At 52.0% G+C, this 115,055-nt stretch overlaps 8 protein-coding genes across 29 annotated transcripts; 4 read left to right on the top strand and 4 right to left on the bottom strand.

The window, feature by feature from the left end:
- Positions 1 to 5,004: 5,004 nt before the first annotated feature.
- FLYWCH2 (FLYWCH family member 2) lies at positions 5,005 to 29,257 on the bottom strand. 7 transcript variants are annotated; one of them, XR_003032664.2, is made up of 8 exons: positions 28,713 to 29,109; positions 28,221 to 28,446; positions 27,514 to 27,686; positions 20,973 to 21,227; positions 20,759 to 20,822; positions 20,547 to 20,607; positions 19,717 to 19,862; positions 19,345 to 19,522 (listed from the first exon to the last, which is right to left on the bottom strand). XR_003032664.2 is itself a non-coding variant. In XM_059881521.1 (7 exons), exons 6-7 carry the CDS (start codon positions 6,851 to 6,853, stop codon positions 5,218 to 5,220), a joined length of 435 nt encoding a protein of 144 aa, XP_059737504.1. In that variant the 5' UTR covers positions 6,854 to 6,951; positions 11,309 to 18,735; positions 19,717 to 19,862; positions 20,547 to 20,607; positions 20,759 to 20,822; positions 20,973 to 21,020; the 3' UTR covers positions 5,005 to 5,217. The 7 variants fall into 7 exon arrangements, 1 of the variants encoding a protein (XP_059737504.1); XR_009492815.1 differs by having other exon boundaries at positions 28,221 to 28,308; positions 28,713 to 29,104; XM_059881521.1 differs by lacking the exons at positions 19,345 to 19,522; positions 27,514 to 27,686; positions 28,221 to 28,446; positions 28,713 to 29,109 and adding exons at positions 5,005 to 5,321; positions 6,523 to 6,951; positions 11,309 to 18,735 and having other exon boundaries at positions 20,973 to 21,020.
- Positions 29,258 to 29,449: 192 nt separating this feature from the next.
- On the top strand, positions 29,450 to 47,737 carry SRRM2 (serine/arginine repetitive matrix 2). 14 transcript variants are annotated; one of them, XM_005224625.5, is made up of 15 exons: positions 29,450 to 29,656; positions 32,780 to 33,051; positions 33,959 to 34,066; positions 34,254 to 34,418; positions 34,584 to 34,661; positions 35,072 to 35,131; positions 35,223 to 35,255; positions 35,477 to 35,527; positions 35,674 to 35,766; positions 36,432 to 36,624; positions 37,945 to 44,624; positions 45,373 to 45,657; positions 46,721 to 46,834; positions 46,970 to 47,080; positions 47,172 to 47,737. In XM_005224625.5, the coding sequence occupies exons 2-15, from the start codon at positions 32,810 to 32,812 to the stop codon at positions 47,179 to 47,181; spliced, it is 8,223 nt and encodes a 2,740-aa protein (XP_005224682.1). In that variant the 5' UTR covers positions 29,450 to 29,656; positions 32,780 to 32,809; the 3' UTR covers positions 47,182 to 47,737. The 14 variants fall into 14 exon arrangements, 11 of the variants coding, with proteins under 11 accessions (XP_005224682.1, XP_005224681.1, XP_002697976.2 ...); XM_005224624.5 differs by having other exon boundaries at positions 35,069 to 35,131; positions 46,973 to 47,080; XM_002697930.7 differs by having other exon boundaries at positions 35,069 to 35,131.
- A 224-nt stretch (positions 47,738 to 47,961) lies between these two features.
- Positions 47,962 to 51,949, bottom strand: ELOB (elongin B). The gene is made up of 4 exons (NM_001034800.1): positions 51,927 to 51,949; positions 51,666 to 51,800; positions 50,343 to 50,448; positions 47,962 to 48,119 (listed from the first exon to the last, which is right to left on the bottom strand). Exons 1-4 carry the CDS (start codon positions 51,927 to 51,929, stop codon positions 48,007 to 48,009), a joined length of 357 nt encoding a protein of 118 aa, NP_001029972.1. The 5' UTR covers positions 51,930 to 51,949; the 3' UTR covers positions 47,962 to 48,006.
- A 5,856-nt stretch (positions 51,950 to 57,805) lies between these two features.
- PRSS33 (serine protease 33) lies at positions 57,806 to 65,194 on the bottom strand. Its single transcript, XM_059881463.1, has 8 exons — positions 65,121 to 65,194; positions 63,580 to 63,649; positions 61,235 to 61,340; positions 60,432 to 60,458; positions 59,990 to 60,212; positions 59,397 to 59,668; positions 58,837 to 59,006; positions 57,806 to 58,639 (listed from the first exon to the last, which is right to left on the bottom strand). Exons 1-8 carry the CDS (start codon positions 65,192 to 65,194, stop codon positions 58,469 to 58,471), a joined length of 1,113 nt encoding a protein of 370 aa, XP_059737446.1. The 3' UTR covers positions 57,806 to 58,468.
- Positions 65,195 to 65,372: 178 nt separating this feature from the next.
- LOC617302 (testisin) lies at positions 65,373 to 77,511 on the bottom strand. The gene is made up of 7 exons (XM_003587809.6): positions 77,261 to 77,511; positions 77,131 to 77,160; positions 77,018 to 77,044; positions 76,639 to 76,804; positions 75,683 to 75,966; positions 66,019 to 66,173; positions 65,373 to 65,760 (listed from the first exon to the last, which is right to left on the bottom strand). The coding sequence occupies exons 1-7, from the start codon at positions 77,325 to 77,327 to the stop codon at positions 65,515 to 65,517; spliced, it is 975 nt and encodes a 324-aa protein (XP_003587857.2). The 5' UTR covers positions 77,328 to 77,511; the 3' UTR covers positions 65,373 to 65,514.
- A 6,397-nt stretch (positions 77,512 to 83,908) lies between these two features.
- On the top strand, positions 83,909 to 92,864 carry PRSS21 (serine protease 21). Of its 3 annotated transcripts, XR_003032639.2 has the most exons (8): positions 83,912 to 86,807; positions 86,908 to 86,937; positions 87,024 to 87,050; positions 87,295 to 87,460; positions 88,132 to 88,415; positions 90,685 to 90,839; positions 91,995 to 92,116; positions 92,292 to 92,864. XR_003032639.2 is itself a non-coding variant. In XM_059881516.1 (7 exons), exons 1-7 carry the CDS (start codon positions 86,741 to 86,743, stop codon positions 91,376 to 91,378), a joined length of 996 nt encoding a protein of 331 aa, XP_059737499.1. In that variant the 5' UTR covers positions 83,909 to 86,740; the 3' UTR covers positions 91,379 to 91,476. The 3 variants fall into 3 exon arrangements, 2 of the variants coding, with proteins under 2 accessions (XP_059737499.1, XP_024841060.1); XM_059881516.1 differs by lacking the exons at positions 91,995 to 92,116; positions 92,292 to 92,864 and adding an exon at positions 91,112 to 91,476 and having other exon boundaries at positions 83,909 to 86,807; XM_024985292.2 differs by lacking the exons at positions 91,995 to 92,116; positions 92,292 to 92,864 and adding an exon at positions 91,139 to 91,476 and having other exon boundaries at positions 83,916 to 86,807.
- Positions 92,865 to 94,911: 2,047 nt separating this feature from the next.
- Positions 94,912 to 95,733, top strand: LOC112444355 (transmembrane protein 225B). The gene has a single exon (XM_024985451.2). The coding sequence runs from the start codon at positions 94,927 to 94,929 to the stop codon at positions 95,515 to 95,517; it is 591 nt and encodes a 196-aa protein (XP_024841219.1). The 5' UTR covers positions 94,912 to 94,926; the 3' UTR covers positions 95,518 to 95,733.
- A 5,376-nt stretch (positions 95,734 to 101,109) lies between these two features.
- Positions 101,110 to 103,161, top strand: ZG16B (zymogen granule protein 16B). The gene is made up of 3 exons (XM_059881515.1): positions 101,110 to 101,308; positions 101,532 to 101,637; positions 102,691 to 103,161. Exons 1-3 carry the CDS (start codon positions 101,254 to 101,256, stop codon positions 103,001 to 103,003), a joined length of 474 nt encoding a protein of 157 aa, XP_059737498.1. The 5' UTR covers positions 101,110 to 101,253; the 3' UTR covers positions 103,004 to 103,161.
- Positions 103,162 to 115,055: the final 11,894 nt, after the last annotated feature.

The following is a 115,055-nucleotide window of genomic DNA, read 5'->3' as shown; positions in this document are numbered from 1 at the left end:
TAAACTTTACATCATTGCAAACACACTCCATGGCAATTGTTTTCAAGTAATTCTTGCTTTTCCCACCTACCTGTATATTATAACGCTCCCCAACATTGTAAGCTTATTTACATATGATTGGCTACCCAATTTAGCTATTTTCCTATTGGACACTCATTTCTAAATTTTACTATTGCTGCTGTGACTGTTTCATTCCTAAGTTTCGGGGTACTTGGGTGAAAGTATATGGGAATGCTTTGTACATTTCTTGCAATTTTTCTGCATGAAATTATGTCCAAATAAAACGTCAGACAAAAAAAAAACCTATCCCTTTGGCATTTAGTGAGGGGAAAGCATCTTTTTCCGAAGTGCTCCAGCCCCCTGCCCAGCTATCCGATGCTCGTCCCTGAGTCCGGCCATCGTCCATCGGTCCAGCCCCCACTCACAGCGCACAGTCACTGCCCACTTATTCTCTGACCACTCTGTGCGGTGGGGACCGGGGTTGCTCCGGTGCGGGAAGCTGAGGGGCCTGGGAGTGCTCTCCTGGACACTTGGCAGGTGGCGATCCGAGTGGCCCAGCATCCTTCGAGCTGAAGCCGGCCCTGCCTCTCACCAGCCCCGGGTGCAGCAACGCCCCGGCTCCCCTCCCGCACCGCGCCTGCGCCCTCTGCTCGCCGCGACACTTCGCAGCCCTCCGCCCGCCCAACCCGGCTCCGCCTTCGTCCGGCCGGAGCCCCCAGACTTCTGGCCGCGCGTCCTCACGTGGACAGAAAGAAGGCACTGCTCCTCTAGAAAATGCCGCTCGCCTGACAACCCTCCCTCCGCCTCCCTCCTTCGCGCCTAGCAGCGTCCCCGCGCTCCGGGCAGGTGCAGGTCCAGGTCGCGCGAGGCCAGCCTGCCCACATTTTCCGCAACCTCGGTCGAATCCCCTCCTTCCTGCGTTCTCTTGCCCCCTTTCCCATCCGCGTTCTCCGTCCTGCGCCTCCTTCTCGGGCCTAAAGCTCCGCCGATCCTCCGGCTCGGCGCTCGGGGTCCCTGCATCTCCGCCCCTTACTGGGGCTTCGCGTCCGGCACCCCTGCCTGTCGGCCCCGAGCGCCTCCCGTGCGGAAATCGACAAAAACCGCCGCCCCCGCGTACTTGAGCCTAAGTTACTGAGCAGGAGGGTGGGGGGAGAAGCCATAGATCTTAATAAACAGTGGGTCACGTGGTGTCTTGGAAGCGGTACCTGCTGGGGGAAATCAGATACGGAGGAGGAGGGTCTGCGACTTGGGTAGGAGGGTCTGTCGGAGAAGGACTGGGAGCACGAATCTCGGATAGCCGGCGATCTGCCGGATCGCCACTGATCGCCTTCCTGCCCCCAGCAGAAGTCACTTTGGAGCCGGTGCCCCGACCGCAAAGGGCGTGGGTGGGCGTCCTGGGTCCGCTGGGCCAGACGGCCTCCGGGCGCGCCGCCTTCCGGCCGCCCGGAGCATCAGCCACGCGGGGCGGGGGAGGGGGCATCTCTGGACCGGCCCTCCAGTCTAGTGGTGGCAGCCCCCAGGAGAAAACACGCAGGGGGTGTGCCGGCGGATAAAGCGGGGTGGGGGGGAGGGGGCCCGTTGTCAATATTTTCTTTTCAATGGTGTTGCCGGGTGTTGGCGAGGATGCCTGAGCGCCGGGTGGAAATGTTGGAAGCGGTGTCCTCCCCCGGAGCCGCTATCTCACCCGAGACTTTTGAGAGGATCGTTACCGACCTGGACACGAACAGGATACGTCCAGCGGGACTGGCTGGATGAATGATCACCACCCCTGTGGCGGTACGTTGTGCTACACTGTAAAATGGACGCTGGAAAGACCTTTGTAATATATTAAGAATTCCCTGGCTGTCCAGTTGTTAGGACTCGGTGTGTCACTGCCGCTGCCCAGGTTTGACTCTCCGGAGGGAATTAAGATCCCGCAAGTCAGAGGGAATATCCAAGAAAAAAAAAAAAAGAACTGAATGACCCCAATTTTCTGAATATAAAAATATTTATTACAAACCTATCTCTAGGTGATGGAATTATTGGAGATATTTGTAATATTTTTTCTTAATCAATATTTTCTTATTTATTTCATAACCATAAATTACATTATTTTTAGCTTGAAAGACCAATGCAAGTTATTTTTTAAAAGAAAGTGTACCGTCATCCTATGTATTTTTAAAAATCTTATTATTTATTTATTTATTTATGGCTGTGCTGGGTCTTTGGACTGTGAGCGTTTTTCTCTAATTGCAGCCATCGGGGGCTACTTTTCATTGCTTTGCTGGGGCTTCTCCTTTTGGTGGCCTCTCTTGCTCTGGAGCACCGGCTCTAGGGCCCTCCACCTTCAGTAATTGCAGATCATGGGCCCAACAGTTGTGGTTCCTGAGCTCTAGAGCATAGGCTCAGTAGTTGTGGCCCACAGGCTTAGTTGCTCTGAGGCATGTGGGATCTTCCTGGATCAAGGCTCAAACCCGTGTCTCCTGCATTAGCAGGCAGATTCTTTACCACTGAGCTACCGGCTGGGCAGGCCAGTCCTCTCTCCCTCAAACCCAGTTCCCTGAAAGAGACCTCCATCGCTGAGCCCTTTTCAGCCCCCTTCCAGCATCTCCACTCCCCTTCCCTTTCCTCTACCCTGGGGCAGGGTGTAGGGAGTTGTGTGTGGGGTGGCTTCCTGACTCTTCTCTCAGCTCCCACTTTGGATGCCCCCACCCCACCTCACATCCGTTCTCCTCCGGGTGTCTGGTGAGTTTTGTAAAACCACACTGACTAGGTTCCCCCTCTGGGAGAATCCTTCCCCACCTTCCATGAACCTGGACCTACCTGTGGCCTCTAGGCCCCTGGGCTCTGGGCCACTAGCCTCTGCCCATCCTGCCTGCCCCGTGGCCTTCCTGTCCTTTTCTCTCTGGGCCCAAGTCTCGCCTCTCCCAAGCATGCCGTCCTTACCCTTCAGCTCCCTTCACGGGGCTTCCCCAGGGCCCCGTCATACGCTAAGGAGCTCTTGGCCTTTTCCCCGGCAGCTCTTAGCCCCAGTTTTCATGGACTTGTCGCAGGAAGTTGCGTGCTTCCTGTCTAGCTCTGGGAACCTGGGCTGTGATCTGTTGACCACTGGGTCCTGTGTATCCTGCTCTGGAAAGACATTAAGGTTCTCCAAAGGTGGGACTTCCTGGTGGTCCAGCGGTTAAGAGTCTGCACATCCAATGCAGCCGGCCTGGGTTCGATTCTTGGTCAGGGAACTAGATCCCACGTGCCACAGCTAATGATCCCACATGGGGCACAGAAGATCCTATGTGCCCCAACCAAGACCTGCTGCAGCCAAATAAATATGAATTAAAATGAATATAAGACAGAATAAAATATACGATATTGGTCTGGGTGTGTTAAAGAAAGCAGCAGGAGGGAAAGGGCAGGTGAATCTAGGTGGTGCTCTCTGGATGCTTGTACAACTACTACGGGAGTTTGCAATGTTTCAAAATTTAAAAAATAAGAAAACCTCCAGATCCAGCGTGTGGGCTCCCATCCTGGCTCGGCAGTGGCTTCCTGCCCCACAGTCCTAACCACCTTTCAGGCAGGGTGACTTGAGCCCCCAGAGGGAGGTACCCCCTTGCTGATCCCCCACGCAGCCTCCAGGGACCAGCGAGTCAACCAGGCCCCCTCACTGGGGCCCCGAGTGCCACTCCCAGCCTTGCCTGGCAGTTGCAGAAGGGGTCGATGGTGCCACAGCACAGTTCAAGGGAGTGGATGCCTGCTGAGACCCTGTTCAGGCCAGGACTGCCTGGAGACCAGGCTGAGGGGCAGGGGTTGGCTTCTCTCCCCACTGCCTCTTCTCCAGGCCCGCTCCACCATCGAACGGTCCCCCCCAGCCCCTCAGCACCCTCAGAACCAGCCCACCACGGGGATGACTCAGACCTCAGGAAAGGAGAACCAGGGTGGGGGATGGGAATCTATTTAAATAGAGAATCCAGACAAAAGAACTTTCCAAGTTATGGGTACAGAATGTAAATGTTACAGACAACCTCGCTGTAAAAATAACAGCAGAATGGAGAGTTGGGCAAGGAAGATGCCACGTAACTCACTTGTCCCAAGAGCGACTCAACAGATAACAGATTAAATTTGGAAAATGTTGCTTGAAAACAGAAGTCCTCTAAACTCTGCCTTAAAAAAAAAATAATCCATTTCGTTTTGCTCAAAGGCAGTTTCCAAATGACAGGAGCACGTGGGCTGAAGCGTCTTGAAGGTGTCAGTCGCTCAGTTGTGACTCTTTGTGACCCCATGGACTGTCGCCCGCCAGGCTCCTCTGTCCATGGAATTCTCCAGGCAAGAACACTGGAGTGGGTTGGTATTTCCTTCTCCAGGCTGACACCTTTTCTCAGGGAACCCTGACTTCTGGTTGAAGGAAGGCAACAGCAGGGCAGCACCCCAGGGACCTGGAGGCAGGGTGCTCAGGCTCCCAAGAATCTACCTCAGCCCCCACACCACCCAGAGGGAACACAACAGGGCACCATACACTTCTGTTGGGGTGCCCCCTCAGACTGCAGGCCCACCTCCTCCTCAGCAGAACCTGGGGCTGCCATGAACGTTAGGGTCCCTGTGCAGGGGGGCTGTCAGTCCTGTGTGGCTCCCTGGAGGAGGCGGCCTTTCTGAGGGTCCAGGAGGAAGGAGCGGGCTGAGGCCTCCTGCGGACTAGCTCTGGAGGGACAGCCAGGGACAGGCAGGATCCACTTCCCAGGGGTTCTGGGCTGGAGACCAAAGGCGGCAGAAAGAGGAGGCCTCCGAGTCTCCACCTCATCTCTGGGTCAGAGGCTGGGTGTCCACGCTGAGGAGGCCCAGGGGTGTGAGGCCCTGGGGGATGGAGGCCCCTGCAGAGCCCTCCGGGGTCTGAGAGATGGTCCAGGCCAGGAAGGGTGAGGTAAGTGCTAGAGGGGACGCCCCGGGGTGGGGGTGGAGGGGAGGGGGATGGGGGGCAGTGGCGGTTGGAGCTGGGGTCTCAAAGGATCCAGAGTCATGGAATTTTAAAAGCCTATCTATGATGGGACCTAGTGTACAGCTTCTTTTATTCTCTTAAAAAAATTTTTTTTCTGCTACAAAAGTAAATTATGCTTGACTGGGAGGGAAAAAATTACAGTGCTGAAAGTGAAAACCAGTCAGGGGCTGGGCCCCAGGAGAAGCCCAGTGGAACGTGTAGAAAGCGCAGCCAAGTTCACTGACCGGGGCAGGACGCACCCACGGTTGTCAGGGCTACGGAGCCGCCCTGGGCTTGACGAGGGCCGAGGTGGACTCCTCCCCGTCCACCAAGGGGCTGGGGGCAGAAGGCCCTGCTAAGCTCCCATCTTCTTCTCCATCTGGAAGAGAAGGGGGTGGGTCAGGCTGTTGTCAAAGGAACAGGGGTTGGAGGGGTAGGGGGGCAAACCTGGGGGTCCCGGCTGCCAGGGGAGGGGTGCGGAGCTGTTGGCTGACTTAGAGAAGTAACTGCTGACTCCAGACATGCTTGCAAAGGCCACTGGCCCGGGGACACAGAGGTTGTTTCCAGAAAACTTGAGGCCAATTCTGGGCTGAGCACCAGGAAGCCGCTGCTACCCCTACTGCCTGGCCAGGGGACAGAGCAGGAGGCGGGAAGCGCTGTGGACAGGTCTGCAGGTAAAGGTGGAGGGGCAGGCCGAGGGTGCCCATGAGCGCCTGCCCAGGGGCGCCTGGGGACCTGCGTGTAGCCCCTGTTCCACGCCCCATCTCTGCGTCCGAGGAAGGTGGGTTTATCCTAATTCTCACAAAGGCGCCCTATGGGTTGAGGCCTACATGGCTCCAGAACCCAGGCTGATCTGAGAAGTGAGCAGAGGTCTCAGCTGGCGTGGAGGGAGCCCCGGGGATGGCCTGTCCCACCCAGCCCAGCTGGAGAAACGGGCTCTGAGCCAGATGCACCCCCATCCTTTGCAGGGACCAACTGATGGCCTCAGGGCGGTGACTTTGCTCCTCTGAGCCCTGCTTCCCCACAGGTCACCAGGAAGGACCCTCTCCTCCCAGAGAGGCAGGTGGACACGAGGAGGCACTTGGAATGGAACAGGCCAGCGGAAGGGCTCAAGGGTGAGCCAGGCCCCCTGCAGAGGGGCTTCCGGGCTCCGGGTTCCCTGACTCCCTGAGGATGGCTCCGTCTAGCAGGCGATGGAGCCTGAGGGGTCCCTTAGGTTCCCTGAGAACTCTAGGCTGGTGGCTGGGGATGCCCCCATCTCACGAAAAAGACACATGAATATGTAAATGCAGAAATAGGGGAGAAATAGGCCCAGGAACACAGACACACAAGGACCCACACAAAGTTACCCTTCTAGGCAAATACACATGTAAACAGACAGAACCTTAGACACACACATACATGCACGTGTGCATGGAGGTCTACAGACATGCGGAGATCCACACCAAGACGTATTTAGACAGACACACAAATGTCCACGGCACACGCACCCTCTCCAGGCCAGCCAAGCCTGGCGGTCCCCCTGATATCAGCCCTCAGAAGGCCCTGCTCCTGTCCTGCGTGCTGGGCCCAGGCCTCACCTGTGTCCAGCTTGCTGCGTTTCTGTTCAGGCTCCTGGGGGGCGGCCTCGATGGCCCGCTGAGCCTCAGGATGGATCTTCAGGAGGGCTTTGGCGAGGGTGGCAGGGCCAGGCACCCCCAGGGACATGATGCAGTGCACGCCTTTGCGTTTGGCCCCTTCCACTTTGGCACTGTCCTTGGAGGCCGTCAGCAGGACCAGTTTGGAGAACTTCCTGGGTTTCTTGGGGGCTGCGGGGACAACATCTGTGCCCGGCTGAGGGGGCTCAGGGGAGGGCTCCTGGCCGGCCTTCACACTCTCGCCCTCCTGCTCGCTGGGCTCGGGCAGGGGCATTCTGGGACAGGCAGCCGGGCCTCCAGGCCACGCTCAGGTCTCAGTAGGATTTGTCCTCCACCTCCCTGCAAGGAACCTGGCAGTCCAGGGGCTCTGTCCTAAGGGAGGAGGCAAAATCCCATCAGCGGGGACATCCCTGGCAGTCCAGTGGTTAAGACCCTGTGCTTCTAATGCAGGGGGCGTAGGTTCGATTCCTGGTTGGGAAACTAAGGGATCCCATGGGGATAAAAAAATCCCATCAGTGGAGGGGCCCTTGGGCCAGGGTTCAGGAGGAATCTGGGCTGGAGGTCAGGGCAGGGGGGGCTTCCCCGTGCCCCCCACACCCGCCCCCACCTTGGGGAAGGACCTGAATGGAGCTGGAGAACCCGGGCCAGCATGTCTGCTGTCTTGGCAGCCTTGGGACCATCACCTCTCCCAGCCAAACCTCACTCCCCATCTGTAAAATGTGCCAGAAACAGGGCTCTGCAGGGGCTGCTGGCGTGACCAAGGTACTGACAGCTGAGTTACTAGGAACCCAGGCCCACAGGTGCTGAGCTCGGGGTGGAGTGCTTCCACGGGTTTGTCCCATTTCACCTTCACTCCACGTTGTGGAAATTGATCATTCTCATCGACCCAGGTTACAGATGAGAACACGGAGGCACACGGCCAGGGAGTAGAGCTGGGCGTCCAGTCGAGCGGGTCCAGGGCCCGCCCCGCACTGCACCCGGGCTACCTGCTCCAGGATAACGGGAGCCGGGCTTCCTGAGCAACGGGCCTCGGGGAAAAGCACTTGGGGGATGGGAGCTCAGGTCACTGACCCTCCCAGAAGGCCCGCTGCCCTTCACCCCAACACTCTGTCTGTGTCACCAGGAGCGGGGGCTGGGCCCGCAGGGCACTCTGCAGGCCCCAGAGGGGAGCCTGGCCCTGGGAGGCCGGACTCTGGACTCACAAATAGATCCAGTCCCCATCCCAGGCCAGAGGCCCAGGCCAAAGGCCCAGGCCCCCCAGGGCTAGGGGATGCCAGGGCACCACGAGGGCAGCGACTTCTGTCTGAGCTGGTGCTGGCGCTGCCCCTGCTGAGTGGGGACAGGGCTGTGGAGGTGTCCAGAGGAGCCGTGGTCACTGAGGGCTCCCTGGCTGCTGGACTGGAGAGCAGAAAGGATGGCTGACAGGGGCAGGGCTGGCCTGGAGACCCGGGCCCTGGGGCATCGGTGTGGGGGTGTCTGTTGGGGGTGAATGGGTAGTGAGCAGATGGTGAGGGTCTTTCTCAGTTTAGCCCAGAAACAAGGCTGTCACCTTGGCAGATGTCTCATGTACCCTGTCCAGGGCCCAGGGGGCAGTGAAGCCCATACTCTTGCCTGCCCCCCTGGACCTGCTTCTCTGACCTGGCTTTGAACTTTTTTTTTGAGTTTGCAGTCCATAGGGTTGCAAAGAGTCAGACACGATTGAGCAACTGAACGACAAACTCACATGGCTTGAAGGGTCCATGCCCCGCACTTCATAGTCTTTCAAGACCCCATCATTCATGACAAGAGCCTGAAGTGCAAGATCAATGTGTGGTTGGGGTGTCTTGCCCCCCACAAGTTCCCCTGACAACTAGACATGAGAGCAGAAACCTCCCAAAGTGACAGGGAGGACACCTCCGGGGCGGGGGCGGGGGGGGGTGGTGATGTCCTCAGGTCTATGCCGCCTGGTAGGAAGTCCCCTGACCACTGGCACCCCTAGGATTGATGTCTCATTATCTCTCCTGTCCCTGGTCCAGCTTCTGGATGAGCCAACTCCTGCTCCTCCCATGTGGTCCTTCCCGGCTCTGCCCACCCTGCCCCACAGGGTGGGCAACATGGTGGTATCGGGGCCCTGGGGGGACACAGGGTCCAGGGAAAAGATGCTGCCAGTGCCTCCCCTGGCAGAGCCACTCTGGGCAGGAAAGGGTTGTGGTGGGAAGCTCCGCCCACAGGCCCCTGATTGGCCCTGGGGCACTTCCGGGCCTAGCCTAAACCGTTGTGGTCCAGGGATGAAACTCCAGGCGGTTGGACCCCTTCCTCATACCATATCCAAAAAACTAACTCTAAATGACCACAGGCTTAAACATGAGAGCTAGTGATAAAACTCTTTAAAAAAGAGTTGGATTAGGCAAAGAACTAAAAGTACAGACAACCAGAGAAGAAATATGTAAATTGGACATCATCAAGATTTAAAACTTTTGTGAGTCATAGAGACTCACAATCAAGAAAGTTAAAAGGCAATCCATAGAATAGGAGAACATTTTTGCAGATCACGTATCTGATAAAGGGCTTCCCGGGTAGTTTGGTGGTGAGGAACACACCTGCCAATGCAGAAGACCCGGGTTTGATCCCTGGGTCGGGAAGATCCCCTGGAGAAGGCAACAGCAACCCACTCCAGTATTCTTGCCTGGGATTTCCCGTAGACAGAGGAGTCTGGCATATAGTCCATGGGGCCGCAAAAGGGTCGGACACAACTTAGTGACTAAAACAACAACATCTCTGATAAAGGACCTGCATCTGGAATTTATAAAGAACCTTTACAACTCAGTAATAAAAAGACAAATAACTCAATTTAAAAATGGGCAAATAATCTGAAAAGGCCTTTCTCCAAAGAAAATATACAAGTGGCCAGTAAGCACATGAGATGTTCAACATCATTAGTCGTGAGGGAAACATGGATCATGAGATACTATTTCACACTATTAGGATGGATGTAATAAAACAAAGCAAAAAACAGACCATAAGAAGTGATGGTGAGGTTGAGAAGAAAATAGAGCCTTGATACACTACTGCTGGAGCTGTATATAGGCGCAGCCAGTTTGGAAAACAATCTGGCGATTTCTCAAAAGGTTAAACAAAATTACCACATATCCCAGCAATTCCACTCCTAGTTGTTTCTCCAAGAGAAATGGAAACTGATGTCCACATAAAAACTTGTACATAGAATGCTTGCAGCAGCATTATTCAGACACCAAAAAGTGAAACAGCCCAAATATCCATCAACAGGTAAATGAATAAACAGAATGTGATGTGTCCACACAAGGGAATATTATTTGATAATTTGACAAATTCATGCCACACATGAATAAGCCTTGGAAAGATCAGCTGAGTGGAAAAAAGGGCCTGTCATCAAAGATTGCAAATTATACATTCCATTTCTATAAAATGATCTGAAGTCTCTAGAAAATTGATACAGTAGAAAAATCCATAAGGACAGAAGGTAAATTTGTGGTTTTCTAGGGTTAGGGGTGGGAGGGATGGGGGCCAGAAGAGTGAATACTAATATGGGGGTTTCTGGGATGATTAAAAATTTCCAAAACTGATGGTGATGAAGGCTGCAGAACTTGGTGAATTTACTAAAAGCCATTAAATTGCACATTGTGAGTGAATTCATGGTATGTAAACTATCTCAATAAAACTCATGTATTAAGAAAAGGGAAATTAAGTCTATGACCAGTGGTTTCCCAACTTCACGATACCTAAGAATCTTCTAGAATTCTTATTTAAAATGCCCAATCCTGGACTCCTCCAACCCCAGACTTCTTTCTTAGTGCGTCTGGAGAGGGCCCTGAGAATCTACTTTTATTTATTTATTTTTAACCTGTACTCTATTTGATTCTGATACTTTGTGAAACATGGCTGATGCCATGGGTCCTCAGCTTAGGAAGTTTCTAATCTCTTCCCTGGTCCATAGTGGAACTGTTCTTCGGCCACTCCATAATCATTGTCCCATGTGCTTCTTGGAGGGCTGTGATGGGGCTGCTGGTGAGGTGATGGGTTCACTTAGGCATCAGGTACACATCCTCACAGGGAGATTTTCAAAGCAGCAGTAAGATCCAAAATGGGTCAAGAATTGCTACTTGATAGTGTACGGGAAGGTTTCCCCAAAGTGGGGATTTCATGTAATGACATCTCTTTTCCCCTAATCACCACGGCTTAGAATCACCAAAGGTAGTCTTAGAGTTAGCTTTACTCCTTACCCGCTGTAATCTGCCCCTAGACCTGTCTATGCTGCGGAGCTGCGCCCCGCTCCCCAGCTCTCTCCTCTCGCGTCATGATCGCCCCTCCTGACCAAGCTCCCTGAGTGCCTCCCCTGTCCCAACATCTCAGACCGCCAACCGCCAGCCCTGTGAGCATCGCTAGAGCCACAAGGATGGGACGGGACAGGGGCTGGGTGCAGGGCGGGGGCGGTACTGGGTGGGGCGGACGCGGTCAAGGATAGACAACCCAGAGTGGGGTTCCCTGATTTGGGGTGTGAGGGCTCATTCCTGGGGTCGGGGTGGTTGGGGGCAAGGAGGAACGAGGAGAAAGGAGCTTGAATAGCGGATGAAGGACAAGGGGGTGGCCTGAGCGCCGGGAGGCAGAGGTGGGGAGCACCCCGCCCACCCCAGCATCAGTAGCCCTTGGGGACCCCCAGGAGAGCCCGGCGGGGACCTGAGACCCTCCCCGATCCGCTGGGGCCCGTCCTCACCGGGCACCGGCCGGGCGGCGACGGCAGAGGGGCCCTCTCTCTCCGGAGGCCGAGCAGCGGCAGGTCCCTCGGCCTAGGTGTCTGGGGGCCCCCGCCTAGGTTCGGGCAGTCACCTCAGGCTGGGGTCAAGGAACGAGCATGCGCAGCAGGGCTTCTGAGGTGCCGGTTCCTTGAGCCTAAGTGGTTTCTCCGGGTCTTCCCCGCGCAGGGCCGAGCTGGCGGTCTGACCAATCGGCGCGCGGGGGCGGGGCCATGCGGGTACTGGGCGGGACTGAGAGTTCAGGGGCCTGCCAGGCTACAAACCTCGGGCGGGGCTCTCCCAGGACTGGAGGGTGGGTTTAACTGAGACCATGCGACCTCCCCCAGTGTTTGACACCGGCTCGACGCGGAGGAAGTCTGAGCATTTGTTTAAGGGCCTCGATCGTCCTCTTCGTTCTTCTGAGCGAACAGAGAGAACTTCCTTTATGTTCATCAAAGCTACTGATTCCTCTCTGTCCCCAGCATCCCTGAGGGCACAGCATCTTTGGCATTGATTGGATTCTCGGTTCAACCCTCGCCATTGGTCTCTTCCTCGCCACTGGTACCTTCAAACGCCCACAGGTCCAGTACTCATCTTTCGGTCTGTCTATCGCCCATAGGTCCAGCCCCCACTCACAGCGCACAGTCACTGCCCACTTATTCTCTGACCACCCTGTGTGGTGGGGACCGGGATTGCTCTGGTGCGGGGAGCTGCGAGGCCTGGGAGTGCTCTCCTGGACACTTGGCGGGTGGAGATCCGAGTGGTCCAGCATCCTCCGAGCTGAGGCCGGCCTTGCCTCTCACCCGCCCTAGGTGCAACGACGCTCCTGCTCCCCTCCCGCACAGCGCCTGCGCCCTCTGCTCGCCTCAACCCTTTCCAGTCCTCCACTCGCCGCCCCAACCCCGGCCCTTCGCCCGGCTGGAGCCCCCAGTCTTCTGGTTGGGTGTCCTCACGTGGACAGAATGAAGACACTGTTCCTCTAGAAAATGCCACTCCCCTGACACCCCTCCCCTCCGCCTCCGCCTCCCTCCTCTTCCTCTAAGGCTGCTCCTAGGCTCCCTGGGCAGGCCAGGTCCAGGTCCCTTGGGGCCTGCCTACCCGGGATGCCAGGCATTTCCCACGTCCTCTGCATCTTCTCCATCCTGTGTCCTTCAGCTCACCCACATTCTCCTGTATCTTCAAGTCCAAACATCAGCAGAACCTGTGTCTGCCTCCCAAAGACTCCCAGCTTCCTCCTTGTCCCTACCTCCCCATCTGCAGATTCCTCATCCCCACTGTTGGTTCAGGTTCAGCAGCCAGACTTCCAACACCCTCCAATCCTTTCTCCAGGGGTCACCTCATTTCCTGGGTATTTTCTAGGTTCATTCAAAGGCCTTGGTAAGTTTATTTTCCATTATCTATTAATAGTCCACTGACTTATTTAACTTATATGCAGAGTACATCATGAGAAATACTGGGCTGGAAGAAGCACAAGCTGGAATCAAGACTGCTGGGAGAAATATCAATAATATCTGCATATCTCAGATATGCAGATGATACCACCCTTATGGCAGAAAGTAAAGAAGAACTAAAGAGCCTCTTGATGAAAGTGAAAGTGGAGAGTGAAAAAGTTGGCTTAAAGCTCAACATTCAGAAAACTAAGATCGTGGCATCCGGTCCCATCACTTCATGGCAGATAGACAGGGAAACAGTGGAAACAGTGGCTGACTTTATTTTTCTGGGCTCCAAAATCACTGCAGATGGCGATTGCAGCAATGAAATTAAAAGACGCTTACTCCTTAGAAGGAAAGTTATGATCAACCTAGATAGCATATTAAAAAACAGAGACATTACTTTGCCAACAAAGGTCCATCTAGTCAAGGCTACAGTTTTTCCAGTGGTCATGTATGAATGTGCGAGTTGGACTGTGAAGAAAGCTGAGGGCCAAAGAATTGATGCTTTTGAACTGTGGTATTGGAGAAGACTCTTGAGAGCCCCTGGGACTGCAAGGAGATCCGACCAATCCATCCTAAAGGAGATCAGTCCTGGGTATTCATTGGAAGGACTGATGCTGAAGCTGAAACTCCAATACTTTGGCCACCTGATGCAAAGAGCTGACTCATTGGAAAAGACCCTGATTCTGGGAAAGATTGAGGGCAGGAGAAGGGGACGACAGAGGATGAGATGGTTGGATGGCATCATCGACTCGATGGACATGGGTTTGGGTGGACTCCGGGAGTTGGTGATGGACAGGGAGGCCTGGCGTGCTGCGGTTCATGGGGTGGCAAAGAGTCGGACATGACTGAGCAACTGAACTGAATCCACTGACTACTGGTTGTTTCTAATTTTATTATGTTATAAATATCTTTGTATACAAATTTGATTATCTCTGATTATGTCCTTTCATAAAATTTCAAAATGAAAGAGTTAAAGAAGGCAAATATCTTTAAGGGCTTTTAGAACTTATTGCCAGATTGTCCCTAAGGAAATGCACAAGCTTGGAGTCAGATGCCTGGATTCAAATCCCAGCTCTGGCGGTAGCTAGCTGTGTGACAAGCAATTGCTTCCCCTTTCTGTGTCTCAGTTTTCTCATCTAGTAAATGGGTATAATAATACCACCCACTTGGGAGATATTGTGAGAATTCACAGAGTAGCATTCTGTGGGCCATGGGTTCCAACATTTATATTTCTTAGTCCTGTGGTTCTCAGAAATTTTGGTCTCAGAATCCTTTTAAAGAGTGATTCAGTTCAGTTCAGTTCAGTTCAGTCGCTCAGTCGTGTCTGACTCTTTTCGACCCCATGAATCGCAGCACGCCAGGCCTCCCTGTCCATCACCAACTCCCGGAGTTCACCCAGACTCACGTCCATCGAGTCGGTGATGCCATCCAGCCATCTCATCCTCTGTCATTCCCTTCTCCTCCTGCCCCCAATCCCTCCCAGCATCAGAGTCTTTTCCAATGAGGCAACTCTTCTCATAAGGCAGCCAAAGTACTGGAGTTTCAGCTTTAGCATCATTCCTTCCAAAGAAATCCCAGGGCTGATCTCCTTCAGAATGGACTGGTTGGATCTCCTTGCAGTCCAAGGGACTCTCAAGAGTCTTCTCCAACACCACAGTTCAAAAGCATCAATTCTTCGGCACTCAGCCTTCTTCACAGTCCAACTCTCACATCCATATGTGACCACAGCTCTTTAAATTATTGAGCAGCTCAAAGAGCTTTTGTTTTTATAGGTTTCATCTAGCAATACTTCCAATATCAAAGTTAATCTGAAAATATAAAATAGCAATGATAAATTCACTGACTATTTCTTCAAACCAAAAATGAATGAGAAGAATGGCGGTGTGCCACATTAAAAAAAAAAATCTATTTGGGGACTTCCATAGCAGTCAAGTGGTTAAGATTCAGGACTCCCACTGCAGGGGGCATCGGTTCTACCCTTGGTTGGGGAAATAAGACCCCACATGATTTGTGGCATGGCCCAAAAAACAATCTGTTTAATATCACATTTGAGAAAAGACAGCTGGCTTCTCATATCTGTGTCTGCCTTCACTCTATAAAAATACATTGATTTGATTGAAGTGCATGAAGAAAATTTAGCCTCAGATTAAAAAAAAACTTTGAAAAGAAAGTAGTCTTTTTAGAGCCTTTTCAGATAATTGCGGCTATTCTTCTTTGATACTACACCGACACTCAGAATGTGGTGGTTTTTTGAAGGTTAGCTGCAACGTGGAATCTCAGCTGATATCTGTGTGCTTTTTGTACTCTATTACATGAGAACCCATGGATCTATCTTGCGCTTTGAAAGGATCTTTTATTCACATGTGATTTTGTAAATCACATGTTGGTGTTTCCAAACATATTTGTTCACTGAGTAGATCTTGCGACCGTTGACACATCCTATTACACAATATGAAAAAAAAAAGTATAACATTCATGAATATTGCAACTCTCTGGCAATATTGGGAAGTTGTGAAGCTTAAGGTGGCAGATACAATCTCCAAAATTGTACTTTTTGCCAAAAGCCTTAGAACTTTATTATTGGTAACAAATTCTGTCAGTTTGGTGTCACTGCCTTGATTCACACTAAGAACCATCATTGCTTTCGCATCATTGGTGCAAACTCATCACAGTGAAAAAGGCCACAATTGCCTCAGTATTATTAATACTATGAAATATTCATGGGCCTCCTGAAAGGGCTTTGGGAACCCCTAGAGGCCACCAGAATACACTTTGAGACCTGCTGCGCTGTTCATTTTTCTATGAACTTGTTCATCTTTTCCTTACTGATTTAAGAAACCTTACTGAATTCAGTTAACCCTAGCAATCCACATTTGATGGAAACATTATCATTTGCATCTGGTGGGGGAGGTGGTTGGGAAAATTGGTGTATGCATCTACACATCTGAATATTTACTTATTTATTGGCCACGCCTTACACACTTGTGAGATCTTGGTCCCCAACCAGGAATCAAACCAGGGCCCTTGACAGTACAAGCAGGGCAACTACTGCACCACCAGGGAATTCCATATTCAGCTAAATCTAATGGTCTTTTCCAATTTGAGTTTCTTGATTTTTAAAAAATCATCCTGGCCTTCCCCGGTGGTATAGTGGCTAAGAACCGCCTGCCAGTGCAAGAGACATGGGTTTGACCCCTGGTCCAGGAAGATTCCACATGCCCTGTGCAACTAAAGCCCGTGTACCACAATTACTGAAGCCCGAGCACCCTAGCGCCTACATGCTGCAACTACCGAAGCCCATGTGCCTAGAACCTGTGCTCCACAAGAGAAGCTACCACAATGAGAAGCCCTTGCGCCGCAATGAAAAGTGGACCCCTCGCATCCCAACTAGACAAAGCCTGGATGCAACAACGAAGACCCAGCACAACCAAAAATAGATCAATAAATAAAATTTTTAAAAAATAAATAAAATAATCCTAAGCAAATTCTTCCCATATTAGTATTAGTGTGTCAGTGGTACGGAACAAAGGATCACAAATGGAGTGGCTGAAACAACAGAAACTTCTCATCTGATAGCTCTGGAAGCCAGAAATTTGAGGTCAAGGTGTGGACGGGGTGGGTTCCTTCTGAGGGCTGAGTTGTTGTTCAGTTGTTCAGTCGTGTCCGACTCTTTGCGACCCTGTGGACTGCAGCACGCCAGGCTCCCCGTCCTTCACTGTCTCCCGGAGTATGCTCAAACGCGGGTGGTGCCATCGACCATCTCAGGGCTGGGAGGGAGAGTCTGTTCCAGGCCTCCCTCCTTGGCTTCTAGACGCGTCAGCCCGATCTCTGTTGTCACCGTCACAGAGCGTCCTCCCGTGTGCCTTTCTGTGTCCATATCTCCCCTCTTCATAAGGACATAAGTCATTTGAATTGGGTCCACCCTAGCAACTTCATCTTAACACGATCATCTTAAGGACTTAATGGCAAACTCCTTATTTCTAAACAAGGTCATGTTCACAAGCACTGGGGATTAGGACTTGAACTTCTTTGTGTGGGGAGTGGGGACACAATTCAATTCATAGCATTTGCTTTGACTTGTTTCTAATGGTTTGATTATTTCTCCCTTTCCGCTCGATTCTCTGTTTTGGAATTTATTTATTTTTAAAATATATTGCCAAATTGTTTCAAAACCCTGATAATGCTTACGGACCTGTCTATAATTTTAATCGATTGAAAATTGAATTTCTCATTGCCCCTATCAAATAGTTTTATTTGGCATGTGGGATCTTAATTCCCTGACCACAGATCAAGTCCATGCTCCCTGCAGTGGAAGCTGGGAATCTTAACCACTGGACCACCAGGGAAGTCCCCTGGGATTTATTTATTCAACAAATACATGTCTAATAGTGACTAATGTATATTTCCAAAAGGAAAATTTTATTCTGTGTCAACTGTACTTCAAGGACATTGCTTTTGTAAAAAATAAGTGTTGTGAAAGGAAGAAAGAAAGAAGGGAGGGAGGAAAGAAAAAAAGAAAGAGAGGAAGGAGACGGAAGAGGGGCCTGCAATTAGCATTGAGCTTTATGTCGGAGGACTTTGGAGTGAAGGTTATCGCCTGTATTCTTCAGATAGCCAGCCATCTGTCAGGTTGTCAGAGATCCTTCCTGGATGAATCACCACCCTCCCCCAACCCCTGCAGAAGACAAGTTAGAGCCGGTGCCCGGGCCTCAAAGGACCTGGATGGGCCTCCGAGGTCGGCTGGCTCAGACGGCACCCCCACGCGCCCCTTCCTTGCCACCAGGAGCATCAGCTGCAGTGTCACGGGTGGGAAACGTGGGTCTGCTCTCCATGGGACAGCATGGGACCCCCATGGGACCTCTCCTGGGACAAGCACAGAGGTCATGCACACAGAAGGGCTATTTGGTTTCTCTGGTCTCCTGTTCCCCCCACCTCATTACTGAATAACTAGAAGACTTCCTGTTTATCCTCTGACATAGTTGTTTCATGGCCAGTTTCACTCCTTGGCCTATCCTGAGGTGATCCGGATTTAGCCTCAGGCTTTTTGAATTATTTATAACAGTTAAACAAATATGACGTGACTCAGATGTCCATCCACTGATATGTGGATAAATAAATGCTGGCTATCCCTCAATGCAGCGTTACTCGGCCATGTGTTGTGTCTGTGCTAAGTCGCTTCAGTGGTGTCCGACTCTTTGTGACCCTATGGACTTGTAGCCTGCTGGGCTCCTCTGTCTATGGAATTCTCCAGGCAACAATACTGGAGTGGGTTGCCATTTCCCTCTCCAGGGGATCTTCGCGACCCAGGGGTGGAACCCGGGTCTCCCGCATGTCTCGCAGATTCTTTACTGTCTGAGCCACCATAATAAGGGACCAAATACAGATTCCTGTACACCGTGGAGGAACCTGGGAGACCTCACTGCTGGGTGAAAGAAGCCAGACAGTAAATGACAAATACTGCGTGTTCCATTTATGTGAAACGCAGAGAAAAGGCAAATCCATAGACACAGAAAGTAGACTAGCAATGGCTGGGGCTGAGAGATTTGGGGGGAAATGAGGAGTGACCACTGAAAGGGGACTGGGTTTCTTTGGTGGTTATGATGGCGTTCTGTGATTAGATAATGGTGATGGTTGTAAATATACTATTAATAAAAGCCACAAAGCTGTACACTCTAAAATGGTGAATACTGGGAATTCCCTGTTGGTCTAGTGGTTAGGATTCAGGGCTTTCACAACCCTGCAGGGATGTGGTGGTGGGAGGGGAATTCCATCCCTGGTGGCGGAACTGAGATCCTGCAAGCTGTGTGGCCAAAAATTTTTTTGTTTAAATAAAAAATGGTGAATATTATGACATGTGAATTAAATCTCAGTTAAAAAATTTTTTTTAAAAAAACAGAGAATTCCCTGTGGTGTTTAGGAGTTCATGATTCCATTGCAGGGGGCACAGGTTTGATTGATCTCTGTTCCGGGAACTAGGATCCAGCATGCAGATAAAAAGAAAAAGAAAAGAAAAAATAATAAATGTGGGAGTTTGGGATTAGCAGATGCAAATTATTATGTATAAATTGGATAAACAACAAGGTCCTGTTGTATAGCACAGGGAACTATATTTAATATCCTGTAATAAATCATAACAGGAAAGAATATGAAAAGAGTATATATATATATATATATGCGTATAACTGAATCACTTTGCTGTACAACAGCAGGAATTAACACAGCATTGCAAATCAACTCTACGTCAGTAAAATAAATCAAAGCATAGTTGTCATAAACATCTCAGTTGCTGTCCACAGTAAATCGGAAAACTGGCAGGTGTGATAAATCCCACGTATCTGGTGTGAGAAGTGTTGGTGTGTGACTGTGAGTGCAGGAGAGGAAAAGCGGGTGCTTTTCCCTTGTCAGGGCTTCAGAGCACAGAGGCCCCAAAAGGCTCCCCATGGGCTGAGAGGTGGCCCGGGCCAGGCAGCCCTGGAGAAGGGTCAGGAGCCTGGTTGGGGTGGGGATGGTTCAGGGCTGCTCAGGTTAGAGCTGGGCCTCCAAGGACCCTGAATCCTGTGATTCAGACACCAGTTCTGTAATAGAGTCAGGCACATTCAATGAATTTATTTTTTTGCCCACAAGTTGATTTTGTTCAAACCCCAAAGATAAAATGTTGCTTCAAAGAATTCCTGACCCCAGGAAGGTGGACTCTCCAGTCTGCAGGGGACTGGGAGAGGATTCCTTTCAATACATTTTAGGGTTCTTGTTCATTTTTACCTGCAAGAGAAGCGGGTGGGGTCAGGCAGGGCCCAGAACTGACCACGGGAGGAGGACAAAGGTGGCCAGTTGGGTGGGGCCACTAGGCCTCCAGGCCAATGGAGGGAGTCCCACCACCTTCTCCCCACCGCACCTGTGCCTCCCCCAAACCACACCCAGGCCTCCCTCTTACTCACACACTCCCCGATCCCTACCTGATGTCCACCTAGGACCTCTTAGGGCATGGTCTTTCAGTGCTCTTCTTCCAGGCGTACAAGGCCATCCCAGCGACCACTACTAGCGCAGCAGGCCACACCGCAGACCCTATGGCCGTTAAACCCGCAGACAGAGAACCCTTTGCCTATAAGGGAGGAATGAGGTCAGGTGACCTGAGTGACACCAGGGTGACCTCACAGGATGGAGACAGTGAGGGGATGGTAGGGCTCGGGGTCCCAGACTGACAGGAGAAGGTGCAGGAACCAGAGAAAAGACAGAGACACTCAACAAGATGGTCCCATCCTGCCCCCCCACCCCCAGCTGAGCAGAAAGAATAAACTCTAAGGCAGATGCCGGCCTTGCCCCTCCCTCTGCAGTAACAATCCGGTAATTTCAGGGCAGCGACTTGACCCTCATGGAAACGGCACTCTCTGCCTCCTGGACTGGTGGGAGGAAACAAGTGCCCACGGGGTTTGGGGGCACCTCGGACAGGACTGCCTGTGGGGAGCCCTTCTGGGTGAGCCAGGTATGGGCTTTAGGGTCTGGGGCGAGGGGACACTCTGGCTCCTCAAGCATGGCTCCAGCCAGACCCAGGCTCCCAGCAGGGGGTGGAGGCCAAGGGCTCCCTCAGGTCCCCTGAACCTCCTGGTCTGTTGCTGGGGATGTGCTGGGGTCTCAGTCCAAGGGGAGCAGTCCCTCCACCCTCACCCCCAGGTCCCTGGAGACTTAATCTGTTCTGGAAACAACCAGGGTCCTGCTCTTGTGCTGGTAGCTGTTGGCTGGGCCTGGTCAGGTCCAGCTGGTTTTGAGGGGTGGATTTGTCTCTCACCACGAAGAAGATTATCCCGCTTTTCACATCTGTCATCTTCTCAAGGTATCAGAGTTCACCCCTGTAGGGGGACACCTGTAGTCATCTTCCTTCCCACACACTCCGACTCCCCCAAGGTCCCCCAGGTCCCCCCGCAGAGACTGAAGCCCCTCCCCAACCCTTCTGGAGGGGTCGCCCAGACAAGAGAAAAGTGCCACTTGCCTGGAGCTGACCTTGGGGGTTGGGGGTCCGCTGGAAGGTGACAGTGGGGTGTAGGCTGGGCCACTCCAGGGACTGCTGGGTGTGGAGAAAGGAGCACCTAGGTCCCCTCCCCCACTCCCCCCCACTTCCTGCCCGACTGCCCCCACCCTGAGCCTGTTCAAAGGTACCCCAACATGTTGGTGGAGCAGCAATCCCACTCTGGTCCCCAGTCTGGCACCCCCTCACCTTTTGAAGGAACCCGAGCTCTCTCCTCTCCGACTCTCAGCTCTAACTAGGCCAGATCAGCAAATGGACTTGGTACTGCTATTTGCTTTCTCCTCCCTCCCGTGCACCGCACCGCACCACCGCGGCCTCTTAGAAAAGCAGCAGTTTCCAGGAAACCAAGTTTCTGAGATCACGCATGCGTAGTTGCTCAGTCGTGGCTGATTCTTTGCGACCCCTACGGGCGGTAGCCCGCCAGGCTCCTCTGTCCATGGGATTCTGCAGGCAAGAATACTGGAGTGGATTGCCGTGCCCCGCTGCAGAGGCTTTTCTCAACCCAGAGATCAAACCTGATCAAATCTCTTACATCTCCTGTATTGGCAGGCGGTTTCTTTACCACTACCGCCACTGGGAAGCAATGGTTTGTTCCATTGCTCTCTTTCGTCTGCTCTGCAACAAAAGCTTTTAAAGGTACCAGCTGTGAGACAACTCAGGGCTCCATGGGTGCAGATGAGGGGGAGAGGGAGCGCCCAGCACTTGGGCGGGCTTCCCACGTAGATGGTAAAGGAGGCATGGAGAGGCTGTAGGCCACAGGCTGCAGAAAATGGAGCCAAAGACCCCATAACTTGGAGCCCTTTGGAGAGGAGGCTGAGCTCGTGCGTAAACACAGCTGCAAGTCCAGCCGCTCAGTCCAGTCCCTGCCCACTCAGTAGCCTCCAGCTCCTACTGATCAGAATCCCTGTAGCCAATAGGTTTGGCAGCAGACGTTTACTCTGGGAGGTCCCAGCCGGGAGCCTTCAGTCCTGGGAGACTTCCTGGAGGAGGTGACAGTTGGTCTTGGGAGGGCAGTGACTTGGGGAGGGCTGTGTCCTGGGGAGGGCTAGCTAGCAGGAGGAAGCCTGAGGCTTCCTGGGGACAGGTCCTGCAGGAGGAGGCCTGGAGTCTCTGACACATACAAAATACCCCTCATCTTACCATCCACCACCCACCACCCCTGTATCATCTACTTCCCTATGTTGGCAGAGAATACAGCCTGCCTGATGCATGTGCCTTGACAACCAGGAGAACAGAGTTGCTCTTTTAATGCAAGGTTTTTTCACCGTTATTTTAAGTACTATCCTATAGATGGGCATTTAGGTTTATCCCATTTTTTTCGTATTATGAATTTGTGCCAATACTATGCATGCATGGATGTCTCCTTCTGATCTTCAGCTGGCATCATGCTCTGTGGCCTCTCCAGGGAGTGGCTCCCACCAATGCTCCGAGGGCTCCACGGTTTAGGGTACCAGCTGAGGGAGTGCCACTTTATATTTTTGTAAAATACATTTACACTTTTATAAAGAACGTTTGCACTTTTATAAAATATTTATATTTTCATAAAATACATTTATATTTTATAACATGTTTTATAAAATGTTTACATTTTTATGAAATATGCTTATAATTTTTAAGTGATAGGATTTTGATTGGTCTTTTATAAAATATAAAATATTTATATAAAATGTTTGTATTTTAATGAAATTATGTTTATATTTTTATGAAATACATTTGTAATTTTTAAGTGATGGGATTTTGATTGGTTGGTCTTTTATTTTCAGTGTTTAGGGGTTTTTTTCCCCTCAGTATTTTTTTTAAGATTAAAAAATTGTCATACTTCATTTGAATTTTCATGAAGCCTCAACTGCTAAGAAATAAAGGTAGTGCTCTAAAAAAAGTTCTAGAAACCCCCAAGTTGCAGAGAGCATCCACCTGGAGAAGAAAAGGGTGGGGAGCACAGTGCATCCTGGTCTGTGGCTTACCTGTATGCGTAAGCTTCCCAGGGCTGCCATAACAAATTGCCACAAACGGCGTGGCTCAAAACAGGAATTTGTCTCCCGCAGTCTGGAGGCCAGAAGTAAGAGTCTCCCACCCTTCCAGAGGCCCTGGGGGAGGAGTCTCCCAGCTCTCCCGCATCTGGTGGCTGTTGGCACCCCTCGGTTTGTGTTTGCATCCCTCTTATCTCTGCCTCCATCTTCCTAAGGCCTTCTCTCCTGTGCATCCGTCTCCTCCCTCAACTCATGGTGATTTCGTCTGGAGATCCTTCACTAGTTACCTCTGCCAAGCCCCTGGCTCTAAACAAAGTCACATTCTGAGGTTCCAGATGAACACGAAGTTTGGGGGGGCCACTAGTCAACATGCTACACTGTAGGATACAAATTACATTTCAAAGAAAAATTAAGATATCTTTCTGGGGACTTTCCTGGTGGCTCAGGGGTAAAGAATCCGCCTACCATTGCAGGAGACGCGGGTTTGATCCCTGATCTGGGAAGATCCCACAAGCGGTGGAGCAACTGAGCCCAAGTGGCAAAACTGCTGAGCCTGTGCTCTAGAGCCCAGGAGCCGCAACAAGAGAAGCCGCTGCAATGAGAAGCCAGAGCACCGCAACTAGTGAGTAGCCCCCACTCGCTGCAACCAGAAGAAAACCTGAGCAGCAACGAAGACCTAGCACGGCCAAAAATAAATAAATAAATACAATTTTTAAATTAAAAAAATCTTTTAGGAGGTTTCATGAAGATTGGAGGGGAAGCCCAGAGGCTGGGCGCCTGGAGAGGAGACTGTCTGTAAAGTCCAGAAATGAAAACATTTGTCCCCACAGTAACCTGCATACTAACGTTCACAGCAGCACTATTCACAATAGCTGTAATGTAGAAACAACTCAAAAGCCCGTCAGTGAATGCATGGGTAAACAAAATGTGGTATATATACATTCAACAGGGTATTATTGTCATTAAAAAAGAGTGAACTGCTGACACGTGCTACAACATAAATCTTAGAAACATTATGCTAAGTACAATAAGATGGGTGTGAAAGGACAGATAGACTCCACCCTGTGAGCGCTGGGGTGCACACAGCAGGCCTAATATACTTTCCCAGCTTTAAGGATGCAGAAACAGCCTGGATCGGCAACAGAGACATCAGTGGTTTAATGAACAGGGGGATCTTAACACATCTGGGCAGGCCTTCCCTGGTGGCTCAGACAGTAAAGAATCTTAATGCAGGAGACCTGGGTTTGATCCCTGGGTTGGGAAGGAAATTTCCTTCCCTTCAGAAGGAAATGGCTACCCACTTCAGTATTCTTTCCTAGAAAATTCCATGGATGAGGAGCCTGGCAGGCTATACAGTCCATGGGGTTGCTAAGAATTGCACAAAAGTGAGCAACTTTCACTTACATGTCTGAGCAAGGTCCTGGAGCAACCACCTCACCACGTGGGGTTGACAGTGGGCAGGATAAAGTGGCAGCCTTGGCTCCCAGGCACACTCCTTAGTGCCCCTTTAATAAGAACAATCACTAGCTGGGTCCTGGGGGCAAGTACGTCAGAAGGTCAGTCTTGTGCTTAAAATGCAAGTGAAGCAGGCGCTGGCCTGCACAGGGAGCAAGGCATGCACAGGGCATGCACAGGGAGCAAGAGAACAGCCCTCTTGAGGGGCCCCATCGAGCAATGAGGAACCTAGAACTGATGCAGGAAGGGGTCCCCTTCTAGGGCCCGACAATGGGCTGTTGCCTAACACTCAGAAATGAATTGTCTGAGGAGACACACATGCTGACAAAGCAAGAGACTTTACTGAGGAGGAGTGCCTGGGCAGAGAGCCCCAGGGTAAGAGAACTCAGGGGTCTCAAGGTTAGCAGTCTTGGGGTTTATGGTGATGGGGTTAGTTTCTGGCCAATCCTTCTGACTCAGGGTGCTGCTTGGTGACCAGCGCGTCGCTCAGCCAAGGTGGATTCCAGGAAGAAGGATTCTGGGAGGACACATGGACTGGTGTGTCCTTTCGACCTTTCGATAGTTCTTTTGTTTGGCGGTGGCTTGTTAGTTTCATTTTCCTTATTAGGATCTCCTGTTGTAGAATAACTCACGCGAATGGTAACTGTGGTGCCTGGCCAGGATGGACAGTTTCAGTAAGAATAGGCAAATTCTTAGAAAATAGAATAGAGTTTACCAAGGGCTAGGGGGTAGGAAAGTGAAAGAGAGTGAAAAAGTTGGCTTAAAGCTCAACATTCAGAAAACAAAGATCATGGAATCTGGTCCTATCACTTCATGGGAAATAGATGGGGAAACAGTGGAAACTGTGTCAGACTTTATTTTTGGGGGCTCCAAAATCACTGCAGATGGTGATTGCAGCCATGAAATTAAAAGACACTTACTCCTTGGAAGGAAAGTTATGACCAACCTAGATAGTATATTGAAAAGCAGAGACATTACTTTGCCAACAAAAGTCCATGTAGTCAAGGCTATGGTTTCTCCAGTGGTCATGTATGGATGTGAGAGTTGGACTGTGAAGAAAGTTGAGCGCCAAAGAATTGATGCTTTTGAACTGTGGTGTTGGAGAAGTCTCTTAAGAGTCCCTTGGACTGCAAGGAGATCCCACCAGTCCATCCTAATGCAGACCAGTCCTGGGTGTTCATTGGAAAGACTGATGCTGAAGCTGAAACTCCAATACTTTGGCCACCTCATGCGAAGAGTTGACTCATTGGAAAAGACCCTGATGCTGGGAGGGATTGGGGGCAGGAGGAGAAGGGGACGACAGAGGATGAGATGGCTGAATGGCATCACCGACTCGATGGACATGAGTTTGGGTGAACTCTGGGAGTTGGTGATGGACAGGGAGGCCTGGCGTGCTGTGATTCATGGGGTCGCAAAGAGTCGGACACGACTGAGCGACTGAATTGAGAGGGTAGGAAGTAGTTATTGTTTAACGAGTACAGAGTTGGGGAATGAAAAAGTTCTGGAAATGGATAGTGGTGATGGTCACACAACACCATGAATGTATTTAATGCCACGGAATTGTACATTCAGAAATTAGTTTAAATGATAAAATTTATATTCATGTGCACTTTACCACACACAAAACAACTACACTGTATTAACACTCCTGACCTATGAGGTTAGCCAGAATGGAAAAGCACTGTGAGGTAGTCCATTGGTGAAGCCGTGGGTAACGAGCCCTCTCTATATTCTGCCAGTGGGAATGCAAACTGGTACAACCCTTACAGAGAGGGATCAGTCCTTACTAACAAAACTGTTTCTCTTTACCTTTTGCCCTAGCAATCCAACTTCTAGGAATTTCCCTTGAAGATACTGTTGTTGCGACCCTATAGCCTTGTAGCCCAATAGGCTCCTCTGTCCATCGGATTTTCCAGGCAAGAATACTGGAGGGTAAAAAAAAAAAAAACAGAACACTGGAGGGATTGCCATTTCCTCCTCCAGGGGATCTTCCCGATCGGAATCGAACCCCGGTCTCCTGCATTACAGGCAGATTCTTTACCACTGACCCACCTGGGAAGCCCACCTTGAAGATATACACCCCAACAAATATGAAAATATGTATGCACCTGGTTACTCATTGCAGCATGGTTTGTGATCACAAAACACTGGAAACAATTAATTTAGGGCTTCCTAAAAAAAAATTAGTAGGGCTTCCCTGGTGGCTCAGATGGTAAAGAATCTGCCTGCAATGCAGGAGACCTGGGTTTGACCCCTGGGTTGGGAAGATCCCCTGGAGAAGGGAATGGCTATCTATTCCAGTATTCTTGTCTAGAGAATTTCATGGACAGAGGAGATGGTGGGCTATAGTCCACAGGGTTGAAAAGAGTTGGACATCACTGAACAACAAACCCTTTTACACTTTTTCACTTTCACAAACTAGAAATTTCATGAGAAAATTGGTTGACTCCTTCTTAACCAAATGATCTGAATCAGCTCAAAGTCAGTGTTGGCAGTAATGCAACCACTGGGCAGAACGTGTCTCTTCCTACTGTACACTGAGAACATGTATCACTTCCCTGGTCTTCCTGCCAAAAATGTGTAACCTGCATTTTAAAACTATGATGAAACACCAGACATACCCACATTGAGGGACCTTCTACAAAATAAATGGCTTGTACTCTACAAAGATGGTAATGCCATGAATTACAAAGAATCAGCAACCCTTCCAGATTAAGATGTCTAAGAACACTACATTTATGATTTTGAATTTTCTTTTGCTATTCAGGATATTATCAGAACAATTGATAACGTCTATATAAAGTTTGTAGATTATTTCAATGTTACTTTATTTTGAAAACCGTACTGTGGATATGTAGGCTTTCCAGGTTGCACAGTGGTAAAGAATCCACCTGCTAATGCAGGAGATGTGGGTTCGATCCCTGGGTTGGGGAGATCCCCCTGGAGTAGGAAATGGCAATCTGCTCCAGTATTCTTGCCTGGGAAATTCCATGGACAGAGGAGCCTGGTGGACTACGGTCCATGGGGTTGCAAAGAGTTGGACACAACTGAACAACTGAGCACACAGACTGTGGATATGTAAATGAACTCGTAGTTCTCATAATCCATTCTTTTCTCATAGGAATAGGACGTTCTCACAAGCATTAAATGCAGTGATTCACATACAGAGGTTAGCACAAAATATTCAGTAAATACAGGTGAAACTATTCACCTCAGATTGGGACTTGAACCCATGTGCCAGGATTTGAACTGCCGAATCTCTGCTTGGGACTCAAACCCACAGCTTTCCAACTAAGATTACACACCTGGTTTCAGGACCTAATGAAGCAACAGATTCTTGGTGTCTCCTGGCAAAAAGAACTCAGTGAGATCAGGATGGCAGAGCGGGGGTGTGAACGTGCCCCTTGGCTGATCCCTGTCCTGTGGCAGGGGCTACCACATTGCTGTGAAGTGATTGTCCTCCAATTAAATCAATAAACTGAAAAAAAAAAAAAAAAAAACAACTCAGAGAGAGATAGTGATATATAAGAAGTTAATTTATTTAGAGAGAAACTCAATCCATAGAGTGTGGGCCATCTCAGAGGGTGAGCCCAGCCTCACAAGGTGGTATAGTTAGCTTTTATGGACTGGGTAATTTCATAGGCTAATGAGTGGGAGGATTCTTCCAACTAATTTGGGCAAGGGGCAGAGATTTCCAGGAATTGGACCACTGCCCAGTTTTTGGTCTATGATGGTTGGCTTTGAACTGTCATGGGTCCTCTCCATGGGTCATCTAGCTCACTGGTATGTTAAAATGAGTGTATACTGAGGATCACATTCTAGTCAAAGTTGACTTGTCTGCCATCTTGAACCCATTTAATTCTAATCAGTGTTTACCTCGGGTCCTAAGGATATATCATTTTTTGAAAGATTGTGCCCCACCTCCTACCCTCCTATCTCCTGGGAAGAGTATCATTGGGAATTTGGTTACAGGAAAGGGTCTTACTGAAGAAACTATCACCTTCACCCTCACCTGAGAAATATCAGCTTAAGCCCAGAAAGGACAGGCTTTTCCACTTTGCCATAAATCACTCCAAAGATGCGTCCAACTCCGGTAAGCACTTGCCAAGAGTTCAAGAAGGTAAGATTATATCAGCCCCGGCACCTTTAAGCCAAAGCTACAGCTCCTACACCAAGCGGTAGGTTGCCCCACTCCAGCATATGAGGTGAGTTTATCTTTCCACGATTACAAAGAAAACCTAGTAACATCAGATACAAAGTCAAAGGGACCACAGTTCATTAACTGGCTGCTGGTATAGGCTGCCCCCACCCCCACCCCAAACAGAGATAACCCAGACGACTGGCCTGCCTGTAAAACTCAGCTTCTCCCAACTCTGCTTTGAGGGAGACTGGCTGGTCCTCAGGCTCAAGCAAAACGGACTTAAAAACATTAACCTAAGACATTCTGCAGAGGGCTGACAAACTTGGGGCGGGGGGGGGGGGGGGGAGGTTGTAACGTTTTTACCCTGCCACGTATGTAACACGCCTCATGTTCTGCAGGAGAAAATTGCACCTCTGTCTGGCCCCCTTACTCGTAGTCATAAAAAAAACTCATTCCTCAGGGGCAGCCAGCCCGGTTCAGCGGATGGAAGCTGCGAACACCACGGTCTGCTGGCTCAGCTCTTGGCTCAAGCCCTGGGCCTGTAGCTGGGCTCTGGGATTACCGGGGTGTCCGCCGCCCGGGGTCTGGGGGGCGGGTACTCCTGGGTCCGGAATGATAGGTGCAGCATGGCCCCCGGGCTCACGCAGGGAGGCGTGCGGTCACTTGGAGGCAGCGGTGTTATTGGCCTCGGGCCCATTGCCTCCTAACATGGGGAGACAAAATGGCGGCCTCGTGGTGGGGGCGGGGGAGAGCGAAGCTACCTACGGGTTCCACGCCACGCTAGAACTACAACTCCCAGGATGCTCTGGGCCGAAGGCGGGAGCGATCGAGGGCTAGCGTCCCTAGGCCCTGTGTCCTCCTGCTCCCCGTCGGAAACCCCCTGGAATGCGTTGCTTGCTCCGGGCCCCTCCCCAGACCCTCCTCGCAACTGGCTGACGGGACTCGTAGTTCATCGACAACAGAGTTGAATCTCCTTCGGGACTCAAGGAACTACACATCCCGTGCTGATTCCGCGCCTGCGCACAAAGCCGCGGAGCGTACTACCGTTCCCGGCGGGCCTTGCGACGCGCGCGGTTGCGTGCTGACGCGTTTAGTTGGTCGTGCTGACGTGCAACGCGGCCCAGGCGGGGTGCGAGTGGCGCAGTCGGAGCCCGCTGCGGCCCCTGAGGAAGCGAGGAGGCGGCGGTGTCGGCTGAGTCGGGCGGACAGGCGAGGCTGGGCCGCGGCTCCAGGCCCCGAAGGACTCAGGAGCTCGATCTGCGGCAGCACCTCTCCCCCTCGGAGGCGGCGGGCGGAGGCGGCGGCGGGTGAGAGGGTTAGGGAGCGAGCGAGCCGGGTGGGGGAGGGGCGGCGGCCCCGGCGCCAGGCCAAAGCGCGCGGAGAACGGCCCAGGCCGCCGCGCGCACGCGCGCTCGCCGCCCCTAGCTCGCGCGGACGTCCCTGCTCGCCTGCCTCCCCTCCCCCTCTCCCGCGGTTCTTGTCGCGCGCGGGCTTTTATTCCCCCTCCCCCATGGCAACGGCGCGCGCCGCCGAGTGCACTAGGGCTCGCGCGCGTTCTCGGCGAGGAGTGGGTAGCGCGCGGCTCGGGCTTCTCGTCTCCCGGACGCGTGCGGCGACGAGGCCCTGTTGCAGCTGTCCTTGCCGACATTTTGTTTGCGGGGAGGGGGCTGCGGCGGCGGGGGCCGGCTGTCGGCTCCTTTGCCCCGCTCCTCGCCGGCGTCCGGCCCGTCCGTCCCTACCCGGGGCTTGGGGTCTGGCCCTTAGCCTCCCAGACTACCGGGCGCCGCGCAGCCCCCTCCCCCATCCCTCAAGGCCGAAAATAGGTCTTGGCGGCTCAGCCTGTGCAAAGAAGGTCTTGACTAGATGTCTCCTAGATTTCGGCATTTTGGATTCGTTACTGTCTGCCGTGAAGTATTAAGCGAAGCGTTCAAAACGTTTTTTTTGTTGTTTTTAATTAAGTATTCAGTCTAGGTATGTTAAGGCAGACCACGTGCTCTTTTCTTTTTTTGCACCTTTTCATGATCTCCTCCAAAGTTGTGTTGAAGCTGGGGAGGCGGCTGCCAGCCCTTTCTTGAGAAAGCGCAGGGTTTTGTTATAATTCGACTCAAAACTCTTCCAGACCTTGGTTTTCACGCAAACGCTTATGTAAGATAGCTTTTGGGTCAAAAATTTTAAAAGTTGTGTTGTCTTTGCTTTTGAGTGTGTTGAATCTAGGCCTCTTTTACTGAGCCAGTACTTCAGCTTTTTGGGTTCCATAGTCCCTAGTCAGCTACTGTGGTGCCCCGTGCTGAACTTGATGTGCTTACGTATTACTTAGTTTCATTTTCCTGCACCGTCCGCTCCCTTTTTGGTGCGTTTCTTTCATTGACTGTCATAATACTGAATTTTAAGACTCCTTTTGTCTTGTTAGTTTAACATGTGATAATTCTCCAACAGAAAAAACTGCTTTTTATTTTCTTTTGCAGCTTGCTTTTACTATCTGCCTTTAGCTTGGGTGACTTTTGCATGCCCATAGTCCGTGGATCCCAGTTTTAAGTATCTCCATTTAGGTTTTGGTGATTTGTGTATATGTATTATTGATACACCGTTCTTGTCCATCTGTCCTTTTGGAGCATTGTCTTGGATGCCATGGTATTCCTGTTTTTTGTTTGTTTTCTTTGCTGGGTCATTCTCTAAAAGTAGTCTGTTGTGATTGAATACCCTTTGCTTAGCAGCTGCTGGTTATCCTTTTCCAGGGAGTGGGAGGATTATTGTGTGAGGTGGTATGGAAGTGTGGGTGAATGGTTAAACCGAAGAATTAATTGCAGGTCAGAAGCTTTCTGCAAGGGAAGCAGAAACTAGGTAGGGTATAGAGAGCCAGAGAAAATCTAGCTTAAGAGTAAAGAGAAATTTTGAGAAAGTAAAGGCGAAGGTTGGAAGATTTCTTGTAGTATAAAGAAATTTTTCATTTCACACAATTTCGCTTGCCTTTCCTAGATTTAGCATCATCCTTTACCCCAATATGGTTATTTTTTTGTTTTGTTTTCAGATCTCTAGAGTCTGCAACTGGGATTGGGTAGGGACCCAGCCTTAGAGTTGAGGGGTAAGGGGTACCAAACTGTTCTAGAGATGAGCTGTCTTCTTTTTATTCAACATCTACCTATAAAGGGGGAGGTTAGTACATTTTTCCAGGAGTTTGTATAATGTTTCTTCCAGAGTATTTTAAATGAAACTTTCCTTTTTATCCAGTTCTGTGTTCTTTTCCTTCTGCCTTCACTAATATCTCCACTTTGTTCCTTGGGTTCTTTTCCTGGGGTCCTTTTCACTCACGCATTTCCCTTGTGACACTATCTTGGACAGGAGGAGTTGGAGAAGAAAGAGAGTACATAGAGCAGGAGAAAGGCATAGAGTCTGTAGGCAAAAAACCTAATCAGGAAAGAACTAGCATTTGAGGGTTTCTTCAGAGTCATGTGGGGCTGGATGAGAAAAACTAGGAAGTAAGGTAATGAGGGGACTGTTAAAGTCAACAGTTTGACTTTAATGAAGGAGAGGGAGAAAGAGTGGGGTTTTTGTGACTTAGGTGTGGGGAAAGGATGTAGAGAAGGTATGGGGAACAGTGGGACTAGAGGCCCCTTTGATACACATAGAGTGTTGAGTTGAAAACGCAATCTTTTAACAGGAGCTAGGGAGACTTGGGTGAGCCACAAACCATGTGAGAAATCCTATTGGGAAGGAAATTGAGGAAATAACATATCAGTCAGGATGGTTGATTGGACATGCCTCTTAACTGAGAGATGAAGTATATGAGGATTACGTATCTAGGCTTCATGTGTTTCTGCAGCGCGTGCTGGCCTTTTAGGTTAGGCCTCCTTTTGGATATCTAGGGGTTCTTGAGTCAATTTGTATTCATAATTTCTGACTACGTTCAGGGTAGCTAGCCTGAAATGCTTAGGTTAGTTCTTGGAAGACTCTAGACTTGACTGCAGGCCTTTGTGTGCCACAGATCTCTTTCTCTCTCTGTTTTTATTTTTTGTTGGTGTTTGTTGTGCCCTGTTTGGAGGCCTCAGTCAGTTGCCAGGGGTTAGGAATCAGAATAGTTGGTAAAGATATCACTTGTGCATATTGGGTTCAAAGGAGAATAAAGGGATAGTGTGGAGAAATTTGGGAGAAATTGGATCTTTGGGGTGGGTAAGGAAAAGCTAGGTACAAACAAGTGGCTTTTGCACACTGAGGGTAAAGACTGTAAGAGTTGGTCTTGATTTGGTAGAAAGAAAGTGAGGGAAGGATGAAGGAAGGGTTTGTTTAGGAGACCAGGAGGATTATGCAGCCAAAGGAGGTTTAGTGTGGAGAGACCTGTTGAAGTAGGTTTGAAGAAGAGCAGGGATTTGGGTGGTGGTGAGTGGCTAGTTTGGGGCCAGGGGCCTGACCCGTGTCTCCCCGCTCCCCCTCAGGAGCGGTGGTGCCCCCCCGGGCACGGGGCCATGTACAACGGGATCGGGCTGCCGACGCCCCGGGGCAGCGGCACCAACGGCTACGTCCAGCGCAACCTGTCCCTGGTGCGGGGCCGCCGGGGTGAGCGGCCTGACTACAAGGGAGAGGAGGAACTGCGGCGCCTGGAGGCTGCCCTGGTGAAGCGGCCTAATCCTGACATCCTGGACCACGAGCGCAAGCGGCGCGTGGAGCTGCGATGCCTCGAGCTGGAGGAGATGATGGAGGAGCAGGGGTGAGGGAGGTCTGGGGGAGAGCCACGCACCCAGCGAGTGCAGAGCCGGGGAGTTAGGTGGGCTGTAGGGAGCGTTGGGCAAGTTGAAAGAGGCCTGGAGAGAAGTGAGTTGTAGGAGGGGAGGTGGTAAAGAAGATAGCGAATTGAAAGGAGTTGAGGGGCAGTTCAAAGTGAAACCTGTGTCTGGAACATAAAAGGGAGCCTGAGGGAGTCTGAATTATTTAGATGAAGGCACAGGGGGAATGAGGGGGGCCATTGAGAAATACATGCTTTAAGGGAGAGGTGGGGAAGCAGACCAGGCAAGACACAAGAGCTTGGTAAGCTGATATGTGTTGTCATTGGTAGAGAAAAGGAAGGTGAATGGATGTAAGGGTTGAGGCCTTTGAGAGTAGCAAAGGAAAGAAAACAGGATATTGGAATAACACCTGGATAAAGGGGATCATGAGTTGGGTAGGGAAGTGAGATTTGTGGAAAAGGAGCACGTTCAGGCAGAAAACCTTTTAGAGCAGTGGTTTTCAAACTTCAGCAGTGGCGTCCCCCCTGTTTTTTTGTTTGTTTTTTTTTTGACAATGCATGTTACTTTGGAATCCCATGAAATGAAAGACCTGTTCATGTTGATTGAAGTTGGGGAGGAACACTTGGAACTCTGCCTGCTTAACTTTCCTCTTTTGGCCCCGGAGTGTAGCATGTTTAAAATCCACTGTTCTAGAGGGTGTAGTCAGTGCAGGGAAGAAAGATTACAGGAAAAGAGCAGAATTTGAAAGGAGGGCCCTTTGGGTGACAGTGAGTGAAACATTTATGTGTGCATGGAAAGGGAAGGGGTCCTGCTGGGAACGAGGGAATTGTAAACCCGGGTCTGGGGAGAGTGTCTGGTCAGGCTCTAACCTTGAAGGCTTTTGTTCTTCAGGTACGAAGAACAGCAAATTCAGGAAAAAGTGGCGACCTTTCGACTCATGTTGCTGGAGAAGGATGTGAACCCTGGGGGGAAGGAGGAGAACCCAGGGCAGAGGCCAGCGTGAGTGTTTCCCTCTCCATTTTCTCTGGACTCTCTTCTGCTTTTGCTGTTCTCTCTCCTTACTGTGGACTTTCTCCCTGCTCTCTGCCTTTTCTCGTGGCTGTTTGGTCCATGCCTGCAATTGTGTGAATATGACTCTGCATTTTGTTGTCTATCTCCTTTAGACCTTTGACCTTTTCTTCTCTAGGGTAACTGAGACTCACCAGTTGGCAGAATTGAATGAGAAGAAGAATGAGCGACTCCGAGCTGCCTTTGGCATCAGTGATTCCTATGTGGATGGCAGCTCTTTTGATCCCCAGCGTCGTGCTCGAGAAGCTAAACAACCAGCTCCTGAGCCTCCCAAACCTTACAGGTACACGAGATTAGTGTCAGTTTCTCTTCCTAATTCTAAGTGCTTTGCTCCATTTTTTGTGTGTGGATTATTTCTTCTCATATTCTTAAGATTTTGTTCTGAAGTTGAAATGGCTCAGAAAATTCATCTTAGCACCCATCTTTGCTTCTTTTCATCTTCACTCAGCCTTGTCCGGGAGTCTAGCAGTTCTCGCTCACCAACGCCAAAGCAAAAGAAGAAGAAAAAGAAGAAAGATCGAGGACGGTAAGTTAGTTGGAAAGTTATTTTAGTAGCCAGAGGACCGCACCTGTCAGGCTTTTTCTCTTTGGAAATAGAGGATTTTTATTTCTAGGAAGCAGGAGGGAGTTGTCAGGAAAGTCAGGGAAGAGGAGTTACCATTCAGGTCTCAGCTGAGAGCAAAAATATGTGTGCTGCTTCAGTGGGGAAGGGTTGATTGTGCAGCTGTACAAAATTGATCAGAATTTTGGTACTGTTCTGTTTTGAGGTTTGTTGTTATAGGTACTTATGCTGCTTAGTAAAGTTCTGGGTGTAGATCTGGCACATAGGTGCTGTTGGAGTTGTTCTGTGCAGCCTTCTGAGGATGGATCGTAAGTAGGGTGGGCCAGGGAAGGAGGCAAGCCGAATGACCCTGTTTCTGAACCCATGTTTAGCAGGTCAGAGAGCAGCTCTCCTCGACGAGAGAGGAAGAAGAGTTCTAAGAAGAAGAAGCACAGGTATGAGGTGGGCGTACATGGAGTGATGGGAGAAGCTTGGTGAGTTCAGGCATAGATAATGGTTTATGTTTTATTTATTTTTTATCCACAGGTCAGAATCTGAATCCAAGAAAAGGAAGCATAGGTAAGAGCTCTTTGTGGCATAGGGAGGACAGTGGCACATGAAGTGGTGAGCCGTTGCTACCTGATGGCTTTGTTTGCTCTTTTTTTTTTTTCTCCTTAAAGCTCAGTTCCTTGATTCCCTGCTGGTGATTCTCCTGAATGACAGTTCTTCCCTTTCTACTTTTGCTTGTTTTTTTCTTTAAAAATGATTTTTATTTTAAATAACTTTGCCTTATTTCCCAGGTCTCCTACTCCAAAGAGCAAACGTAAATCTAAGGACAAGAAGCGGAAGCGGTGAGTAAATTAGAGGGAAATTTGCTTAATGGGTAGATGAGTGCCACTTGGGGATAGGGCAGTCCAGTAGAAGGTTGAGGGATGGATAAGGGGAACCTTGTAGACCTTTGACAGTACCCTGAGCTGTGATATTGGTCTTTCTGCAGATCTCGAAGTACAACTCCAGCCCCCAAGAGCCGACGGGCCCACCGTTCAACTTCTGCTGACTCTGCTTCTTCTTCAGATACTTCCCGCAGTCGGTAAGGGGTGGTCCAGGAGGAAGGGAGGGAGAGGGACTTGTGGGTTAATCAATTTAATATTTATTGAGCGCCCACGGTGTGCTAGGCGCTGCACAGACCATTCGGAAGACACGGTCCCTGCCCTCTAGGAGCTGACAGGCTAAAGCAACAGGATGGACAGACATATACATTTCCCCTTCTCTTTTTTTTTTGTTTTTTTGTTTTTGTTTATTTTATTTATTTTGTTATTTTTTGTTTTGTTCTGATATATATGGACTGCCAGAATAGGGGGGGTGGTGGTTTGTTCGTGGTGTCTGGGGGAGGAAGGAATCCTTACCCTGGCTTCCTTAATCGGGGAAGGCTTCCTGAAGGAGGTGGGCTCAGAGGTGAGTGGTGAATGAAGCGGGTAGGGAATGGACTGGGTGGAGGGTTCTGGGAGGTTTGGGGGAGGTAAATATGAAGGGGTAGAGGGAGAATATTTTTTGGGGATTGATGTTGAGAAGAGAAGGAGCAAAATGAACTGGACCTGAATTTCAATATGAGTAATTTGAATCTTGTGAGTGAGAGAAGGTTTTTTGGAGGAGGGTTATAGTCAGGAAAGGTAGATGGGAGCTGGGGAGGGGGTTTTCTGTTCTCTCCTGAACTGATTTTCTTTCTCTCTTCCCGTCCTCAATTACCTCTCGCAGGTCTCGAAGTGCTGCAGCTAAAACCCATACAACTGCCTTGACTGGACGAAGTCCTTCGCCTGCTTTGGGGCGTCGAGGGGAGGGAGATGTACCTCCCAGGGAACCAGGTACTACCAACATAGGGCAGCCTAGTAGTCCGGAGCCTTCTACAAAGCAGCCTAGCAGTCCCTGTGAAGACAAAGACAAGAAGGAGGTATGTTCCTGAATTAATGGATGTTCTTGGGGTTGCAAGGCTGTGGATTCAGGATAGCTGTTCAGAGTTAAGGAAAAAGTAAGATCAAGTTTTGTTTTCTGATTTGTCTCTTGGTATTCATAAAGTTCTCTTTTGCATCTGCAAATCATTTAGAATTGTGACTTTCAAACTTCACTAGGTATTAATAATAGATTTTACCTTACTATTTTGTTTGTAAATGTAAGATAAAACTCGGAACAAAAAATTTTCTTTACACCTATTAGCCATTTACTATTCAGTGTCTCTAGTATTTATTTCATTAAATGCTGGTTGTGGCTTACTAAAATTTCTCAGTCCGCTGAGTTGCTGCTTGCAGTCTGAAAACTACTTTCGGAAATATTTTTTCCATACCTTTTCTTTTATACTTGCTGCTGCTGCTAAGTCTCTTCAGTCGTGTCCGACTCTGTGCGACCCCATAGGCGGCAGCCCACCAGGCTCCGCTGTCCCTGGGATTCTCCAGGCAAGAACACTAGCGTGGGTTGCCATTTCCTTCTCCAATGCATGAAAGTGGAAAGTGAAGTCGCTCAGTCACTCAGTCGCTCAGTCGTGTCCGACTCTTAGCGACCCCATGGACTGCAGCCTACCAGGCTCCTCTGTCCATGGGATTTTCCAGGCAGGAGTACTGGAGTGGGTTGCCATTGCCTTCTCTGTTTATACTTGCTATTCTAATTCAGACTCTAATCATGTTTTCTTATTTCTATCATCACAATATATTTTTAATTGCTCTTTGATAAAGTTGTAGCTCTCCTGTTATTTTTCACATTCTCCAGAGTTGCTTTTCCAAACTGCAAGTTTGATCACCTCAGAAGCATAATTTACTTCCTATTTCTCTTGGATTATGTTTTAAGGTTTTTATAACTTGGTCTCTTTTTCTGTGTTTTCCTATACTTTATCCTAGTTTTTGTTACTCACGTGCCATGTTCTCAGTTTTTTCCCTTTAATGTAGTTATTTTTAAAGGGTAAAGTCAGTCACTTTGGGAAGTTGCTTTATCTTTACATTTAAAAATATTCTTCTGCAGTCAGCATGTTATAGTGGTTGTTGTGAACTAATAGTACATTAGATTGCATTGTTTTTTTCTAGATTATATGACTTTTGAGATTATTATAGACTCTGTTTTCATATGTTTTTAACTGTATTTTGTACTGTGTGATTATTGAATGAATGTGACCGCCTGTGGTGAGGAAAAGGTGTTTCATTGGAAGGGGTGTTGGGACCTTACAGATGATAGGAAGTTTTGGTGCTTACATTATCCCTACCCCTACTCTCTTTTCCACTCTTAGAAATCTGCAGTTCGACCTAGTCCCTCTCCGGAAAGGAGCAACACAGGGCCAGAACCACCGGCTCCCACTCTGCTCCTTGCTGAGCAACATGGCGGCTCCCCACAACCGCTTGCAACAACCCCCTTAAGTCAGGAGCCAGTGAACCCCCCTTCTGAGGCTTCTCCAGCCCAGGGTCATTCACCACCTAAGTCTCCTGAGAAACCTCCCCAATCTTCTTCAGAGAGCTGCCCACCATCCCCTCAACCTACCAAAGTTTCTCGGCATGCCAGCTCTTCCCCTGAAAGCCCTAAACCGGCACCAGCTCCTGGGTCCCGCCGAGAGAGTTCTTCTCCTGCATCCAAGAGTCGCTCTCATGGGCGAGCAAAACGGGCTAAGTCACATTCTCATACTCCTTCCCGTAGGGTGGGGAGGTCCCGTAGTCCTACCACCAATAAGAGGGGGCGGTCTCGGTCTCGAACCCCTACCAAGAGAGGGCATTCTCGGTCCCGGTCACCTCAGTGGCGTAGATCACGTTCTGCACAGAGGTGGGGACGATCTAGAAGCCCCCAGCGACGTGGCCGCTCTAGGTCTCCTCAGCGGCCAGGCTGGTCCAGGAGCAGAAATGCACAGAGAAGAGGCAGGTCTAGATCAGCAAGACGAGGCAGGTCACACTCTAGATCCCCTGCAACTAGGGGCAGATCTCGTTCTAGAACACCTGCCCGGAGAGGCAGGTCTCGGTCTAGAACACCTGCCAGGCGGAGGTCACGATCTAGAACACCCGCCAGGCGGAGGTCACGATCTAGAACACCCGCCCGGAGAGGCAGGTCTCGGTCTAGAACACCTGCTAGGCGCAGATCTAGGACCCGATCACCTGTACGACGGAGGTCTCGTAGTAGATCACCAGCCAGGAGAAGTGGCAGGTCACGTTCCAGAACCCCAGCCAGGCGTGGGCGCTCACGCTCTAGAACACCAGCAAGACGAAGTGGCCGGTCACGCTCTAGAACGCCAGCTAGACGAAGTGGCCGGTCACGCTCTAGAACCCCAAACAGGAGAGGGAGATCACAGTCTAGGACACCAGCAAGACGGGGAAGATCCCATAGTAGAAGCCTAGTTAGACGGGGAAGATCTCACTCTAGAACACCACAAAGAAGGGGCAGGTCTGGCTCATCATCAGAGCGGAAGAACAAATCCCGCACATCACAGAGAAGGAGCAGGTCCAACTCAAGTCCAGAAATGAAGAAATCGCGGCTTTCTTCTAGGCGGAGCAGGTCTCTCTCTTCACCAAGGTCCAAAGCAAAATCCCGTTTGTCTGTGAGGCGAAGCCTTTCAGAGTCCTCTCCGTGCCCTAAACAAAAGTCTCAGACACCACCAAGGCGCAGTCGCTCTGGATCATCCCAACGCAAAGCTAAATCCAGAACGCCACTGAGACGAAGTCGCTCTGGTTCTTCTCCGCCTGGTAATCAGAAATCTAAAACACCATCAAGGCAAAGTCATTCCAGTTCATCTCCTCAACCTAAAATGAAGTCTGGAACGCCACCAAGGCAAGGGTCCGTAACAAGTCCCCAGATAAATGAAGAGTCTGCAACGCCACAGAGAGGGAGCCGTTCGGAATCATCACCTGACCCTGAGGTGAAGTCTAGGACCCCTTCGAGACATAGCTGCTCTGGGTCTTCTCCTTCTAGGGTGAAATCTGGCACACCTCCAAGACGGAGCCGATCTGGGTCGTCATCTCCACAACCCAAAGTAAAGGCAGTAACATCACCAGTCCAAAGCCATTCTGGCTTCTCTTCTCCAAGTCCTAGTAGGATGACATCTAAAACACCTCCAAGGCAAAGCAGATCAGTGTCTCCATGCTCTAAGACAGAATCTAGGTTGTTGCAAAGACACAGCCATTCTAGATCTTCCTCTCCAGATACCAAAGTGAAACCTGGAACACCACCAAGACAAAGTCACTCAGGGTCTACTTCGCCGTGCCCCAAAGCAAAGCCCCAAACTCCACCAGGGCATAATCTTGGATCAAAGTCCCCATGTTCCCAAGAGAAGTCTAAAGATTCACTAGCACAGAGTTGCTCTGAATCCTTCTCCCTCTGTCCAGGAGTCAAGTCTAGCACACCACCCTCATTTCTGCAACAGAAAGGACAATCTCCAACTTCACCAGACTCCAGATCTGGTACTTCAAGCCCAGAAATGAGACCAAGTCATTCTGAGTCTCCATATCTGCAGAGCAAATCTCAAACACCTCCTAAGGGCAGCTGCTCTAGGTCCTCATCTCCAGTCGCTGAGCTGGCACCCAGATCTCCAACAAGAGGTGAATTGTCAGCAAGTCCTAGACTGAAATCCGAAATATCTCCAGAACAGAGCAGGTCCCAGTCTGACTCTTTCTCATATCCTGCCATAGACTCTAAATCTCTTCTGGGGCAGAGCAGATTAGAGCCTTCTGAATCAAAAGAAAAAACTGGCTTACTCCTGCAGGAGGATGTTAGTGCATCACCTCCAAGACTAAGAGACAAATTGAGTCCTCCTCCAGTGCAGAATAGGCCTGAGTCCTCACCAATACTCAGAGATACCCCTAGAACTCCATCAAGGGAAAGAGGTGGTGGTGTTAGGTTATCTCCAGATACAAAAGACCAAAGTTCTGCATTAGCTAAGCCAAGCCAAGATGAAGAATTAATGGAGGTAGTAGAGAAATCTGAAGAATCATCAAACCAAGTTCTGCCGCATTTGTCTCCAGAACGTAAAGAAACTGCTGGAAGTAATGTTGAATCATCTCCAGAAATAGAAAGGCCTGCTGTACCTTTGACTCTTGACCAAAGCCAGTTGCAGGCTTCTTCGGAAGAAGTCCCTGCAATGGCCTCAGCTTGGAGCGGGCCACACTTTTCTCCAGAACATAAAGAACTGTCAAACTCTCCTCCCAGGGAGAATAGCTTTGGATCACCTTTAGAATTTAGAAACTCAGGAGGCCCTGTTGCAGAAATGAATACTGGATTTTCTCCTGAGGGTAAAGATTTGAATGGACCTTTTCCTAATCAGCTAGAGACAGATCCATCTCTAGATGTGAAAGAACAATCAACAAGGTCCTCCAGACACAGCAGCTCTGAGTTATCCCCAGATGTGGTGGAAAAAGCAGGAATGTCTTCAAACCAGAGTGTGTCTTCACCAGTACTTGATGCTATACCCAGAACACCTTCAAGGGAAAGAAGTAGTTCTGCATCTTCTCCTGAACTGAAAGATGGCTTACCCAGAACTCCCTCAAGGAGAAGCAGGTCTGGGTCTTCCCCAGGACTTAGAGATGGATCTGGGACTCCTTCCAGGCACAGCCTATCTGGGTCGTCTCCCGGAATGAAAGATATACCTAGAACACCATCCAGGGGGAGAAGTGAATGTGATTCCTCTCCAGAACCAAAAGCTTTGCCTCAGACTCCTAGGCCAAGGAGTCGTTCTCCATCTTCCCCGGAGCTCAACAATAAGTGTCTTACCCCTCAGAGAGAGAGAAGTGGGTCAGAGTCATCAGTTGAACAGAAGACTGTGGCTAGGACACCTCTTGGGCAGAGACGTCGGTCTGGATCTTCTCAGGAACTCGATGGGAAACCCAGTGCATCCCCTCAGGAGAGAAGTGAGTCAGACTCTTCTCCAGATTCTAAAGCTAAGATACGAATGCCACTCAGGCAGAGGAGTCACTCTGGATCCTCTCCGGAGGTGGACAGCAAATCCCGGCCTTCTCCTCGGCGTAGCAGGTCTGGCTCATCCCCTGAGGTTAAAGAGAAGCCAAGAGCAGCACCCAGGGCACAGAGTGGTTCTGATTCCTCTCCTGAACCCAAGGCTCCTGCCCCTCGAGTCCTTCCAAGACGAAGCAGATCAGGTTCATCAAGCAAAGGCAGAGGCCCTTCTCCTGAAGGAAGCAGCAGTTCCGAGTCCTCTCCAGAACACCCTCCCAAATCCAGAACTGCTAGAAGAAGCTCTCGGTCATCACCAGAGCCCAAGACTAAGTCTCGTACTCCGCCGCGGCGTCGCAGCTCCCGGTCATCTCCTGAGCTGACTAGGAAGGCCCGGCTCTCCCGTAGGAGCCGTTCTGCGTCATCCTCACCAGAGACCCGCTCTAGAACTCCCCCAAGACGCCGAAGAAGTCCCTCAGTGTCTTCCCCAGAGCCGGCTGAAAAGTCAAGATCCTCACGCCGGCGGCGTTCAGCATCCTCTCCACGCACTAAGACAACTTCAAGGAGAGGCCGTTCTCCTTCACCAAAGCCTCGTGGGCTCCAGAGGTCCCGTTCCCGCTCGAGGAGGGAGAAAACCAGGGCCACTCGACGTCGGGATAGGTCTGGATCTTCTCAGTCAACCTCTCGGAGAAGACAGAGGAGCCGGTCGAGGTCTCGGGTTACTCGCCGTCGGAGGGGAGGCTCTGGTTACCATTCAAGATCTCCTGCTCGGCAGGAGAGTTCCAGAACCTCCTCTCGACGTCGCAGAGGTCGCTCTCGGACACCCCCAACCAGTCGGAAGCGTTCCCGCTCACGCACATCACCAGCACCGTGGAAACGCTCCAGGTCTCGGGCTTCTCCAGCTACCCACCGGCGATCCAGGTCCAGAACACCCCTGGTTAGTCGAAGGAGGTCCAGGTCTCGAACCTCACCAGTCAGTCGGAGACGATCCAGGTCCCGGACATCAGTGACTAGACGAAGATCCCGATCAAGAGCTTCGCCCGTGAGTCGAAGGCGATCTAGGTCCAGAACACCACCAGTAACCCGCCGACGTTCAAGGTCGAGAACACCGACCCGCCGGCGTTCCCGTTCTAGAACGCCACCAGTGACTCGAAGAAGGTCCAGATCTAGGACTCCACCAGTAACCAGAAGGCGATCTCGAAGCCGAACCTCCCCTATCGCTCGCAGAAGATCGAGATCCAGAACATCCCCAGTCACCCGAAGGAGATCACGATCTCGCACTTCTCCAGTAACTCGAAGGAGGTCTCGCTCGCGAACCTCTCCAGTGACACGCCGCCGATCGAGGTCCCGAACTCCTCCAGCTATTCGGCGCCGCTCCAGGTCTCGAACCCCATTGCTGCCACGAAAGCGCTCTCGAAGTCGCTCGCCACTTGCTATTCGCCGCCGTTCCCGATCCCGTACTCCACGAACAACTCGGGGCAAACGGTCCTTAACAAGATCTCCTCCGGCCATCCGCAGGCGTTCTGCCTCTGGAAGCAGTTCCGATCGATCACGTTCTGCTACTCCTCCAGCAACAAGAAACCATTCTGGTTCTCGGACACCTCCTGTAGCTCTCAATAGCTCCAGAATGGGCTGCTTCAGCCGTCCTAGCATGTCACCAACTCCTCTTGACCGCTGTAGGTCACCCGGAGTGCTTGAGCCCCTCGGCAGCTCCAGAACACCCATGTCTGTCCTGCAGCAAGCTGGCGGTTCCATGATGGATGGTCCAGGTCCCCGAATTCCTGATCACCCGAGAGCATCTGTACCTGAAAACCATGCTCAGTCAAGAATTGCACTTGCCCTGACGGCCATCAGCCTTGGCACTGCTCGGCCGCCTCCGTCCATGTCTGCCGCTGGCCTTGCTGCGAGAATGTCCCAGGTTCCAGCTCCAGTGCCTCTCATGAGTCTCCGAACGGCCCCTGCAGCCAGTCTTGCCAGCAGGATCCCTGCAGCCTCTGCAGCAGCCATGAACCTGGCCAGCGCCAGGACACCTGCCCTCCCCTCAGCAGTCAACTTGGCTGACTCCAGAACACCAGCTGCAGCAGCAGCCATGAACTTGGCCAGCCCCAGAACAGCGGTGGCACCTTCGGCCGTGAACCTCGCTGACCCTCGTACTCCCACAGCCCCAGCTGTGAATCTAGCAGGAGCCAGAACCCCTGCTGCTTTGGCAGCTCTGAGTCTCACGGGTTCTGGCACAGCTCCAACTGCTGCAAACTATCCGTCCAGCTCCAGAGCACCCCAGGCTCCAGCCCCTGCAAACCTGGTGGGTCCTAGGTCTGCACATGCCACAGCACCTGTGAATATCGCCAGCTCAAGAACCCCTCCAGCCTTGGCCCCTGCAAACCTCACTAGTGCTAGAATGGCTCCAGCCTTGTCTGGTGCAAACCTCACCAGCCCCAGGGTGCCCCTCTCTGCCTATGAGCGTGTTAGTGGGAGAACCTCACCACCACTCCTTGACCGAGCCAGGTCCAGAACCCCACCAGGGGGCCCAGGCTCCAGAACCCCGCCATCTGCCCCAAGCCAGTCTAGAGTGACCTCTGAGAGGGCTCTGTCTCCTGCTTCTAGAATGGTCCAGGCTCCCTCACAGTCTGCTCTTCCTCCAGCTCAAGATCGGCCTAGGTCCCCTGTGCCATCTGCTTTTTCTGACCAATCTCGATCTTTGCTTGCCCAGACCACCCCTGTAGCAGGGTCGCAGTCCCTTTCCTCTGGGACGGTGGCAAAGACCACGTCCTCTGCTGGTGACCACAATGGCATGCTCTCTGGCCCTGTCCCCGGGGTGTCCCACCCAGAGGGTGGGGAACCACCCGCCTGTGCGGGGGCCCAGCAGCCTTCCACACTGGCTGCCCTGCAGCCAGCCAAGGAGCGGCGGAGTTCCTCGTCCTCCTCGTCCTCCAGCTCCTCTTCCTCCTCCTCGTCGTCCTCGTCGTCCTCGTCCTCCTCCTCTGGCTCCAGCTCTAGTGACTCGGAGGGCTCTAGCCTTCCTGCGCAACCTGAGGTAGCACTGAAGAGGTGAGGGGACTTGTAGAACTCTTGTACGGGGAAGGCTTCGGGGATGGTTGGTGGGAGTGGGGAGGGAGAAGCCCTATCCAGAGGTTCTTTGCTCTTTGAGAGGAGGTATGGGACCCTGACCCTTAAGATGGGGGTAGAAGAGAATGCTGGGGTGGGGGTTAAAGGGGGGAGGGATGGGACAGGTAAAAGTCTCCGAAGGTTAATTCTCTAGAGGATAATGATAAGTTTTCCGTCTCTACAGAGGACAGAACTAGAGGAAATGGACTTAATTTTACAGCAGGAGGGATGGCAGTTAGACCTCAAGAGGAACTCCCTGGGCTGGAAGGATCTTCAGAGGTCATCCTATCCCTCTCCCTGCCTCCAGGCAGGACGGCCCCTCCCCCAGCCAACCCGCACACACAGTGGCCTCCCCAAGCTGCGGCTCTCCTCTCCGAGGACGGAGACCACCCAGCTCGGCTTCCACACCTGAGCCCAGGGGCCTTATTTCTCCTTCAGGGACATTCTTGAGGTTTAACCTTGATCCCTTTTGCTGCGGGCCCCAGCCTGTTGCTTGTGTTAGCAGTTGTTGGGTCGGCTGGGGCCACGCTCTCCAGAGAATGCGCTCACAGGCTCCCGGCTCAGCTCTCAGTTCAGAGAGCTCCCAGGGCCTTCCTCAGCACCCCTCCCCCACTGCCGTTCCTCCAGGCCAAGGAAGGTAGGGTTGGGGCTGGGGCAGCTCGTCTCCACGTGACACCCTCTTCTCCCACAGGGTCCCCAGCCCTGCCCCAGCCCCCAAGGAGGCTGTTCGAGAGGGCCGTCCTCAGGAGCCAGCCCCAGCCAAGCGGAAGAGGCGTTCTAGCAGCTCCAGTTCCAGCTCCTCCTCCTCCTCTTCATCATCCTCCTCCTCTTCCTCCTCCTCTTCTTCCTCCTCCTCCTCCTCTTCCTCATCCTCTTCTTCCTCCTCTACTTCTTCCTCTCCCTCCCCTGCTAAGCCTGGCCCTCAGGCCTTGCCCAAACCTGCAAGCCCCAAGAAGCCACCCCCTGGCGAGCGGAGGTGAGTGCTGCCTTGCTGGACACAAGGGTGGGGTGTGACCCTGGGTGTGTCTGCTCGTACAGGAGGAGTTGGGCTTTCCTCTCCCTGCCTGCTCCTCTTGTGCCCTGTGCTGGCGGAGGGCTGCGCCATCCAAGCGGGTGCGTGAGCCAGAACTGGGGAGTCCTAGATTCCTTCCTCTCCCTGCCCATGACATACAGCCTGGTCCCAGGTCCCAGGGATTCTAGCTTTTTAAGTCAGCCTGTTACTGTTACCAGGGCTCTGGTCTGGCCACCGTCATCTTCTCCCGACTCTGTCCACAGCCTCTTCCCTGTCTCCCTGCCTCCACGCCATTCTCTTCCACATGTAGCCAGAGGGATCTTTCTAAAACCGCACATCTGGTTACTCCCTTCACTCCACAAATCCTTCCGGGACGCCCTGTGGCCTGCAGGATAAAGCCCCACCTCTGCGGGAATGGCGTGTGAGGCTCTTCACCAACTGGCCTTGCCTGCCCTGTGTTCTCCTCTCCTGCCCGCCCCCACACATGCCCTGTGCTCCAGCCACACTCAACAGCGCCTTGCAGTCTAAGGAGAACCCCATGCCTTTGGACATGCTGTTCCTCCTGCCTGGAATTCCCTTGTCTGCCTGGTGAACTCGTTCTGCAAGACTCCGCTCAAACAGCACCTTCGAGAAGACTGCCCTGCCCCTTCCCTGCCCTGCCCTTGTCTTCCCTCCCCTGGGTCCCCAGACCCCGTGTACATCCTGTGTACAACTGTGGGGCTGCTTCCCACACATGGGGCCCAGCGAGCCTCCCTTGGCCTCCCTTCACCATCAGACTGAGCCCCTCCAAGGGCAGGGACTGTCTTTATCTTTGCGTCCCCCGCTGCACCGTGCCCCGCCTGTTGGGGGACTCGGTGGATGGTGTGCGGGCGGATGGGTGAGTGAGCGGATGAAGGTGGGTCTGAGGTTGGCCCTGTGTGGTATGAGGTTTGGCGGTCAGGACCTGGGGTGGGATGGGGGTGGTCCTGAGTGTTGGCTGCTGGGTTTGGAAGAGTGTGGCACTATGGCGACCTGCTCTGATCCCCAGGTCCCGCAGCCCCCGGAAGCCAATAGACTCCCTCCGGGATTCCCGGTCCCTCAGCTATTCGCCCGCTGAGCGCCGCCGCCCCTCACCCCAGCCCTCGCCGCGGGACCAGCAGAGGTACAGTTACCACTGTGCTCTCCTGCCAGTAGCCCGGTCTAGCAGCTGATTTCTGCAGAGTGAAGCTTTAAGGCTCCAGGGTACCAGGTGTTGGTGATGTGCTGTGTGTGGTCTCATGACGCTTCTCCATTGCAGCAGCAGTGAGCGGGGTTCCCGGAGAAGCCAGCGTGGGGACAGCCGCTCCCCAGGTCACAAGCGCAGAAAGGAGACGCCCAGCCCCCGCCCTGTGCGGCACCGCTCCTCAAGGTGAGTCCTTGTCACACTCCAGGGCTGGGCACACTGCTGACCGCCGCGGGGCTGCTTGGGCCTTTGCATTGATGATTCTCCTCTGTTTCAGGTCTCCGTGAATCCTTTCAGGGGAATTCCATCCTGCCCCAAGTTCTGGAGCTGCGGGGCATGCCCTTCTTTTTTCCCAACAGAGCTGGGGGAAGGGGTCCTTGTCTGCCTTCCCCCCCAACCCTGGCAGCATCCCGTTGGGGAGGGCTCCCTTATTTCCCTCCCTCCTTTTTTTCTTTGTTCTGTGAAATGTTAATCTCTGTGAGTTTTTCCTGGTTCACATGTTTTGGGGGGTTTGGGGTGGGTTGGGAATGAGAATGGGATTTGTGGGAGGGGAGGATATGGTTTGGGACTCCCAGGTTTTGACTCAGAAAGGACTTCGGAGGCACTGCCCCCCTTGAACCCCGAGTTCCTGCGGGGGGGATGATGGTTTGGAACTTGTGGACCTGTGTGAGTTACACCCAGAAGGAAGGGGAGTTGAAATCAGTTGGCTCCTCCTGGCCTCCCAGTGAGGTTGTGGCCCCTCCCCCCAACTTTTCTTCACGTTTCTTAAAGGCATTTTGGTTTTTTAAAATCTGTACAGCAAGAGCAACTTTTTCTGTCAAATAAAAATGAGAAATGCAGGAATTGGGTCTACAAACTTTATTGGGGGTGGGAGGGCTAGGAGAGGAGCTGCCTTTGCTTTCTGGCTGTGTCCCCTGCCCCAAGTGGGGCTGCCCTGAAGAAACAAAGCGGGATACCTTTTTGTCCCCAGGCTGAGAAGGCTGGGCTAGAGGCTGAGGGTGGGCCACACACCAGGGAGGGGCATGCCTGAGTCAGGAGAGGGTGTGCAGAAAGAAGCAGCAACCAGGTGGACACCCAAATCTTTTATTGAGGGGACAGTTGGGGGAGGCCTCTCACTGCACAGCCTGTTCGTTGGCGCTGCTTCCTGAGTCCTGTGGCTTCATCACGTCCGGCAGCTCAGGTGGGCTAGAGAAAGGCTCGATGCGCAGGGCCTCGAATGCCTCATCTGAGGGAGAGAAAAGGGGTCCTCGCTGGAGTTGAGGTGGCCTCCGCTGCGGGGACCCTCTTCCTTACTCTGTCTCCCTGAGTAAGCCTCCGGGCTGATCTGCACCCGCCTACAATCTCCCCCATTCCCTTCACACTTCGCATCATGACATTATATTGCTCCACATGTTCCCACATCAAACTTTTTCTTGCTTTGCCCTCTGCCACTTAGAATGGCTGCTGCCTCCAGGCACCCAAGGGCATTCAGATACCACCTCTTCCCTCTTCAGAGAAACCTTCCCCAGGCACCCTATATAGTCCCTCTGTGTTCCCAACGCCCAGGACACACAACCACCGATTGGGAATGCCCTGTTTCTCGTGACCACTGCTCTACTAGGAACAGCGGGTCCCAGGAAGCTTTCCCTGTCTTGTTCTTGCTGTGACTTCAGCACAGAGCAAATGAACTGCATTTTTTCTTCTGCGTGAAAAACCTCTCAACCAATTAGGCTCCCTGGCTAATCGGCTGAAACTGGCCTCTAGTGGAGAGATGACCTACTAGGAGCTGGAGATGCTAAACATCCTGCAATGCGGAAGACAACCTCCCCCAGAATCATCCAGCCCCAATGTCAACAGTGCTAAAGACACCTGGCCCAGCTTAATAACCAATTCATCTTCCAAGACACAAATCTGAGTCTTATCACCTCTCCCCATTCTTTGGAAACGGTCTGAAAGTTGCCATATAACACCTGACACTTGCCACACCTCCCTATCTAAGCAGCCACTTTGGTGGGGTAGGGAGACGTGTCTCTCTACACAGGGAGACAACCTGCCCCACCCCACCCCCAACCCAAGAAATGCACTTTTGTGAGTAGAATCAGCCTGTCTTCAGTCCACACCACAGCCCTCATCAAAACGGCTATTCCATACCTGAGGTGCTGCCACCCAAGGCGCAGTCACAACGTATGCCACAACTGGGGGTCATGGGGAAAACCAACCACCTTACTGCACTGTGAGCGTGTCCACCTGCAAGATGGCTGAGGTGCTGCCGGTCCATAGAGTGCCTTTGTTCAAGTCAGAGGAACAGATACCTTCTCTTGGATGCATGCAGATGCTTGCAGCCTGGCCTAGCTTAGGAAGAACACACGTACTACCTGCCTCAGAGAACACCTTTAGAGAGCACTGCATCTGCCTGCCCATTACTGAGACTCAAGGGAACCCACATAAAGGCCCCTAGAACTGCCTTTTCCTGAGCACTTGTGGGGCCTGGGTGCACGGGGGCTCACCCCCTCGCTGTGAGGCTGGTCCCGGCATCATACTCCTTTTTGGAGACCACCCCAGTCTGGAAGGCACCGGGCATGATGTAGCTGTCCAAGGACACAGCTGCTACAGCTTCACTTGCTTTGTCCTCAGAACAGGATATTTGTGAGGCTAAAGGTAACTGAGGCTATATGCTCCCTCCTGAGCCCTCGCTAAGATTTCTTACAAGCTACAAAAATAAACTTGTAACTTCATCCAGATTCACCAGCTCCTGGGTCTACAGCTGTGAAAAGACCCTATAACTTCTGTTTAAATTTTCTGAAACAAAGGATAAAATTTAAATCTTGAGAAAAGAGATACACTGGAGCAACATAAACAACCCCCACCACTCAGGTATCTAAGCTTTGGTCAGGGTGGCACGTGGTTGAGGAACGTACTGGCTCTGAGAGCAAGAAAGGGCAGGATCCAATCTAACCTCTGCAGGCTCAGCTCACTCATCCTTAAAATGATCCTGATAAAAGTCTGCCCAGTACAGAGATGCACCATGGAGACAGCAGGTGGCATGGCACCCAGCTCAAACAAGGTCCCAGCAGCCTGCATCTGGACTGGGGGGGTCCCCACGTGACTGCCAGCAAGCCTGGGCATCCAAAGCTCCCAAATGGGAATGGCAGTGCTTACCCCTCAGGGCTGGCCAGAGGACTGGATCGGACAATGGAAATAAAATGCAGACTGCAGGGCCAGGCCCTTAGTCCTCTGTAAATGTAAGCCAGTACTGTGACTAAGGATCTTTGAATCTTCCAAGAAATGGGCTTTAGTTTCCACAAGCATCTCACACGCTTCACACTGCTTGTAGTGGAGAAGCAAGCACACTATCTATTGCTTGTATCTGATGAGGGGGGACAGGGTTTAAGAGGCTTGGAGGAACAGCTGCAGGCTCCCTGAACACCCCTTTCACTGGCCATTTCCACACTGTCACTGCCCCTCTCACCTGCCCTGAAGGCTAGCCCCACAGTGGCGGGGGCCTGAGGCCGTGCTGTCTGGCTGGTGAAGCCACACTCGCCCAACGTCTTGCCGTCATCCAGAAGCTGGTCGTCCTGAGGAGAGAGGAAGGCAGGGTCTCAGGAGAGGCCCCAGAAGAGGCAAGTCACAAAGACTTCTCTGGTCAATACCTACATTCAAAGTCAGAAGAGGGAAGAGAGACAGCCCCAAGTAGGGCCCAGAACCACCCCAGAGTATGTAAGTTTCCAGGGCTACACCCAAGACTTTCCATATCAGAATCTCCCAGGATAGGGCTCTGGAATCTCCCCCGCTCCCCACCCCACCCACTAACTCTAAGGTGAATGCAATTCCAAGTGCCAGTGAACCAATCTGGCCACAGGTAGAGCTGGTTGCACCCCAGCTCTACCATCTTGGACTAACAGGTTCCTCTTTTTGATGTGAAGTTTTCTTATCTGTAAAATAGAAGTTATTGGAATTCCCAACTCATAGGGCAGCCAAGAGGCTTCAATGAGCAAAGGCTACACAGTGCAACGAACTCAAGCAGCAGGAAGGGTCTTTATCACAGAAATCCTAGTAGATAAGGGAAAAAAGCCTTTACAGAGTAAGGGAGTGGAGCAAAAGATCAGTTTCCAGGCAGCAGCAGATCAATGCACTTAGGTGAGCGACCTCTTGCTGCCAGACCTGAAAGAGGGACCGACACTCTGGACTGCCCCGAAACGCCAAACCCCAAGCCATCCTTGCTGAATAACTGCGATTGGTTTGTAAGGGGAAAGGGGGTAGGGCGCGGGGCTTTTAGAACATCACCAGTAAGCTGAGGAGTAATAAACAGTTGTTGAGAGAAGAAGTGGTGGGACCTGACTCATCTCAACACCCTCCGTTTCTTTACGTTTCTTTACATTAAGGAGTGTCTGGGCCGAGGGGCGAGTGATATAAGAGCATCGCGGCTGGAATCCTGACTGCTAACGACCTTGGGTTGGTCAAGAGGCCACCTCCGAGCCTCAGTTTTCTTCACGGCCGAGCTAGGAAGTCAAGAGCCAGAACGTCGCAGGGGGACCGCTGTAGGAATGAGATGAGACGCCGGCCCTCGGCGCTCAGCACAGGGTTTGGCGCGAGCCGCTCACGCCCTCCTGATGGAGAACCCCAGTGCAGCGAGCGCTATCGGGGCTTCACCTCCCCGAGTTCGAGCAACGGCCCCACGCTGGGGAGTTCCGGCCCGCGGCGGCCGGTCGCCGATGTTTACATCAACGACGCTGCCGCCGTGCGCCCACGGGCGCCTGCAGCCCCCAAGCGCCCGGAACCTACGGGACCGCACCTTGTACAGCCGCTGCTCATCCGGCGGCCGCTTGAGGATACCCTCGACGATGCGCTTCAGCTCGAACACGGTGCTCGACTCCTTGGCGTCCGTGAAAATGGTGGTCTTGTGGCGCCGGATCATGAGGAACACGTCCTGGGGGCGGCAGGCCGGCGTGAGCGCGGAGCCGGGCCCCCACCCCTCCCCCGCGCGGCCCCGCGGCCCCGGCCCCGGCCCCGACCCGGGCCCCGGCCCGGCGCCCCTCCCCCCGCGCCCGCTCACCATCGCGGCGGCTGCCTCTCCCCCTCGACGCGCCGACGCGGCCGCGCTCCGCCCCGTTCCCGGCAGCCCGCGCGCCGGCCCCAGCGTACCCCGCGCCCGACGGCCCCGCCCCGTGCCGCCATTTTAAGTAATCCGCCAAGGGGGCGCTCCGACCGAGTGTCTGGCCGCCATCTTGGCGCCGTGGCGCGGGCGGGGCCGGTTGGCGGAGTGATGGAGGAGGTCGGAGTCGGGCGGGGACCGAGCGCGGGAGGGACTCTGGGCGGTGGAGCCATCTTGGTTGTGGCAAAGGCGAGGTCCCCGTGTTGATGCAGTGAGGCGGATGCCTGGGCGCAGGTCCATCCTTCTTGCAGGGAATACAGGGCTGAACTTCCCAAGTGTAGGGTGCCTCACGCGCCAAGGAGAGTGTATGAATGATACGTCTTGGTCATCGCGGCGCCAAGACAGTCACAACACAGAGAGACCTGGGCCGCCATAGACCTGTATTCATCACAGTCAGACCTGGTAGTCTGACTCATGATTATGGGACTCCCTGGTAGCCATTTTGAGGAGGTGTTAAATTCTGGATCTTTCGGCCACCGTATCAGAAAACTGTACTGTTTCCCCGCCCTAGCCTAGGTTGTGAGGATTATTTAAACCAGTTTTGTGGGGCTTTAGGATTATTTAAACCAGTTTAGCGGGTCCTATAAGGACCTTTGGATGCTGTTGTTGGTGTGAGGCAGTGTGAAAGCAGCTCTTTGCAGGAAACTGCCCTCAGCAGGAAGCTCCTTTTCTTGTCAGTTTAGCAAAGCTAAATTGTAAACAAGTTTTGAACCAGCACACACATCCCTTCCTTGAAACCATGCTTTACCCATCCCTGGGCTAAGCACACCTTACGAAATTTTAATCGCACAATATCTTGCCATATTAGTTATTTCTGCAGATCAAAAAAGGAGAAATGAAGACTTCAGCAGGTGACTGGATTGCTTCTCTAGTCTCTAATTCAGTAATCTGAACAAACTATGAACAAGATAGCCTCTAGAGGAAGAGTACAAGAAGTTAACTACGTGGGTGAAACAGGAGGGAAGCAGGCAGGGCACAAGCTTTGAAAGAATGACATAACCAGAGGGCGTAACATAAACTGATTAGAACCAAATGGGTCCAAGATGGCAGACAAGTCAAGTTGACTAGACCTTGCTTCTCAGTATAAACTAATTGTAACACAGGCGCAAGCTAATGTGAGCCACCATGACACTTTGACCCTCAAAGACCTCAAAGGTTGACCCTCAAAGACCAAAAAGTGGGCAGTGGCTCAACTCCTGGAAATCTCCACCCCCTCCCCAAAATAGTTGGAATAATCCTCCCACTCATTAGCCTGTCCCTGGAGTAGGAAATGTCAACCCACTCCAGTATTCTTGCTGGAGAATCCCATGGACAGACTAGCCTGGCAGGCTACGGTCCATGGGGTCGCAGAGTCAGACGCAACTAACACTAACACATTAGCATATGAAATTACCCAACCCATAAAAAGTAACTACACCGTATATCAAGACCACAACACTCACCCTCTGCGATGCCCTGCTCGCTATGGAGTGTTGTTTCTTTCTGAATAAATACATTTCTTAGCTACCACTTTGTGTCTCACTGAATTCTTTCTGATACGAGGTTCATTAGGTCTTGAAACCAGGTCTGTGATCTCAGTTGGAAGACTATTGGTTTTGGCTGGGTTCAAGTCCCAATCTTGTGAGTTCAAGTCCCAAGCAACGTTTTGGCTCATTTGGAGCCCCAGCACATGGGTTCAAGTTCCAATCTGAGGTAAACAGTTTCATGACAATTCTGACTCCAGATCTCAAGGACTAACTGAGATTTCTTCCCTTTAAAAGTTTTTGGGGGAGTTTGAGTCCACCATCTCCCCAGATTGCCAGCATTCTGATTAAAAGTACTTTTCTTTTGCCACCAACATTTGTGAGTATGTAATTGATTTTGTGAGTGGCAAGCAGTAGGACTTCCATTCGATAACTAATTAGGCCATTGAACAGCCTAACTTGTTAGAAGCACCATGCATGGCCAAAGTTGGTGTTCAGTCTTCCCAGGCAGAGGGTGCCCTGGGCACCTACCTACTCTTCTGCCCAGGTCTACTCTGGATCCGGAAGGGCATGTGGACTTGGTTTCCCTGTCTGGCCACCCCTCATCCCTACTAACAGCCTAGGGCTTCCTCCTTGGACACTTTCCTGTGTCCCAAATGGCAGTTACGCTAGAGCAAGGCAAGGAGGCTTTTCTCGCAACCTCTCTCGGGGAGAAGGAGAATCTCATCTGGGTCGCTGCTGGCATGTGCCAGAGAGGCATGCTGTGGCACCCAATGAGAAATGAGCCAGTGATGATCCTGGATGCTGAACAGCTCAGCAGTTACTGAGGCCACAAATGGATAATTCTTTAGAGTGGGTGGAACATGAAGATGATGCTGCTTTGGCCCTGAATCAGGTTGCTGGCTAGCCAAGCAGGCTCTAGGCTCAGACCCGCTGAGATTCAAATCCTTGCTCTGGCACTGAGTGTGCAGCCTTGGGCAGTTAACCTCACCAAGCCCAGTGTCCACCTCTCTGAAGTGGCAGAATAGCTGTTTGTAGTTTGTGGAGCATTACTGTAAGCAGATGGGGTGGGGGGTGTCCCTGGAGAAAGAGAAACTGGTGTGGTTTTATTGACAGAAGAGAAGCCATTTTTGGCCTGGGCCAAAATGTGATCTAATTTTGTGATCTAAGCCTGGCCTCAATGCAACCCCCTTTGTGAATGTGCATGTACCCTTAGCTTAAAACTCCCCCAGTGCTGCTGTCCAGGGAGACACTGCTTTGGAAGAGATACCCAAAGTGTTCTCCTCACTTGCCGCAAATAATATAAATCCTTACTTCTTGGTTGTAAGTATCTTTTTGCTCGATACCCACCAAGAAGCAAACCCAGCTTTTGGGTAATATCAGCAAGAGTTAGCACTCAATAAATATAGATGTTCCCTAAGCTATAGCCATAGTTATAATTTTTGACTTCTGACTTCTGGCTCCTCAGGAGTCCTCTGAAGCCCCTTTCCTTCCTGGGTCTCCTCCCTCTCTAGGCCTCAAGGCAGCCCTTCCCCTCACATGGGATCTCTGTGTACCCTATGGTGCTGTGCTGGGTGGTTGGTTGCAAGAGGTAACTTCCGTCCTCGTGTCAATGAGTACAGTGACGCCTCCTGCAGGGAGAATGGGGTCAGGAGAGGCTTGAAGGAGGTGTAGAGGCTCAACCCCCAGCCCCCAGCTCTTTAGCTGGGTGCAGACCCTCCTACAGATGGCAGGTGATGCAGCTGGCCAGCTGCTCTTGCTTCCCTGCACAGGAAGTCCTCCCCGGTCCTTTCTGCCCTGTTGCTTCAACCACTCAAAGCTCACCATGGAAACTCTCCCGGGCTTCTAAACTAAGCATGTAGGATCTCGGCTGGTGGACCTTCTCCTTTGCTGTATTTAAATTTCTTAAAATGTTATTAATAAATAGCAATTGTCAGGGATTTCCCTGATGGTCCAGTGTCTAAGATTGTGTGCTCCCAATGCAGGGAGCTGGGGGCTTCCCAGGTGGCTCAGTGGTAAAGAACCACCTGCCAATGCAGGGGATATAAGAGATTTATACCTGGGTTGGGAAGATTCCCTGGAGGAGGGCATGGCAACCCACTCCAGTATTCTTGCCTGGAAAATCCCAAGGACAGAGGAGCCTGGCAGACTACAGTCCATGGGGCACAAAGAGTTGGACACGACTGAAGTGACTCAGCACGCACGCACTGGGTTTGATTCCCTGGTTAGGGAACTAGATCCCACATCAGCCAAAGACCCAGCTAAGACCCAGCACAGCCAAATAAACAAAACACATATTAAAAATAAATAAATAGTAATTGTCAATCACTGCTAGCTACTAGTGTGTCTTTCATTGGCAGCATTTTACAACTATTTTCTATAAGGGAAGTGACATAACTCACTGTGGAATTTGAGTTGACGGCCCAGATTCAAATCTGCCTTCACCTCTTGCCTGCTGTGGGTCGTGGGGCACATAACCTAGTCTCTCGGGGCCTGTTTCTCCATTCATGAAATGGGAACACCTTCCGAGTGTTCAGAGATCAGTTGAGAGCCCACCAATGCCTGGCACAACCCGCGTGCTTGCTGGGCAGAACTGAGTCATTTTGACTCTCCCAACAGCCATAACGGGGCAGATGTTACCAGGTCAGATCACAGATGGGGAAACAGGTGCATCAGTACTTCTCGGAGAGGCTGGGCCATCTGGCCGCAGCGCTACCAACCGGAGCAGGTGAACGGCTAAAAAATACCTGCATGGACAGGAGCCCAGCATCCTGTCCCCGGCAAGGGTGGTTCTCAGGACTACTCTGAAAGCCCCTCCTGGTAGGTCAGGCTGGCTTTCTGAGGCCTGTGGGGACGGGGTGCAGCGTGAGACGGATGCTGGGCCCGGTCCACCTGTCACACACCCCCTCGGCCTCACTGACCTTGCTGATGGGCGGGATGCAGCGGCACAGGGTGCTGTGCCACTGAGCCTGTGGGGCACAGAGAAGCAGTGTAGCCTGCACTACAACTCCTGAGCCCTTGTCCTCTCTAGATCCCGAGAGCCACAACTGTGCCCTAGAGCCCGTCTCTGCAACAAGAGAAGCCACCGTAAGGGGAAGCTCAAGTACCCCAACCAGAGAAAGACTATACAGCAATGAACGCCCACCACAGCCAAAATTTAAATAAATAAATAAAATATATAAATTATACAGAAATAAATTACATATATATATAAGAAACACTGAGCTCTGAATGGGGACCCATTACTTTGATCATGGCAGGCCCAAGACTGAGGCATCCTGGCTCTCAGTCCCTGGCTTGTTCTGGTCTCAATGCCTTGGGAGGTGTCTTGAGGATATTCTCTTGGCGGGCCCCAGGCTGAGGGCAGGATGGGAGGACAGCCAGCATTGCCCAGCCAGGGCTACTAGGACCCCACTGCGATGTGCTCACAGCCTTTCGCCTGGCCTGCTACAGCCAGCCTCTGCCCCCAATGGGCAGCCTAGAGGGGAGGCGGCAGCCTGGAGCTCCCTCGCTGTTCACAGACCCACCCTCTCTCCCAGCCAGGTCTGGCCCAGCAGCGACCACATGCTGCAGTCACTTTTTCCCCTGGGAGAAAACGAAAAAAAAGGAGGGGGAGTTCCCTGGCGGTCCAGTGGTAGGGACTCAGTACTTTCACCGCAGAGGGCATGGGTTCAATCCCTGGTTGGGGAACTAAGATCCCATAAGACACATGGAGTGGCAGAAAAAAAAAAAAAAAGAAAGAAAAGGGAGGGAGCCACGGCTCAGGCCTGCGTGGGGCAGCCGCACTTGGCCCCGTCCAGCCAGGCTGCCCCTTCAGGGATAGCCTTCCTTGCCCCCCTGCCCCCCTTGCTCCTGTCACTTCCGAAGGTTGGAGTTTCTAGGTTTCGTTCAGGTTGTTCCTTCTGTTGCTGTAGAAACTGAGCTCTGTCTATACAGACGGATGACCCTTGGCCTGGGGGTGAGATGGCAGAGAGGGGCGAGAATACCAGGTGCCAGAACGTGAGGGTGGTCAGGGAGCTGAAAGGGCATAGGCCGGTCTCCAGGTGCAGGCGGGGAAGGGAGGTCCTGGGCTGGGAAGCCCCAGACCCACACAGGGCACGGAATGGGGGAGTGGCAGAAAAAGCTAAGGACAGCAGAAGCTACGGCCACGCCTACCTGGGGGCCCCTCTTGGTAGAGGGGATGATGCCAAGTGCCCCAGACTCCTGAATGCATGGGAAGGGCAGGTCTGGTGGCCGCCACCTGCCTCCTGGGGCACCTTCACTACAGTGGGGCAAAATACGAGTTTTCTACTGCTACGGCAGATGACTACAAACACAGCAGCTTAAACACTAATTTATTACATCACAACTCTGTGGGTGGGCTCAACCGGGTTCCTGTTTAGGGTCTCACCAGGCTGAAACCAAGGGCATAGACTGTCAGGGCTCTGGTCTGCAGGCTGCGGGAGGAGTTGTTGGCTTCCAAGCTTGTTCAGGTTATTGGCCAGATTTAGTCCCTTGCAGCTGTCGCACCGAGGTGCTCCTTTCCCTACTGGCTGTCGGCCAGGGGCCGCCCTCAGCTCCTCACCACGTGGCCCCTCCATCTTCAAAGCTAGCAATGGACAATCATCTCCTTGGTGTTGGGTTCTGGTCCCATTTGTATCTCTCTGACTCCTTCCGGAAAAGAGGGGCATGCAGACCAGACCCAGCACTGAATCACTTGCCTGTCTTTGGGTGCCCTGGCTGGAGTTCAGGAGGGAAATATGAGCAGGAGGGGAACAGAGGGAATGTGAGACCCCTAGACACACGGGAGGCTCCTGGAGGAGGGTTGGCAACTCGCATTTGGTGAGCTCCACGGAGGATGCTGGGGACAGACAGACAAATTGATGGATGGGTGGCTCCTTGGCTTTATCAGGCCTCTGAGCCTTCAGTCCAGAAGGGTGAGGGATGTGTCGGTCCCCAGACAGACCGGGCAGCCACGGGACCCCAGAGTCTGGCTTCAGGTCAGTCACTGCATGGGATGTTGAGGTGAGCCTGAATCCAGGGGCTGTAAGTGGCCACATTGGTATAGACCCCTGGACGGTTGGGCAGAGCACAGCCCTTGCCCCAGCTCACCACACCCACCAGGATCCAGCGCCCAGACTTCATGCAGACCAGGGGTCCTCCAGAGTCACCCTGCAGGAGAAAGGAGAGCTTAGGTCCCAGCCCCCCAGGGACTCTGGGTCCCAGGCTGCCATCCCTCAGGGGTGCCTCTGGGTCGGGGTTCAGCACACTGAGCCTGGAGGTGGTACATCCTGGGTCCCAGGTCCTAAGGAGGTAGGGTGCTGGCCACAGGGGCGTGGGCTCCAGACATTCCGGGCAGCGTCTCGCACCTGGCAGGCGTCCTTCTGGCCCCCGACATAGCCAGCGCACAGGCTCCCCGGCAGCACTATGTGTTCTGCCCGGGGCACGTCGGTGCCCAGGTGGTAGAGGTGGTCACAGGTGTGAGCGTCCAGCAGTGGCACCCTCACTCCCTGCAAGGGTCGCCACTCTGGGAGTGGCACTGGAGGAGAAGGGGGAGGTCTAAGAGGCGGCAGAGACTTCTCAGGTGGCACTAGTGGTAAAGAACCCACCTGCCAATGTAGGAGACTTAAGAGATGTGAGTTTGATCCCTGGGTTGGGAAGATCCCCTGGAGGAGGGCATGGCAACCCATTCCAGTATTTTTGCTTGGAGAATCCCATGGACCGAGGCGGTCTGGTGGGCTACAGTCCATGGGGTTGCAAGAATCGGACACCCAGGAAGAGCCCGCAGAGGGTGGGAAAAGCCTCACCTGACAGCCCAGGGCTCCCTGGCCTTACAGAGAGGATGTCTGGGTCCCTGGAGGTCAGAGCGAGCTGGGGAGAGAGCCCCTGGCCCTCCCCCAGTGCCCCCGTGCCCTGCCCTCTGCCTCACCTCCTGGGCGGAGGCTGCCCCAGCCAGTGACCCAGCAGGGTGTGCCGGGCGGTGGGCGGGCTCCAGGCTCCGGCAGGCAGACGGGCTGAACTCGGGTGCTCAGGGGCGTTGGGCGGCGCAGCAGCAGCAGCGCCAGGTCCCCGTGGGCCCCGTCCTCCGAGTAGTCCGGGGGCAGCAGCACCCTCCGCACGGGCGCCAGGAGAGCAGGGGGCGAGCTGGGACCCAGGTGCGGCGCCCCGAGGCGCACGCGGTAGTCAGCGGGCAGCGCCTTCCTGCGTGACGGGGGCGCTAGGTCTAATATTAAGGCAGCTTCCCCTCCAGCCCAGGAGCGCTCGTCCCCGTCGCCCTCTCTCTCAGAGCCCGGGGTGAGACCTGCGCGAAGTCTGGGCGCGGGGTCCCAGTGGGTGTGGGACGCTGGAGCAAGGGCTGGGCCCTGCCCAATCGCCCGGGGGTCTGTACAAACGTGGCCACTTACAGCCCCGGATCCAAGACCTTCCCTGGGTCTTGCTCCACCCGCCCCGGCCTGGCAAACCTCGACGCGGAGCCCTAGGGGGAGGGGACCGTCCCTCGGTGGGGTCCGGCTGCCTGCTGACCTGGGGAAGCAGTGTGCCGCCGTCAGCACCCACTGCGGGGCGATGAGCGAGCCCCCGCACACGTGCGCCCCGCGGTGCTGGATGCTCGCCTGCCACGGCCACTCTCCGGCCCTGGCGTCCCGGCCGCCCACGATACGACTGGACACCCGAGGCTGCCCACAAGCTGGGAGGACAAGGGGACCGGGGGTGGGCAGAGCAGTGGGGGGCCGGGGAGGCGGATGCGGGCGGGGTTAGGGAGGCGGGTGGGGCCGGGGAGGCGGGTTGGGTAGGGCCGGGGAGCAGGGTGGGGCGGGTTTATGGACGGGTGGGGGCCGGGGGAGTCGGGTGGGGGCGGGGTTAGGGAGTCGGGTGGGGGCGGGGTTAGGAAGGGGTGGGGCCGGGGAGGCGGGTGGGGGCGGGGTTAGGGAGGGGTAGGCACAGGGGGTTTCCGCGGCTTCCTTACCTACATATCCCAGGGTCCCGGCTGCTCCTGGAGGTGGAAGCAGGGAAGGGACTGGATTACGGGTCTGGTGTCAGGTAACGGGGTGACGGGGAGGGCGGTCACAGATTAGGAAGGAGGGTGGAATGTATATGTCGCACTGACTTGATGCCAGATTTTTGTGCAATCGACTACCAGGATTAAACCCTCCCCAGAGCCCTGTGAGGTCGGGACTTAGACCCATTACACAGACGAGCACAACCAGATTCGGAGAGCCCCAGGTCAGTGACAGAGACAGCGTGAACCCTTGGAGCCAGTAGTGCGGGTGTGCTGGGTCACTTCAGTCGTGTCCGACTCTACTCAACCCCAGGGACTGTAGCCTGCTGGTCTCTGTTCATGGGATTCTCCAGGCAAGAATTCCTTCTCCAGGGGATCTGCCTCACCCAGGGATTGAACCCGCGTCTCCTGTGGCTCCTGCATTGAGGCAGACTCTACCGCTGAGTCACTGGGGAAGCTCTGGAGCCAAGAATGGGATGCCTGAACTTCCCTGGTGATCCAGTGGTTAAGAATCCACCTCCCAGTGCGGATTGGGAGACAGGTTCAATCCCTGGTCAGGGAAGATCCTACATGCAAGGAGAGAAGCCACAGCAGTGAGAAGCCCACGTGCGGCAGCTAGAGAAAGCCTGGAAGGAGCAAGGAAGACCCAGTGCAGCCAAAAATAGAAAAAAGAGTAGGATGCCTTAGAGTGCTCTAGAGGAAGCAGGAAGGCTGGGCAGATGGAAGCCAAAGCTCCTGTGGTCAGCACCCCCAGCCCCGCCCCCACTCACCCAGCAGCAGTAGGAGCAGGACCTGGAGGGAGGAAGCCCACTTCATTCTGTCTTCAGGGCTGGGCCCGGTAAGGGTGGTGCTGCCCAGGACTAGCCTGGCTGGAGCCTGCCGAGAGAAGAGGAGGATCTAGCCCCCCCACCCTGAGCTCCTTTTGTCTTCCTTCAGACCCTGGTTGGTCCCAGAACTAGCCCTGTGGCCCACGCTCTATGCCCTATGCCCAGGCCCCAGGGACCACCCCTGCCCTCTCAAGTGCCGCATGATTTGGGCACCTTAGGTCTCCATTCAAGCCCTGGAGCCCAGCCCCTCCCCCATCTTGTATTTCCCTGATAGATGCCCCCCAACCCTGTTCTCCACAGACCCTGGATTCTTTTCTCACCCTTGCAGCTGGTGTCCTCCCTGCTAACTGGGCTGGGGGAGGATCTGGGGGCTTAAAAAGCCAGGAGCAGGGTGGGGGCCAGGAGGTAATTAAGGAGGTCAGGGCGGGGCTGCGGCTTCCTCAGTCCAGCCTTGAACAAAGATGCTTTGAACAGTGCTTTTGCCGTGGAAAGAAAGCGACACCTGGGTTTCTCGAAGGAAGCCTGGCTTGGGCCAAGGTGCACGGAACTGGGGCTGGGAGCCTGAGTCCAGCCAGGCAAGGATGGAGTAGCGGGGTGGGATGCATGGGATGGGGTGGGGGTGGGGGCCTGGACTGCTCCCACCTCCTGGAAAGGCTCCGGAATCTCCTTTTACCAAGTCAGTGCCCCACTCCAGCAGCCATCCACTTGGTTCCCCATCCTGGGGGCCTTCCTGTCCAGCACACCCCCTCCTTGGCCGTGTCCCAGAAGGAGGTGATGTGTGACAGGGGAGATCTGATTCATACCTGTTTGTCTCCCCTCCGTGAGGCAGGGACTGGGTCTCTGTCCCTGTCTTAGCTCAGGCTGCCAGGACAGAACACCACAGTGTCAGTCGCTCAGTCATGTCCAACTCTTTGCGACCCCATAGCCTGTCCATAGAATGCTCTAGGCAAGAATACTGGAGTGGTTTGCCACTGCCTTCTCCAGGGGATCTTCCCAATCCAGGGATTGAACCTGGGTCTCCTGCATGGCAGGTAGATTCTTTACTGTCTGAGCCCACAGACTGGGGGCTTAAGTTCCATTCTGGAGGCTGGACGTCCAAGAACAAGGAACTGGCCAGATGGGAGCCTCTTCTCTTGGCTTGTAGGGGGCTGCCCTGCCATGTCACTGAATGATCACATAGCCTTCTCTTTGTGTCTCCTGGGCATGAGGGGTAGTGGGGGGAGGCGCTGCTGTCTTTTTTTCTTTTCTGGTTGTGCTGTGTGGCATGCAGGATCTTAGTCCCCTGACCAAGGATTGAACCCAGGCCCCCAGCAGTGGAAGCATGGAGTCCTAACCACTGTACTGCCAGGGAAGTCCCCTGGTCTCTCTTTCTAAAAAAAAAAATTATTTATTTATTTATTGGCTGTGCCGGGTCTTGGTTGTGGCATGTGGGATCTAGTTCCCTGACCAGGGGTCGAACCTGGGCCCCCTGCTTTGGGAGCTCAGAGTCCCAGCCACTGGACTATCAGGAAAGCCCCTGGTATCTCTTTCTATAAGGACACTAATAAGTCCACCCTATGACTTCATTTAATTACTTCCAGAGTCACTGGGGTTAAAGATTCAACATATAAATTTTGGAAAGTTCACAGATGTTCTTCCTAGGTGGCTCGGTGGTAAAGAACCTGCCTGTCAACGAAGGAGACGCAGGAGACACAGGTTCCATCCCTGGGTCAGGAAGATCCCCTGGAGGAGGAAATGGTAACCCACCCCAGTATTTTTGCCTGGAGAATCCCAGGGACAGAGGAGCCTGGTGGGTTACAGTCCACGGGATCTCGAAGAGTCAGACACGACTGAGTGACTGAGCACGTGCACAAATATCCAGTCCCCACTGGCAAGAGCAGTGCCAGCACAGAGTGGGCACTGAGTGTTCGGGAGTAAGTGGACAGGGCCAGTAGGCATGGGGGGCGGTGAGGGTGAAGGAGACGAATGAGGGGACCTAGTGGCGAACCAGCCCGTCTTTCCACACAAAGCGAGGGAGAGCAGCCTCGGGCCTGACTTCCACAGTCCACGTTCCAGGACCAGGCTCAAGCCCATGCTCCAGCCTCCAGAGATGGTTTGTGGAACGTGTGGGGTAGGGGTGGCCTTCCTGGGACCCAGGTGTTTTTCCACTGATGTCCCAGCACAACCCAGGCCCTCTGGGAGGGCTGCAGCCTGAGCCCACCCCATGCCGACATCACCAACCAGAGTCATGCAAGGAGGGACAACGGTGTGGGGTGAGCCGGGCCACAGGGAGGGGTGCGCTGTGGCACCGGGCTGGGGTAAGTGGCCCTGAACAGGACGCTGTGGGGAATGTGTGCCTGGCCGGGCTTGACGGTATTTCTGTGGACAAGACTGTCACTCAGGCACTAGGCCACCAGAGGTTACTCGGCCCACTGCTGGAGGAGGGGCCGTAACACCCTGCCAGGCAGGCCTGCGGGGCAGTGTCGCAGGGCGGCTGGTCTGGGGCCAAGCGCTTCACAGGCATTAAATCATGCGGTCCTCCAGTAACACGGGACACCAGTGAGCGTTCTGTGTGGGGTCAGCCCGGAGGGCCTTTGGGGGAGATGAGCAGGGACGTCCTCAGGTTTTGACTGCTCCGAAGGGCAGATGGCGGAGGGTGGAAATCTCAAAGCAGGTGAGTCCCACCTGGGAGACGTGGAAGACACCAGGCACCAGGCACCTGCTGGCCCCTCTGAGTCACGCACGCCACACAGCCTGAGGTCGACATGGGCCATTGTGAGCTAGGTGACTTGAAGGATTCTGTCACCTCTCTGGGTCTCAGTTTCATCGTTTTTTTAAAAAAAATGTATTTATTTTTGACTGTGCTGGGTCTTCGTTGCTGCGTGGGCTTTCCCTAGTCGTGGCGAGCGGGGGCTGGCTACTCTCTGGTTGTGCTGCTTGGCCTTCTCTCGTTACGGAGCACGGGCTCAGTAGTTGTGGTGCGTAGGCTTAGTGGCTCTGCAGCATGTGGCATCTTTCCAAAACAGGGATCGTACCCATGTCTGCTGCATTGGCAGCCAGGTTCTGTACCACCAAGCCACCAAGGAAGCCCCTCATCATTTTTAAAAATTATTTATTTTATTAAAAAATGTTTATTTATTTGGCTGAGTCAGGTCTTCACTGCTGCCTGTGGGCTCAGTAGTTGGGGAAGGGGAAGCTCCAGCTTTGGGGGCTGCTAAGGGGCATGAAAGTGGTGTCACAGCCAATGTGGCTTTTGGGCAGGCAGGGGTGATGAGGACACCCCTCCCAGACTCCTCCACCTGCCTCTGCACAGTGACCAGCCCCAGCCGGACCAGAGCTTCTAGCACCTTCTGTGCTCACAGCACCCGTGGGTCCCATGAAAACACACATCTGCCTGAGCAGTTCCCAGGGGCCCCAGACAACCCTGCTGACCTGTCCGTTGGCCACACTGAGGCTGCGTTCTGGGAGCCCAGTGGGGGTGGGGCAGACATGCTTGATGCCGCCCCCTCCACCCAGGCCACGTGATGGAACTTGGAGCCTCCATGCCCCCAGGACAACCGTCAACCACAGGGAATCAGGATAAAAGTGGCCACACCGGGTCTTTGTCCCCCAGGCGATGCTGAGGTGTGTCTCTGTGAACTCTCAGGGGGGCCCCAGCCAGACTGTGCGTCAGCTGCCACAAGGGTCAAATGTCATTGGCTCTTGCCCCTTCTGCCTCATCTCTGCTCTTCACTGGGGCTTCTTGGCATTGCCTCCCAAATGAACTACCCACACCCTTGTCCTGGTCCCAGGTCAGCCTTTGGGGACCGTGGTGAGACCAGAGTGCCTGCATCTGTGTGGTGGGGGGCACGGTATGAGCACTGGGGAGTCTGGGGGCATTTCCGCCACAGCACCCCCACTCCAGCTCTCCGAGCCCCCAGCCATCCTGCTGCTCCTAACGTCCTCTCAGACTGAACCACCTGAGAGGGTTCTGTTGTTTGCAACTCAGACCTGGGTGGATGATGATTTGGGAGTTAAGGAGTGGTCTTGGGGTGGACAGGACGCGGGTGACCATGAGGGTGTCCAGGAAGCCATCTGGAGCCACAGAATGTGCTGCAGGGTGTCAACTTGAATATACACACTTTATTAGCAAAGGGGACAGAAGGGGACGAGGCCTGATCCAGCAGGCCACCCTGCCACCAGGGTGCCCCCAGCCCTTGGTGAGTGTGCCCAGAGCTGCGGTAACTACAGCATCCTCATGGACTCTAGTGTGCACAGGCCATCTGCAGGAGTAAGAGAGTCCAGAGCAGAGCGAGGGGGAGCAGCAACCAAGAGGGGTCTGGCCTGGGTGTGCTGCGGGCCGTCAGCAACTGGATCCAGCTGAAGTAATGACTGACATTGGTGTAGACACCAGGCCGGTTGCGCCTACCACAGCCCACTCCCCAGCTCACGATTCCAATCTGAATCCACCGCCCATTCTTTTCGCAGACCAAGGGTCCACCTGAGTCACCCTGGAAAGCAGTGTGGGTGAGCAAGGCCGAGGGCGAGGCAGGAGGGGCCCCAGGAGAGACTGAGAGCAGAGTCTGTCCTCTGGATTTCACATAAGGATCCAAGGAGGTACAATGAATGTGAGACAGGAAGCTTGTTTTACAGGCTGGATAATGAGGTCTACAGTGATCTGATGAATACATTCTGAGGATGGATTGGTAGGGAGTCAAGAGGGTTGCCCTCAGAACCAAAATTTGGAGGAGTGGGGCAGGGGTACTCACTTTGCAGCTGTCAGCGTCGCCATCTTCAGAGCCAGCACAAATCATGCCATGATTGATGTTTCTGCGGTATAAAGGCTGCTGGAACAGGTAGGAACACCTGGATTTGTTTATGATGGAGACCTGCACTTCCCGGAGATTGTAGGGAGGCAGCAGCTCTGCCAGGGGTTGAGGGCAGGAGAGAGAAAGAAACAACCTTAGCCTCTCCTCTGCCATCTGGGGAAATGGGGTAAGAAGCAGGGAAGTGGACTTCCCGGGACACCCACAGTCCCCGGCACATGGCTCCTCTGCTCCAGCCCAGCACCCAGCACTTGGTGGACCACAGAAGGACCCAATGGATGGGGGGGCTGTTACAGCTCCTCCCCCAGACTCAGTTTCCCTCTCCGTGGCATGCAGATAACAGGCCCTGCCTGGACCAGTGGGGAGAGATCTTGGCTGAAGCTACGCAGTGGGGAGGGGCTGATGCTGCTGAGCTTGTTTGTAATCAGTATACTACAGCTGCATGATTCAGGCTGAAGAGTTCCCAAATTTGATGAAAGATGTGACTCAGTGATAAAGAATCCGTCTGCCAGTGTAAGAGATGTGGGTTCAATCCTTGGGCTGGGACGATCCCTTGGAGTAGGAAATGGCAACCCACTCCAGTACTCTAGCCTGGAAAATCCCACGGACAAAGGAGCCTGGTGGGCTACAGTCCATGGACTCGCAAAGAGTCAGACATGAATGAACGCGCACACACACATGAATCTATACATTCAAGAAGACCAACAAACTCCAAGTAGGATAAACACAAGGAGATCCACATCGAGATACGTTTTCATCAAAATATCAAAAGGCAAAGGGAGAATCTTATTTAAAAAAACGTTGAGAGAGAAGACACACATCAAGTACAAGGGATCTTTGGCAAGACTGACAGCTAAATTCCTTCCAGACACCCTGGAGCCCAAGAGGCAGTGAGACGACATATGTAAAGTGCTAAGAGAAGAAAACAGTCAACCAAGCATTCAACATCAGGCAAAACTACCTTTCAAAAATATGAAGGCGAGATTAAGACATTCCCAGATAAACAAATGCTGAGACTGTTCATCATAGTAGGCCTGCCCTTCAAGAAATGGAAAAGGGACCCTTTCAGGCTGAAATGAAAGGACAGTAGACAGAAACTTAAACCCATAGGAAGAAATAGAGAACAATGGTGAAGGTAACTACACAAGTAAATATAAAAGCCAGTATTATTATAATTTTGGTTCATAACTTTTTTCCTATACAATTTAAAAAACAAATGCATAAGAATAATTATAAACCTGTTAATGACTACACAATATATAAAGATGGAACTGTGACAATAACAACTTAAAGGAGAATAGCATTGTATAGGAACAGAATTTTTGTATGCTATTGAACCTAAGTTGATATTAATTCAAAATAGACTGTTATAAGTTTAAGTTATTAACTTATCTCCAGAGCAACTGCTGAGAAAATAAAAAATACACAGAGCAGGAAATGAGAAGAAAATCAATACAGTATACTAATAAAAATCAATTAAACAAGAAAAGAAGAAATAAGATATAAGGCATAGGGATGATATAAGATATAGATACAAAATATCTATATCTTCTACATCTGACAAAATATAGAAAACCAACAGAATAAAGGACACAGTAAATTCTTCCTATCAAATTAACTTTAATGTAAGTGGATTAAACACCAATTAAAAGGCAGAGATTGCCAGAATGGATTAAAAACAAGGATCCAACTATATCCTGTCTCTGAGGTGAGAAATTATTCCGTCGTGTCTGACTCTTTGTGACCCTGTGGACTGTAGGCTGCTGGGCTTCTCTGTCCATGGGATTTTCCAGGCAAGAATACTGGAGTGGGATGCCATATCCTGTCTACAAGATAATAATTTTAGATCCAAATGCAAATATAGGTTGAAGGTGAAAGGTTGGAAAAAGAGATTCCATGCAAATAGTAACCAAAAAGAGCTGAGGTTGCTGTACTAATATTAGACAAAATAGATTTTAAGTCAAAACATGTCATAAGAGTCAAAGAAGGACATTAACTATTGATAAATGTGTCAAGTCTTCAAGATAAAATAATTATAAATATCTACATATCTAATACCAGCCCCAAACTACATGATACAAAATTGATGTAACTGCTGGGAGAAACAGACAGTTCTAGAATAACAGCAGAGACTTCAATGCCCCACTTTTATTAATGGAAAGAACAATCAAAGAGAAGACCACTAAGAAAAAAGAGGTCTTGAATAGTCAGTAGACCAGAACAATCCCCCCAAAGAAGAGCAGAACACACATTCTTTTTAAGTGGATACAAAACATTCTCCAAGATAGATGTCAGACCACAAAATGAGTTAGAATAAAGTAGAAAAGACTGACCGCATAGAAAACAGCTGATTGAGGCTAGAATTCTGTTCCTTCAGAATCAGAAGGAAAACTGAAAAATTCACCATATGGAAATTCAACAACATACTCCTAACCAAAGAAGAAATCATGAGGAAAATTAGAAAGCACTGTGAGATTAATGGAAATAAAAACACAACACATCAAAAACTCATTTAGTTCAGTTCAGTCGCTCAGTCGTGTCTGATTCTTTGCAACCCCATGAACCTCAGCATGCCAGGCCTCCCTGTTCATCACCAACTCCCGGAGTTCACTCAAACTCATGTCTATTGAGTCGGTGATGCCATCCAGCCATCTCATCCTCTGTCATCCCCGTCTCCTCCTGCCCTCAATCTGTCCCAGCATCAGGGTCTTTTCAAATGAGTCAGCTCTGTGCATCAGGTGGCCAAAGTATTGGAGTTTCAGCTTCAACATCAGTCCCTCCAATGAACACCCAGGACTGATCTCCTTTAGGATGGGCTGGCTGGATCTCCTTGCAGTCCATGGGAGTCTCAAGAGTCTTCTCCAACACCACAGTTCAAAAGCATCAATTCTTCTGCACTCAGCTTTCTTTATAATCCAACTCTCATATCCATACATGACTACTGGAAAAACCATAGCCTTGACTAGATGAACCTTTGTTGACAAAGTAATGTCTCTGCTTTTTAAAATGCTGTCTAGGTTGGTCATAACTTTCCTTCTAAGGAGCAAGTGTCTTTTAATTTCATGGCTGCAATCACCATCCGCAGAGATTTTGGAGCCCAGAAAAATAAAGTCAGCCACTGTTTCCACTGTTTCCCCATCTATTTGTCATGAAGTGATGGGACTGGATGCCATGATCTTAGTTTTCTGAATATTGAGCTTTAAGCCAACTTTTTCACTCTCTTCTTTCACTTTTATCAAGAGGCTCTTTAGTTCTTCACTTTCTGCCATAAGGGTGGTGTCATCTGCATATCTGAGGTTATTGATATTTCTCCCGGCAATCTTGATTCCAGCTTGTGCTTCCTCCAGTCCAGCGTTTCTCATGATGTACTCTGCATATAAGTTAAATAAGCAGGGTGACAATACACAGCCTTGACGTACTCCTATTCCTATTTGGAACCAGTCTCTTGTTCTATGTCCAGTTCTAACTGTTGCTTCCTAACCTGTATACAGGTTTCTCAAGAGGCAGGTCAGGTGGTCTGGTATTTCCATCTCTTTCAGAATTTTCCATAGTTTATTGTGATCCACACAGTCAAAGCCTTTGGCATAGTCAATAAAGCAGAAATAGATGCTTTTCTGGAACTCTCTTGCTTTTTCCATGATCCAGCGGATGTTGGCAATTTGGTCTCTGGTTCCTCTGCTTTTTCTAAAACCAGCTTGAACATCAGGAAGTTCACAATTCACATATTGCGGAAGTCTGGCTTGGAGAATTTTGAGCATTACTTTACTAGTGTGTGAGATGAATGCAATTGTGCGGTAATTTGAGCATTCTTTGGCATTACCTTTCTTTGGGGTTGGAATGAAAACTGACCTTTTCCAGTCCTGTGGCCACTGCTGAGTTTTCCAAATTTGCTGACATATTGAGTGGAGCACAGGTTCTTTGAAAGATCAACAAAACTGACAATGAAAGTGGGGACACTATCACTGACCTTAAAGAAAATTTAAGGACTGTAAGTGAGTACTATGAACAATTGTATGCCAACAAATTAGATAACCTCGAAGATGAGCAAATGCCTAGAAACACACAAAATACCAAAACAAATTCAAGAAGAAATAGAAAATCTAGGTCAAGAGATTTAGTCAGTAGTCAGAAATCTCCCAATGAGGAAAAGTCCTGGGCCAGATGACTTAAATGGTGACATCTGTCAAACACAGGAGGAGGGCTTTTCCCAGGTGGTCCAGTGGTTAAGAATCTGCCTTGTAATGCAAAGGATGAGGGTTCGAACTAAGATCCCACATGCTGCAACTAAGACCGCACGAGCCAAGCAAGTAAATAAATATTTTTTTAAAAATATAGAAAGAAATTAACATCAAACCTTTTTAAACAACACTTCCTAACTCGTTCTGTGACAACAAAGCCCAGATAAGCTATCTCACAAAAGAAACTACAGATCAACATATATGCAACAATCCTCAACAAAAGACTAGCAAACTGAGTCCAGTGGCATGCTGTTGTTTGGTTGCTCAGTCATGTCCAACTTTTGCAACCCCCTGGACCACAGCACGCCAGGCTTCCCTGTCTTTCATATTAAAGGAATTCTAACACCATGACCAAGTGAGATTTATCTGAAGAGTGCAAGGCGGGGGGTGTCCAATATATAAAAATCAATCAATATACTGCATACTATAGTAATAGAACAAAGAAAAAAACCCACATGGTTATCCTGATTGATGCAGGAAAATCCAACACTCTTTCATTATAAAGACAATCAATAAACTAAGCATAGAGAGAACTTTCTTAGCCTGATAATGATCATATGTGAAGCATCCACAGCTAATATACAGAATTGTGAAAGACTGAAAGCTTTCTCCCTAAGACAAGGATGCCAGTTTTTTTTTTGCCACTTCCACTTAACATTTTATTGGAAGTTCTAGTCAGAGAAATTAGGCAAGAAAAAGAAATAAAAACATATTCAAGTTGGAAAGGAAGAAGTGAAACTCTTTATTCACAGATGACATGATCTTATATACAGAAAATCATAAAGAATACACAAGAAAGGACTAGAATTAATAAACTTGGCAAATCTGCAGATCTGAAATCGACATAAAAATCAATTATATTTCTATACACTGCCAATGAACAATTCCAAAACAATATCAGAAAACAAAATTTATTTATATAATAACATCAATAAGAATAAAATAGTTAGAAATAGATTTAATTGAGGAGATGAAAGATCTGCCCACAAGAAGCACTACACAAGATTGCTGAAAGATATTAAATAAGATTTAAATAAATGGAAGTATATCTCATGTGAATGGACTGGAGACTTAATATTATTTCAATGACAATACTCTCCTAAAGCAATTTACAGATTCAATGCAACCTCTATCCAAACTCCAAAGGTCTTTTGAGTGGAAATTGACAAGTTGATTTTAAAATTTATGTAAAATATCAAGAGATGTTTTGAACTCAAATAACAAACCAATATTTGAAAAAGTACAAGTTGGAGAACACACACTTTTCAATTTCAAAATATAATTGGAAGGTACAGGCATCAAACAATGGGGTGCTGACAAACAGATAGAAACACAGACCAATGGAATATAATTTTGAGTGTAGAAAAAAAAACAAACCCTTTCTTCTTTGGCCAACTGATTTTTGGCAAGGGTGCCAAGACAATTCAGTAGAGTAGAGAACAGTCTCTTCACCAAATGGTGCTGAGACAACTAGATATCCAAATGCAAAAAATGAAGCCAGACCCCTTATCTCACACTATAAACAAAGATCAACTCAAAATGAATCAAAGACATACATATCAATATAACAGCTAACATTATCAGATCAGATCAGATCAGATCAGTCAGTCAGTCATGTCTGACTCTTTGCGACCCCATGAATCGCAGCATGCCAGGCCTCCCTGTCCATCACCAACTCCTGGAGTTCACTGAGACTCATGTCCATCGAATCAGTGATGCCATCCAGCTATCTCATTCTCTGTCGTCCCCTTCTCCTCTTGCCCCCAATCCCTCCCAGCATCAGAGTCTTTTCCAATGAGTCAACTCTTCGCATGAGGTGGCCAAAGTACTGGAGTTTCAGCTTTAGCATCATTCCTTCCAAAGAAATTCCAGGGCTGATCTCCTTCAGAATGGACTGGTTGGATCTCCTTGCACTATAACCAAACTTAAAACTCTTCAAGAAAACATGAGAGTACACTTTCATGACCTTGAACTTGAAAATGATTTCTTAGACATGACATCAAAAGTTAAAGCAGCAAAAGAAAAAAGCAACCTGAACTTCATCAAAATTAAAAATGTTGTGCATCAGCAGACACTATCATGAACTTCCCTGGTGGTTCAGTGGTTAAGAATCCACCTGCCAATGCAGGGGACACAAGTTCAATCCCTGGTCCTCGAAGATCCCACATGCCACGTCTACTGAGCCTGTGAGCTGCAATTACTGAGGTCACATGCCACAAAACTACTGAAGCTGCATGCCATGGAACCCATGCTCCACAGTAAGAGAAGCCTCTGCAATGAGAAGCCTGCACACTGCAACGAAAGAAAGCCCATGAGCAGCAACAAAGACCCAGGGCAGCCAAAACTAAATAATTAAATATATTTTAAAAAATAGACACTATCATGAAAGTGAAAAGAGATGTGGTCCGTGAGTCTTGGCTCAGCCCTGCATCTGAAGTGCTATTTCCGCATCAACACCAGGGACTGACAATGTGGAGAAACCTGGGAGGAAGGAGGTTATGATCCCTATTTCGAGGAATTTGAAGAGTTATGTAAGAGGATTCAAAACACAACTTTCAGACACTAAAGCCTACCTGTTCGACAGAACTTGGGCCAGGTCTTCATTTCAACTTTCAAATCTTTAGCTCTTTATCCGTTTCCTGGAGATTATCGTAACCCTCCTTCCTGGCATCACTTGGCCCTCTGCTCATCATGAATCCCACCAAGCCAGCTGGTCTCACCCCTAGCTACATATTATAATTACCTGGGAAGCTTTAAAATACCCCAGTGTCCATGCCACATCCCAGACCAATTAAATCTATGGAGTGAGACCCAGGAACATTAAAAAAAAAAAAAGAAAAAGAAAAAAAGGGGAAAAAATAAAAAAAAGAAACCCACAAAATAGGAACAAATATTTGCAGATCACATCTCTAAAAAGAGTCTAGTATCCAGAATATATAAGGAACTATTACAACTCAACTGCAAAGGCAACTCAATTTAAAAATGGGTTGGGGGTCTTCCCTGGTGATCCAGTGGCTAAGACTCCCTGCTCCCAATGCAGGAGGCCCAGGCTCTATCCCTTTTCAGGGAACTAGCTCCCACATGCAGCAACTAAAAAAAAAAAAAAATCCCTCATGCTGCAATGAAGATCGATGATCCCTTGTGCAGTAACTAAGACCAGAATCAGCCAAAAATAAATAAATTAAATATATATTTTTTAATCAATTGGGAATTCCCTGGTGGTCCAGTGGTTACAACTCCATGCTTTCACTGTTGAGGATACAGGTTCAATCCCTAAGATCCCACAAGTCATGTAGTGTGGCCAAAAAAAAAAAAAAAAACACACCAAGGTAATGTACTTAAATAGGCACTACTCCAAGGAAGATACAAATGGCCAACTAGCACATGAAAAGATGCTCAACATCACTGGTCATTAGAGAAACACAAATCAAAAGCACAGTGAGACACCACTTCACACGCACTAGGATGCCCTCCCCGCAAACAACAGCAACCTGTAAAATAATAAGTGTGGAGGAGAATGGAAAGAAATTATAACCCTCATTGTTGATGGGACTATAAAATGGAGCAGCTGCTATGGAACACTGTCAGCTCCTCAAGAAGTTAAAATAGAATTATCATGTGATCCAGGATTGCACTGCTAAATGCATTCACAAAATAACCAAAAAGAGGTATTCAAGCACAAATTTGTATACTAATATTGACACAATATTGACGGAGAAGGCAATGGCAACCCACTCCAGTACTCTTGCCTGGAAAATCCTATGGATGGAGGAGCCTGGTAGGCTGCAGTCCATGGGGTCGCTAAGAGTGGGACACGACTGAGTGACTTCACTTCACTATTGACACAAATACCCAAAAGATTGAATGACACAGTCATCAGTGAATGAATGAATAAACAAATTGTGGTCCATCCATACAATGGAATATTATTCCCTGTAAAAAAAAGAATGAAGTTTTGATATATACTATAACATGGATGAATCTTGAAAACTTTATACTAAGTGAAGGAAGTCAAACATGAAAGGTGACATAGTGGATGATTCTATTTACTTGAAATACCCAGAACACATAAATCCATAGAGGCAAAAAGCTGGTAGTGGTTGCTAAGGGCTGGACGGAGGGCTGTAATGGGGAGTGATTACTTAATGGTTATGGGATTTCCTTTGGGCTTGATGAAAATGTTTTTGAACTTGATAGTCAACGGTTATGCACTGTGCATGTTTGAAATGCCATTGAATTATAGACTTTATTTTTGATGTGGACCATTTAAAAAATCTTTATTGAATTTGTTACAACATCACTTCTGTTTTATGTTTTGTTTTTTTTTGGCCGCAAGGCACGTGGGATCCTGCATGCTGCAGTCTGTGGGGGTCACAAAGTCGGACTCGACTTAGGAACTGAACAACAACATGTGGGATGTTAGTCCCCTGACCGGGGATGGAACCCACACCCCCTGCATTGCAAGGCGAAATCTTAACCCCTGGACCACCAGGGAAGTCTCAAATTATGTATTTAAAAATGGTTAATATGAGAAATAGCTTAGAAAGAAGGAGTGAAGTACTGACATGCCAAAACAAAAGTGAACATTGAAAATGTTATGCTGAGTGAGAGAAGCTAGGCACCAAAGACCATATGTTGTAGATCGTGTTCATGTGAAGTGACCAGAGTAGGTAAATCCATAAAGACAGAAAGCAGATTAGTGGTTGCCAGGGACTATGGCCAAGGACAACGAGGAGTAAGGAGTAATGGCTAATAAGTCTGGGATTTCATTTTGAGATGATGAAAATGTTCCATAATTAGATAGTGGTGGTACCTGCACCATTCTGAGTATCCAAAAAAAAAAAAAAAAACCACTCTGAATTTTATGCTTTTTTTTTTTTTTTGTCATATCACATAGTATGTGGGATTTCAGTTCCCCAGCCAGGGATTGAATCCATGCCCCCCTGCGGTGGAAGGGTAGAGTCTTAACCACCACCACCAGGGAAGTCCCTGAATTGTACAGTTTAAAAGGATGATTTTTATGCTTTGTGAACTGTATCTCCAAAAAAAAAAAAGCCCGGTGCTTTTCTGATAAGTGCACCCCAAAACCTCGCGCACCCCTGCAGTCTGGGGCTGCAGGTCTGGGCAGGTGGGCCTTGGTCCCTGGCTCCAGGCTCGAAGCCTCCGGAAGGGAGGGGGAGCTGAGTGTGGGTGCAGAAAGCGCTGCTCCGTGGTGGGGGCGGGGAGGGGGTGAAGGCCGACTGCTGAGGGGGCACAGAGAGGGCAGTGTGGGCACAGACCGAGGCGGGGCCCCTGCAGCTGCTGTGCGGGCCGGCACAGGGCCTGGTGGACAGTGCTCCCCTCCCCCGCCCGTCTGTCCCCAGCCTCACTCTGTCTCTCGCCGATGTTCCCCCAGCCAGTCACCCAGCAGTCATTCCGGTTCTTGAACTCCAAGGAGGAGGACGTGACGCAGACGGGCTGGACGTGCTTATTGAAGGTAACCGGGGAGGAGAGCTTCACCAGGGCGATGTCATGCTGAAAATTCTTCCTGAATTGGGAGAATGTGATAATATCCTGGACTCCATATCGACGCAGGAAGGCCCGCAGGCTCCAAATGGATGGTGTGGCAGATAGTTCCCCAAACTGGACTGACCATTCGGAGGGGTAACTGTTCCTGGCAAGGGAGGAGAAAGCCCTCAGGGGTCTTCAGTGGGAGGGTGGGCCACCCCAGCACGCCTGGGGCCGCTCCCTGAGACCGCAGGGCCACTGCCCGGCTCATCCCGGACACAGGTCCTCCTTCCACAAAGAGGCCAGAGTAGAAACGGGGAGAGCCCCGAGCCCCAAACAAAGTCCCACACCTGGGGACGTGGGACAGGAGGGTGCCTCCCCTGCCAGCTCACCTGGCCAGTCACTCAACCCCCTGTCGCCTCCAGGGCCCTCCTCTTAAGGGGACCAGCAGGTTCACGGGGGTCACACAGGCTGGGCTCCACACAGCTTCGGGAACCACTGACCCCACCAGCCGGGCTCCTGTCCAGCACTTACCTCAGCTCATTCCTCCCCCAGGGGCACACCTCCGCTGGGAGGTGGGGTGAGGAAGGTGGAGGCTGGAGGTGCCATGTGGGGACAAACGAAGCAAGAAAGAGAACAAAACACACAAATGTTCCGGAAAAAACCTCATAGGGTTTCCTCAGGGAGCGCCCTGGGGGCCTCGTGCCGGTGTGGAACGGGCTGCAGCCCAGCCTGGGGCTCAGGAGCACTCGAGGGCCGCGGCCACGTAGCACATGGGCGCGCGTCCTGGCACAGACTCGGGACGCGGGGTCAGCGGGCCCCCTGCGCCCAGACTCACTTTTCAAAGCAGTGCGCGGCCGAGAGCGCCCAGCGGCGGTTGAGCAGGCTCGCTCCGCAGCTGTGGACTTTATTCCAACGCAGGCTGCCCTGCCACGGCCAGCGCCCAAGCTTGGCCTCATTTCCACCCACCACGCGCACCTGGATGCCCTGGATGCCACAAGGCCCTGGGATGGACAGACGGACACTAGGCTGAGCTGCGGGAGGCAGGCTCATCCTGCCCACCCTCACCCACTGGGAAGGGAAGGGGCTCCCGGGGAACTGCGCGTCCTGGGGTCGTGACACTCAGGAAGCGTCGAACGCTGGGGACCCGCCCCACGTGGCCCGCGGGCGCCCGCCCCATCCTGCCCGCCCCCGGCCCCCCGGGGCCCATCAGTTACATGCGAGCATCGACGAGTTCTGAAGACCTGGAGGGGGGAGAGGGAAAGCTGAGGCGCCCTTCGCGCTCGGGCCCACGAGCCCTCCGCGGGGAAGCGCCTCCCGCACGCCTTACCTGGAAGCAGCAGGTCCTTGTCCCGAAGGGCTGCGGGCAGGAGACGAGGTGAGTTCCCCACTGCCTCCTCGCGCCCCAGCCGCCCCCCTCACCCCGGTTCGCGCCCGCAGCCCTCGCCGCCCGAGCTCACCCTGCTCGGCGATTTCGATCCGCACCAACAGCTGCGCCAGCAGCAGCGCCGCCCCCTGCGGGCGCATGGCCTCGCCCCCGGCCGCCCGGCGCCCTCTCCGCTCCCGCCCGCTCCAGGGCCCCACTGAGCGCCCCCCGGGGGAGAGGGAGCCGCGGGAACCCTGGGTGCCCCAGCCGGGCCGACGACCTCGCTGGTCCAAGGTTTGTTTGGGTACCTGGGACGTCACAGTGCCCGGCTTTGAGCTTGTTACTGGGACTGGTCCCCAACGACGTACCTTGCTATGGCCCGGGAACCGGTGCGAGCAGCCGACCCCTCTCTAGTCCGCCACGCTGGGGGCTAGCCGCTCCTTCCTCTAGAAAGGACCAAGGACCTGGCCCACCGTCAGGACTCTCATGAAAGCACAGTCCCAAGTCCTCACTGAGTACCGATTGGGGCCGGGCACTGTTGGGCTGAGCCGGGAGGAGAAGACCCCTCACTAGCCTCTCCTGGGGGACTGGTGGTCTTGGGTCTCGTCCTTCCCTCTGCGGGCCTCGGGCTGGTCCCTGCGTGTGGCCCAAGCTGCCCCCTAGTGGCAAGTTCCAGCCCTTTTTGTCACCCTCCTCTGGGTGATTTTCAAGTTGAAATTGCCTTTTACAAACGTTCTTACCTGGGTCCTGCCGGGAAGGAAATGGCACCAAAAAAAAAAAAAAAGGGAAGAGGGAAACATCTCTGGTTATTTATTCCTGTGTCCCTGTGACGCTACAGACAGGAACCTGGGAGGAACCCGTGCCTGCTTAGTGCCCCTCCATGTGCACCAAGTGATGAGTCCCCAGGAATTGGCTTCTGGGGGCGGGCGGGGGGGGGGGGTCCCACCAGGCAGGGGAGGCAGTCTGGAGTCTGGACTTGCAGGAATATCCCAAGGAGGTGGGCACCCTCAGGGATACTGGGTCCTGGCACCCTCAGCAGGGCCCAGGTGGTGACTCTAAGGGAAGAAGCCGCTGGGGGCCGGAGCAGGCAGAGCAGGGTGTTCTTGACCTCAGGGCGCATTGGGGAGACACGGGGGACATGCCTGATGCTTGGGGAGCGTGGAAGCTTCTCTAGAGGTTGAAGCTGGGCTGTCAGCACCCCTCCTGGACTTCACACGCTGCAGAAGGGGCAGTGGGCGTGGGCTCTGGCTGGTGGGCTCAGGGGCACACTGTGTGCAACAAGGGGTAGGGTTTCCCCTAAGAAGGTCCCCTCTGTGGTCTTTGTTACACAGTGCTTGTGACTGGCCAGTCCCCGTGAGCTCCCCAGGTCAGGGCTGAGCGCAGCCCCTTGCAAGAGATGAGGCGCAGTGCCAACACTGCCCCCCCCCCCCCCCACACACCCAAGGGACCGCTTACACAGGTCCTGCCCTGGTCCTTGACAATGGTCCCGGAGCACTCTCCTCCTTCTGACCACCTACCTGCCTGTCCCCTGCCCCAAGTGTCCTTTCCTGGTGAATACCAAGCTTGCTCCAGCCTCAGGCCGGCCTCTCCCTGTGGACTTCTCTCCCAGATGGTCACAGGGCAAGCTTCTTCTGAGCCTTCAAGTCAAGCCCATATGCCCCCAATGACTGTCCTTCTCACTGACCTGTTGTATTTCCTTCCTGAAAGTGAGAGTGTGTCGGGAGCTGTGTTAGGCATTACTGACAAAATGGAGACATGGCCCCAACTCCCTCTCCTTGTCCCGCAGGCACAGACCCTGGATGAAGGAGTTAGGCCTTGTGAATCTGACTTGTTCTTTTTTTTCTCCTCGGCTGAATTGACTGAAAAGAATATTAAGATGCTTATTGTTCTTGAGAGGAGCATGAGAAGACACAAAGCCTTCTGCAGCTGTGCTCAGAGAATAATTCATAAAGTTAATCATTGACATTTGTTCAAGGACCTTTACAGAAGAGTGTTCCAGGATGAGCACGTAGGCTACAGCTTGAGGCCATGGGAGGGATTGCTATCTGAAACACTATTTGTGAGGGAAATGTTTATGGCAAAGGAGTTTGCTGAATTTAGGGCTTAGGAATAATTAAAATAGTTAGAAGCTAAAGATTTAAGGATGTTGTAATGTTAGTATATTTTACTATAGCTTATAGAGATTAGGAATTTTGGAGATATTAGTGGTTAGAAGCCTTTTTAGAGAAAGTGAGCTCAGGATACTAGGGGCAAACAGGATTTAGAAAGATAAGAAATAAACTGAGGAATGTGGTATGCAGCCTAGACATTAGCATGAGTTACTGTGTATTGACAAGGACACATGAGAAGGAGTAGATAAGAGAATCGCTGAGGCAGGAACTCCTTTTGAGGGGCAACAATGATTTATGGAGACAACAAATCTGGGTCAGGGGGAACTGAAAATATAAAACCTCTGACCTAATGCTTTTGTAAAAATATTAAAGAGAATCTTTTTTTTCCCCCATGGGAAATTTTATTTTAATTACAAGATACTTGAGGCTAAGAAGGGTGCTTTTGTCCATGACTGCAAGGATGCAATTCATAATGGTAGAACCAGAAGTAAAACAAGTTTTTTAATATATTAAATGAGGAGTTGTCAAAATGCAGGTTTTATGTGTTATGTTGGAATCAGAAGAGGGGATGAGGGTAGAGGAAGGAGAACTTGCTCCTTGAACTCTGATGCAAAATCACAAGAGTCTGAGGGCCACTTTGCAAATTGAAACCATCTGAAGGAAGTGGAAGAGGATTAGGGAACAGTGGGCCTTTTCTGCGTTTCTCAAAGCCAGTTGTGCTCCTTTCTCTACCACCCAACAGAGGCCCCAGAATGGACTCCTTTCCTGCTAGATTTACAAAGCCCTGGGTCTGTGTTCCGTCAGTGCTAACACAACAAGATTTGTATTAATAATCTTGTTCCCCAAATGCATGACCCCAAATTCCTTTTAGATATTCAGGTTGTTGATGGAAATTTTCTTTGAAATTAAAATGCATTACAAAGCAAGCTCCCCTTTGCCCTCTAATATCAGAAAGCCTTTCTAGAGTGGTTTGCATTCTCTGAGTTGCACTAATGGGTGTTTAATATGCCAGAAAGGCAAATATTCTCAATGCAAGTAATTATTCTTTTTTTATCTATCAACTTGCAACTCATTTCCAAATGTTTCTTTGGCTTGTACATGTTTGTGCCTCTCTTCACCTAGTTGAAGAATGTGGGGTTAGGTGAAGAGAAAGAAGCAATCTCTCTCTTAGTGTAATTAATCAGTCAGCCCCAGGGACCTCTAATGGGTAAGGTCATGTGGGACTTTAAAGCATCTTTCTCTTCTGTTCTTGGTGGGCATTCCATTTTTTTTTAATTTAAATTTATTTATTGTAATTGGAGGCTAATTACTTTACAATATTGTATTGGTTTTGCCATACATCAACATGAATCTGCCACGGGTGTACACATGTCCCCAGTCCTGAACTCCCCTCCCACCTCCCTCCCCTTACCATCCCTCTGGGTCATCCCAGTGCACCAACTCCAAGCATCCTGTATCCTGCATTTAACCTGGAAAAGAGAATCTTAAGTTTGAAATAAATATGCAGTCCAAGAAAACTGAGAGGCTGCATCGTTACTCGCCAACACCGCCCATCCCTTCAGGTTGATTACCTGGCTGCTGCAGCTGGACTCTGGCAAAAGTGAAGTCGCTCAGTTGTGTCCGACTCTTTGCGACCCCATGGACTATAGCCTACAAGGCTCCTCTGTCCATGGGATTATGCAAGCAAGAGTGCTGGAGTGCGTTGCCATTTCCTTCTCCAAGGAATCTTTCCAACCCAGGGATCGAACCCGGGTCTCCTGCATTGCGGGCAGAGGCTTTACCATCTGAGCCATCAGGGAAGTCCATTTCCTTCCGAGAACTTAGCAATATCAAAATGATCTTGTTCCGTCATTTGCATGTGTGGCTGTCCACTGCCTCCAGGGACTGTGTGTGACACAGCTGGTGAACGTTCAAGAAATTGAAAGACTGATGGAGGTCCCAAAGGACCCCCACTCCTGCCTCCTTTCCCTGCACAGTGGCCAGCACCCCTGCCCCTGCCTGAGGTCCTGCCCTGTGCTCCCTATGCCAGTGGCTGGCTTACATTTCTCCAGCCAGTTCTGAGGCTTCCCTGGAAAGATAGGGGTTGGAGAAAAAGGAAGAGATACGGAGCAAGCCCAGGGGCTTAACCACTGGTCCAGTGGTTAAGAATCCACCTTCCAACGCAGGAACCCTGATTCCCTGATCAGGGAACTAAGATCCCACGTACTGTGCAGTGCAGCCAAAAGATTAAAAACAAACAACAAAAAAGTACCTATCTTGGATTGCCCCTCACACCAGCCTAGCCTGCAGGCAGCTCCCCCTCCAAGGGGCTCCTTGGGTCTCTGGGAAGCCCCAGATGCTCGCGTGTGTGCTCAGTCTCAGTCATGCCTGACTCTGCGACCCCGTGGACTGTACCCTACCAGGCCCCTCAGTCTGTGGGATTCTCCAGGCAAGAATACTAGAGTGCGTTACCATTTCCTTCTCCACCCAAATGCTTGATTTAGGCCAAAATCATGCTCAGCACTGTATTATTGCTTTTTCATTTACCTGATCTCTTGATTTCTGAGAGGGAAAAAAAATGTGGATTTATTAGTTTCTTGAGTATTTAGAACATTTTTGTCTTATCTTTATGTATAACATCTTTTGTTTTATTTTGATTATTTCAAAATAAAAATTGTTATTGGGGTATACAATGCTCTGTTATTGGTGTATAAAGGCTCATGCCTCTTATATCTTTCCAGGGGCTTATAACTCTTACCAATGTAAAATACCCCTGTGGCTCATAGCTCATTCTTGAGACTTTGAGCCTTGGGTTCTATTTCATCTGCAAGTATCTGGTACATGATAGTTCATAGCCACTTTTATCTTGCTTGCGACTTTCCCACCAATATATATCCTTAGTCAAAACAAAATAAAAAGAAGATGTTTAGAAAGAAATTGAAAGAAAGAAAGTGAAAGTGAAGTTGTTCAGTCCTGTCCAACTCTTTGCGACCCCATGGACTGTAGCCTACCAGGTTCCTCCGTCCATGGGATTTTCTAGGCAAGAATACTGGAGTGGGTTGCCATTTCTTTCTCCAGGGGATCTTCCCAACCCAGGGATCAAACCCAGGTCTCCTGCATTGTAAGCAGACACTTTACCATCTGAACCACCAGGGAAGTCCTAGAAAGAAATTACAAGAAGTTAAATTTCTTAACCTACTTATCTGTGCGTGCTAAGTCATGTCTGACTCTTTTTGACCCTTTGGAGTGTAGCCCCCCAGGCTCCTCTGTCCATGGGGTTTGCCAGCCAAATACTGCTGTGGACTGCTGTGCCCTTCTCCAGGGAATCTTCCCAAGTCTCCTATGTCTCCTGCATTGGCAGGCAGGTTCTTAACCACTAGTGCCACCTGGAAAGCCCAGCCTACTTATGCTTGGCCCTTATTGGAATAAACTTGCTGGAATCCTTGTAAAATAGTAAAGTACCTCCACTAACAGTATTACAGATTTTTGTTATTGGAAAAAACAAACAAACAGAAGTTTCATGATTTACTGACACCTTATGGGGATAAAGAAAGACACATCCTGCCTGTTTGTGGTTTTTTGTTTCTTTGGTCCCAGAAATTATTTTGAGAATGTCTAGATTATCAGACGGAGAAGGCAATGGCACCCCACTCGAGTACTCTTGCCTGGAAAATCCCATGGACGGAGGAGCCTGGTAGGCTGCAGTCCATGAGTCGCTGAGGGTCGGACACGACTGAGCAACTTCACTTTTCACTTTCATGCATTGGAGAAGGAAATGGCAGCCCACCCCAGTGTTCTTGCCTGGAGAATCCTAGGGACGGGGGAGCCTGGCGGGCTGCCGTCTATGGGGTCACACAGAGTCGGACACGACTGAAGTGACCTAGCAGCAGCAGTAGCAGATTATCAGAATTATGTAAGAGCCAGTGCACTTAACAGTAAATCTGATGTAAAGACATCCTTGTAATCAGCTATATCCCAATACAAAATAAAAAGTTTTGTGAAGGAACAGAAGAAAAGAAGGAGATAATACCATTTGTAGCAACATGGATGGATCCAGACATTATCATACTAAGTGAAGTAAGTCAGAGAAAGACAAACGTCACATGATATCACTTATATGTGGAATCTAAAAAGAGAAGGATACAAATGAACTCATTTATGAAACAGAAATAGGCTCAGACATAGAAAATAAACTTATGGTTACGAAAGGGGGGAGGGATAAATTCGGAGTTTGGGATTAAAATATACATACTGCTATATATAAAATAGAAAACCAACAAAGACATACGGGATAGCACGGGGAACTATACTTAATATCTTGTAATAGCCTATAGTGGAAGCAAATCTGAAGAAGAATGTGTTCATGTGTGTCTATGTGTGTATAAAACTGGGACCTCCCTGGTGGTCCAGTGATTAAGACTCTGAGCTTCCACTGCCAGGAGGCACAGGTTTGATCTCTGGTCAGGGAACTAAGATCCCACATGCCACATGGCACGGCTGAAAAAGGAAACAAAAAACTGAGTCACTTTGCTGCACACCTGAAACTAACACAACATTGTAAATCAATTATATTTCAATTGAAAAAAATTTTTTTAATTTAAATTTATTTTAATTAGAGGCTAGTTACTTTACAATATTGTATTGGTTTTGCCATACATCAACATGAATCTGCCATGGTTGTACACATGTTCCCAATCCTGAACCCCCCTCCCACCTCCCTCCCCAATTGAAAAAATTTTAATAAAAAATAAAAATACATCCTGGCACTCCTGATCATCAAACGTCCCTTAAAACTCACAGCCGTTCAACAACTCTTTTATTTTGTTGTTGTTGTCATTTTTATGTCTTTATTTTTGGTTGTGCTGGGTCTTCCTGGCTATGCGGGCTTTTCTCTAGTTGCACCGGGTAGGGTCTACTCTCCAGTTGAGGTGCTTGGGCTTCTCTTTGCAGTGGCTTCTCTTGTCGCGGAGCAGGGGCTCTGGGGTACTCAGACTTCAGTAGTTGTGGCTCCCGGGTTCTGAAGCACAGGCTCAGCAGTTGTGATGCACAGGCTTAGTTGCTCTGCAGCATGTGGGATCCTCCCAGATCAAGGATCGAACCTATGTCTCCTGCACTGGCATGCGGATTCCTCACCCCTGAGCCACCAGGGAAGCTCTCAGTTACTCTTTTTGTGTTCATGAGTGTCTGGTCACCCATTCAGAATGATACTGGGGAGGTAAAAATAGATATGGAACCTATACGATGTACAGACGTGCTTGTTTTCTCCCTTTGGCTGCGGTACTCCTTGTTGCTACTGGTGGGCTTTCTCTAGCTGCAGCCAGTGGAGGCTACTCTTTGTTGAGTTGCACGGACTTCTTGCAGTGACTCCTCTTGTTGCAGAGCATGGGCTCCAGGCGCACAGCCCTCAGTAGTTGAGGTACATGGTCTTAGTTGCCCTGCAGCACATGGGATCTTCCCGGATTGAACTCATGTCACTTGCGTTGGCAGGAGGATTTTTACTCACTGGATCACCAGAGAAGCCCCCGACCTGCCTTTCTAATGGTTTACTAATGGGATTCTAGAGGAAGGCCTGATCTTCACCTTTTCTCAACCCCCTATTTTATTTCACTTAAAGTGCTTTTTATTGTGGAGAAATGGATAGACAAGAACCACTCTTTCTTTATTATTATTTATTTGGGTGTGGCGGGTGTTAGTGTCATGCGGGGTATCTTCCTTTGCTGTGCACGGACTCTAGTTGTGTCTCTCAGACTCCAGAGCGAGCTTCAGAGCTCTCAGACTTCAGTAGTTGGGGCGACCTGTGGGATCTTAGTTCTCCAACCAGGGATCAAACCCTCGTCCCCTGCACTGCAGTGCAGATTCTTAACGACTGGGAAGTCCCAACAAGAACCAGTCTTGACTGTCCTTCCACATCTCTACATTTCTCTCTCATGTAATTTGCCCCTTTTAAACTTTGGCTCTAAGTTCTAATGTTTTACTACTTTGGCTCTAAGTTCTCCATGTTTCACTACTCTGTCTTCAAGTTTGCTAATTCATTTTTTAGCTATGTCCATTTTCTTATTCAGGTGTTTGGCTAAACTGCTTTACTTCAGAAATATTTTAAATTTCCAGATACTCTTTCTTGTTCTCTGATTGCTTGGTCCTCTGTAGTATAATTCTTATTTAATGCTGATAAACACTTGTTCAGGCTTTCTGAGGAAACCAGTTAGAATTTTTCAAGCTCTCTGCTGTTCCATGTGATATCTCAGTTTCCTCTGGAGTCAGTTCAGTTTATTTGAATAGATCATTCCACTGCATGTACAAATTTTCTGTGAACATTTCTTCATTCTTGGTTGCTGTGCAGTAAAAGGTTAACTGAACAGGTCTAGGATGGTTAAATCCTGCATAGTCCAAAGAAAGGACTGGCCTTTTAACAGCTCTTAGGAAATAACATCCACCCCTTGGAGAGTCCTGCCTGAAAAGACTGTCTGTAGATCTGGGGTCCTTGGGTCTCTAGATAGTTGCTAATGATGTAATTTATGGTGGGGCCTTGGGTCAGACTGGATCAGCTGGACCTCTGGAGGGGCTGCAGTCAGAACTAAGGTCAGCCACGTGGGCACTCCATACCTTTGCGATGAAATCCCAATAGAAACTCCAAGACACCAAAGCTTAGGTGAGTGCCCCTGGTTGACAGCACTTCATGAGTGGGAAAATTAACCAGTGCCCACCCGACCTCTGTCCTCTGGAAGAGGACAGCTGGAAGCCTGTATCCGGTCTCTCCCAGACTCTCCTCTGCACCTTTGGCATGTACTGATGTTATCTGTATCCATTCACTGTAAGGTAGCACAATCAGGAGAGGAACAGCTTTTCTGAGTTCTGTGAATCCTCCTAAAAAATTATTGACTTTGACTTTGTGCCCACAAAGTGACTTTGGGGCCTGCAACAGTGTCCACAAGGAGGGGAAGCAACCTGTAGGCTCTGTAGAGAGATGAGGCTCCTTGCCCGGCAACAGGCAGACAGGGAGGTTAAGAGCTCCCTAGATGGTCAAATCAGGCCAGTTTATTCTGTGGGTCCAGTGAAGGTCATCACTTTTAACAGCAGATAATACAGTGCGCGGCCCTAATCAGCACTCAGTGAGGACTTGGGACTGTGCTTTCATGAGAGTCCTGACGGTGGGCCAGGTCCTTGGTCCTTTCTAGAGGAAGGAGCGGCTAGTACAGAGGGCAGCAGGGGGCGGCCAGGCCCCAGCATGGCGGACGAGAGGGGTTGGCTGCTCGCACCGGTTCCCGGGCCATAGCAAGGTACGTCGTTGGGGACCAGTCCCAGTAACATGCTCAAAGCCGGGCACTGTGACGTCCCAGGTACCCAAACAAACCTTGGACCAGGGAGGTCGTCGGCCTGGCGAGGGTGGCCAGGGTTCCCGCGGCTCCCTCTCCCCCAGGGGGCGCTCAGCGGGGCCCTGGAGCGGGCGGGAGCGGAGAGGGCGCCGGGCGGCCGGGGGCGAGGCCATGCGCCTGCAGGGGGCGGCGCTGCTGCTGGCGCAGCTGTTGGTGCGGATCGAAATCGCCGAGCAGGGTGAGCTCGGGCGGCGAGGGCTGCGGGCGCGAACCGGGGTGAGGGGGGCGGCTGGGGCGCGAGGAGGCAGTGGGGAACTCACCTCGTCTCCTGTCCGCAGCCCTTCGGGACAAGGACCTGCTGCTTCCAGGTAAGGCGTGCGGGAGGCGCTTCCCCGCGGAGGGCTCGTGGGCCCGAGCGCGAAGGGCGCCTCAGCTTTCCCTCTCCCCGCTCCAGGTTTTCAGAACTCGTCGATGCTCGCATGTAACTGATGGGCCCCGGGGGGCCGGGGGCGGGCAGGATGGGGCGGGCGCCCGCGGGCCACGTGGGGCGGGTCCCCAGCGTTCGACGCTTCCTGGGTGGCACGACCCCAGGACGCGCCGTTCCCCCCCCCCCCCCCTCCAGGACGCGCAGTTCCCCGGGAGCCCCTTCCCTTCCCAGTGGGTGAGGGTGGACAGGATGAGCCTGCCTGCAGCAGCTCAGCCTGGTGTCCGTCTGTCCATCCCAGGGCCTTGTGGTCAACGGGTCATCCCGACACGCATAGTGGGTGGAAAGGATGCAACAATCGGACACTGGCCGTGGCAGGGCAGCCTGCGTCTGTGGGGCTACCACTTCTGCGGAGCGAGCCTGCTCAACCGCCGCTGGGCGCTCTCGGCCGCGCACTGCTTTGAAAAGTGAGTCTGGGGGCAGGGGGCCCGCTGACCCCGCGTCCCGAGTCTGTGCCAGGACGCGCGCCCATGTGCCACGTGGCCGCGGCCTTCGTGTGCTCCTGAGCCCCAGGCTGGGCTGCAGCCCGTTCCACACCGGCACGAGGCCCCCAGGGCGCTCCCTGAGGAAACCCTATGAGGTTTTTTCCGGAACGTTTGTGTGTCTTGTTCTCTTTCTTGCTTCGTTTGTCCCCACATGGCACCTCCAGCCTCCACCTTCCTCACCCCACCTCCCAGCGGAGGTGTACCCCTGGGGGAGGAATGAGCTGAGGTAAGTGCTGGACAGGAGCCCGGCTGGTGGGGTCAGTGGTTCCCGAAGCTGTGTGGAGCCCAGCCTGTGTGACCCCCATGAACCTGCTGGTCCCCTTAAGAGGAGGGCCCTGGAGGCGACAGGGGGTTGAGTGACTGGCCAGGTGAGCTGGCAGGGGAGGCACCCTCCTGTCCCACGTCCCCAGGTGTGGGACTTTGTTTGGGGCTCAGGGCTCTCCCCGTTTCTGCCCTGGCCTCTTTGTGGAAGGAGGACCTGTGTCCGGGATGAGCCGGGCAGTGGCCCGGCAGTCTCAGGGAGTGGCCCAGGCATGCTGGGATGGCCCACTCTCCCTCTGAAGACCCCTGAGGGCTCTCTCCTCCCTTGATAGCAACCGAAATCCCTTTCACTGGTCAGTCCAGTTTGGGGAGCTGTCTGCCGCACCATCCATTTGGAACTTGCAAGCCTACTACAACCGTTACAATGTGGACCAGATTTTCCTGAGCCCCCACTATCTGGGCGCTCCGGTGTATGACATCGCCCTGTTGAAGCTGTCCTCCTCAGTCACCTATACTAAGTACATCCAGCCCATCTGCGTCATGGCCTCCATCTCTGAGTTTGAGAACAGGAGTGACTGCTGGGTGACCGGCTGGGGAGACATTGAAGAGGAGCTGAGTGAGTCTGGGGACAGACGGGTATGGGCCAGGCGAGGGTGGCAGTGCCATCGCCTGCTGGTTCTAGCTGCACCAGCCTCATGCTGGCAGCCTGCTCAGTGTTCTCTGGATGCTGGCTCTCCACCCTTGCCCCTCGCCCGTAGAGCAGGGCTTTCTGTATGTACCCTAAGCTCCCCTTCTCTTCCGGAGATTGTGAGCCAGAAACCAGAGAGGAAGGCCCAGGCTAGCACCCTCAGCTTGCTGGGTGTCTGTTGGGTGCTGTGGGGGAAGTGGGTGTCTGTGTTTCAGGAAACCCTTCTTTCTACCCCAGCAGGGTGCTCCCCCCTACCCCCTCCATCCAGCCTCCCACTCCAGCTCCCCCACCCCTTCTGCACCGACAGGGGCGGTGGGAGGTGGGAGCCCTCCCATCCTGGAGTGCCAGCTCATTCATTCTCTCCTTGAAACTTTAAGCCTTGCTCCAGCCCTGCTCCCACTCAATCTCTGCGGGACTCCATGTGCTGGCATTAGTGAAATGTGAAAGTGAAATCGCTCAGTTGCGTCCGACTCTTTGTGACCCCATGGACTGTAGCCCACCAGACTCCTCCGTCCATGGGATTCTCCAGGCAAGAGCCCTGGAGTGGGTTGCCATTAGCTGCCACCCATTTCTGTCTTACCACGAGTCCCTCGAATCTGCTGGGCCCGGGTCCCCCAGAGGGGCTCACGAATTAGACCCCGGTCACACTGCCCCCGGGCCTAGCACGGCCCTGCCTTGCCCTCAACCACAGCAGCCGTGATAGACCGAGCTCCCCTGGTGCACTGTGTGTACCAGGGCTCCAAGGACTCTCTTCCTTCTGAAATCTACCTGCCAAAGAGCTGGGAGCATCTTTATGCCTGCTTTACAGATGAGGAAACCCGGAGAGGCATGGAGAGTTTCCCAGGCCCTGGGGATCCATGGAGAAGCCAGGGCTCCTTGGCCCAGAGAGAGTAGCCAGCCACACACCTGGCATTGCCAGTGAGGAGAGGGGAGTCGACTGGAGACCTGCCCTGTCCTTTCCTTGCACCCCAGGGGGCTGGAGAAGGTGCCCCAGTGTAGACTTCTTGGGCCCAAAGGGCTGGATGGCCGTGAGCTGAGGGGCCCAGCCAGGCTGACACTGCCCCTCCCCCAGCTGACAGGCAATCACATCCAGCGCCAGCTGAACCCTCACTCCGACAGGTAGAAGGTGACTTCTTGACCCCACCCCCAGAGCTGATGTACTCTGTACTAGTGGGGAAACCTTGGGCAAAGCACTTCATCTCACTCTGCCTCACCTTCCACATCTGTAAAATGGGGTAATAATAGTTCCCACCAGAGAGGGTAGTTCTGAGGCTTAAAAGCATTCCTACATGAGGGCTTAGCAGAGCGCCTGGAAGTCAAGAAACGATTGCTTCAACAGCTTTCAGTGTTAATGGGATCACCATCCTCTGCAGGACAAGGAGGTGATTCAGTTCTAGACTTTGGACAGGCCTGGCTTCATATCAGGGCTTCCCAGGGGGTGCTAATGGTAAAGGATCCGCTGACCCATGCAGGAGACATAAGAGACCCAGGTTCGATCCCTGGGTCGGGAAGACCCCCTGGAGGAGGGCATGGCAACCCAATCCACTATTCTTGCCTAGAGAATCCCATGAACAGAGGAGCCTGGTGGGTCATGGTCCATGGGGTTGCAAAGAGTTGGACACGATTAAAATAACTTAGCATGCATGGGTTCATGTTAGGCTCTGGCAGCTCCTGGTGCTTTGCCGGGGTTGAAGGAGGGTGACCCTCCTCCTGAATCTTTCCTTACCCAAGACCAAGGTTGATTACACTGCATCCCAGGGATGCTGCAGGAGCACCTGGTAGAGCTCTGGGCTCGGGCTTGGCAGGCTTGTTGCAGGGGGAGAGAGAGCACGCCAGGCTGCCCCACTCCCGCAGGCACTGGACGCTGGACTGTGCAGATCCTAAACCATCCCAGCTGCACCAGCCCCACCCCGGAGTGCTAAGGTCTCTCCCTGGGGGCTGGAGCAGGGCCTATTTTCTGCAGGCTGCAGTGAGGGAAGCTGTAACAGCCAGTCCCTCCTCTAGGCCCTTCCGTGGTGTGTTCATCACCCACCACATGCTGGGTGCTGGGCTAGAGCAGAGGAGTCAAGGGCAATGTCCCAGGTACTGTGGGTGCCCCAGGGTCCCCCCGCCGCATGCCTTTGTAGCCTGTGCCATTCTGATGGCAGAGGAGAGGCTCAGGACGCCATCTTTCTCTGTTCCCTCAACTCCGTGGCAGGTCTGCCATCTCCCTACACCCTCCAGGAAGTGCAGGTCGGGATCATAAACACCACCATGTGTAATCACCTGTTCTCAATGCCCGATTTCCGCATTGACATCTGGGGAGACATGATTTGCGCTGGCGAGCCTCAAGGCGGCAAGGATTCCTGCTTTGTGAGTGTCCCTCCCGTCCCCAGCTCGCGCATCACCCCAGCCGCCCGCCTCCCCTCCCTGGCCAGAAAGCACCCTGCGTCCCTGCCCTCCATTCGGGCCTCGTGCCCACCCTGGGGGGCGGGGGGAGGGACGACTGTTCCACTTTGCAGATGCAGAAGCTGAGGCTTGCTCACTTTGGTGGAGGGGAGGGGTGGGATTTGCACCCTGTCTGCCTGGCCACAGCCCCTCCTACTCTCCCGGCCTCTCTGCTCACCCCTCCCGCGCCACCCCAGGCTGGACTCACCCGTGCTGGTCCCCAGGGTGACTCAGGTGGGCCCTTGGTCTGTGAAAAGAAAGGGCTGTGGTATCAAGTTGGAGTCGTGAGCTGGGGAGTGGGCTGCGGTAGGCCCAACCGGCCGGGTGTCTACACCAATATCAGTGTGCACTACAAGTGGATCCGAGAGGTTCTGGCCCAAAACAACACTTGCAGGCTGGACTCCTGCCTGATGCTGCTGCTCCTTCCTCTGCTCTGGGCTCTCCCATTCCTACAGCTGGCCTGAGCCCAGCCAGTGGCCCCCGAGAGTTGGGGCCATCTGCTGAGTCAGGCCCAGTCCCCTTCTGTCCCCTTTGCTAATAAAAGTGTATATGTTCAAGTTGACACCTTGCTGCACTTTCGGTGGCCCCGGGTGGCTTCCTGGACACCCTCACGGACACTTGCGTCCCGTCCACTCCAAGACCACTCTTTAACTCCTAAATCATCGTCCACTTATCTGTGCTATGCGGGTTTTGGTTGCAAACAACAAAACCCTTTCAAGGTTAGTTCGATCAGAAAGATCATTTATTAAAGGACTCTCAAGAGTCTTCTCCAGCACCACAATTTGAAAGCATCAGTTCTTCGGAGCTCAGCCTTCTTTATGGTCCAGCTCTCACATCCATACATGACTACTGGAAGAACCATAGATTTGGCTGGCGAGGCTTATGTCAGACCCAGTGTTGTCCTGGGAAGACAAGACCAGGCAGCTCCCTCTGGGGCCAGAGTTAGTCCCCTGATGGTGGAGAGGGCAGGACGGAGGAGGAAGGTCCTGGGAGGCGGGCAGTAGGGCCCAGATATGTCACCAGCCCTGTTTTCCCAGGCCTGGCCCTCAAGATACTGTGTCCCTCACCCATCCCTTCCAGGGACCCATACGGGGACCTGGGCCTGGCCTGGCCAGGAGTCTGTAGAGCCAGCAAGGGTGGAGCCCAGGAGCTTCTGAGCCGATACCAGGAAGATGCGCAGGCCTGCCCTGCAGCCACATGTGGTGAGGGGACCTGGGAAAGGGGAGGGCGTGGGTGTGGGTGTGTGATCTCTGCTTTCAGAGCTGGTGACCCACAAGTGACCCAGACAGACCTTCTCATGGCTGGGAGGGAGGGGCACCTAGTCAACAAATAAGTGAACAAACCCAAGAAATATTCACATCTCCCCTCATTTTTCAGGATGGCCTCTGAGGGCCTCACACCCCTGTCCTGGGAGAGGAGGTCTCCGCCCAGGCTGCTCTGCAGTTCGCGGGCAGCACCCCCTCCCGGCCACGAGAGGAAGTTCCCACGTCAACCCTGAGAGGTGCTGGGGGCAGAGCCAGAGGTGGTGCCCAGCGCCCAGCGCCCAGCCCCCAGCCCAGCTTCAGGTGGGGTCCCCTGGGCTGGGTGACGGTGCCCTTCCTTCAGAAGGAGAAGCAGGCTGCAGCCAGCCACCACGCCATCCTCAGCCGCCTCAGTATCGACCTCTGAGAATTTCACCTGAGACCGGTGGCCTCTCAAGAGGCCTCTTATCTGAAGAAATAGCCCCCTCAGGTCATCGGGAGGCCCTGTGGGTGGCCCCAAAGGTGTTATTTTGATTTGAACATGTCACAAACTGTACAGCGGCCTGGGAGACACACCCAACTGTCTTCTAAACTGGATGTACCAATAGTATGTTCCCACCAGCTATGAATGAGTTCAGCTTCATTTTTTATATCTAAAAAATTGTACCTTTCCTTCAGATGGTTAGAATAAAATGAGTTAATTTATAAACGGCTTAGAACAATATCTGGTATAGAAGAAGCACGTTTCCCTGGTGGCTCAGTGGTAAAGAATTCGCCTGCAATGCAGGAGATGCTGGTTTGATCCTTGGGTTGGGAAGATCCCTTGGAGGAGGAAATGACAACTCACTCCAGTATTCTTGCCTGGGAAATCCCATGAACAGAGGAGCCTTACAGGCTACAGTCCACAGGGTCGCAGAAGAGTCAGATACAAATGATTGACTGGACAACAAACCCAGAATAAGCACTGTGCCTGGGCTCTCATCACCACCGTCACCCCGACTACCACCATCACCAACATCCGCATCGCCACCCTGTGACCCAGCCAGCAGAATTTTGAAAGGAAGAGAACGCCCAGCTCCTGAGGCCCCAGTGTGAGCACCAGAATGACCACCTTACTTCTCTTTCTCTAGATCGATTCTGGAACAGCCCAGCCCTCCTCAGCCATGCCTCTATTTTAGCAGTGGTTCCCAACATGTATTCCATGGAATGTTATTTCCCAAGGCTGTGAATAGACTTCATTTGTAAAAGGAGCGTATGATCACAGACTTTGGGGAAAGTGAAATCTTTAAAAAAATTTTCTTGTTGACCTAGAACCTATTATACAGAGTGAAGTGACTCAGAAAGAAAAAGACAAATATCATATTCTAATGCATATATACAGAATCTAGAAAAATGGTGCTGAAGAATTTATTTACAGGGCAGCAGTGGAGAAACAGACATGGAGAATAGACTAATGGACATGGGGAGAGGGGAGGAGAGGGTGAGATGTATGTTGTGAGTAACGTGGAAATTTACATTACCGTATGTAAAATAGACAGCCAATGGGAATTTGCTGCATGGCTCAGGAAACTCAAACAGGGGCTCTGTATCAACCTAGAGTGGGGGGATGGGGCGGGAGATGGAAGGGAGGTTCAGAAGGGAGGGGATATACCTATGGCTGATTCATATTGAGGTTTGACAGAAAACAACAAAATTCTGTAAAGCAATTATCCTTCAATAAAAAAATAAATTAAAAAATATAAAGAAAAAAATTAGTTTTTCAGAATAAAAGTTGTAATAATAAAAAAATTTTTTTGTTGCAGAACTTTTCAATGACTTTTACTTGCTAAAATGCATCAGGAATCTGAAAGAGAAAATATAGTGGGTTGCGTTTCCCAAATTTCTTGACAATAGAACTGTCACTTGTGAGGGATTTCTTAAGGGATGTGTGGATGCTGTTCCACCGTCTCTAGAGCCAGGCTGAATCTTCACAGTTCCCTTGGAGTCTCTCTCTCTCTCTCTTTCTCTCTCGTAGGACCCACCCGAGCGGACAGCCTCCCCCTTCTCAGGTGGATTTTTCTCCAGTACAATTTCATTTCCTTTCTGCACCTGTCCCTCCCAGGTACCCTGTCTGACACGAGGGGGCGGTAGTGAGCTGAGATCCGGCTTCTCAAGCCGGCCCGGTGTTTGTCTAGAAGCGAGGAAATGGCTCAACACTGACATTTTCTCCTTTTGCTAAATACAGCTGGTAGATGAAAACACAGCGAACTGAGGCGCCTGAAACAACGCTCATTTCCCTGCACTCGTGTCTACGTTGTGACGGCTCTGAGCCCTGCCTTCCCATCGCCCTCACCCTCTTTGTCATTCACCAGCTGCTCAGGTTTCCTGCGTAGAGTCCCTCTTCATGGGGGTCTCCCTTGCTGTCCACGTCCAGGAGATCTCTCCCCTACAGAATCCGATGGCAGAGCCACCAGCTCATCTGACTAATAAAGAGGCTTGTTTTTCCTTTTAAAGTGGGAAGCTTGAAGAATTGGCACGTGTCCTATCTGGGGCTGCTCATGACGCCCCCACCTTGGACAAATGTTCAGCTAATGGGGAAAATCGCTCTGCAGAACCAGACTTCTTAGCAAAGTAAAAGTAGCTTTATGATGATTATCAAAATAATGCCTTCTTGTTAGAAAATAAAAGTCAGTCAAAGGAGCTCAAAGAAGAAACTTAAAAAAAAATCACCAGAACCAAACTTGTAATCAGTCTCCTAGTGTTGGATAGTTGAAAAGTTGCTGTCATTTAAAATGATATCTTGGCTGGTCTCCATCTTCCCCTTCTGGGTGCGGCTGGTGAACGAGGAGTCCCAGGAAGTGTTCTTCAGTGGCCTGTTTGAGAACTGCTTCCATATCAAGTGCTGGAAGCCTCGACCCTTATCCATTTACGTCATCCTCGGCCGAGTCTCCCTGCTGTCCGCCGTTGTCTTGTCTTTCCTCACCACTTTCATCATGGTGTCCTTTGCGTCTCAGCTCTTTCCGAGGACCCGGAAGCACAACTTTGTGTCAACCTTCATCAGTTTCCTCACAGGGGCTTGTGCCTTCCTGGCCTTGTTGCTGCATGCCCTGGAGATCCAGAGTCTGCGGATGAAGCCCAGCCCCCCGCAGTTCTCCATACAGTGGCCTTACTACGTCCTGGGCTTCAGCATCCTTCTGTTCATGGTGGCTGGTGCCATCTGCCTCATCCAAGAAATAGCCTGCCCTAGATGCCATTTGTTGCCCATTTCCCAGAGTACTGAGGACACCCAAGAGATCTCGTACCTGGAAAACCTGGATAGTCTGGGAGGAGAACTGAGCTCCATGCAGAAGGAGACACTGCTGAAGGAAGAAACCATTATCTAGACCCAGACAGTCTGTGCCCTGCCCTTCGTCCAGTGCACATGTGTCAGTGTGTGTGGCTCTTCAGTCTCCCCCAGTCTCTGCCGTTTCTGATGAGGCTTTTGAGTGTCAAGTCAACCCCTCCCTTCCCCCTCCTCACAGTGATTCTATCCTGCGTGTGTTTGATATTTGTTAAACGTTTTTTTTAATTCTTAAAAAAAAAAAAAGAAAAGTAAAATGATATCTTTAGGAAAACCTTAATTTATAAATTTGGCACATCTTCCCAATCACTCCTATTCATTTATTTATTTGGCTGCACCGGTCTTAGTGACGACATGCAGGATCATTTATTCGTGGTAGGTGGGATCTAGTTACCCGACCAGGGATTGAACCCGGGTCTCCTGTGTTGGGAGCATGGAGTCTTAGCCATTGGACCACCAGGGAAGTCCCTCTCATCATTTCTTAGGATACCTTTTCTGTGGGCGCAATGTTTTAGCCAAATGGGCTTCATGTTTGTAAGGTTTTTAAGTCATGAGAAGGTCCTCAGTACACTCCCCCAGGTAAGTAAGAGAACCCACTCCCCATATTGTTCCTGACCCTGGGAATCTCCAATTTCATATCTTTTGAGAACTTATAGGTTAAAAATGTATCCCATTTAAAAAAGAACAATCATTTTTACTTTGTAAAATTAGTACAACCCTATTTTAAAAATGGAAGTGGTACGAAAAAGAACAGAAGAGAGATAGAAAAATGCCTTAAATTCCATCATCTGGAAGTAACCCTAGTTTTGTTTGAACATTGTTCCAGAAATCTGTTTGGAAAGACAAGTTCAAGGACAGAAAGATGGAAGGAAAGATAAGCAGGTGGGGCAGCATGGACACCTGCTTCTCTGAGACACTTCCAAACTCTAGAAAACAACAAGACATGTACAAACAGAGTAATTCTCTAAGAATGCTGGACCCCAGCAATTCTAAGAGAGTTCCAGAAAAACATCTACTTCTGCTTTCTTGACTATGCCAAAGCCTTTGACTGTGTGGATCACAATAAACTGTGGAAAATGCTGAAAGAGATGGAAATACCAGACCACCTGACCTGCCTCTTGAGAAACCTGTATGCAGGTCAGGAAGCAATAGTTAGAACTGGACATGGAACAACAGACTGGTTCCAAATAGGAAAAGGAGTACGTCAAGGCTGTATATTGTCACCCTGCTTATTTAACTTCTATGCAGAGTACATCATGAGAAACACTGGGCTGGAAGAAGCACAAGCTGGAATCAAGATTGCCGGGAGAAATATCAATAACCTCAGATATGCAGATGACACCACCCTTATGGCAGAAAGTGAAGAGGAACTCAAAAGCCTCCTGATGAAAGTGAAAGAGGAGAGTGAAAAAGTTGGCTTAAAGCTCAATATTCAGAAAACTAAGATCATGGCATCCGGTCCCATCACTTCATAGCAAATAGAAGGGGAAACAGTGGAAACAGTGGCTGACTTTATTTTTCTGGGCTCCAAAATCACTGCAGATGGTGATTGCAGCCATGAAATTAAAAGACACTCCTCAGAAGGAGTTATGACCAACCTAGACAGCATATTAAAAAACAGAGACATTACTTTGCCAACAAAGGTCCGTCTAGTCAAGGCTATGGTTTTTCCAGTGGTCATGTATGGATGTGAGAGTTGGACTATAAAGAAAGCTGAGTGCCGAAGAATTGATGCTTTTGAACTGTGGTGTTGGAGAAGACTCTTGAGAGTCCCTTGGACTGCAAGGAGATCCAACCAGTCCATCCTAAAGGAGATCAGCCCTGGGTGTTCTTTGGAAGGACTGATGCTGAAGCTGAAACTCCAATACTTTGGCCACCTGATACACAGAGCTGACTCATTTGAAAAGACCCTAATGCTGGGAAAGATTGAGGGCAGGAGGAGAAGGGGACGACAGAGGATGAGACGGTTAGATGGCATCATCAACTCGATGGACATGGGTTTGGGTGGATTCCTGGAGTTGGTGATGGACAGGGAGGCCTGGCATGCTGCGATTTATGGGGTTGCAAAGAGTCAGACGTGACTGAGCGACCGAACTGAACTGAACTGAAGCTTCTCAAAGATATAAGCAGGGGCTTCCCTGATGGCCCAGTGGTTAAGAATCCACCTTGTAATGGGAATTACAGGAGACACCAGTTTGACTACAGGGGACACTGATTCGATGCCTGGTCCGGGAAGACCTCATGCCAGGGAGCAACTAAGCCTGTGTGTCACAACTACTGAGCCCACGCGCTACAACTACTGAAGCCTGCACGCCTAGAGCCCGTGCTCCACAACGAGAGAAGCCACCGCCACGAGAAGCCCGTGCTCACGACTACAGAGTAGCCCCCACTTGTCGCAACTGGAGAAAGCCAACGCATAACAACGAAGACCTAGAACAGACAAAAGTTAAAAAGTTAATTAAGTTAAAAAAAGAGGTAGGCAGATGGGCTTGCATTGATATGGGTCTAGGGGTTTGTAGGCAGGATACAGTGAATCTGGGGTTCATGAGAGGCTCTCAGAAAACCTCAGTCTGTTTGGTTAACTCCCTGCAGTGGGTTGGACCAGAAAGCAAGCCCTCACCAAGAACCGAGTCCGTTGGAGCCTTGATCTTGGACTTCCAGCCTCCAGAACTGTAAGGGATAAACCTCTGTTGTTTGAGCCCCTCCCCCTGCCCCCAGTCTGCAGTATTGGTTACAGCAGCCCAGGCTGACCGATACACGAGGTGAAAAGCACTGTGTCAGGGCAGCCTCGGGGAATGGAACTTGGAGATCTTGCCTCCATCAACCTGACCCTTGGGTGGAGGTCATTTTATTTTCAGCACTTGCACTAATGGGACTTTAATTACATATAAGATTAGACAAAAACGTGTGGCCGGGCTACCTGGCATTCCATTAAAAGTACTGAGTTTCTCTGCAGAACGCTGGTGAAAAATGTTTTGCTTAGAGCATTCAGTGAGATTTTTAAGGGAATGAGCAAAGGTGGAGAATCGAGAGCTTCAGAAATACACAGCCAAGTTGTCCTTTCAGAGGGGGCCACCTGGTGTGGCAACAGCCCCCCAAAGGCAAGCGAGGGAAAGTCGCTCAGTCGTTTCCAACTCTGCAGCCCCATGGGCTGCAGCCTGCTGGGCTCCTCTGTCCATGGGATTCTTCAGGCAAGAATCCTGGAGTGGATAGCCATTTCCTTCTCCAAGGGATCTTCCCAAGTCAGGGATGGAACCCGGGTCTCCTGCATTGCAGGCAGATTCTTTACCATCTGAGCCACCAGGGAAGCCCCACCAGGCACAAAGGCCAGCTTTGGACTCCTCTTGGGACTGGGACAGAATGCCCCTTCCCTTCTTGATCTCCCCACTACCCTGCTCAGCAGGATCTTCCATCTGATTCCTGGGGCCTCGGACATCAGATGAGGCCGCCTGCAGGAGCCAGCACCCCTTGCCGTGCCCCAGGAGCCTGAGCCTGGGATGCAGGATCCAGCTTCCAAGCAAGCAAGGCAGGGGCTCCCTGCCGAGGGGCCACAGGGAGGTGCCCACCAGCTCTGAGTGTGCTGGGGACCAAGGCCTCAATCGGCTGTCCTAGGACTGCAGAGCATAGTGGAGAGGGAGGCAAGGGATGTTAGTCCTGACCTGCCCCCGACCCACATGCCAGTTGGCTCAGCATCTGCCCCTGCTGGGAGAAGGAGACCCAGTTGTTCCGGGCTCCTGGAAGACTGAGATCCGGGGTACGCCCACAGAGGGGATTATGGTCTCAATGCTCCTAAACCCCCTTGTGCGCAACTCTGATCCCCAGGGACAAAGGGCCTGTGTTAAATCTCCGCAGTGGGCTCAGAGCCAGCACTGGGCCCCGGGTGACCGAGGGGGCAGGGCTCCTCTGGGGACCGGGCTTCCAGCATAGGTGTGCATGGTGCACACAGCTGCTCAGGGCAGTGCAAACTGCTGGGTGTAGGGATAGCTGGGCAAATGTTAGAAGGTGCATCCTGTGTTGCACACGTGCATTTTGAAAGCACGTGTGTGCATGTGTGTCTCTTATAACCATGCCCCTGCCCTCCATGATAATGTGCCGCCCGTGTGCCCTCGGGCAAGTGCCCTCATCCCCTCCTTGTCCAATCTGGCAGCCAATACTTCCTCCAACTCCCACCCTAGGTACTGCATCCTGGAGTCTTGGCCAGACAAACCCTGCTTTTGGGCTCACACCCTGGCAGTCTGCAGTGAGAATGAAGCCTCCTAATTGGCAGCATTAGCAGAAGAAGTGCCTGGCGCTGGGCTGGGGCAGGAACACAAGCCCCTTTGTGCCTCCTCTGGGCCCCTTCCTCCAGCAGCTGTACCTGCCGGGGTCCTAGGCCTCCTGCGTCTCCGCCTCCCCAGGAGGATCCAGGGCCCCGGGAGGGCTTCTCTGCCTGCTGCAGCTGGCTGGCCCTGCCCTTCCCCAGAGGCATCATGGGGCTGGAGGACTCTGGGGGCGAATGTGGAGCTCTGGAGGTCAGGTGAGGGCCTCACCTTTGCCACAGCAGTCAGGGGGACCTGAGCCCTAAGGAGCCTGTCCAGGGGGACCAGTGCAGGCCCAGAAGGAGGGGCCAGCTTCTGGACAAGGCTGCTCTCTGCTCCATGTGTGCTGAGTTGCCCGGTCGTGTCCGACTTTTCACGACCCCGTGGACTGTAGCCCACAAGGCTCCTCTCTCCATGGGATTCTCCAGGCAAGAATTCTGGAGTGGGTTGCCATGCCCTCCTCCAGCGGACCTTCTTGACTCAGGGATCGAAGCCATGTCTGTATCTTCTGCATTGCAGGCGGGTTCTTTACCGCTGAGCCTGTAGGGAAACCCAAAAGGGTAATAACACTTGTTTATTGGCAATGGCATTGACATTTCATGAACTTTTCAAATCTCACATTATTCTTCTGAATTTTTACTAATCATTTAAAATGTAAAATGTATTCTTAGCTCACGGATTGTGTAAGATGCGATGGCAGGCGGAACTTGGCCTGCGGATCACAGTGTGCTGACCCCTGACCCTGGGTCATGATGTAAGTAAGGGAGGTGGCAGCTAGACAGGGCCTCCACTCTGACACCAAGGCCCCCGCACTACCATCCCGATAAAGCCGGAGTCCCCGGTTCCTGGAAGCCAGCTCTTCCCCAGTGAAACTGGCACATGCCAGGCCACTATCTGTGCCCCTTCTCCTTGTCATCACGTGGGGGTTCTGGACCTTGAACTGGGTTCTACACGAGGCAGGAGCCCTGGGCCCCACGAAGCTCTGCAGGCAGCTACCCTGAAGCACCCCTGTGAGGCTGACCCTGTTTGGTCAACTGGGAAGGGCTCTAGGACACCTCCCCCACCTCTGAAGTCAAGGTCAAGTGCAAGGGCCCAGAAGAGAGACCCAGAGGTCAGAGTAAAATACCTGTCATTGTCTCCGTGTATTTATGTAGGCTGCGGGGCCAAAACAATAAACACAGCATATCCGGGAGCCTCCCCACTGGATGGCTCTGGGGATTCCCCCAGAAGACCCCCCCACCAGCTCCTTCCTGCTCCCTGCTGACCCCTTGACTCCTTCCTCCTGGAGGGGGGCCCACATGGCCCAGGAGGGTATAAAAGGCCCAGTGGCGGACATCCAGGTACCAAAAGACAGACTCCGCAGGCCAGGTAAGGCCCCGCCCCCACCATGCTTGGGCCCACGAGGTCAGGGGAGGCCCCTCTCTGAGATCGTAGGCCTGTGCTATTCTCCCCAGGAGCCCTTGAATCTCCAGCCAGAAGCCATGCTGCTGTGGCTGACCCTCGCCCTCCTGTGGAGCCCCACCTGCTGGGCACAGCGTAAGTCTGGCTGGGGGTCCCCCCAGCCCACCCCCCTGGAGGCCCCCTTCACCCCTCCCTCTGTCCAGGGCTGGGGTCTGGGCCAGCCCTTGTCACAGACGGACTCTGCTCTCAGGCCTGTCCCCTCGTCTGAGGGGCTGTGTCCTCCTCTGGGTAGAAACAGCCAACACGTCACCGTGTGCTTATTTTTTTCTCTTCCCCACCTGGTTCTTTCATCTAATAGAGAAGTATGGGCCTGGAGGAGGTACCTATTTCAGTACCTCTAGAGACTTCCAAAACGATATCACCGGGATTCGAGTGTTCATAGGTCCTCTGGGCCTAATCAAGAGGTGAGTTGAGCAGGGCCCGGGAGCCCCTCACTGCGTCCCAGCCCCTGCCCCAGTCTCAGGAACCTGGGGAGGGGGCTGGTCCCTCCTCCCAGCACCCTCACTGGGGTCCTGATGTCTCCTGAGTCAGCTGAGGTCTGTCCCTCTTCCTCTGCTGTTTCCTCCCCTGCACCCCAGCCCTGTCCCCTCCCCTATCCTCCTGCAAGTCCGGCCTCTGCTTCCTGGGATGACCGAAAGGGAGGGGTGCTTCTCCCCACTGTCGCCTTTCAACCCCAACTCAGCTCAACCAGAAATGGTCTCTCAGTTTGAGAATGCCTATGGGAAAGCAGTTCTGCCCAGGTTAGGGTCAAAGAGAAAAGGAAAGAGGACCACTGATTGAACACTAGAAGTGTAGAGGCAGCAAGCCCAGGGTCTTCCCCTAATGGTTAAATGGGGGCTTTGCTCCAGGCCTGGGGTAGATATTTGCTCTGCATTTTCAGGGTCCCAGGGACCTGGGGAGAAGGAATGGGCCTGAGCAGCAGACACCATGGGGGCCAGAGTGTGGGCAGGGCCAGAGTGTGGGCGGGGCCAGTGAGGAGGGGACACTCTGGGATGGACACTGAGGTGGGGGAAGGTCACAGAGACGGGTCACCTGCTCCTGGGGCCCCCACCTGGTCTAGTGCAGTGACTGGGGCTCCAAATGCTGGGCCGGGGGTCAGGTCCCTACTCTGAGCCAGGAGACCAGCTGTACCTCCTGAGGATCACGGTGACTGGGCACCTTGGGGAGCTCTCCTGATGGAAGATCTCAGTGACTGCTCCCCCAAATCAGTCCCACTTTGCAGATGAGCAAACTGAGCCCCGGAGAGGCTGGTCAACAAGCCCCAAATCACGGAGCCTGAAAGTGGCAGAGCAGGTGCTGAGACCAGGAAGCCTGACTCAGGCACCAAAGTCAGGAGCTCAGGGATTTATGTGCAGTGATAGGCTGTCCTTGCTGGGCATAGAGGGGTGGTGTTTACAGGACTGGGGATTTGCGGGTTACCCAGACCCTGGACCTTCAAAGCTCGCCCTTTCTTCCAGTATCCAGGTGAGGTTTGGCTCCTCCTGGAGTGAGAAATATGGAGCCCCAGGTGGGACACCTCAGGAAGTCATTCTGCTGCCCGAAGAACACATTACAGGAATCTACGGCTCCTATAAGAATTTCCTCCGCCACTTGGTCATATACACGGACCGAGGGAGGTTGTTCCCATTTGGGAAGGAAGATGGCAACACCTTTATTGCTTTCCCTGATGAAAGTGACAAGGTGCTCATCGGAGTCTGTGGCCACTACAAGCTTCTGGGCATTACCAGCATTGGCTTTGAATGGGGTTATCCTTCATTCTTAAACAAATAGCACCGCAACCAAAGAGAAATGACCGTTCCTGAATTTCCAGGTCTGAGCTGTGGGTTACCCTGCCAAGGCCATCTGGTTGGTGGTGGGCACAAGGCAGCAGGGACCTGACTGCAGCCCTGAATCAGAATCCACCAATAAATCCAGCTTCTGCAGCTACAGTGGGTCCAGGGTGCTCCTTGGCCGGGGATGCGAACAAAGCCTTCTGAGTTTGTGGGGACGAGGCCTGTGGGGCGGAGCTCACTGAGCAGAGCTGCAGTAGGAGGCAGGAGGGGGTCCAACACCCCAGGGCTGGGTGATTCTGACAGAAAGCAGGGCCTGCCCATGCAGACCCCACCGGATCCCATAATCTCTGAGGATTCGGGGCTCCCAGAGGCCCCACCCTGGCTCTCTGCTGCAAGGCCATCCAGGGAGCCTGAGCTGTCCAGGCTCAATTCCAGGATTCTCTGAGTGTACAGGGACTTGGGGAAGCCACTCAATCATTCATTCACCCATTCACTCACTCAGCATACAGTTGCTAAGGCCTAGGCCACAGATGGATCCTTGGACACCAGAGAAATGAAGAGCCCAGGGATCAGCCAGGGGTTCTCCATGAGAAGTGGATACAGAAGCTGATGGAGGCAGCTGGCTGTTGCAACTGCATTGATAGTAACAGGTCTAGCGCCCTGTGCTCAGGCATAAGCCCAGTGGTGGGTGTGCTTCAGGGAAGCCTTCTCAGAGGGGGCACTATCTGAGCTAAGTATGAAGGCTGAGTGAGAGCTGGCCAGGTGGGGTTAAGGGAGGGAGGCCTCCAGGCCAAGAGATCAACACGGAAATGGCCAGAGCCAGGCATCCCCAGGACCCCACTTCTTGAAAGGGGGCATCTGTTACAGCCTGAAGGGAAAGGAAAGCAGCCCCCAGGCCTGGCACATTCTCTCAACACCTCCATCAGACTGCAGCAGCCTGCCCCTCAGCCACAGTGCAGAGGCCGCCCTGTACCCCCCTCAGCTCTCTGCCCGACAGCCCTAGAAGGACAGGACCTCTGCTTCCCCGCTTGCAGAAGGAGACAGCGCAGGCCCAGAGGACACAGAGGCTCAGCCTGTCACACGGCACGAGTGGCGGAGTCGGGATTCGGGGGGAGGAGGTCTGGCTGCAAAGTCTGGGCTCAGATCCCCAGACCAGCGAAGGTTTCCAGAGGGATCCTCCTCTCTTGCGGGAGATCCTCACCGACATGTTCCTCTTCTCTAATTTTAAATTTAAATGCCTGTTGAGGATCACTTGGGGTTCTCTGGTAGCTCAGATGGTAAAGAATCTTGCCTACAATGTGGGAGACCCGGGTTTGAATCCTGGGTCAGGAAGATCCCCTGGTGAAGGGCATGGTATCCCACTCCAGTATTCTTGCCTGGAGAATCCCATGGACAGAGGAGCCTGGCAGGCTACAGTCCACACCGGAGGGTCACTTTGTGGTCTTAACCTGGAGTCTGTGGGGAAAATGCAGGAATCCGTGAACTCAGATGTGGAGGAAAGCTCCAATGTTTTCGTCGTCTTCTATGGAAATTTCATCTTTCCTTTGGTATAAAGGGTACTTCAGACCACTCTTTCACATCACCTGTGACCTTGTCATGTAAATTACAGTCCTCCCAGATAGCTTGAATTTCACATTCAGCATGACTTCTAAATTCTGGCTGTTTGCAGATTTGCCTTTCTGGGTTTTTTTTTTTTCTTTTTGTATTTTGGCCAGGCCTCAAGGCTTGAAGGTTGGTCCCCCGACCAGGGATCGAACCCAGACCTTCATAGTGAAATCCCAGTCACTAGGCCACCAGGGAACTCCCAGATCTGTCTCTTCCTGAAGCAGTAATAAAGTCATAGGGGTTCACAGGACGCTTGTGAGGCACGCGTAGACAAGTGTATCTGCAGCTGCTTTTCAGGACACTCCCTTCTTTCTGGTCAGGGAAGGCAGAAGGAAGGATCCAGAAAAGGCAGCAAGACTCACAGTGGAGCTTCTCCAGCCTTAGGTGTGGCGGAGGGGACTCTCCAGCTTTGTCTTCACGGCTTCCTGGGGTCCTGTTTGCTAAGGGCTTAGCCGGCTGGCAGCTCTTCTGCGTCCCCTCCCCCGCAGGCGGGCTTCCCCCTTGTCCCGGGGGGGGGGGGGGGGGGGTGGAGTGGATGACAGCTGTCCTCCGGTGCGGTGCCCTGGGAAGGTGGATTGGATTGTGCTGAGATCTGCATGTACCCCTTAGCTGGGGGACGTTTGCAAAAACCAGGGACAGGGAAAGGGTGCTGGGAAGAGGCCTAGGAGCAGGGCGCCTGGAGCTCAGCGGGGTCTCTGCGGATCCAGGGTGATGGCATGTGGCAATTGTGGTCGGGCTCAGGTCTTGTCCCCAAGATCCTTCTGGCCTTGGCCACTATCTCCCCAAAGCTCCTTGGGCAAGGTGATCAACCTCTCCCAGGCTGTTCTTTCAGATACTGTGGGAAAAAAGCAGTGATGTGATGTCACCAGGGTTCAGACATCTGGTCTGGAGGCCTGATCCGAGTGACACCTTATTCCAAGTCTATGGAAGGGGCAGGGGTTTAGATTTGTAATTTACACAGGAAATCTACCAAGAGCTCAGGCAACTCCACCCAAGTGAGGGAAGGGTGGGACCCTGTCTCCACTTTCTCTGCAGCCAGCCTCTGCTGGGCCGTTGTTTCTGTCTCCCCTTGGGGCTCACCTTGGGCAGAACCTGCCTGAATACTTCCTCCCCACGAACCCCTCGGCTTTGTGCATCTTGGGTGTTTCAGAACAAACATCAGTCCTGGAGTAGGGAGGAGGGTGCTAGGGTAGGGAGGGGCGGCCGGTGAGTCTGCATCCCTCCCAGCGTCCGGCTGGGGTTTGGGGCACACTGGAGCCCGCGGACAGGAGCCCCCAGCAGCCTGGACTGGAGTCCCCGCAGTGGACACGCTTAGAGGCGTTGCCTGGCAGCCGCGTCCTGAACCCGCGCTGCGATACCAGCAGGGGCGCCAGCCGCCGCCGGGTACCGCGCGCGCCCGCCTCCCAGCCGCCACTCGGGTTGGTCGGCCGGCTGCCTGTACCCGCTCCTCTGCCTTTCGGGAATCAGCTTCAGGTGGGGATTGGGCCCCAAGAAGCCGTCCGCGCAGTCGGCCTGCCGTGGTGACCGGGGAGCCGACGACACGCCCAGGGAAGCAGGACCTAGTGAGGCCTAGTCCCAGATCCGCCCCCCGCGCGGGGCTTCCTCGCAGTCAGGTGGGCTCTGACCACCCGTCGGGACCGGAGACCAAGTGACCCCGGGCTGGTACCAGTTGGCAAGTGCCGGGAGCCAGCGTGAGGAACTCCGCCCTTGGCAAAGGTCATGAGGAAGGAGGCTCGGCATACGCAAAGGCGGGATCGAGCCTTAGGAGTCCTCCTGGAAATTCTCGAGCATCTACCCCCAAAACCAGAGTCTGCCTACTTTACTGCTTTGTGCTCTCACCTACACCTCTGACTTTACGGGGGGCTGTCCCCCACCGCCTCTCTCTGAAAAAGAGTTAACTTACAACTCCAGTTAATAAAGTTTCTGGGTGTGCCAAGGGTGTTTCAACCTACGACTGAAGCGACGTAGCAGCAGCAGCAGCAGCCTGCCTGAATAGGTTCTTCCGGCCACATATGATTGTTCAGAGCCTCCCAACTGTGAGAGGCATGAAATGTTCTAAACTGTCTAAATACAGATTCCTTTGAGCAGTTAAAAGATTGATTAAAAATCGTATTGGTGAAGGATTTTTCACTTGTTGGGCCAATGTTTGCTGCTAAGTTTCCATATCCCTTACCTACTGTGTCCCTGGCAGAGTATTGATTAATATAATTGATGCATAGGAATGTAAGTAGTAGCTTTAATGTTTGAAACCTTGGACCCTTGACTTAATAATTTTTCTTGTTATAGCCCACCACACCTTTGCCCTATAGGAATGCAACTTTATCTAATGCTTTCAGAGGGTGGCGCCTGACTTTAGAAAAATCACCTTTAGAGAAAAATAAGTTTTCTGAAGAAAGGATCTTAAAATGTTAACAGGCCTCCGGGCCAGAAGATGATGTAAATCACCTAAACTTTTGCATATGATAAGTTTGCAGGAAGAAAGCCTGGCTTACTGCTGACTCTACCCCTTCCCCCATTATCCTCTATGCAAAACTTAAGGTATAAAAACTACTTTGGAAAATAAAGTGCGGGCCTTGTTCACCGCAACTTGGTCTCCCCATGTCGTTCTTTCTCTCACCTTCTGGCTGAATTTCCATCTGGGGCGTGGAGGCTCGTCAAGCCCACTAATTTTGCCTGGGCTTCTAAGATCTGACCGGGGAGGCCTTAGTGTCTCCTCTCCTTTGGGAGAACGGGAAGACGCCTGTGGCCTAGTAGGTGACGTAAATTCCTTATTTTGGAATTTTATTAGCTTTCCACATAAACCAAGTTATTCAGCCTCTTTTCTCCACTGAATTTTCTCACTGAGCTATCCTTATTTAACCACTCTCTATATCTTTAATTCTATCATATCCTGATCGCTGAAGCCGTCTCCCCTTCGAAACCCCTGCTTCCACTGGGGCTGGACCCCAGTAGGCAAGGCCAGAGAGACGCTGAGTGCCCACACTGAATAAAGGTCCTGCACTCAGGTGTGCATGCCTGGTTCTTGTTCCCGAGGGCAGTGGCTCCAGGGGCCTCCAGGCTCCCTGGGCCTGGGTGCTGGCCACCAGCTGGCGCACCGTCTGAGCCTCGCATGTGGATCACCAGAGATGCTGAGGACCCGGGCGGCGTCTCCACCACGCGTGACTCTGTGGGACAGGGCTCAGCCTGGAGGATGCCTCGGTGTTTGCTGTGGGAACCACGAAGGAATCCCTGAGAACCGGCTCCCAAACGTGGCTGGACTGTGCCTGTTCGTGCGCTTCGCAATGAACCCCCACAACGGCCCCCCACCTAGTTGGCACCCTGCCCCCCCATGCCTCCGCCCCGGCTTCTGACTCTCCTCCACATCCTCCTCTTCTCCTGCCTTCCCCAGACTAAGGCAGGGCCTGCTGTAAACATCAGTCCTCTCTTCCAGCAACCTCCTTCCAGCAACCTTCCATCCTGACCCTCGTTTCCCCAACCAGGAGACACTGGCAGGCGACCCCCTCCCAGCTGTCAGCTCCAGGGAAGGTGGGTGCCGGAGTCCAGCTCCAGCAGCCAGGGATTCAACCTGAAGGGGTGAGCGGTGTCGGCGAGAAAATGAGGCAGCCTCTCAGTTTTCTTGGACTGCCTGTTTATTTCAAGCTTTTATACTTTTACAAAAGCATTAGGTCGGAGGTTTGATGTTTTCAGTTCCCACTGACCCAGATTTGTTGTCTCCATAAATCATTGTTGCCCTTCAAAAGGAGTTCCTTCCTCAGTGATTCTCTTATCTACTTTTTCTCATGTGTCCTTGGTGAATACACCGTAACTCATGCTAATGTCTGGCCTGCATACCACATTCCTCAGTTTATTTCTTATCTTTCTAAATCCTGTTTGCCCCTAGTATCCTAAGCTCACTATTTCTTAGAAAGGGCTTCTACCTAATAATATCTCTAAAGTCCCTAATTTCTATAAGCTATAGTAGAATATGTTAACATTACAGCATCCCTTAAATCTTTAGCTTCTAACTATTTTAATTATTCCTAAGCCCTAAATTCAGCAAACTCCTTTGCCATAAACACTTTCCTCACAAATAGGCTTCAGATAGCAATCCCTCCCATGGTCTCAAGCTGCGGCCTGTGTGCTCACTCTGGAACACTTTTTTGTAAAAGTCCTTGAACAAATGTCAGTGATTAACTTTATGAATTATTCTTTGAGCACAGCTGCAGAAGGCTTTATGCCTTCTCATGCTTCTCTCAAAAACGATAAGCACCTTAATATTCCTTTTCAGTCAACTCAGCCGAGGAGAGGAAAAGACAAGTCAGAATTACAAGGCCTAACTCCTTCATCCCGGGACCATGCCTGCAGAATGAGGAGAGGGGGCTGGGGCCATGCCTCCATTTTGTCAATAATGCCTAACGTGGGTCCTGACAGGTGGGCACCAGAAAAGGGGTCCAGTCTCCTCAGGACTGAAACAGATGTCCCTTTTAGCAAGTCAGGGGCAAGGAATTAATTCTGCAACAGAAAGGAGCCAGTTCCCAAGTGCTGCTGGTGGAAGCTACTCCTGTGGAAGAGCTTTGTGTGTGTGTGAGCATTTATTCCTGCAGTAAGGGAGGGAGGGAGGGATGGATGGAAGGAAGACTAGCATTGATCCTGAACCCCCATGCGGTCAGGCCTAATGCCCAGGGGTTTCACAAGTGTGATCTCATTTAATCCTCACAGCACCTCTCAGAGGGGTATTCCTCTCCTATCTTCAGGAGAGTTGGTGTGCTTGACCCAGTGAGCTGTGGGATTTAAACTCCCCACCTCTCTGCCCCACATTCAGATGTCCGTCCAGGGTCCATCTGGTGCCCTTTGGGGAGAGATGTCCCTTCCTGTGTCCCCGCAGCCCTCATGCCCACGTGCTGCAAACTCCCATGGCCCAGGGCTCCCTGCAGGGTTCCTGCTGCTGCTCTGGGAACTCGGGGCCAAGATGCCCGAGGCCTTTGGCAGAGCCAGCCTGGTGCCCGTGAGCTCCTTCTCAGCGGTCCTAGAAAGTTCAGAGACCAGGCATGTGCCACACCTGAGCCCTGGGGTCCAGGCTGAGGGACGGGCGGCTTATCCTGGGCTTGGCTCCTGCCCCTCATCTGGTCCGTGGTCAGACGTCAGCCTCGTGGCCTTTGGAACATTCCAGGGCCTCTAACCCCTTCCTTACCCACATCCCAGCTGAGCCATGCAGGGTCCTTGAGTATGTGCTGTGAGCTGTTTCTCCTCCACAGCACTGACCAGTGCAGCGCCCGGCTCCTGCCCTGTCCTGTCCCTGGACTGTGGCCCTCGTCCTGGGCCACCAGACACCCGTCAGGGCGCAGGGGCCGGCCAGCCCCGGGGCCTTGAGAGACATTCAGCCCTGCAGCCAGGAGTGGGCAGCCAGGGGCCAAGAGGAGCTGCTGGAGGCAGGGCTCCCTCCGCCCCCCAGAAGACCCCCCACAGGCCCCAAGAGAACCCTCTTGGTCTGTTTTCCAGGCCGGGGCTGGGGTGGATTCTATAAGCACAAGTGTCAGTCTTCCGAATCCTCTGCAAACACCCCCGGAAGCTGTGGAGAAAGAGGACAAAAGGGCTGGAGTCTGGGTCCTGGCCAAGGTTGGGCTGCAGGGTCTGAGGTTCGGGCTCCTTCCTCCTCACTCACTGTTGACACAGCAGGAGGCGGGGTGGGAGTGGAGGGAGCCTGGGAGCTGAGCGATTTCTGCTGTCTGCTGCCGGCAAGAGTGTGGGGTCTGAGGGACACACATAGAGACACACACACACATACACACACAGGCACAGACTCACAGATACACACACAGAGACATACACACACACAGAGACACACAGACACAGACACATACATACAGAGACACACACACACAGACACACACAGATACACACAGACACAGACACACACACAGATACACACAGACACAGACACACACACAGAGGCACACACACACAGAAACACACACACATACACAGACACACACAGACACACACAGACTCACAGAGACACTCACACGGACACAGACTCACAGAGACACACTCACAGACACACACAGAGATATGCAGACACACACAGACTCACACGCACAGACAGACACACAGATGTAAACTACACACACAGACACACACACAGATGTGCACTACACACACACACAGACACACACACATACACAGACACACACACATACATAGACACACACACAAAGACACACACAGAGACACACACAAAGAGACACACACACAGAGACACACACAGACAAATACACACACAGACACACAGAGACACACAGAAACACACACAGAGACACACACACACAGAGACACACACACACAGACACACACAGAGACAAATACACACACAGACACACAGAGACACACAGAAATACACACACAGACACACACACAGACATGCACTCCACATGGGGTGTTTGGCTACGGTGATGACCAGCTGTCCCAGTGTTGGGGCCAGTGTGAGGAAAGCAAGAGGGACTCCATCTTGAAGCCTGTCATTGGTCTTAAAGACAGGATGTGGACTGGGCCTGAGCCCTGCCCAAGAGTGAGAAAACCGTTGCTGGTGAAAACCAGGTCTGCTGGAGACTTCTCTCGCTACACACAGCAGAGATTGCTGTTGAGGTCAGGCTGCCCCTGTTAGATTAACCATGGAGACATCCCCCCTTGATGCATAATCATTGTTCCTCTCCTTTAAACTTAACTGTTTGTTCTCCTAGTACCCACTTGTTGTAGAACTCCATCATATACAACAGAGAGGTTGCTAACATGTAACTGTCACGCAGTGGGGGGTATAAAACTGGGCCTCTCAGAAACATCAGGGTGCTTGTTGGGAACTGACTCCCCTTGGACCTGCTGGTGTAATAAACTGTATTTCACTGTCTGAGTGTCCTTTGAGGTGTGTTTTGCGACTCTGGGTTCCACAACACCAGGACTCATGACGCACCAGAGTCACTGTGAGCCTTGGGCCTCAAGTGCCTGGATGTCTCCTTCAAAGCCCCCATTTTTTTTTTTTTTTTTTTTTTTTGCTTGTTTGAGCTTCTGTTTTTGGCTGTGTTGCACAGCTTGTGAGATCTTAGTCCCTCAACCAAAGCTTGAGCCTGCTCTTGGCCGTAAAAGTGCTGAGTCCTAACCACTGGACCACCAGGGAACTCCCAAATCCATTTGAGATTCACCGTCTTCTGATTCACCACCAAGGCTCCCGAATTGCAAATCTCACCAGGAGGGTGAATCTGGGCGCCATCACTCGGGGTTCACAGGGCCCCAGGTAAGAGAAAGGCCAGCAGCTGCAGCAGAGGCACAAGAGGCAATGACGCTGCTTGAGGGAGACCTGCCAGGGTTCGCCCACCCTGTCTGTATAGGTCGTGGGTGCAGACACCAGGCGGGTGTGGCCCTGTGCGGTGTGATTCCCCGCTCACAGTCCTGACCTGGTCACCTTGGCCCAGGGAGGTCCACAGTATGGAAACAAGGGACCCTGACTCACAGCCCTCCCTGCCTCAGGGGTGGGGTGGGCAGGGGGTCCTGCTCGGGAGCCGTGAACAGGTGTCCTGGGCTGGGGTCAGGGGCTGGTGAAGATAGGTAGCAATGAGAATCGGAGCATCGGCTCAGCTTCCTGCGCACACAGGCCCCTGGCCCTGTATCCTGGCCTGTGCTCGGCTGTGCATCCAGGGCCCCGGGTGGAGACCCCCCATCACACTCACTGATGACAACCTCCTGGTCAATAAAGCACAGCTGCTCGCAACCACGCAAATCAATCAATCAATCAGGACAGAGGTGGGGCAGACGCAGGTGCTGGGGGCGAGGTGAGGAGCCTGTGGCCACCCTCCACCTACCCCGTCCACCCAAGGAAGCTGTAACCCCAAGGGCGCCCAACTGGGGGGTAAGGGGGCCCCGCCCTCCTGCCCCTCAGGGCTGTCCCCAGCTGATGTGCGGTGGCCACGGTCCTCGGGGGCCCCTTGGTCTCCCACAGTCTTCCTGGCCTCCCTGGAGGGGCTGCACCCTGGAGGGCTGGGCCAGTGGAGACGGGGCCCAGCCTCGCACATCAGATCTGTCTCCTCCTCTGTTGCTCCTCCCATGTCTCCTACATGCGGGCTCCTGGCCTGGACCCTTGGCTGGAACTCCAGGGCTGGGCCTTCCCAGAGGCTGCAAGTCCCCGAGGGCCCCTAGGAAACCAGACAGATGGCGGGGCGGGGAGGGGCGGGGAGGGGGTGGGGGGTGTCACCCTCCTGGTCTTAAAGGCCAGGAGTGCAAGGACAGGGCGAGTCGCAGTTCTCCTTCCGGGCAGAGGGGCCCCACCCGCACTGAGGGGCTTCCGGGTCTCCTCCTTGATTCTTTCTCCTGCCCCCTCCCCAGCAGGCGTGCTGCACCTCAGGCTGGGCCTTGGCTGGCAGCCCTATCCTGGACATCCAGGAAGTTCCCCGGAGGATGAGAGAAGCGGGAGACCCAGGCCCCACAGGAGAGCAGAGTAGGGGTGGGGCAGGGGTGGAGGGTCCCCTCGGGGTCAGCAGATCCGGCAGCAGAAGCAGCAGGAGGCCGCCCAGCCCCACGGCCCCTCCTGCAGACCCTGCTCAGGGGTCGGCGGTGCCTGGGGACAGCTGGTGGGCCCCTCACTGATGACACCCGGCCCGCCCCTCACCCCAGTCCTCTCGGGCTCCTGTCCTGCCTTTCCAGGGAGATGGCCGAGAGGAGGCTGGGGAGAGCAGGCTCATCTGAGGCCACCCCCTCCTAGGAGCCAAGGTTGGCGGAGCTGGTCCGGCCTCCCTGGAGCAGACATGGAGCCACACCATCCTGCAGGCAGCTCGTCACCCCTGTGTCTGGGAGACCCGGGCTCCAGTCACACATGAGCTGTACCTCAGAATAATTAAATAGCAGAGGAAACTTACTCTTTACAGACAATTTGCAGCTAATTAGTGGAAAAGGCAATGGCACCCTACTCCAGTACTCTTGCCTGGAAAATCCCATGGATGGAGGAGCCTGGTGGCCTGGAAAATCCCATGGATGGAGGAGCCTGGTGGGCTACAGTCCATGGGGTCGCTAAGAGTGGGACACGACTGAGCGACTTCACTTTCCCTTTTCACTTTCATGCATTGGAGAAGGAAATGGCAACCCACTCCAGTGTTCTTGCCTGGAGAATCCCAGGGACGGGGGAGCCTGGTGGGCTGCCATCTATGGGGTTGCACAGAGTTGGACACGACTGCTGCCATCTATGGGGTTGCACAGAGTTGGACACGACTGACGCGACTTAGCAGCAGCAGCAGTGGAGAAGGAGTCGTAGAATATCACCATGGTGCAATTGAATAAATAAGTTGATCTTTGCAATGATGTCCAGCAACTGCCTCCATCACCAAGAGATGAGCAAGCGTCACAGACCTCCTGATAGAAGACACACCTGGGACTCTGAAGTATCTTGTCCAGAAAAATTGATTTGTATTTGCTCAAGCCTCTGGATACAGATATCAATTAGCAGGAAACACAGAGGCAGGAAAATAAGTTAGAGTCCCACAGGATGGGTTACGAACTGAAAGTTGGGCTCCCTCCAAATCTGTATGTTACAGCCCTGCCCCAGCAGGATGGGAGTTGGGCAATGGGGCCTTGGGAAGTCCTTATGTGAGATGAGGGCCTTAGTGTGGGGCCCTCGCAATGGAATCAGAATCCTTGTAAAACAGACAGCAGAAAGCTGGCTACATCAGCCCTGGGAGGGCACAGCAAGAAGGCGACTGCAGGGCAGGAGAACTCCCCTGGGACGAGGGCTAGCTGCTTACGTGTGCATGCTGTACATGCATGGAGGAGCTTGTGCAAGCTCCTGTTGTCAGGAGAGCTGGCAGGTGTATCTGCCTACAAGCCTGAGGTGCCTTTTGAGCTTCAGTTCAGTTCAGTCGCTCAGTCATGTCCAACTCTTTGTGACCCCATGAACGGCAGCACGCCAGGCTTCCCTGTCCTTCACCATCTCCTGGAGTTTACTCAAACTCATGTTCACTGAGTGGGTGATGCCATCCAACCATCTCATCCTGTGTCGTCCTAACGTCAGGGTCTTTTCCAATGAGTCAGTTTTTTGTATCAGGTGGCCAGAGTATTGGAGTTTCAGCTTCAGCATCAATCCTCCCAGTGAATATTCAGGACTGATTTCCTTTAGGATTGACTGGTTGAGCTTATGTGTGTGTATATGTGGGCTTCCCAGGTGGCACCAGTGGTAAAGAATCTGCCTGCCAATGCAGGAGACATGGGTTCAATCCTTAGGTTGGGGAGACCCCCTGGAGGAGGGCATGGCAACCCACCCCAGCATGCTTGCCTGGAGAATTCCATGGACAGAGGAGCCTGGTGAGCTGTCGTCCTTAGGATTGCAAAGAGTCGGACATGACTGAAGCCACTGAGCATGCATGCACGTGTGTATGCATCTCGAATAATCGTGTGCTCTGGGAAAATGCACCCCCTGTGCCCTGGGGCAAGTC

This window comes from Bos taurus, chromosome 25 (assembly GCF_002263795.3).
Source record: "Bos taurus isolate L1 Dominette 01449 registration number 42190680 breed Hereford chromosome 25, ARS-UCD2.0, whole genome shotgun sequence".
NCBI classification, from domain to species: domain Eukaryota; kingdom Metazoa; phylum Chordata; class Mammalia; order Artiodactyla; family Bovidae; genus Bos; species Bos taurus.
This window is presented reverse-complemented; position numbering and strand designations above follow the sequence as displayed.

Bases quoted from the DNA above. Each gene is read 5' to 3' on its own strand.
- LOC112444355 (XM_024985451.2), top strand. From the start codon at position 94,927: ATGATATCTTGGCTGGTCTCCATCTTCCCCTTCTGGGTGCGGCTGGTG.
- FLYWCH2 (XM_059881521.1), bottom strand. From the start codon at position 6,853: ATGCCCCTGCCCGAGCCCAGCGAGCAGGAGGGCGAGAGTGTGAAGGCC. The intron at 5,322-6,522 runs GTGAGGCCTGGG...CTTCTCTTCCAG, and splicing joins ACGCAGCAAGCTGGACACAG to ATGGAGAAGAAGATGGGAGC.
- LOC617302 (XM_003587809.6), bottom strand. From the start codon at position 77,327: ATGCGCCCGCAGGGGGCGGCGCTGCTGCTGGCGCAGCTGTTGGTGCGG. The intron at 75,967-76,638 runs GTGAGTCTGGGC...CTCCCTTGCCAG, and splicing joins GCCGCGCACTGCTTTGAAAA to GAACAGTTACCCCTCCGAAT. The intron at 66,174-75,682 runs GTGAGGCTGGGG...AACCCCTGGCAG, and splicing joins GAACATCGGCGAGAGACAGA to AGCTGCTGCCTCCCTACAAT.
- PRSS33 (XM_059881463.1), bottom strand. From the start codon at position 65,194: ATGGCTGGGGGCTCGGAGAGCTGGAGTGGGGGTGCTGTGGCGGAAATG. The intron at 63,650-65,120 runs GTGCCCCCCACC...TCTTGTCCACAG, and splicing joins GACTCCCCAGTGCTCATACC to AAATACCGTCAAGCCCGGCC. The intron at 59,007-59,396 runs GTGAGGCAGAGG...CTTCTCCTCCAG, and splicing joins GGGCAGCCTCCGCCCAGGAG to TGCCACTCCCAGAGTGGCGA.
- PRSS21 (XM_059881516.1), top strand. From the start codon at position 86,741: ATGCGCCTGCAGGGGGCGGCGCTGCTGCTGGCGCAGCTGTTGGTGCGG. The intron at 87,051-87,294 runs GTAACTGATGGG...TGTCCATCCCAG, and splicing joins GAACTCGTCGATGCTCGCAT to GGCCTTGTGGTCAACGGGTC. The intron at 90,840-91,111 runs GTGAGTGTCCCT...GCGCCACCCCAG, and splicing joins GCGGCAAGGATTCCTGCTTT to GCTGGACTCACCCGTGCTGG.
- ZG16B (XM_059881515.1), top strand. From the start codon at position 101,254: ATGCTGCTGTGGCTGACCCTCGCCCTCCTGTGGAGCCCCACCTGCTGG. The intron at 101,309-101,531 runs GTAAGTCTGGCT...TTCATCTAATAG, and splicing joins CCCCACCTGCTGGGCACAGC to AGAAGTATGGGCCTGGAGGA. The intron at 101,638-102,690 runs GTGAGTTGAGCA...CCTTTCTTCCAG, and splicing joins CCTCTGGGCCTAATCAAGAG to TATCCAGGTGAGGTTTGGCT.
- ELOB (NM_001034800.1), bottom strand. The intron at 50,449-51,665 runs GTGCGGTCCCGT...CTCTCTCCTCAG, and splicing joins ATGAGCAGCGGCTGTACAAG to GACGACCAGCTTCTGGATGA. The intron at 48,120-50,342 runs GTGAGAGGGGCA...TCTCTCCCTCAG, and splicing joins GGGGCTAGCCTTCAGGGCAG to ATGAGGCATTCGAGGCCCTG.
- SRRM2 (XM_002697930.7), top strand. From the start codon at position 32,810: ATGTACAACGGGATCGGGCTGCCGACGCCCCGGGGCAGCGGCACCAAC. The intron at 34,419-34,583 runs GTACACGAGATT...ATCTTCACTCAG, and splicing joins GAGCCTCCCAAACCTTACAG to CCTTGTCCGGGAGTCTAGCA. The intron at 44,625-45,372 runs GTGAGGGGACTT...CTTCTCCCACAG, and splicing joins CCTGAGGTAGCACTGAAGAG to GGTCCCCAGCCCTGCCCCAG.